Source organism: Malania oleifera, chromosome 10, assembly GCF_029873635.1.
Source record: "Malania oleifera isolate guangnan ecotype guangnan chromosome 10, ASM2987363v1, whole genome shotgun sequence".
Classification (NCBI taxonomy): domain Eukaryota; kingdom Viridiplantae; phylum Streptophyta; class Magnoliopsida; order Santalales; family Ximeniaceae; genus Malania; species Malania oleifera.
In genome coordinates this window covers 38246032-38390210 of record NC_080426.1, presented here as the reverse complement: position 1 = coordinate 38390210, position 144179 = coordinate 38246032, and the positions used below count along the sequence as shown (strand labels likewise).

Here is a 144179-nt window from a genome sequence, read left to right as displayed (position 1 = left end):
CGCCCAAAATTCAACTCCTGAAATTTACATTTTTCCCAGATTAATTAATATATTTCTCCAAAGTAATACCCATCTAACCTTCCTTAGGCTCCATATACCTCAAATTAATATTTAAAGTAACATTTAACAACCCCACTGAATTTTTTGAATTTTACCTGTGGGTCCCAAAATTACACCCGCGGCGCTCACCCGAATCCTAAATTTTAGAAATCTTACTTTAATCTCAGATGCTCAATATTTTAGCATTTTTAAATTAATAGTAATTAATTAAAAATAAGCCCCTTAATAATCCTCGTACCTCAAATTTGGAGTTTTGCCCACAACTACCCCACGAGAATTTTGTCTCACTAGACTTGTAGAGAATCATCCCTAAATTCTTGTGGTGGTGTTCGTTTGTCGATTGAGCTTATAATTTGCAAGAAATTAAAGAAAAAGATGAAATTGGCTTACCCCAGGAGATACGTCTACACTGCTCCTACCACTAATCTGCTTCGGTAGAAATGACGGCAGCGGAGAATGGAGTCCAGCGGTATCTTCCGATTTTCAATTGGGCGAAAATCCGCCACGAAATTGATGAGAGAGAGAGCCTGTCGCGCACAAGACAGGAGAAAGAAGAAGAAGAAGAAGAAGAAGAAGAAAGAAAGAAAAGAAAAGAAAAGAAAAAAACCAAATGAAACTAAACAAATCTCCTGAAGCTTCTAGCTTCAAGAGAATAATAATAATAATAATAATAAATAATAATATATTTAATTAATATTAATAATAATATATTTTATTAATAAAAATAAAAATAAATTTTAATTACTTTTTCTTTCTTTCTTTCTTTTATTTTTTTTAAAATATGATTAATTAATTAATTAATTAATTTATTATTATTATTATTATTATTTTATTTTTTTTCGGGAATCAATCTACTAATCTTTTATATCCCTTTTTGGGGTTATTACATTCTCCCATCCTTATAAAAATTTCGTTCTCGAAATTTGCTTATTCATCACATTTTCATTATTAAAAAGAAACACCCCAATTTTATTAATTATCCTCACTTATGGCGGAGGAACACCGTGGTTATAAAGAGGGTTATGGGAGATTACAACTATTCAAAATTCTCCCAAAACCATTCACGTTTCAAAACTAAAAATCCTATCTATCCTACATTACATTATACAAATAAAAATATACAATATTATTTCATTCACTTGACTGACTCAACTCTAAGCTCCACTGAATAAGTGTGGATATCTCTGGCGCATCTGATCCTCTAGTTCCCAGGAAGCTTCCTCAACTACATGATTGCGCCACAAAACTTTCACCAGTGGAATCTTCTTCGTACGTAGCTCCTATTCCTTCCAGTCAAGAATCTGCACCAGCACTTCCTCATAAGCTAAAGTGTCTTTCAACTCCAGTGCTTCATAGCTGATCACATGGGAGGGGTCTGGGACATATTTCCTCAGCATAACAACGTGAAATATGTAATGGATCCTAGATAGGACTGGTGGTAATGCCAAACGATAGGCAACTGGACCCATTCTCTCAAGAATCTCGAATGGTCCAATATACCTAAGGCTTAGCTTACCCTTCCTCCCGAATCTCATAACTCCCTTCATCGGCACCGCCTTCAGGAACACGTGATCTCCTGCATCAAACTCCAATTCTCGCCGATGAGTATCAACATAACTCTTCTGCCAGCTCTGCGCTGTCTTGATCCTATCTTTGATGAGTCTGACTTTATCCTAAGTCTGCTGTATCAGCTCTGGCCCCAATACCTATCTTTCTCCAACCTTATCCCAATATAACGGGGATCGACACCTTATACCATAAAGCGCCTCATACGGTGCCATCCCAATGCTGGCCTGGTAGCTGTTGTTATACGCAAACTCAACTAGTGGCAGATACTGTATCCAACAACCTCCAAAGTCCAGCACACATGCTCGCAACATATCCTCCAGAATCTATATCGTCCTCTCCATCTGCCCATCTGTCTGAGTATGAAAAGTTGTACTGAACGACAACTGAGAACCCATGACCCCTTACAGACTCTTCCAAAAACAAAATGTGAACTGTGGGTCTCTATCTGAAACTATAGACACTAGAACGCCGTGGAGTCTAACGATCTCCTAGATGTATAACTCAGCCAATCTATCCATGGATTAGCTAACTCTTATTGGCAAAAAGTGGGCAGTCTTCGTCAGTCGATCCACCACTACCCAAATAGCGTCATGCCCATGCAATGTCGGCGGCAATCCTGTGACAAAATCCATCGCTATATGCTCCCACTTCCACTTAAGAATGTGGAGTGGCTGTAATGATCCCGCCGGTATCTGATGCTCAGCCTTCACTTGCTGGCATGTCAAACACTGATCCACATACTGGGCTATCTCTCTCTTCATGTTACTCCACCAGAAGGACTCTCGAAGATCTCTGTACATTTTAGTGCTACCTGGATGTACAGTATATAGGGACCGACGTGCTTCCTCCAGAATAACCCTTTTGATCTCAAGATCGGTAGGAACGCATAACCTGGTATGGAACCTCAAGGCTCCATCATCTGAAATGCTGAACTCTGGTTCCTGACCATCCTGTACCTTTCCCACAAGCTCTACTAGTTATGCATCATTCCTCTGAGCTGCTTTAATCTTCTTATGTAGAGTTGACTGCAAAACCAAGTCAGCAATGAATGCCTTGTGATCGCCCTCTACCAGCTCCACATTGAGCCTCTCTAGATCCATTTGGATTAGATGCTGAATCTCCACTGCAGACACAGATGAACCCACTGATTTTCGGCTTAAAGCATCAGCGACCACATTAGCCTTTCCTAGGTGGTAGCTGATAGTGCAATCATAATCCTTTATTAGCTCTAGCCATCTCCTTTGCCTTATATTTAATTCCTTCTGCGTGAAGAAATAATTTAAGCTCTTATGGTCAGTAAATATCTCACACATACCCCCATATAGATAGTGCCTCCAAATCTTCAGTGCGTAAACAACCGCTGCCAACTCCAGATCATGGGTAGGGTAGTTCTTCTTATATTCTTTCAACTGTCTTGAGGCATAGGCTATCACTCTCCCTCGCTACATCAACACGCATCTGAGCCCTTTATGGGACGCATCATTGTAACTCATAAACCCCTCTTTTCCTGAAGGAATCGTCAACACGAGCATAGTGATGAGTCACTGCTTCAATTCCTGGAAGCTCTGTTCACATTCATTAGACCATTCAAACTTCACCCCTTTCTTGGTCAATCTGGTCAATGGGCCTGACAGTCTAGAGAAGCCCTCAACAAACTTGCAGTAGTATCTAGTCAATCCCAGAAAACTCCTAATCTTGTGCACATTCTTTGGTCGTACCCAGTCTACTATCGCCTCAATCTTACTCGGATCAACAGAAATACCACCCCTGGATATAACGTGTCCAAGGAAGGTAACCTATTCCAGCCAGAACTCACACTTCTTGAGCTTCGTGTATAACTTCTTCTCTCATAATACCTGAAGCACTATACTCAGATGCTCCTCATGCTCCTCTAGGCTCTTCGAATACACCAGTATATCATCAATAAATACTACCACAAACTGGTCCAAGTACTGGTGAAAAACCCTGTTCATCAGATCCATACACACTGCAGGAGCATCCGTCAAACCAAACGGCATAACTAGAAATTCATAGTGACCATATCGTGTTCTGAATGCCGTCTTCAGAACATCTTCCACCCTGACTTTCACTTGATAGTACCCAGAGCGTAAATCTATCTTCAAAAAGATCTATATCTGTAATTGGTCAAACAAATCATCGATAAGCAGAAGCGGGTATTTATTCTTGATAGTTACTTTATTTATTTCTCGATAGTCGATACACAACCTCATCAACCCATCCTTCTTCCTCACAAACAAAACCGGTGCTCCCCAGGGCGACACACTGGGCCGAACAAATCCCTTATCTAATAGCTTCTGCAACTGCTCTTTCAATTCTTTCAACTCTGCCAATGCCATTTTATACGGCGCCTTCAAAATCGGCGCTGTCCTCGGAACCAGATCAATAACGAACTCTATCTCACGATCAGGAGGTAGTCCCGGTAAATCCTCGGGAAATGCATCAGGAAAATCCATCACCACTGGGATATCCTCCACCCTTAGCTCCCCTTTTGATACCACCTTCACACAAGCTAAATATCCCTGACAGCCTTCTGATAGAAATCTACGTGCCTGAATAGTAGATAGTAACTGAGGTGGGGTGCGCACACGTGATCCCACGAACCTGTACTCCTGTCCCTCTAGAGGTCTGAATACTACCTCTCTCTGATGGCAATCAATGCTAGTATAGTGAGTAGCTAGCCAATCCATACCCAAGATTATCTCAAACCCATGTATATCAAGAACCACTAGATTAGCTAGCAAAGACCTCCCCTGAATACCCACTAGACAATCTCTGAGTACCTTTATACATATCCCTACAGCCCTAGTTGGTGTAGCAACAGACAAACTAATATCTAACTGCTGAGGCTCAAACCCACACAATTTAACATATTCCCGGGCGATAAAAGAATGAGTCACCCTAGAATCAAACAAGACATTAGCTTTAAATGACAGTATTGAAACCGTACCTATCACCACATCTCCCGCCGCCTCAGCATCTCCCAGTGTCAGTGCATAAACTCGCGCTGAAGCAGTATTCCTCTATTGTCCACCTCGAGGTGCCTAATAGCCTCCTCTGTATGGTTGAGGAGTAGCCGCTACCGCTAGCAATGCTTGACAGTTCCTCGCAATATGCCCAGGCTGATGGCACTGATAGCAAATAACCTCTCTTGCTCAGCACTCTCCTGGGTGCCTCCTCAAACATCTGGGATAAAGAGGAGGCATCTGTTTGCCCTGTACTGCTCGATCTCCTCCTCCCTGTCGTCATCCCCCTCTACTATCATATCTCCTCCACGGTCCTTGACTGGGCCTTGCCTGAAAATTAGAAGGCGTAGGCCTCTTCCTCTGGCTCTAGGCTGCTACGCCTCTTTGTATGCTGCTCTCAATCACCGCAACCATGTCCACTATCTCTAAGAAGGTCTGAGCTTGGAAACCTATTACCTGCTCATACAGGTTCTGTCTTAGGCCCTCCTTAAACTTCCTCGCCTTCCTCTCCTCATCTGGCACCATATACGAGGCGAACCGGGACAATTCAACAAATCTTGCTGCGTACTGTTGCACTGTCATAGACCCCTGTGTCTGATACAGAAACTCTGATGCCTTTGCGCTCCTGACCGTAGCGGGAAAGTATCGCTCGAAGAAAATCTCCCTAAAGTGACTCCATGTCATCGCCATTGGATCCGACCTCTGCTCCTCCAGTACTCTCACTGACCTCCACCGGCGCTTTGCCTCCTCGGTCAATTTAAATGTGCCAAATAACACCCTCTACTCGTCTGTACATAAGAGGACCGCCAGTATGTCCTCTATGTCCTGAACCCAGTTATCTGCTACCAGTGGGTCCACTCCTTTAGCAAAAGATGGGGGTCGCATACGCAAAACTGCTCGATCGTGAAGCTCTTCTCCCCCGAGCTCCTGGCCATCTCGGCCATCACCTGCTAAGTGATGCTATGCAATACCACGTCAGGGTCTGCACCACCTATACTGAATGGTCCTACTCCACCACCTCCCGCATTCATGTTGTTGTTTCCCGATTCCATCCTGCAAAGGAAGCAGCTAATCTCAGCGTACAATTACTATCACACAACCTATACACCGCTATAACTCATAAATTACTCTTCTATCCACATTTAAGATTCAGTCTTATCTCTAAGTAGGCCTAGCAAAACGGGCGGGCGGGCCGGGTTTGGGGGTCACTAACGGGCCGGGTCATAAACGGGCGGGTCATAAACGGGTCAATGTTAAATGGATCACACACATGTCAACCCTAACCCGCCCATTTAATAAACGGGCGAGTAACGGGTCACCCGTTTAAAAATATATATATTTTTTATTTTAAAATTTTTAAAATTTTCATATAAAATGACATTTTTTAAAAAAAAAAAACTGCATTTTATTTATTAATTTCTAAATGAAAAGAACATAAAATGTAAAAAACAATACATCCCTTTAATGAATACAATTTTTTAAAAAATGTAAAATTAAAAAAAACACGCACACCTCTAAAAATATTAAATATGCATAATACATGCATAAAATATTTATATATAAATCTAAATTTAAATGAGTCCCGTAATATTTACATATAGAGCTAAATGTAAAATATTTAATAAGTTCATTCATCATTCATATTTTTTTAATTCATGCATTATGCATAACACATGAATCAAATATTCAAGTCCCACAATCAAAACATAATCTTAAAAAATATAACAGTTAAATATTTAGAAACAAAACCAAATTTAAATGAGTTCCATAAAAATTCACAAGATTACAATTTTCAAAAGATAATAAAAAAACTTAATTAGCCATGATTGTTTGTCGAAGCTTCTCCCAAATCATAATCAAAAGATTTTCAAATTTGACTTCTAATTGTTCAGCTTCTTCTCTTTCTTCACTTGGATCCACTGCAATGACAAGATAAATAGATAATAAATAAGAAACAATAACAATTGACAAAGGATATGAAAGTAAATAAAATGTAAGTATTGAAATTATTGAAATAATATTGGAAAAACTCAAAAAAAAAAAAAATGCATACTTGCGTAACCAAACAACCAATTTCGAGTTGTTATCAATGCTCCTGCATTTTCCGGCAAAAGTGATCTTCGATATTTGTTAAGAACCTGAGCTCCAATGCTGAATGCAGATTCTGATGCAACTCTTGTGATAGGAATAGTAAGTACATCACGCGCCATAAGAGATAAATCAGGATATCGAAATCGATTATCTTTCCAATACCGCAATATATCCATTTCAGCATGTTCCACACGATTTAGCCTAGGCTCTTCCAAATATAAATCTAATTGAGATTTTTCTGTAGTAGCACAATATTGGCTTTCATAAAATTCAAATTCCTGTCATATATTAGAATAGAAAAACAAACAATATAAATATAACAGCTAAAAATAATATATAAAGTAAGAAATGACAAATTAGAAAATATAAATGAAGTTACCGAAAGCTCATCTCTAATGAGATTGTCACTACCACCAGTACCCCCAGTAGATGAAGTAGTAGATTCCAAAGAAGATTTTGATTTGTTTGCATAATCTTGGAATAGAGAGTACAACTTTTGACGAAGGAGATTTAGCTTTTGCCGAGAAGTGGATGAATCAATCTTTGAGTAACAAAACTCGACAAATTGAAGCTTGTAACGAGGATCAAGAACAATTGCAAATGCCAAAACAACACTATAACACTTCCAATATTTATCGAACTTCTCTTTCATTTTTGCAGCCATACCATTAACAATGCAGTCCGGATTTTCCATTGTTTCAAGTAAATGCAATTGAATTTTCCATATATTTGAAAAATACAAATTAGATGTAGGATAATCCGAACCCGAGAAGAGTTTTGTCATGTCGTAAAATGGCTTCAAGAAATTGCAAATGACCTCAGCTCTATTCCACTCTTCATTTGACGGACAATACTTATAATTTGCATCAAGTAAAGCATAATGAATTAAAGCCCGTCGATATATGAGTGCACTTTCTATCATCATGAAAGTTGAATTCCACCTAGTTGGTACATCCAAGCGCAAACTGATTAAAGCAAGTATACCAACTCGTTTAATGCACTCTTCAAACTTAAGTTTTCTTCCTTCTGAACCCTTAATGTACTTGACACTTTCTCTAATGTTATACACAACACGTTCAATCACTTTTAAGCCTTCTTGAACAATAAGATTCAAAATATGAGCACAACACCTTACATGAAAATATTCACCGCCACTTACTAAAGGTGCTTGCAAAGACAATTGACTTGAAAGAATATCTTGCATACTATCATTAGCAGTTGCATTATCCAACGTGATGGAAAATATCTTGCTATCAATACCCCATTCCTTCAATACACTAAATGTTTTTTCTGACAAAGCAACTCCTGAATGTGGGGGTGGCATGTGAGAAAAGTTAATAATCTTACTATGCAATACCCAATTTTCATCCACAAAATGAACTGTAATGCATAAATATCCTTCAGTTGTAGGAGAAGACCAACAATCAGAAGTCAAACACACTCTACCAAAAGCACTCTGTAGTGTAAGTTTAAGTTTCTCCTTCTCCCTTTTATGTATTTTCAATACATCAGCTTTAGCAGTGTTCCTAGCAATTGGTTTAACATCAGGATTAAGATATTTATGCACATCTCGATTTCCTTCATGCTCAACCCATGAAAAAGGATAACAATGTTTTATTACAGCAATTGCCATCTTCTCACGATAAACATCTTGCTCAATTTTTTTCGCATGAAGTTTGGTTCCGTAATCCATGTGCATCTGCTTCACATCATAGTTATCACGTAATGGACAATTATTAATGTGGCGTCTCAAATTTGCCGTCCCATGAGTTGAAGCATTAGCAACATATTCAGCCCCACATTTTTTACATTTTGCCTTCTGTTTTCCATCAACATCTATAGGTAACAAATAGAATTCATCCCAAGCAGTTGATGTCTTTCTACGTTGTCTCTTTTTGTTAGTGCCATCATTGATAGAAGAACTGTTCTTTTCAGATTTATCTGAAGATGGAGTAATATTACACTCATCATCAAAATCCAAGTTTATGGTATCCATTATTTGCAATTTGTATTATCCCTAACAAAGAATAATTTTTTGGATACGCTGGGTGTCTTGGGCTTTCGCACCAGACTAATTCCCTAACAAAGAAAAATAGTTAAGACTCCGAAAAATTATAAAATAAACAAAATAATGAAATATTTAAACAATAAACACAAATCTGTTATTGGGTGTATGTGTGTGTGACAACAAATTATTTTTTTATTTTCTGTAGGGAAACACAAAAAACATTATTATAAAAATTTCTTTTGTTATTACTTGATTTTCATTCTACTTAACTTGTGAACATGGTAGGATCCTTCTTGTTTTCTTAATTTATTTTATTTATCTACTATTTATTTATATACTATTTATTCATCACAAATCTTATTCATCACAAATCCATGGTGGCACTGGCATCATCCATGAACCAAACAAGTTACAAGCCAGTAAATTAGTAACAGTAAGGCACTAAGGCAGTAACACTGTAGCAGATACAGTCATACAGAGAGAGAGCCTACAAAATAAAAAAAGCTTGACAGTAAGTTACCTCTGCAACTCACCTCTAGAGCTGAAGCTGATGCAGTAAGTTGCTGTGGTCACTGGTCCGTGGAGCCTGGAGGCGACGACTCGAGCAACTCACAACACCGGCAGGTCCGGCAAGTAGCAGCACACCAGAGGAGAGGAGAGGACAGGTCGGGGCCGTCCGGCACGGCGGCACGTTGCAGCGCACCAGATCCAGAGGAGAGGAGAGGAGAGTTAGGAGAGGCCGAGAGGGTGAGATCTTGAGAGACTAGAGTGGAGACTCGAGAGCCGTGGCGTCACTGGCGTGGGTTAGAGACTTAGAGCCCTTACGGTTTTTTCGTGTTGATTGAGAGTTGAGACTCTTGAGTCTTGCAGGCCTACTATCTACTGAGTACTGAGAAGTGAAATGCTGAAGCAGTGAAGCCTGAAGCGTGAAGCACTGAAGCCTGAAGGGCGGACGAAGGGCGAAGGCATGTGCCGTGTGCGTGAAGTCAGGACTGCAGGCTGCAGCGTGAGTGTGAGTGACAGTGAGTCTCTGAAGGCTGAAGGCGAAGGGTGAAGCGTGAAGGCAAGCTGGCACTGGAAAATTGGAAATAAAAAAAGCTATTAAGGATTCAAAATAACGGGTCACCCGGCGGGTGACCCGCCCAAACCCGGTGAACCCGTTTATAAACGGGTTAACCCGTGACACGCCCAAATATTAAACGGGTTAATTTCTTCAAATCCGAACCCGTTTTAAACGGGTGGATCCGGGTGACCCGACGGGTCATGACCCGTTTTGCCAGGCCTATCTCTAAGAAACAAGACCCAACGATAGTATCCATGGTTTTCCTGAAATCGTCACCCTAGGAAAAACACAGAAACAACTCCGGTACTCCTATCTCTAGGCCGCAAGATAGAATCCTAAATTCTCACCTCATCTTCTAACAATCACTAACTCACATTTCAATCTACCCATCTCCTATTTCCCTCAAAATCCACTCCTATACTTTGGTATTGTATTCCGCTATCCACTAAAATCTACAAAACCTAGCAACCTAGACTCTAATACCAAACTGTGACGCTCCAATTTTCGTACAATTTTTTTTTCAATTATAAATAAATATTCACTCGTCCTAAAAAACATCCATAAATTGGCCACGTCAACAATCCTACTATCATTCATACGACCTAACCCGCATTGGGTACCGGGTAAAAAGTTATTTCATCATTACAACCTAACAGAAAAAGACAGTGTATTTATATTATTCAGAATACAATACCCAGAGTATCTACATACACACATATACATCATTATCTCAAACTAAAAAAAAAACTACTTAACACTAGGAGAATTACACCTCCCCTAGTTCAGAAACTCACCCTGTGTGTCAAGGTCTCAGCTCCCAATGGTCACGGAGCTCTGTCACCTGGCCTATCCCTATTCCTTGAAAAATTTAGATAAATTAGGTGAGACACATCTCAGTAAGAAGGAATAAATTATTCACAGTGTGTGGCCATATGAGTTCAGTTATAACATGCTTTATTTTTTAAAATAGCATTTCATCTGAGAACATACACCGGCAAATATATTCTCATAGTCATATAGATATACAATACAAGATTTTATAAGCTTTAAAACCATTTCTCAAAATCCATCATTCCAACACATTTTTACCTGTGAAGTTCTTGAGAATAAAGAAGATTACCCGCCCGTACAGGTAGCTTCCCTCTGCCCTAACACGTTATGCAACCGGGTATGGCCACATCTGATACCTATCAGGGCACTCACCTTACTCAGTAAGCCCTCAGGCGGAGAGTTTCACTTCGCCTTAATTATATATGTCATTAACTCACACAGTTCATTTCTCATATCTAACATTCTTTATTTCTCAATTTTCATTCTTTCTTTCATTTTTCATTTTAGCCAATTTTATCATTCTTTCACTTTCCGTTTTCATTTTACTTTCCAGCTCATGAATATCGTTGGTATCAAATACCAACATCGTGTCTGTAACTCATGGTCAGCCTGAGGATCTTTATATCTATGTCATGCTTCCCCCCATGGTCAAGGTTGTGCGGCTCGAAGGCTAGATCTAACCGCGGTTGGCCGACCTAGTTAGATCAAAGTATCATATCACATATCACGTCTGTAGTACGATTGGCCGACATATAACACTGATCCAGACTCAGGGGGCCCAACAACCCTACAAAATGGCTCAATCGACTATCACGCCACACGCTCCAAGAGTCCGTGTGGTTGCACTAACACCACTAGCAACGGTACCGTGCTCAATATCATAACCATCCGTTAGGGTTCACTATCACATACCCGCAATCATTATGCGGTATTGACATTTCATCAATCATATTCCAATATATCACAATTCAGTTCAATACAAATATTCTCATCATTTTCTATGCACATTTTATCATCTTATAATAACATATATCATGTCTCACATATTTTTTACATTTTCCCAAAATACTCATATTAATAATTTGTACAAACTCATTTCTCCTGCAAATAATTTCCACTTACAAATAAATGTCACATTTCATTATTTTCCACTAATCATATCAATCATTCTCATTTCAATATTTTCTCAAAAAATACCCATCGTTATATTTCATATTTTTCAACACATGTCATGTGCCACACAATTTTCATCTAATATTCATAACATATTATTTTCACACTCCAAAATACACAATTTAAAATCACTCAAATGCCACACAATTTATCTAATATTTATATCGTAATAATTTCCAGACAAAATACCATAAACACATTTTCACATATTAATTTAAACAGTAATTCTAAAATAATGCTATAATTTATTCCCCTTACCTGTCTTACTGAGAGTCTCGCTAGAACCTCAAATCATACGCCCTTGGCGCCCGAAATTCAACTCCTAAAATTTGCATTTTTCCTCGATTAATTAATCTATTTCTCCAAAATAATACTCATTTAACCTTCCCTAAGCTCCATATACCTCAAGTTAATATTTAAACTAACATTTAACAGCCCTACTGAATTTTCTGAATTTTGTCTGTGGGTCCCAAAATTACACCCGCGACGCTCACCCGGACCCTAAATTTTAGAAATCATACTTTAATCTCAGATGCTTAATATTTTAGCATTTTTAAATTAATACTAATTAATTAAAAAAAGCCCCTCAATAACCCCCGTACCTCAAATTTGGGGTTTTACCCATGACGACCCCACGAGAATTTCATCTCACTAGACTTGTAGAGAATCATCCCTAGATTCTCGTGGTGGTATCCGTTCGTCGATTGGGCTTATAATTTGCAAGAAATTAAAGAAAAAGAGGAAATTGGCTTACCTCAGGACATACATTTACGCCGTTCCTACTACCGATCCGCTCCGGTAGAAATGATGGCAGCAGAGAATGGAGTCCAGCGGTATCTTCCGATTTTCGATCGGGTGAAAATCCGCCACGAAATCAAGGAGAGAGGGAGAGAGAATGGGAGGAGGGAGAGAGAGCATGTGGTGCGCAGGACAAGAGAAGGAAGAAAAGAAGAAGAAGAAGTAGAAGAAGAAGAAGAAGAAAAGAAGAAAAGAAAAAAAAAAGAAATCAAATGAAACTAAACAAATCTCCTGAAACTTCTAGCTTCAGGAGAAGAAGAATAATAATAATAATAATATATTTAATTAATATTAATAATAATATATTTTATTAATAAAAATAAAAATAAATTTTAATTGTTTTTTTTCTTTCTTTCTTTCTTTTTTAAATTTGATTAATTATTATTATTATTATTATTATTATTATTATTATTATTATTATTATTATTATTTGGAATCACTCCACTAATCTTCTATATCTTTTTTTGAGGCTATTACATTTTAATTAATTAATTAATTTATTATTATTATTATTATTATTATTATTATTATTATTATTATTATTTTGGAATCACTCCACTAATCTTGTATAGTCCTTTTTGAGGTTATTACAACATTGCCCTAATAACTTCATATATAAAATTAGCCATCCACCTAAGTAGTAAGAAGCTAAAATCACATAACCACCACCATATATAAATATGTACACTAGAGAACTACAATGTTCCCAAACTATACATATATGATTGTTTCCCAAAATACCCTCAACTTGGCTAGGGCTATACAGATATACTCCCAAAAATACTCACTCTACTGACAAGGTAGTACTGAAGCCCCTCTACCTTCGAGCCTGGCTGGATCACCTGAAAAATATTAATTTAATGGGATGAGACGACGCTCAGTAAGACGAAATATGCTATTGCTAGTGTGTGGCAAATGAGTTACAATACTATGAAAATCTGATTCTATATAATCATATATAACTGAATCTGTAAATACAATATAAGAAATATAAACCATCACCTTTAACCATGTTGTTTAACATATCCATATATTAGGTTTCTATTCATAATACTTCTAATGTACATAAGTATTGAAATTGGAATAGCTTCCCAAGAGAGGGGGGTGAATTGGGTTTTAAAAATTTTATTCCCTTTAGTCTTAGTTCTTTTGAGTTGTGACAACAATCAAAACTTAAATACAATCACAAGACAAGATCAATCACTCAATTGTTGTAACAATATGTATATATGTGAAAATTTGCTGAACTTGTAATAAGCCCTGTATCACAATTATTCTTCTTTATAATGTTCAGTTTTTAAATAAACTTTCAGATTAATAGGTCAAGGATGATCAACCAACGTAATCCCTCTCGGTTTCCGCAATCAATGATGATCAATCCAAAACGAATTACCTTCCGGTCTATTTAACAACCAAACATTCAAAATTGAATTTTAAAGCAACCACACAGATTATATTTTTTGTAAAAAGAAAAAGAAAAAGTAGAGTAGAGAAAGAAGAACACAGGGATTTTTACGAGGTTCGGCTTCAGCACAGTCTACGTCCTCATCTTTGGCAAAACCACCAAAGGATTCACTATTATAGTTCCTTTACCAGGCGGAACAAGACTAGTTACAAACACTCCTTGCGTAAGGCTAGATCTCGCCTTCTTCAAACAATATCCCCTTGTTTGGTCCAACGATTCAGCACTTGAACTGTCAATTAACCTGTTACAAAGATATAAAACAAGACGTACAAGAACTTGCTCCTGAAAAAGTTGATTAGTACAAATTGAAACACTATGTACTTCAGTAAATTCAGAACACGAATTTCAGAATGAAGCTCTTAGAAACTTATCACCATAGGTATCTTTCAATGGATGAAAGAATCAACAACTTGATGCACAAATTTAGTGAGAAACTCAGCAAAGCTTCCAGAGAATTTTGTGAGTGATGAGAGCAATAGCACACTTTCAGAATTTCAATAGGCCTTGAGAGAGAATGAGAGCTGAATTGATTTCTTTGTGTGTAAAACAATGATCCTTGAGGGCATTTATAGAGGTAGAAAACCTCCTTGCTTGTTTCACAAGAATACTTAGAGTTGTTTCCAAATATTAAAATTATTTAAGCTTCTAATAATTTGAATTTCAAAAATTATATCCGTTGGAAATTTGAAAAATGCCGCGAGCCAAACGACTGTGAAGTCTTGGCAGTCGTCTGTCCATATGTTATAACTATAAAAACATAGGTAGAGAGGTAGCAGTCGTCTGTCCCTTGATTGGCAGTCGTCTATCACCAGAATAATGTAGTTATAATACAACTCAGTAGGGTGGCAGTCGTCTGTCCATATGGTGACAGTTGTCTGTCCATGAACAATTCAAATTTTTCAATATACACAGAGGGTGGACAGTCGTCTGACAGAACACTCACAAACTTCTCACTTGGCATTGGCAGTCGTTTGTCAAAACCTTGACGGTTGTCTGTCAGGCTTCTATCTTCATTTAAGCTTTACTAAATTGGTCAGTTGGCTGTCCATAAACAGACAGTCGTCTGTTAACTGACATTTTTGCATTTCAAACATATTTTTAAATTCTCTCTTCTTTGCTCAATTAATCTTAGAATATGAACTTGTTTGACTTTGAAATATTTGTTCCAAGTTTTATATTAAGGTTTCTAAGTCTCTTTGCCTAAAGAGCTTCAAAATGAAAACTTCATGTTTGAATAAACTTAGAAGTACTTACAAAGATTTTGACCTAAGCTGTTTTGAAATTTTCTTGGTTTTAAGTCCCTTCAATGCTGCTCTTCACTCTCTTAGACTTCTTTTGAAGCTTTCATTTATAGATCTTTGATATTCTCATAAACCTCTCTTTGTTCCTTGATCCTTGTAGGCTTTCATGTCAAGGTATATGTATTTTGAGAAATTCATCTTTACCTGTAATCATATCACTTGAAAATATATTAAATAACTTTTACTTTGTTATCATCAAAACCAAGAGTTTGTAAGCCTAACTAGGCCAACAATATCCCCCTTTTTGATGATTACAAAGAACGAGCAAAGATATAAAAATTAAACTCGATGCTCCCCCTGTCAATAAGCATAGGTTTAAAATAATCTCATTAAGACACAATAAGGCATAAATTCAGAAAATAAGTTCCAAGATTAAGGCTATATATTTCGCTTCATAGATCTCGAAATACAAACACATGATCAAATTTCAGAACAGAAATTACATAAGCATAACAGGAAATACATAAGCAAGTACATACATTACACTAAGCATATAGACATTACACTTTGCTCACACACCATACTCCCCCTTTTGACATCAACAAAAAGGTAAATTACAACCAGAACCGAAGTATGTGGAGCATACAAAAACAACATCAAAAGTCTATGTTTTAGAATCAATGTCACTATCTGCAGCAATGCCTTTGCCTTTGGATTGCTGTGAGCTTTCTTCTTCTTCTCACCTTCTTCATTTTTAGCTTCTTCTTCTTCTGTATTTTCATTACCCTCGTTATCTGAATCAGTGCCATTTTTAGTGACATGATGCTCTATTTTAGCAATGCGATTATCTAACAAGGTATATTTGTCATTAATGGTTGAGATTTTATCCTGAAGAGAAGCAAATTTTTCTCGCATTTCAGAACTAAAACTGGTATAATTCTGATAAAACGGAACAAACCAAGGTGGCATATCAGCTTCTTCAGGAGCTGGATTCGTTTCTTCTTGTGCAAGTCTTGCTCGTCTATTGCCTCGAAACATCCATCCCTCGGTATACTTTTTGTAACCCATTCATTTCAATGTAGTAGATGAGAAAACATGGTAATGGGTTGGCTTCACTTTTTTTGAAGATGGAGAGAGGACTTGAAAATGAGCAAAGATCAAGGAAAGAATGCCGCCATATGGAAGCCCAATTCTAGGAGATTCGATATTCATAACCATCCATTTCAGTATAATGCTGGATAAGTCTAATTTCTTCCCTTTTAGTAAGCACCACATTATGAAACAATTGAAGAAAGATACATGATCAAAGGATCCAGACCTCGGAATTATATTATACGCAATGATCTTATGCAGGATTTGTGCTTGAAGATTGAGCTGTTTATATGGTGGAGGATGTCCAAAATAAACAAGTGCATCATTCATCACAAGGGGCAGAAATTCTTGTGGTGAGAAACCTTGTTCCATAGTCCATTGCCTTTCAACTAGAGTACATTGAAAATTTCCATGCTTGATGTGAAGAAGTTTCCGTAAAGAGTGTGGGGTAAGAGTTATCTTCTGGCCATAAATTTCGATAGCAATTCCAACTTCTTTCTTTACCAAGTTTGAATAAAAAATATTAATCTGATTTGGGTAATACCCCTTCACTTGGTGAAGAATGAACTTATCCCATCCTATAGGTTTGAACATTTTGATAATTTCAGGAAATTTTTCTTCAAAGAAAGTGACATCTAGTACCTTGCAGAACATTGGATCGTTTGCCAAAATGTGATTTTGATATAATGCTTTCGCATGCGAAGAAACCAGCCATTTCTATATGTCGTCATTGTTTGTAGGCTTTGAAGAAGACGAAGAAGCTTTGTCCTTTTTCCCAACTGTTTTGGTACGAACCATTCTGATGAAGTTGAAATTTAGGAAACCCTAGGTGTGAGTGGATTAGGGTTATGATGGATGGTTGTTGGGAGGAGTTTAGGAGAGAAGGAACTTTGAAGAAAAGGAAGAGGACTTGATTTAAAGACGGGTAGATGAATGGACAGACGTCTTGGGGGTTTTAAAATAGTATTTTTATATGAAATAAACATGACCCACCACAAGACAGTCATCTATCACTACATTGACAATCGTCTATCCACTGTCTTTTACACAGACAGTAGCCTGCCAGTCGCCTGCCAGATCTCTAGTAGTCGTCTACCCTGAACAGCTGTTCTTCTTCTCTTTTTGTTAACTTCTCTTATATGTAAGATGCCTAATTCCTGTCAGATAAATACAAATTGATCCTCATCTAATGGTTTTGTAAGTATAGCAGCTAATTGATCATGAGTATTAACAAATTCAAGTACTATTTCTTTTTTGTCTACATTATCTCTTAAGAAATGAAGACGTATATCAATATGTTTAGTTATTGAATGTGATACTGGATTCTTTGAAATATTTATTGCCTTGTATTATCACACTTTATGGGGATTGTTTGGTATTAAATTTTGAAGTCCCTTAATTGTTGTTTCATGTATAAAGTTTGAGCACAACAGCTCCCAACTGCTATGTATTCTACTTCAGCTGTAGATAATGCAACGAAATTTTGTTTCTTTGAAAATCAAGAAACTAGTGAGTGTCCTAAGAAGTGACAAGTCCCACTAGTGCTTTTTCTATCTATTTTGCATCCCGCATAATCTGCATCTGAATAACTCATCATTTCGAAATCAGTTCCTTTTGGATACCATAATCCTAAATCTAGTGTGCCTAGCAAATATCTAAGGATTCGTTTCACTGCTATTTAATATGATTCCTTAGGATCCGATTGGAACCTAGCACACATACACACACTGAACATGATATCTAGTCTACTTGCTGTTAAGTAAAGTAAGCTTCTTATCATGTCTCAGTAATGTTTGGTATCTACTTGTTTCCCTTTTTCATCCTTGTCTAGACTAGTTACGGTGCTCAGGGAGTTCCTATAGGTTTACTTTCTTCCATATCAAACTTCTTTAACATGTCTTTAATATACTTAGTTTGATTTATGAAAGTTCCATTTTTGGCTTGTTTGATTTGTAATCCTAGAAAGTAATTTAACTCTCTCATCATGCTCATTTCAAACTCTCTTTGCATAGTTGTAGCAAATTCATTACACAAGTCTTCATGAGTTGCTCCAAATGTAATATCATCAACATAAATTTGTACTATAAGCATATCATTATCTTTAGTTTTTATAAATAAAGTGCTATCTATCTTTTCTCTTTAAAAATTATTTTGGAGTAGGAATTTGCTTAGTCTATCGTACCAAGCTCTAGGAGCTTTTTTCAATCCATATAAGGCTTTAGTTAGCTTGAATACATGATTTGGATTTGTAGAATCTTCAAAACCTGGAGGTTATTTAACATAAACTTCTTCATTAATATAACCATTTAGGAATGCACTTTTTACATCCATTTGGTATAATTTGAAGTCTTTATAGGCTGCATAGGCAAGAAGCATCCTTATTACTTCCATCCTTGCTATAGGAGCAAAGGTTTCTTCATAATCAATGCCTTCTTCTTGATTGTAACCTTGTACTACAATCCTAACTTTATTTCTTACAACTACCCCAGTTTCATTCTTTTTATTTATAAACACACATTTAGTTCCTATGATTGACTTATCTTTGGGTTTAGGTATAAGTTCCCATACTTGACTTTTTTCAAATTGATTTAGTTCCTCCTGCATAGCTATAATCCAAGAATCATCTTTTAAGGCTTCTTCAATATTCATGGGTTTATCTTGAGACAAGAAAGTATAATGGTTACAAATGTTTTTTAATGAGGCTCCAGTGGTTATTCCTTTTGATGGTTCTCTAAGAATTTGGTCTTTTGGGTGACTTTTAGCATATCTCCATTCTTTAGGTAGTTCTAGATTTTCAATTGTATTTTCTTTTGAAGCTTCATTATTATTTTCTTCTTTTATTTCAATATCTTCTTCTTTTTGTGAAATATCTTCTTTTTCATCAATCTTAATTTTGTTAACATGACCATTTGATTCATCAAACGTTATGTGTATTGATTCAATAATTGTAAGAGTTCTTTTATTCTAAACCCTATAAGTTCTACTATTTGTTGAGTAACCTAAGAAAGTTCCTTTATCAGATTTTGCATCAAATTTTCCTAGATCATCTTTAGTATTAAGGATAAAGCATTTGCATCCGAATACATGAAAGTAAGAAATATTGGGTTTTCTTCCTTTCCATAATTCATATGGTGTTTTGTCTATACTAGATCTTATGGAAACTCTATTTATGATGTAACAAGTTGTATTCACAGCTTCTGCCCAAAAATATTTAGGTAAACCATTTTCGTTTAACATAGTTCTTACCATTTCTTGTAAGGTTCTATTTTTTCTTTCAATAACCCTATTTTGTTGTGGAGTCCTAGGTGTTGAAAATTTATGGTTTATTCCATATTCATTGCAAAATTTTTCAACATTTTTGTTTTTAAACTCCCTACCTTGATCACTTCTAAAGTTTGTTATATTAGAGCCCTTTTCATTTTGTAATTTCTTACATAATGTGATTAGCATGTTACATGTTTCATCTTTGTTTGCTAAGAATAATACCTAAGTGAATCTTGAATAATCATCCACTATTACAAAAGCATATTGTTTACCTCCTAGGCTTAAGGTTCTAGTTGGACCAAATAAGTCTAGGTGCAGCAATTCTAGGGGTCTTTTAGTAGATATGTATTTTTTTTTTTTTGAAACTTGTTTTAACTTGCTTTCCCTTTTGGCATGCATCACACATCTTGTCTTTTATGAATTTGGTATTAGGTAGTCCTTTGACAAGATTTTTCTATGATAATTTGGATAATAGGTCCATGCTAGCATGTCCTAGTTTCCTATGTCATAGCCAACTTATTTCATTCATTGCTGCCAAACAAGTCACGTTCTGATTTACTAAGTTCTCAAGATTTATACAATAAACATTCTTTATCCTATGAGCTATAAACAAGGTTTCATTGTTTTTAGGATTTTGGATAACGCATTTTTCTTTCTTAAAGGTTATTTCTAACCCTTTGTAACTTAATTGGCTAATGCTTAAAAGGTTGTGTTTCAATCCTTCTACTAATAGCACATTGTCAATAATGAGAGAAGGGTCTTTACCTATTTTTCCAATTCCGATAAATTTACCTTTGGCATTGTCGCCGAATGTGACATATCCTCCATCCTTTTGTCTTAGAGAGGTAAACTTGGTCTTATCGCCGATCATGTGCCTTGAACACCCGCTGTCCAAGTACCACTTATCCATTGACGGTGTTGTCCTAAAACATACCTACAATGGAGGATTCATTATGTTAGTCTTTGGAACCCAAATTCTTTTAACTTTCTTTGTTTTGTTGTTAGTTCCATTATTGACTTTCCTTTCTCCTTGCACTTTAACATACTTTCTTTTTAGTGGGCAATCGAACATTACGTGACCTTTAGTCTTACACATATAGCAAGTGGTGTGTTCATGGTTGTTGTTTGAAGAGGTGCTAGCATAGTGCTTGGCTTCCTTGACGAAGTATCCCATGTATAATTTTTTATTCTTTTTATTAGTTTTACCATTATAACCAATCCCTTCCTTATTTCCATGTAGCCTTTGCTGACCGATCATATTTTCAAAATTTTCTTTACCCTTGGTAAAGTTATATATAATTTTCTCCTTATCCTCTCCTGATTTCTTAAGTTGATTTAAATCATTTTCATGAGTTTTGCCTACCTTTTGAGTTACTTTATTTATTTCCTCTTCTAACTTTTTAATACAAGAGTCTTTTTTTTTTTTTTTCAATGGTTTTGAACAATTCAAGTTGCTTCAATAGTTTTTATTTTGATCTTTCAAAGTTATATTTCGCTTGGAAATTTTTATGAATCTCTTATGCAAAAAAAAACAACTCAACTTGCAATTCCTTATAGGAAGGCATGCTGTCACATGACTCATCACACGACTCATCGGAAGATTTTGTAGAGGAATAGTAGGAGTTTATCTCTTCTTCATTCGCCATGAAGCATATATTTGCCATCTCTTGTCCTCTTGATTCGTTTTCTGTCTCGCTGGAGCTTGAATCATCCCACGTGGCTTTCATAGCTTCCTTCTTTTTCTTCTTGTCTTTCTTGAGCAACGGACAGTCAGGTTTGATATGCCCTGGTTTCTTGCAGTGATAACATATTGGAGGTTCATTCTTACTTTTATTTTCTTTCCTACTTGTCTCTCCTTTTTCAAGTTTCTTTTTATTGAACTTTCTAGGAAATCTTTTATTCCTTCTATAGAACTTGCCTAGGTTCTTAGTGATGAATGCTAATTCATCTTGATCTAAGTCACTTGTTTCACTTTCCTCTTCACTAAAGCTGTTGCTAGACGCTTTTAGTGTAATGAATCTTTTATGCTTTGGTTTAGAATTCCTTTCTTTTAAGGTCATTTCATAGGTAAGAAGTGAACCTATGAGTTCATCTAAAGAGGTGGTCTTAAGGTTTCTACCTTCAGTGATAGTTGTAGCCTTTGGTTCCCATATTGAGGGAAGGTCTCTTAGAATTTTTTCTGATCATTTCGTAGGTAGTGTAATTTTTCCCTATGGCACTTAAGGAATTTATTATGTGGGTAAATCTGATGTACATACTTGATATTGATTCATCTGAATTCATCTTGAATGCTTCATATTCGCTTGTTAACGTATCTATCCTATTGTCCTAAACATCCTTAGTTCCTTCATATGCCACTTCTAATTTGTCCCATATTTCTTTAGCCGTCTTGCATGCCATGCCCTATTAAATTCGTTAGCATCTAAGGCACAGTATAAAGCATTTATAGCGCTTGAATTGATTTGAAGCATTTTATAATTTGAATCGGTCATATCCTTTTTCTCTTTTGGAATCTGTTTTCCATCTACTATTTTAGTGGGAATAAAGTCTCCATCCATAACTACTTCCCATGCTTTCCAATCCATGTGTTGAAGATAGATTTACATTCTCTTTTTCCAAAACGTATAATTATGTCCACAAAAAATTGGTGGACAGGTTGAGGATTGGCCTTTACCGAAGGGTGCTACTCCTATATTTGTCATTTGATCTTTTTATAATTTCTTGTTAGGAATTACTATAACTAGGCTCTGATACCAATTGAAATTGGAATAGCTTTCCAAGAGGGGGGTGAATTGGGTTTTCAAAATTTTATTCCCTTTAGTCTTAGTTCTTTTGAGTTGTGACAATAATCAAAACTTAAATACAATCCCAATCAACACAACAAGATCAATCACTCAATTGTTGTAACAATAACCCTGTATATATGTGAAAATTTGCTGAACTTGTAATAAGAACTGTATCACAATTATTCTTCTTCCTAATATTCAGTTTTTAAATAAACTTTCAAATTAATAGGTCAAGGATGATCAACCAACGTAGTCCCTTTCAGTTTCTGCAATCAATGCTGATCAATCCAAAACGAATTACCTTCCGATCTATTTAACAACCAAACATTCAGAATTGAATTTTAAAACAACCACACAGATTATATCTTTTGTAAAAAGAAAAATAAAGAGTAGAGTAGAGAAATAAGAACACAAGGATTTTTACGAGGTTCAACTTCAACACAGCCTACGTCCTGGCTTTGGCAAAACCACCAAAGGATTCACTATTACCGTTCCTTTACTAGGCGAAACAAGACCAGTTACAAACACTCCTTGGGTAAGGCTAGAGCCCGCCTTCTCCAAACAATATCCCCTTGTTTGGTCCAACGATTGTGAAGTCTTGGCAGTCATCTGTCCATATGTTATAACTATAAAAACATAGGCAGAGAGGTAGCAGTCGTTTGTCACCAGAATAATGTAGCTATAATACAACGTAGTAGGGTGGCAGTCGTCTGTCCATATGGTGATAGTCGTCTGTCCATGAACAATTCAAAATTTTTAATATACACAGAGGGTGGACAGTCGTCTGACAGAACACTCACAGACTTCTCACTTGGCACTGGCAGTCGTCTGTCAAAACCTTGACAGTCGTCTGTCAGGATTTTGTCTTCATTTAAGCTTTACTAAATAGGCCAGTCGGTTGTCCATAAACAGACAGTCGTCTGTCAACTGACATTTTTGCATTTCAAACATATTTTTAAATTCTCTCTTCTTTACTCAATTAATCTTAAAATATGAACTTGTTTGACTTTGAAATATTTGTTCCAAGTTTTATATTAAGGTTTCTAAGTCTCTTTGCCTAAAGAGCTTCAAAATGAAAACTTCATGTTTGAATAAACTTAGAAGTACTTACAAAGATTTTGACCCAAGTTGTTTTGACATTTTCTTGGCTTTGAGTCCTTTCAATGCTGCTCTTCAATCTCTTAGACTTCTTTTGGAGCTTTCATTTATAGATCTTCGATATTCTCATGAACCTCTCTTTGTTCCTTGATCCTTGTAGGCTTTCATGTCAAGGTATATGTATTTTGAGCAATTCATCTTTAACTATAATCATATCACTTGAAAATATATTAAATAACTTTTACTTTGTTATCATAAAAACCAAGAGTTTGTAAGCATAACTAGGCTAACAAGTATATTCCCTATTTCTGTGAAACTGTACATACAAGATAATAACTAAAAACTTCCCTGGATGGAAAATTGTATGTCATGATTTAACCCCTTATGACAAGGTTGTGCGGCCCGTAGGCGAGATCTATCACTGGATAGCCTACCAGGATAAACCACTATACTTTGTCAATTTGATCAGCCCTCCTCAACCCATATCTAATAGGGAGTCTGTCCACATGTGGGCATGATCGACTTATCTACCACGTATTATCTAAATAGGTGGTAGCACTCTATTCTTTATATAACTATGGTACCGTGCTCTGTAAACTGTATATGTAATGGTCCATCAGGGTCTGATACTATATAATACATCTCTATATACAACTATCTGTTTTACCATGATTTTGTAATAATTGTATTAACCATGACGTTGTAGTAAACTGTAACTATATTAAGTGTATTTATGAGATTAACTGTAAATTTGTATGTCATGATACTGTAAAACTGTATAATCATGGTCTACTGTAAAACATGCTCCCTGTCTGTATATATCGTAAAATAAAATTCTGAAAATTCTGCAAAACATATTTTTATACTATATCCATATTCTCATGTTACACAGTAATTTAAAACATCTTAACATGATTGATAATTGTATAAAATTCCTATTGTGAATAACAATCTGGTAAAAATACATATTTTATTCTGAAAATCTTACTAGAACTGCCTAGCATAGCATATTTCCCTTACCTGACTCCTACTAAAATCCCCTAATATGACGAGTCTTACACCCGCAGGGTTCTCCACTCAACACCCTGAAAACCATATATCCCAAAACAAAATGTCACTATTTCTACGTCTACTGCATTTTCTATAACTGCTGGAAAGCCAAATTTTGCTTAAAATACCTTACCCTGAATTTGGGATGAAATTCAACTTCGTTCCACCAATGATCCGTTCCAGCAGACTTGGAGAGAACTTCCCTAGAAGCATCGTGGTGGCTTCAAATCATCGATCCAGCGACTATCAGGGCCGAAATCGAAGAGAGAAGAGGGAGGAACCATAGAGAGGAGAGAGAGAGAGAGAGGGTTTAAGTGTCAAAATTCTATTGAAAATTCACCAAGGTTTATACATTGGCCCTCGTCGATGAGCCACGTCACCTCATCGACGAGGTCAAGAGATAATTCATCGACGAACCCTACCCTTCATCGACGAAATTTAGAGTCACCCAAATATCCTTGTGTTGGTGTAGCCAAGGTAGAGACGTAGGTAGTTTGGCTGAACCTCGTTAACATATCGCGTGTACTTTTTACCTTTCCGTACTTTACTATTACTGCACATGTATGTTTTTTTATTGATTGCATAGATTGACCTTAGGCTTGTGTTGTAATGACTTAGAAAATAATGGTATTTAAATAGTGAGAGAGAGATTCCTGTTTCGTCGATGAGAAAATACTGAGAGACGGATTTGGGCTACTCTGAATTTCGTCGACGAAGGGTAGGGTTCGTCGATGAATTTACTGAAGGACTCATTGACGAGGTGACGTGTCTCGTCGATGGATCTGACCCTATAAGTAGTGAAAATTGGATTTTTATCACATTTTCAGGCTTCTTTCTCTCTCTTCTACGGACTCTCTCCCTTCTCTCTTCGATTTCGGCCCCGCTAGTCACCGGATCGACAATCCAAAGCCACCACGATGCTCTTGGTGAAGTTCTCTGCAAGTCTACTGGAGCGAATTATTGGTGAAACGAAGTTGAAATTCATCACAAATCCAGGGTAAGGTCTTTTATTCAGTTTTTGGCTTCCTAGCAGTTGTAGGAAATGATGTAGGCCTAGAAATATTGATGTTTTGTTATGGGATTTATGGTTTTCAGGTTGTTGAGTGGAGAACCCTGCGGGTGTTGGACCCGTTATAGTAGGGAATTTTTAACAGGAAACAAGTAAAGGAAATATGCTATGCTAGGTTATTTGAAAACGTTTTCAGTATAAGATTATAAATGTTTCGCCAGAGTATTGTTTATAGTAGAGATTTATACAGTTTACTAAATTTGATTAATATGTGTTAAAATTACTGTGTGGCTTGAGAATATGTATATAGTATAGAACCATGCTTTATGGTATTTTCAGAGATGTATTTTACCGAATATACATATAGTGAATGTATTTTATAGAAATTACAAAAATACCATGATTATACAGTTTTATAGTACCATGACTTACAGATTTACAGTTAATTACAGAAACACAGTTGATATAGATACAGTTTTCCACAACGTCATGGTTTATACAGTTATTACAAAATCATGGTAAAACAGATAATTGTATTTAGAGGTGTATTATATAGTATTAGACCCTGTTGGACCATACAGTTACAGAACACAGTACTGTAGCTACATACAGTTTATAAAGTGTAACCACCTATTCAAATAATACGTGGATTAAAGGTCGATCACATAGAGCCCACGAGTGGACAAGCTCCCCATCAGATATGGGTTGAGGAGGGCTGATCAGACTATGGAGTATAGTGATTTATTCCTAATTGGTCAGTCAGGGTAAATCCCGCCTATGGGCCGCACAACCCTGTCATGAGGGGTTAAATCATGATTATCCATAGGAAAGTTTACAGTTATTATTATGTGTATACAGCTTTACAGAAACAGAAAAACATATACATATATTAGTAGTATTTTGAATAGAAACATAAAGTACAGAAATGTTAAGCAACAAGTAAAAGATGAAGATTATGTTTTTAGTATTGTGCTTTACAGATCCAGTGATACATAACTATATAGTAATAGATTTTCTCAGTATTGTAGCTCAATTGCCACACACTAGTAATAGCATATTTCGTCTTACTGAACGTTGGTTCATCCCAGTGTTGAATCATTTTTCAAGTGATCCAAGTAGGTGAGCAGACCAGGCTCGCAGATAGAGGGGCTTCAGTACTGCCCTGTCAGAGAGAGAGTGAGTATATTTTTGGGAATATTTTTGTATACCCCTCACCGGTTGAGGATATTGGGAAACAGTGATTTGTGTATATTTTGTGAAACATGTTAACACTCTGGTATTGTATTGTATATAATTATATATGGATATGTTTATTTGATTTCCGCTTCTTGCTGCTTAGGTTAATGATTGGGTTCAATCTAGTATGGTATCAGAGCATGTTAAATATCACAGTATATAAAAAAAAACCCAATTAAATAGTAGGTCGTTACATGTGTAATACTATTGTTAGTGAATTGACTTAGGGGATAAAATTTTTAAATACCAATTCATCCCCCTCTTGGGATTGCACCAAAGCTAACATTAGATCACCATCTAATTATACTTATTTTCTTGCTAAACCATTAAATTCTCTAACATAAATTTTGCTAAAATATGTCCCACGTGAAAGGGTAATATGAACATTATTTGGACTTAATGAAATCAAGTGGTTATCGGCTTTGGAAAAAGAGATGCACGGTTGCTTAATTAGTGATAAATAATAGGGGAAGTTATTTTCCTATGCTTAACTAGTGGGAAATAATAGGGGAAGTTATTTTCCTATTTACCTACTTTTATGGGGAGTAGGATAATGATTTATTTTAAATACGTAGGAATTGTCCTCTCTCTAATCACATCTTCATTTTCATCAGATTTTCCCATGCGTTCTGGTGAAGTAAAGAAAATGGGTTAAGTGAGAGAAATAAATTGTACAAGCTTTCTTCAAGAAAGAGATTTTATTATGGCTAATTCCGGTATGTCTTATGAAACTTTTATTTCCGCATAAAAGATAATTATGTGATTTTCATGATAGTTTAAGATTCCTATTTCAGTAAATTAAAGTTTTACATGTAATATCAGAGCATGGTTGAAACTATCATGATTTTCCTTTTAATATATCACTATTGTTTTATGTGCAATGTTTTGTGTTCATAATGTTCGGAACTCATTGTTCACTGATTCCGAAAATTCCTATGATGCTTGCCGGATTTAATGAAATCTTGATGAAAGCATGTAATGGCTGGATTTATTGGGATTTTACGTTATTGGAATATCATGATTCCGTGTGGATATTTATTAGCATGTTGTAGACACCCCAATTTTAACTATGTCTTTTTGAAAAAATCTGGTGTACTTAAAAGTTGACTTTTTTATCTCGGGAATGAGAGAACCCGACTAAGTCTCGAGTATTTTAAAATGGAGTCTCAATTCTTAAAACCGAATCCTGGTTATTGAGTCCCAAGTCCTTGTTATTTTTAAAATGAGTCTCGACATTTTAAATTGAGTCCTTGTCTTTAAATCAAGTCCCGATCATTTTTAAATTGAGTCTCTGTTCTTAAATCGAGTCCTGGGTATTTTAAATTGATTCCCAACATTTTTCAAATTTTGAATCTTTTATTTTTAAAGTCCCTATATTTTTAAATTAAGTCCGGACATTTTAGGTTTAGTCTTTCATTTTTTTTGAAATTTTGATTGAGTTCTGAAATTTTTTAGATCGAGTCTTTATTTTTATTTTTATTTTTAGGCTTTATATTAGTAATAAAATAAAAGTAAAATAAAAAAAAATGAAGGGAAAAAGGGGGCGGCACTTCACAAAGCTTCTAGGGTTTTCTTGAAAGCCTATTAAATGGCAAGCAGGGGGAAAGCATAGGCATGGCCGTGGGGGAGAATCATTAAGGAAAAAAAAAACTAAGCTATCCCCTTTCTCTGCTCTCTTTCACGCACACAGCCGCCACAACACCATCCTTCCAGCCTCTACCTCTATCTCCCGCCATACACTAGCATCATTCCAAAATCCAATTTGGCAGCCCCTCACGACCTCACCTACAACCACGCCTAGCCGCAGCCCTCCACGGCCTCACCTGCAACCACCATCACACCACATCACGCCCAGGGTCGGCTCTTCACAATATGGGGCCCTAAGCGAATGATTTAATCAAGGACTCTTAATATTTTGTTTAATTTTTTATTTTTATTTAAAATTAATTTTTCTAACTTTTTAAGATGCAAAATCACTAATTAAAGTTTTATATTCAAGATTTTCAAGTATTTCTTTTTCTATTGATAACATAGTCAATTAATTTAATCTTTCCTGTGACATAGTTGATTGCAAATAATTTTTTATAAGTTTAAGTTTTGAAAAACTTCTTTCTGCAGAAGCTACTATCACAGGTATCGTTAATAAAATTTTATAAGTAATAAATCCATTTGGAAAACAATCTATCTTTTTTATAAAATTCAATGTTTCAATTGGTGTACTCGTTTCTTCCAAACTTTCTTTTAAAATTCTCAATTTTGAAAATAAATCAAAACCATTAATATCTGAATGTGTTCCACATTTTAAAATATTCTCAAGTGTCTAACTTTTTTGTTTCATATTATTCTCATCTAATGATTTTAATATTTTTAAATCATATAAAAAACCAAAAATATTCTCATATGTTTGAAATTGTTCAAATCTAGTCTCAAATGAAATAATAGCTTAATCTATTATGTACAATAAAAAATTAATCCTAAAAAATTCTTCAGCTGAGTGTGTTGTATCATCATTAGTATTCTCATCAAATTGTTTTTTCTTATTAATTACACGTTTTTTTACGAAATATAGGTTCAATATTCATTTCAAGTGCAATCTCTTTTACTGAAATCGTAGAAGATATAAATCCATTCTCCCTATAATTTTTTAGAAAAATAATAAGACCTTTTAATTGATTAATGGCGACATCATTACACATATCTTTTGATTGTAAATTTTTACTAACACAATTAACAGTAAATAGTATGTCATACCAAATAATCATTCCTAGTAAGAATTCAAAATTTTCCATTTCATAAGTTGCTATACAATAAGATTCACTCTTTATTTTTGAATCATCACTAGTTTTTTTCTAATTGAAGTAAAGCATCTCTAATTTGAGAAGCTTGAAACCTTATTGCCTTAACACTCTCTATTCGACTTTCCCAACGTGTTTGTAATAATGATTTTACAGTTAAATTTGATACATATTCGATTAAAATTTTCCATCGTTTCGTAGAAGAAGAAAATAATGTATATATTCGTTGTACTACTCCAAAAAAAGTTATAACTTTAGAACAACAATTAGTCATATCTCAAAGTACTAGATTAAGACTATGACAATCACACGGAGTGTAAAATGCTCTAGGATTTATATCTAATAGTCTCTTTTACCACCTTGTTGTTTTCCTTTCATATTAGAATGTAATAACTCGGAAAAAAAATTTAAAAAAATTTATTAAATTAATTAAGTAGTTAAACACTATTAAATTAATGTATTAAATAAACAAATAAAAAAATAGTATGAAAAAAAAAGAGTAATTATTAATTAATTAATGAATTGATTAAATATTATTAAATTAATTAAATAAATAAAAGAATAGTAAAAAAAAATTGGAATAAAGATATATATATATATATATATATATATATATTAAGTTAAGTAAGTGAGTAAGTTTTAAAAAAAAAAAAAAAAAGATGAAACTCAGACGTCTCTCTCTCTCTCAATCTGTCTCTGCAACTCAAGCCTCTCTTAGGTTCTCTTCGCCATCTCCGTCTCTGCCTCTCTCCCCTCATTTTTCGACGAATACTTAACCGATCGGGAAACGGAAGGTGTAGTTGGGTTCCTAGCTCCGCCGCCGACATTTCTACTGGAACAGATTTGTCGTGGGAACGACTTAGGCATTGCTCCTGGGGAAAGGTAATTTTTTCCTATTTTCTCAATTTTGCTTTAAATCTGTTGTTAAATCGACGATCAAGCACCACCACTGGGTCCTAGTCGTCAATATCGTCATTTTGGCGTAGGTAATTTTTCAATTTGAGTTTTCTAGGTCCTACTCCAAAGCAAGAGTGGGATTTGAGAAATTTGGCAATTTGGCTAAATTTAAGGATATATCTATTTATTTAGGAATTATGGCCCTAGGAAATATTTAAATAATATTTTATTTAGAAATAATTTATTGGAGTTAAGAATTTTTGATTCAGGGTCCGAGTGAGCGCCGCAGGTATTTTTTCGAAGTCCCTGTTGGCGTAGTTCAAGAAACCAGGTAAGGGGAAAATTTATATATTAAATCAGGTTTTTCGTGAATTAAAAATGACCATATGTTATTTATGTATATATATTTTTATGTGAGTTTTAAATGCCAGTCATGAAATTTATGTTTTCTGAGTCTAGAATTATCGATATAGTTATGTATATGTGAAAGTGAACGAATGAAAGTGAAAATTTTTTTCGATGAATTAAATAAGAAATGAAATTTATTTTGAGCATATAAATGTTAAATGTGGGTTAGCTTATTTTATGAGAAATATGTATGAATTTTACTATTAAATTGTGTGGCATGAGATTCTGTGCAAATGTATGTTAAATGTATGAGATGCAGTCTAAGTAAAGTAATGAGAATAAAATATGATATGGACAATATTGTTTGTGTATGTTAAATGCAACAATGTAAAGGTACAACATCTGAAAGCTGGGTTAGTAGATTCTAGCGCATTTCTATGTGGACTAACTGATAACAGCTAAAAGGAGCTGTGTTAGCAAATTCTAGCGCATTTCTATGTGGACTAACAAATGACGGCTAAAGAGCGACTGTTGTACAAAGGAATGAAATGAAAATGTTATGAAATGAAATGACAAGGAATGACAATGCAATGAAAGGAAATGTGAAATGTGAATGATACAAATGGGAAAGAGTCACTTAAAGTGAAACACAAAGAAATGTTAAGTTATGAACATGAAAGAATGTGAATGATTGAATAACAATGGAAAGAATGATGTATTATGATATTAGAAGTATTTATGTATGTAAAACATGTTACGATTGGGCGAGGCATACTCTTCGCCTGAGGGCTTGCTGAGTAAGGCGAGTGCACTAGTAGCTTCAGATGTGGCAGTAGCTGCATAACGCATTAGGGCAGAGGGAACCTACTTGTATGGGCGGGTAGAATTCCCTATCCTTAGGGCCTTTGCCGGTAAACTATTGTTGAATGTGTGAGTACGAGATTAATTTATCACTTGAGGGCTTACTGAATAAGGTGAGTGCCCTAGTATGCTTTAGCTGCGACCTTTGGGTTGCCTAGGTATCAGAGCAGAAAGGTGCCACTTGTATAGGCGGGTAATCACCCCTATCCTCAGGTAATCTCGTAAATTAAATATTTGCATGTGTTTGATTAGGTTTAGGGAATGATTTCAGAAATTATGTTAACGATTTTCAAATATTAAATAATATGTCATATATAAACTCATGTTGGTCACACACTGTTTTAATATATTGTTTCTTCCCTTACTGAGATGTGTCTCACCTGAATATGAAATTATCTTTTTTAGGATTTCCTCGAGATCGAGCTTAGAAAGCTCGAGATTTTATAGCATTTTTGGTAAATCGAAAGAGAAAATGTTATATTTTTATGTTAATTTTGATATGTATATTTATGTTTTATGATATGTTTTAAGTTTTATAAGATATGGAAGGTTGTGAAACATACTGGTATATGTGGATAATGCTTTGGAGACATGTATATATATTTGAATACAGGTGGACAATTAATTTATTATAGTTGGTAGTTAGAATTAGTAAACTCTGGTATATGTTGTATGAAGATTATGGTTATGTTTTTCGTTGCGTATATTATGGATTTAAAAAACTCTTGTATTATATAATTGGGAGATTATGATTATATCAGGTATAACGCGCCGGACCCCGATTTAAGGGTTCGAGGCGTTACAAGATCCATTATCATATCCTTGCTCTCTTATATTCTCAATACCAAGTTCAAATTTTCGTATGACATTTATTAATTCATTAAAAAGTCATTCTCCTGACGTATCATCTACTTTTAGAAATTCTATAAAATGTTCTTCTATTTTAATTGAACTTGTAGAAAGATTCAAATATCGTATTATTAAAGACATTTGTTCTTGATGACTTACATCCGGAGTGCAATCAAGTATGATTGAATAATATTTTGTTTCATTGATTTGCTTCATAATTTTATTTTTAATATTAAGAGTTAACAAATTTATCAAATTCATTTTGCATATTATGACCAAGATAATGATTATGAATTTCATCATGTTGAAAACGTGGAATATGTTCTTTCATTATTGGCTCAAATTCTGCTAATATTTCAATTAAACTTAAAAAAATTTCATTATTCTCTTGATAAATTCGTTCATTTTTCCCAAGAAATGCCAAATTATTTTTAGCAAGAGTTTTCACAATAGAAATAATTCTCAATAATACATTTTTCCAGTGTTCTTTTTCTTTGTTAATTTGTTCTTCTATATTTTTATCAATTGTTGTATTTTTTAACAATCTAAACTCTAAATCAGCCCATTTACTCATATTGAAAATATGTTTTTCACTAATTTCGTGACTTTTAAACTTAGTACTAAGATTTTTCCAATCTTTACACCATTCATTTGCTAGTTGTTGGTTATTTAATTTTTGACCAAATAACTTACAATAAAAACAAAATACTCTATCTAAATCTTTAGAATATATAAGTCATTTTCTATCATGTTTCTCTCCATTTGATAATTTTCGAATATATTAAATATTTGAAAAATATTTTGAATTTTCATCTTTTAGAAAAATTAAATCATTATCCCTAATAGGACCTTTTTCAACTAGTAAATTTCATAATTTGGTATCTATATTTTCCCAATATTTTGGATCATAAATATTATCATCAATATTTTTTTTTTCTTGTATATTTTTAAAATGTCTTTCAAAAGAAATATTATTAGTGAACATTTCTTGTATATCAATGTTATCTTTATCACTATTATTATTATTATTATTATTATTATTATTATTATTATTATTATTATTATTATCTATCATCATATTAGATTCTAATTCCATCTCTGGAATTGATTGTTCGTTTTTTGAAGGATTTTCATCTTGTTCATTTATATTTTGTTTAGAACTAAAAATAAATTTATTAAGAGCTCCCTTTTAAGATGATACTAATTCTTCTTCTTCTTTTTTTCTTTCTTCGTTTTTCATATCCGGATTCATATTTTCTCATTGACATAATTAAATTTCAAAATTAACACTAACTATAAATTGACAAATTATGTAAACAAATAAAAATAAATTTAATAAATCTATAGAAATAATAGATTGAAATGATATAACCTGATTATTATTATTATTGCAAATCGATCAGCGAGCGAGAATTTAGAGATATCGGATTCTTACCGAATACAACGCTCTAACCTCAAAGCTTCCAAAATCTAAGAAAAAATAGAAGAAAAAAAAATTCAGAGTGAAAATAATAGAAAATTAATACACAAACATTGAAATCAAAATTAGAGTTGGCAAAAATTATAGAGAATCGGAGGCCCGAAGGTGATGAACACAAGAGGCGGAGCAAAAATCATAAAGAGACCAAGAGATGAGAGTGAGAGAGTGTGAGAGATGAAAAAATATTTTAGAGAGACTAAAAAAAATATATGAGTAATATCGTAATAGATAATTAGAAATATAATAAAGTTGTTAGTTGGGAAGTATAAGACTTGAAAAAAAAAAGAATTAAATTGTATTTATTTTATATTTTAAAATATAATTTCATTTATTTGTTAGTTGGAAAGTCAATTATGGGAATAGAGCATAATAAATAAGGTTAACATTGCTTAATTAAAAAAAATTTTGGGGCTTAAAAACTATATTATTATATTAAGAAAAAATTTGGGGGCCCTAGGCGAGCGCCTCAAATGCCTAAAGGCAAAACCGGCCCTACATATCAGGGCACTTACCTTAGTTAGTAAGATCTCAGGTGAATAGTTTATCTCGTACTCACACACACATTCAAACAAAAGTTTACTAACAGAAGTTCCCGAGAATAAGGAAGGTACCCGCCCATACAAATAGCTTCCCTCTACCCTAATACGTTATGCAGCCCAATATGGCTACATCTGATACCTATCATAGCACTCACCTTTCTCAGCAAGCCCTCAGGCGGAGTGTATACTTCGCCCCAATATACATAAAAATATGATACTATCGTATACAATACATTTTACTTTACTCTGTATCTGGTATCTCCGTAATATTCATTTTTTCATGTTCTCAATATTTCATATTACATAGTTCATATTACGTGAATCTCATGTATAGTTCACATTACGTGAATCTCATGTAAAGTCCACATTACGTGGATCTCGTGTAAATTCCACATTACATGGATCTCGTGTAAGTTCTTTTATTCGAAATTAGGCTTTTTGACAGTTGTAGGAAATGACGTAGACGTAGAAATAGTAATCTTTCGTTCTGGGAATTATGGTTTTCGGGGTGTTGAGTGGAGAAATCTGTGGGTGTAGGACCCGTTATAGTAGGGAGATTTTAGCAGAAATCAGGTAAGGGAAATATGTTATGCTAGGCAAATTTAGTATGATTTTCAGTATAGTATATATATTTGTACCAGATTATTATTCACAACAGAAATTAGACAGTTTATCAAGTATATTTGATATGTTTTAAATTATTGTGTGACTTGAGAATATAGATATAGTACAGAAGTATGTTTTACAGTATGTTCAAAGTATGTTATATAGAATATACAGATAGTGACTATGTTTTACAGCATTTTCAGAATACCATGATTATACAGATTTACAGTTTATTACAGAAATACAGTTGATATAGATACAATTTACAGTACCATGACTTTTTACAGTTCATTTCAAAAATACAGTTGATACAGATACAGTTTATCACAGCGTCATGGTTTATACAGTTATTACATAATCATGGTAAAACAAATAGTTGTATATAGAAATGCATTATATAGTATCAGACCCTAATGAACCATTACAGATTACCGAGCATGGTACCGTTGTTACATACAGTATATAGAGTGCAACCACCTATTCAGATAATACGTGGTATAATAGTCGATCATATAGAGCCCACGAGTGGACATGCTCCTCATCAGATATGGGTTGAGGAGGTCTGATCAGACTGATGGAGTATAGTGATTTATCCTGGTCGGCCAACCAGAGTAAATCCTGCCTACGGGCCGCACAACCCTGTAATGAGGGGTTAAATCATAACACACAGTTATCCACAGGGAAGTTTTCAGTTATTACTATGTTTATACAGATTTACAAAGACAGAAAATATATATATATATATATATATATATGAAGTATTTTGAGTAGAAACCTAAAGTACAGATATGTTAAGCAACAGGGAAAAGGTGATGGTTTATATTACTTGTATTGTAATTACAGATTCAATGATACATGATTATATAGTAATAGATTTTCACAGTATTGTAACTCAATTGCCACACACTAGTAATAGCATATTTCGTCTTACTGAGCGTTGACTCATCCCATTACTTTAACATTTTTCAAGTGATCCAAGTAGGCAAGCAGATCAAGCTCGCAAATAGAGGAGCCTCAGTATTGCCCTGACAGTAGAGTACGTATTTTTGGGAGTATTTTTGTATAGCCTTAACCAGTTGAGGGTATTTTGGGGAAACAATCATATATGTATATTTTGGGAAACATGTTAGCACTCTGGTATTATATATAATTATCTATGGTTTTGTTTATTTGATTTCCGCTTCTCGCTACTTAAGTTGATGGTTGGGTTTAACTCAGTTTGGTATTAGAATATTATAAATTTTATAGTATAAAAAAAAAATTGTAGTTAAACAACAGGTCGTTACAATTTGGTATCAGAGCCTAGGTTGTTAGGTTATGTAGACTTTAGAGTGCAGCAGAAGCAATACCAAAGTATAGGAAAAAAGATTTGAGGTTTGTTCTGTGTCTGGGTACAGGATTACTGTGGTGGTTTCTGTGTGTTTCCTGGGGTGACGATTTCAAGAAAACCATAATAAACTATTGTCGGGTCGTGTGTTTAGGTGACAAAACTAGACATTGAGTTAAGGTCAGGGAAGGTAGTTAATTTTGAATTGGTATAGGATAGGTCTGCATAGGAGATAACGTGCTTAAGTGTGTTTCTTGTTTCAGGATGGACCCGGGAAGCAGTGGTACGAATGCTGGGGAGGACAGGCCAAGACCTTTCAGCATAGGTGGAGGAGATACAGATATTGTACTGCATAGCGTCACTCAGCAGGTGATGACTGAGATGGCCAGGAGCTCTGGGGAGCGTGGCTGTTCGATCGAGCAGTTTACGCGGATGAAGCCCCCATCCTTTGCTGGAGAAGATGACCCGATTGTAGCTGAGAATTGGGTCCAGGACATCGAAGAGACGTTGGCAGTGCTTCCTTATACGGATGAGCAGAAGGTAGTGTTTGCAGCATTTAAGTTAACAAGGGAGGCGAAGCGCTGATGGAGATCAGCGTGATTGATTGAGGAGCAGAGGCCGGTTCCAGTACCAGTGACGTGGGACCGATTCAAGGAGCTGTTTTTCGAGCGATATTTCCCTGCTATCGTTTGGAGTGTGAAAGCAGCAGAGTTTATACATCTGGTACAGGAGCAGATGACTGTGTCCTAGTATGTGGCTCAGTTTATCGAGTTGTCGCGTTTTGCTTCACATCTAGCACTCGATGAAGAGAAAAAGGCAAGGAAGTTTGAAGAAGGACTGAGATAGAACTTATTTGAGCAGGTGATTGGCTTCAGAGCTCAGACATTTACGGAGGTTGTAGACAGAGCTGCGATTATTGAGAGTGGTATACAGAGGAGTATAGAGGCTCAGAGTCAGAGGAAGAGGCCTACGACTTAGGGCTTTCAGGCTGGCTCCAATAGGGGTCCATGGAGAGGAGGACGCGATAGGGGAGATCAGAGGTAGATAGCGAGACCTCGTGGGAACTAGGGTGCGCTGAATGTACTGGTATGTCAGACGTGCGGGAGACGTCATTTGGGGAAGTGCCGGGTAGGGAGAGATGTATGTTATCAATGTGGGAGACCCGACCACATGGCACATGCATGCCCAGGAATGCCAGACCAGGTCCCAGCTCCCAGGCCCTATTGGGGAGGATATCAAGCCCCTCGTGGAGGACAGCGGAGGAATGTGGTCCCGACGAGGGTTTACGCGTTGACGTCGGGTGATGCTAAGGCTGCCGCGGATGTGGTGACAGGTTCTTTTTTCTATTTTATCACATTCCGTTATTGTTTTATTTGATTCAGGTGCTACTTATTCTTTTGTTTCTGCATCGTACATTTAAATTATTTGAAAGTGAGACTCAGTTATTAGATAAAGAACTGTCAGTAGCTACACCATCAAGGTCAGTGTTGAGGTGTAAAAGGGTACTTAGAGGCTATCCAATAGAAATTCAAGGGAGAGTGCTACCAGCAGACTTGATTGTGTTTGAGATGTGCGGGTTTGATGTAATACAAGGAATGGATTGGTTGGCTTCTAATCATGCCAACATTGATTGTCGTTAAAAAGAAGTAATTTTCAGACCCACTGCTAAGTAAGAATTCAAGTTTGTTGGCTCTCATGTACGTGCTCCATCGCAGCTAGTATTAGCAATGCAGGTGAGTAGATTGCTCCTGGATAGAAGTCAGGGGTTTGTGGCTTTTGTAAAGGAAGTGTCAGAGAATGAAGCGAAGCTTGAAAGTACCCCAGTCGTACGAGAATTTTCATATGTTTTTCTAGAGGAGCTACCTGGGTTGCCTCCCGAACGCGAGGTGGATTTTCCCATAGATTTACCTCTAGGAACGACACTAATTTCTAAGGTTCCCTACCGTATGGCTCCAGTTGAATTAGGAGAATTGAAGAATTAGTTGCAAGACTTGTTGAATAGAGGATTTATACAACCCAGTGTATCAATATGGGGAGCTCCAGTGTTGTTTATAAAGAAGAAAGACGGGTCTTTAAGGATGTGTACTGATTTTAGATAAATCAACAAGGTTACTAATAAGAATAAATATCCTCTACCCCGTATAGACGATCTGTTTGATCAGCTCCAGGGTACACGGGTATATTCCAAGATAGACCTTAAATTAGGTTATCATCAGGTGAGAGTAAAAGCAGAGGACGTTGCAAAGACAGCCTTTAGGACCAGGTACAAGCATTATGAATTTCTCGTTATGCCTTTTGGTCTGACGAATGCCCCAACTGTGTTCATGGATTTGATGAATATAATTTTTCACCAGTATATAGATCAGTTTGTTGTAGTTTTTATTGATGATATACTGGTGTACTCGAGGAGTTTTGAGGATCATGAGGTGCATTTGAGACAGGTTCTATAGACACTCACGAATGAGAAACTCTATGTCAAGTTCAGTAAGTGTGAGTTCTGGCTTGAGAAAGTTGCATTTTTAGGCCACGTGATCTCAAGAGACGGTATTTCAGTGGATCCTAGCAAGATTGATGTAGTAGTGAATTGGATCAGGTCGAAGAACGTGGAGGAAGTCAAAAGTTTCTTGGGATTGGCAGGTTATTACCGACAATTTGTAAAGGGATTTTCGGCTTTCTTAGGACCTCTCACACGTTTGACCAAAAAGAATGCCAAATTTGTGTGGGATGAGGAATGCAAGTAGAGTTTCCAAGAATTAAAGCAGCGGCTCGTCACTGTACCAGTACTGACAATTCCATCAGGAGGTGATGGTTATGTGATTTACAGCGACGCGTCTTTAAGAAGACTCGGTTGTGTACTAATGCAGCATGACAGGGTAGTGCCGTATGCGTCTAAAAAGTTGAAAGAATATGAAAAGAACTACCCTACTCATGATCTGGAATTGACTACGGCTGTACATGCATTGAAGATCTGGAGACATTACTTATATGGTGAGAAATATGAAATATTTTCTGATTATAAAAGCCTAAAGTACTTCTTTACACAAAAAGAGTTGAATATACGCCAGAGAAGGTGATTAGAACTCATCAAGGATTACAACTGCACCATCAGTTACCACCCAGGTAAAGTAAATGTGGTGACTGATGCTTTGAGCCGTAAATCATAAAATACAGCACAACTAGCCACAGTAGTTCAACACCCAATTCAGATGGACTTGGAAAGGCTCGACATGGAGTTAGTGGAAGATGATCCTCTTGCACTTATTGCCAGTCTAGTTGTACAGCCTACCCTTTATGAGAGAATTAAAGTTGCTCAGAGGGATGATCCGAAAATGGCAGAAGTGATAGCCAGAATACAAGATAGTCAAGTGGAAGAATTCAGCATTTTTTATTATGGGGCTCTGAGATTTCGCACCAGATTGTGTGTGCCTGCAGATGACAGTATCAGAAGGATGATTCTAGAAAAGGCACATATATCTCTATACACTGTTCATCCTGACAGTACAAAAATGTATAGGGATCTGCGGGAGTATTACTGCTGGAGTGGCATAAAGAGGGAAATAGTAGAGTTTGTGCACCAGTGTTTGACGTGCCAGTAGGTTAAGGCTCAGCACCAGAGGCCGACTGGTCAATTGCAGTCACTTTTTATTCCTGAGTAGAAGTGGGACCACGTATCCATGGATTTTGTTACTGGGCTACCGCCGTAGCCGCATGGTCAGAATGCCATCTAGGTAATTATTGATAGGTTGACGAAGACAGCGCACTTTCTGCCCATTAAGGTTAGCTACCCTATGAACAGGTTAGCAGAGATTTACATACAAGAGATTGTTCGACCCCATGGAGTGCCAGTATCCATGATATCGAACCATGATCCATGTTTCACATCGCTGTTCTAGAGGAGTTTACAGGAGGCACTAGGGACTCAGCTAGTATTCAACACCGCTTTCCATCCTCAGACTGACAGTCAGACAGAAAGAACTATTTAGGTACTCGAGGATATGTTGCGAGCGTGTGTTTTGGATTTTGGGGGTAGCTGGACTCAGTATATGCCATTAGTGGAATTTTCTTACAATAACAGCTACCAGACTAGCATTGGCATGACTCCTTATAAGGTACTTTATGGTAGGAAGTGTCGTTCTCCTTTATACTGGAGTGAGCTGGGTGAGAGGCGAGTTGTGGGGCCAGAGATAGTTCATTAGGCGTATGATAAAGTTCGACTCATTTGAGATAGAATCAGTGCAGCACAGAGTCGGCAGAACGGCTACGCAGATACTCGCCGCCGAGAACTGAAATTTGAAGTGGGTGATCGTGTATTTCTGAAAATCGCACCATTGAAGGGAATCATAAGGTTTGGGAAGAAGGGTAAGTTGAGCCCTAGGTTCATTGGCCCATTTGAGATACTCGAGAAGATTGGGTCAGTTGCTTATCGACCAGCTTTACTACCATCTTTATTCAGAATTCACGATGTGTTTCACGTTTCTATGTTAAGGAAATACGTCCTAGATCCTTCCCATATCCTTAGCTATGCGGAATTGAAACTCAGTGGTGATCTAGCATATGAGGAAGCTTCAGTACAAATCCTAGATAGAAAAGAATAGGAATTGCGCAATAAAAAGATACCACTAGAAAAAGTCCTATGGAGGAATCACGTGATAGAAGAAGCCTCGTGGGAGCTTGAAGATGAGATCAAACAGAAATATCCCCACTTGTTCAGTGGATACAGCAGTGATGTACGATTAAAGTAATAGTAATTTTATTTTGTTTAACATAGTGGAATTGTAATGTAGTGTATAGGATAGGTAGTATTTTGGTTTTGGGGGAATTTTATTTTATACTTGTAATCTCCCAGAACTACCCATGTAAACACGGTATTCCTCTGCCATAAGTGAGGGCATGTAATAAAATAAGTAGACCATTTGCCTTTATAGGATGATAGAAGGTAATACAGATAGTAAATTTCGAGGACCAAATTTTATAAGGAGGGGAGAATATAATGACCCGAAGAATAATAATATTTAAATAATAGCCCATGGGATTTTCTCATGGCCTCATCGACGAATACAGGGGATTTGTCGACAAGGGTACAAGAGGGTCTTGTCGACCTGGGCAAGTTTCGTCGACGAGAAGATACCGAGAGAGGATTTTTGGAAATCTAAAATTCGTCGACGAGAGTGCAGGTTCGTCGACAAACTTTCTACAGGACTCGTCGACGAGATGACGTGGCTCGTTGACGAAGGTCGCAGTATAAATAGTGCTAAACTCATTTTCTTGCCCATAAATCTCATCGAAACCCTCTTCTCTCTCTCTTCTACGGCCCCACCTCCATCTCTCTTCAATTTCGGCCCCGTCAGTCGCCAGATCGACGATTTGAGGCCACCACGACGCTCCTGGCGGAGTTCTCTTCAAGTATGCTGGAGCGCATCGTCAGTGGGACAAAGTTGGAATTCATCCCAGATTTAAGGTAAGGTCTTTTATTTGAAATTATGCTTTTTGGCAGTTGTAAGAAATGACGTAGACGTAGAAATAGTAATATTTCATTCTGGGATTTATGATTTTTAGGGTGTTGAATGGAGAACCCTGTGGGTGTAGGACCCGTTACAGTAGGGAGATTTTAACAGAAATCAAGTAAGGGAAATATGCTATGCTTGGAAAATTTAGTATGATTTTCAGTATAGTATATATATTTGTACCAGATTATTATTCACAATAGAAATTATACAGTTTATCAAGTATATTTGATATGTTTTAAATTACTGTGTGGCTTGAGAATATAGATATAGTACAGGAGTATGTTTTGCAGTATGTTCAAAGTATGTTATACAAAATATACAGATAGTGAATATGTTTTACAACATTTTCAGAATACCATGATAATACAGATTTACAGTTTATTACAGAAATACAGTTGATATAGATATAGTTTACAGTACCATGACATACAGTTTTATAGTTCATTTAAAAAATACAGTTGATACAGATACAATTTATCACAACGTTGTGGTTTGTACAGTTATTATAGAATCATGGTAAAACAAATAGTTGTATATAGAAATGTATTATATAGTATCAGACCCTGAAGGACCATTACAGATTACAGAGCACGATACCGTTTGGTACATATAGTATATAGTGTGTAACTACCTATTCAGATAATACGTGGTATAATAGTCGATCATATAGAGCCCACAAGTGGACAGGCTCCTCATCAGATATGGGTTGAGGAGGGCTGATCAGACTGATGGAGTATAGTGATTTATCCTGGTCTGCCAGCCAGGGTAGATCCCGCCTACGAGCCACACAACCTTGTCATGAGGGGTTAAATCATGACACGTAATTATCCATAGGGAAATTTTAGGTTATTACTATGTTTATATAGATTTACAAAGACAGAATATATATATATATATATATATATATATATATATATATATATATATTAGAAGCATTTTGAGTAGAAACCTAAAGTACAGATATGTTAAGCAACAAGGAAAATGTGATGGTTTATATTACTGGTATTGTAATTACAGATTCAGTGATACATGATTATATAGTAATAGATTTTCACAGTATTGTAACTCAATTGTCACACACTAGCAATAACATATTTCGTCTTACTGAGCGTTGGCTCATCCCATTACTTTAACATTTTTCAGGTGATCCAAGTAGGCGATAGGCGAGTAGATCAGGCTCACAGACAGAGGGGCCTCAGTATTGCCCTAACAGTAGAGTAAGTATTTTTGGGAGTATTTTTGTATAGCCCTAGTGAGTTTGAGGGTATTTTAACAATCATATATGTATATTTTGGGAAACATGTTAGCACTTCGGTATTGTATATAATTATGCATGGTTATGTTTATTTGATTACCTCTTCTCGCTGCTTAGGTTGATGGTTGGGTTTAATTTAGTTTGGTATCAGAACATTATAAATGTTATAGTATAAAAAATAAAAAATAAAAACTTGTAGTTAAACAGCAGGTCGTTACATTTAATATCCTTCACAATTACCAGAAAATTCATTACTTCCCACATTTCATTTCATAAATAATATCTATACAACCCAAGGCTCAAAATCATATTTCAAACGGTTGACATTTCTTTTAAAACTCACATAATAACCATATACATATATAAACACATATAGTTTCCATTTAAATCGATAAATTCGTAAAAACTACTGACTTAATCTATTCCCCCTACCTGATTTTTTGAATTACACCGGTAGAGACCCCAAAAAGATGTCTGCGGCGCTCACCCGAACCCTGATTCAAAAACCCTAATTTATCAACTCAAATCCCCAAACAACACTTATTTAATACTTCATAGGTTCCATATACTCCAATCTAATAATAAAACTTTAAAATATCTCACTTATCCTGATTTTGGGATAATGCCCCAAAACCCCAAATCAACAATCTACTCCAGTAAACTTGCAGAGAATGATCCCACGAACCTCGTAGTGGTTTTAGATCGTCAAAACGAACCTTTACAGAGCGAGAATCAAAGAACTATGGGGGAAGAACCATAGGGTTTCATAAGGGGGAGAGAAAGAAAGAGAAAGAAAGAGAAAAAAATGAATTTTGTTTACAAACTCTCGCAGGATATTTCTTTAATATCACCTCTGCTGAGAAAATCGTTGCCGGTTTTCTCGGCCCTTCAAAATTTCGTCGCCGGTTTTCTCTTTAACCGGTCCAATTTAACCGTTTAACCCGTTACTGACTCGCGGTAATTCCACATAACCGTCGTCGGTTTCCTCCTCACTTCGGAAAACTGTCGCCGATTTTTTTTTTCCCGGGTCTTTACACGAACATGTTTATGTAGGGATAATTATGAAATTTGTGATTTTAGTCCTTATTTCTACTTTAAAGTATATGTATCTTATTTTTTATCCTCTAAGTACCCAATAAGAACAAACAACTTATTTAATATTTTTCATTTAGGCAGCTATGACATGGTGACGTGTGACAACCATTTGAATTTTTGATTCATAGAGACAATAGGAGAGAGGAGAGTTATTGCGCTACAAATTATTATTGGTACCCAAAACAATAGAGCACCGAAGCTAGTTTATCTAAAGCATTCTTGCCTGTTTATGAATAATTTCTTTATTATAATTATTTTACATTTTTTCATAATTTTCTAAATGGGACGTAAATATAAAAGAATTGAGATATGAATGTCATCAAATAACATAGGAACGTAATCGTTGTTGGACACAAATTATTTGGTTTGATTAATTAATTAGGATGACTATTGTAATCACAATTTCAATATTTTTCCAATGACTAATGTTTTCAATAGTAGCTATGATGGAATGAAAATTTAACAAATTTTTTTAATAAATACTCCTAATATAGAATTATTTAATGTTGTAATAATTTAAATATATGATTTCCTTTTAACCTTATTTTACTAAAAAATTATACATATTTGGGAATTTATTATTGTTTTTATTTTTGTTGTTTTGTTGGGTCAGTATTTTTAATAACAAAATGACTAAAAATAAGAATATAATTCCATGTAATTCGATAATTCCTATTTGTAAAAAATGGAATCACTATTCTTGTTAAATGGTGAATCAGCATTCAAACCAAAATTTTGTTTTTTGGAAGCCAAATATTGAAATGAAAAATTTAAATTGAAATTTTAATTTTATTTTGAGGCCGACCTTGGATCAAAGGTAAAGTTGCTCCTTTGTAACTAGTTGGTAATGAGTTCGAGTCTAAAGAAACGACCTCTCTGTATAAATGTAAGGGTAAGATTACATACATTGTGACGACCCTCCATTTATCCTTGCAAAACGTAGAGCCATTATGGTTCGAGGAATGTTTTTTTTTTTAATTAATTCTATTTTGATTCAAATTTCAAGAATCAAGTAATTTAAAAAATATGTATAATTTCCTAGATAATTTAAATAAAATATATACTATAGATTATCAATCATGTCTATTCTAATGGGATGATTTCAATCATGATAGGAGTTATGTGCAGAGAATAGAAAAAGTATAAATAAGAAAAAAATATTCATATAAAATGGTTTTTTTCTCATAAATCTTATAACTTGTAAGATATTTTTTAATATTTAGACTTATTAAAATAAACTAAAATAATGCGTAATTCATTCGTACTAAATAATTGACTCAATTATATAAATTTAAGTTGAAATAATTAATGAGCTTCAAATTTCATATAATAAATAATATTTTATAAATTTTTTTTTTTAAATGGAATAATGTGAGCTGTTTTTTATTTTAATTAAAATTATTTAATGACAATTCAGATGGAACGTTATTTCCAAAATCGATGCATACAAAAAAACGTTGGATGATCCAGCGTCTTTTATTTTGGGTGAGGCTCATCGTTGGCTGACGCGTTGGATGATCCAGCGTCTTTTGTTTTGGGTGAGGCTCATGGTTGGCTGATGCGTGGCGATTAAAAAACACTATCCCAAGTAGCTTCTTTTGCTTGCTTAAATCGTGTCTTCCTCCTTCCTCTTTGTTTGCAATTCGCAGAAGAAGCAAAGAGCAAAGAAAGCAGAGAGGGGGGCTTCAACGAATGTGACGCAAATTTACAGGTGAACATTGCGTTCAGATTATACAATTCGAACGTTCTGCCACAAGGTACAAATACAATTGAACGTTGGAAAAGTAGTATGTAAGGAGCGAAAATGAATATGTTTTCCTACATTAAGTTGTTTAAACCTAATTCTTATTGTTTGTAATTTGAGTTGAGATTATGGAAAATGAGTTGAAATTTTTATTAGCTTGCAGTAGAAATTGGTATTTTTTTTATCTTGAATTTGGTTATATTGAAGTCAATTCGGTGATTTGAAGGGTCCATGTGGAACCCCCAAATTGAGGTTAGGGTTTTTTTTTTTCCTGACTTTTTCATGTATAAATGATGAATGCATATTAAAATTATTTGAATAAATGATGAGTGCATATGAAATTTTGTGTTTGATATCATGGAATTATATTATATCAATTGTGTTTTTTATCTTTTATTTTTATTACAATAACATGTTTGTTTGTGTTTTGAATTTTTTATTTTTGTGGTCAAATTTGTAAGAAAAATAAAAATTTATGGCTATTGGTTGTTATATTTTAATATTCAAAATTGATTTTTTTGTGTTATATTATTCAATTTTATACAGAATTATTAACTATAATTGAAATAAAATGACAAATTAATTGTAAAATAATTAAAATAAAAATATTAAACAATATGTTTGTTTGTGTTTTGAATTTTTAATTGTTGTGGTCAAATTTGTAAGAAAAATCAAAATTTATGGATATTGGTTATGTTTTAGTATTCAAAATTGGTTTTTTGTGTTAAATTATACAATTTTATTTAGAATTATTAACTATAATTGAAAAAAATGACAAATTAACTGTAAAATAATTAAAATAAATTTATTAAACAATATGTTTGTTTGTGTTTTGAATTTTGAATTTTTGTGGTTTTGTAAGAAGTATCAAAATTTATAACAATTGGTTGTTATGTTTTAGTATTCAAAATTGGTTTTTGTGTTAAATTATACAATTTTATTCAGAATTATTAACTATAATTGAAAAAAATGACAAATTAATTGTAAAATAATTAAAATAAATATATTAAACAATATGTTTGTTTGTGTTTTGAATTTTGAATTTTTGTGGTTTTGTAAGAAGTATCAAAATTTATAACAATTGGTTGTTATGTTTTAGTATTCAAAATTGGTTTTTTGTGTTAAATTATTCAATTTTACACAGAATTATTACCTATAATTGAAATAAAATGACAAATTAATCGTAAAATAATTAAAATAAAAATATTAAACAATATGTTTATTTGTGTTTTGAATTTTTTAATTTTTGTGGTCAAATTTGTAAGAAAAATAAAAATTTATGGCTATTGGTTATTATGGCTATTATCTGATTAGATTTGTTTTAGGTGGTTTATATATTTTTTGACGAATTTGATTATACGAACTTTTTGCATGTGGATTAAAGTTATCCAAAAAAAACTGATTAATTAAATTGTTAAAGAATTTTTCTTCAAAGTAGTTGTAGTTTTATAATTAAATTTATATGAAAAATTATGTTTCATGAATTGCGTGTTTCTGTCAACTTTTGATTATTATGTTCTAAGAATTATTATGGGTAAGTTTGGCTATGCAAAACATCTTTCACTTCTCATTTTTTAGTTTTTCAAAAGTTATGATATTTTCTTGGTTTATTTTTTTAGTTTTTTTAAGATTCATATTGAAAATATAAAAAATAAAAAATTTGTGTTGTTATTTTCAATATAAAAAAATTATTTTTTAATTTTTAGGTAATCTAAATTTTAAAAACATTTTTAATTTTTAATTTTTATTTGTAATAGAGCATGATTTTTAAGACTTAGATTTGAATGTATTTGGATTAGAAATTCAATACAATTTTATACTATATCTTATCCAAATTTAAAAACCCGCAAATCTAAAGTCTCAATTTATATGCTTTCAAATGTAGGATAAATATAAATTTATGTAATTATGGTTAAACTTAATTTTGAAATAAATATTTTGTGTTATTTTTAAAATATAGAAACATTTTTTTAGTTAGTTTAATTTTGTCTCCATAATGTATAATTATTTTAAACAATTTCAAACACTTTATTAACCTTTTGATCAAACACTCTCGACTAGTTGAGACCCATGCTATGCACCATAAGGATGTCAAAAATTAACAAAATGAAATAAAACAGAAAAAAGTAAGTATGATATTTAAGTTTGTAACTAGATATAGGATATCAAAATTTTGAAAATAGAAATTGTATAATTTTTAAATTCACAAGGGTTGACCTCGTACAAGTATTTAATGATTTAGCATGATAGTTAAAATATCTCTATATTATCTATATTATGTATTAGAATAGATCATTGTGACCTTAAAAGCCTCGTAATCTCAAATGGTTGCATAGCCAAAACCATACTTCACTATTTAAATTTAAGTCAATCATCCAAAACTCTCTAATTTACGTTAATGATGTCCTCTTTTCTAATAAGATGATTATAATGATGAGGACCTATTACAATTGTTCAGCTTCAGTGCAATATAGTGGAATCATTCTATTACTGAATTATTTTATAATTGAAATAAAATGAAAAAGTAGGGAGATAGTATTTTTCACGACACATTTGAGAAAAATTTTGAAGTATAAAAAGAGAGTACACTGTCAATTCATATATTAAATCTATAAAAGATACTATTTTGTTTTATTGCACGACTGAAGCATTTTAATATACTAGAATTAAATAAAAAAATAGTGCGACCTAGGAGTATTGATTATTGACTTAAATTATAAACACTATTAGTAGTTAAATCAACAATTTCAATCAAAGATTCAAAACTAATGGAATGATCGTAATTTCCATAGAAATAAGTTCATAGCAGTGGCCTAATTGACAACAATTAAAATTATGTTTGTATACAAGATGATAAATAATTAAGCAAAGCCTGAAAGATCCAATTTTCTGTTTCTTGTAGGTCTTTATTATTTCGAGAGTTATGGTCTAAATGACAGGAAACACAAGCAATGTTTCGGTGACTGCCATATTGTACATGAGGGGAAATGATTACAAGAGTAGATGACGTTGGTTATAGTACTCAGTTAGTTCGAGCAATTCGAATTGGCAAGAGGGCAAAATTAAACAAATTGTATCCTAAGATATACAAATATCTACACATTGATCCAAACCAATAGGCATCGTCCACGAGCGTGGACGACAAGGACATGTACCTGGACTTCCCCCCTACATGACAACCAGTTAGAGGTCAAGTAGTTCCAGTATGCGGAGGACGTGCTTAGCATGTGGATAGTCGTGGTTCACGGAGCCGTTCTGGTGAGGCTTTTAAACAACTGCCACTCGTAGAGAGTTAGAACTTCTTTGGCCTTTCAGTACCATATACCTGTTCGACGGGGCTTAACACAATCAAGCCATCCAATAATAGTGTGACAACCCTAATAAAATGGAATTTAAATAATAAAAAAGAAAGGAAATTACTAGAGGATTCATCGACGAACACAGAGGATTCATCGACGAGGGTATAAGAGAATTCGTCGACAAGGAAATACCAAGAGAGGTTTTGAGCTGACTGAATTTCGTCGACGAGGACTGAATTTTGTCGACGAAATTATTAAAGGATTCGTCGATGAATGACGTGGTTCATCGATGAATCCAATTCTATAAATATCAAAAATCCGGATTTTTAACTTCACCATTAAGCAATCTCTCTCCTCCATTCGGTTCTCTCTCTTTCTCTCTTTGATTTTGGGCCGGATTTACGCCAGTTCGACAATCTGAAGCCACCATGACACTATTGAGAAAGTTCTCTCCAAATCTGTCAGAGCGGATCGTTGGTGAAAGCAAGTTGGAAATCATCCCTGAGTTGAGGTAAGACTTTTTAAGTCAAATTTGATCTTACGGTAGTTATAGGAAATGATGTACACGTAGAAATACTTAAATTTAGTACCGAGAGTTTTCATTTTTAGGGTGTTGATTAGGAAACCCTACGGGTGTTGGACTAGGATATTTTAAGGGCTTTCTTAGTAGTCAGGTAAGGGAATAAACTAAAGCAGTCATTTTCATGCAAATTATTATTATTTATGAGAAAAATTATTTTCTGGAAAGCATGTATTATATCTATAGATTACGAAGGAAATGTACGTTTGAAAAAAATACTGCTAATATGTTGAAATGTATATATATATAAGATGCTAGGAAGTATGATTTTAAAATGCAATGTATGGTTTTATACAGTAAATGTGTGGCATGAATATTATTTTACATGAATAAATATTATAATATGATAATGATATTAATGCAGTGTGATTTGAGAAGTTATGGAAGTATATAGTACATTATGATTCTAACAAATACATGATTAAATGATTATTTTTAGAATGACGTATATACGTATGATTTCGGCGTAAGGCCGTATTTATGTATGATTTCAGCGCGAGACCGTATTTATGTATGATTTCGGCGTGAGGCCGTATTTATGAAATGTTCAGCGTGAGGCCGTATTTATGAAATTATGAAAGATGCTATAATATTACGTATTATATGTTATCAAAACCCGAATGTTAGTTTAGTTCAGTTCCGGAGCATGGTATCGTAGCTATATAAATAAGATATCTATGTTCAGGCTTGTGCTAACCACCCCACGAGGAGGTGGGATATGGATAGTCGATACGGCTTTCAGTAGAGTGTGGACGTCCACTTGACAGTCCGGACCAGGGTGTGGCAGGTCCATCATATTTACAAATATTTTTGACTTGGCAGTGGTCAGCCAGCCATTATCGGGTCCCGCCTTCGGGCTGCACAACCCGTCATGGGGGGTAATACATGACATCAATTAGCTATTCATCTTAGACATGTTTTTAGTATTATTAGTTATAACAGATGTTTTATGTACGATATGATTTATTAGAAAATATGAAAACGTACGATTTTTGAGTACGATATGATGAATGTTTACAGATATATGAAATATATTGTATATATGTATAATTGCCTTAAATGTTCATGTTGTCACGCAGCTGTATTTAGTTTATTTTCCCTTACTGAGGAGTGTCTCACCCCCAAACTAAATATATTTTTCAGGAGACCCTGAGTAACCTGCGGGTCGTGGTCGCCATTGAGTTAGTGATATTACCCCGTTAGAAGGGTAAGATTTTTGTACTAGGGTCAAAATTATTTTGTGTTTGATCCTAAAGTTATTTTAATGTTTGGAGGATGTATATAAATATAGTATTATGATGTTGTAGTAAACTCTGGTATTAAGCTTTATGGATGGATGATTGAGATTTTATATTTACTGTTGCTTAGGTTTCTGCTGTGATTGACAAGTGTCCCCGTTACCCATGGGTTCGGGTTGACTTTTTTATTTAGTATGCTACATTTTATATTAAGAATTTGAGGACGTTACAAGTAGACCATATCTTGGAGATGTACCTTTACACTCCCATCCTTCACACAACTAGGGGTGGCAAAATTGGTCATAACCCGTCGGGTCACCCGTGACTCGTATGTTTAAAACGGGTTTGGGTTTAGGAAAGTCAACCCATTTAATAAATGGGTGGGTCACGGGTTCACCTATTTATAAACGGGTAACCGGGTTTGGGTCATGACCCATTTACTGGACCCTTTATATACTAACCCTAAACTCCTAAACCCACGGCCGTCCCTTTCACTCTCTTAATCCTCTCCTCAGATCCTCTGCATGTGTTGCTGCTTACTGTTTTCTATCTGCTGTGAAGTGCGAACGATCCGACACTCCTCTCGAGTCATCGTCTCCTCCAACCATCATCCACAGCCACAGACCCACTGCGGCACTGCCCTTTGTGGCTCTGGCACTTTGCCCAGCTCTGCCCGTCATCGCCGCACGCTGTTGCCTCACGTCATCACCGCATGCCCTCGCCTCAAGCCATCACCACACAACCTTGCCTCACGACGTCGCCATACGCCGTCTCCCTCTCAATGCTCTCACTCTCGTCTCCCTAAGTCCCTAGCCCTCTCACTCTCGTCTCCCTCAATCCCCTTCCCTCTCAGATCTCAAATCTCCCTCTCCCCCTCTCTCTCTCTCTCAAGTTGGCTCGGTCTGTAGTTTTTTTTTCTTACATTTTATGTTTTTTTAAAGATTTAATAAGTATTATAAGGAGTTTTTTTTTTAATTAAATTTTAAAAATTAAAATATATAATTATTTTTTAAACGGGTAACCCATGACCCGCCGTTTATTAAACGGGTGGGTTAGGGTTTATATAATTAGGACCCATTTAACATTGACCTGTTTATGACTCAGCCCGTTTATGACCTACTCGGGCCTGGACCGCCCGCCCATTTTGCTACCCCTACACACGACCTACCATATTTGAGTACCCCTTATGACTCTCCTACCACCCCATCCACGCCATTTATGTTTGACGCAAGTATAGATGTCGAGCATGTGGATGCACCAATTATTCCACCTCATTCCAGCCTTACATAATTACATCTATAATCTCCCCATCCGCTTCATATGGATATGATACAGTACCTTAGGGTAGAGATGGTAGAGGTACAAAATGACGGTAGGGCAGGAGAACTCGATAGGGATAACTAGCGAGGAGAGGGCGGATGCAAATGATAGCTTGCTGGACAGATTAGATGACCTACGTGTGGCACTTAAGCAGTATCATAGTTGTATATATACTTATGTGTATATTGTTTTGTACATTAGTTTCATTCTTATGTATTATCTTTCATGTCTCATTACATTATTCCTATATAATTGGGAATGTTTACTTGTGGTTCCTTAATATGTATATGTAATTGGGAAATATTGCTAGGATAGTATGAATTTATAAATTTGTGTATGAATGCTGTGAAAAAATGTGACTATTTGTCGATGAAAGTTATTTTTTTTAACAGGTGCAAACATGGATAGGTATACTTAATTTTAAGAGGAAACTCTGTCAAAATTTTTATACAAGTTCGGCGTGGTATAAATGTATAAATTTGTGTATGAAAGTTGTGAAAAATCTGTGACTATTTGCTGATGAAAGTTGTTTTCTTTAAACAAGTGCAAACATGGATGAGTATACTCGATTTTAAGAGGAGACTCAGTAGAAATTTTTACACAAGTTCAACGTAGTATAAAGGTATAAAGTTGTGTATAAAAGTTGTGAAAAACAGTGATCACTATTTGCCGATGAAAGTTGTTTTCTTTGAACAGGTGCAAGCATGAATGTGTATACTCGATTTTAAGAGAAGACTTTGTTGACATGTTTACACAAGTTCGATGTAGTATAAATGTATAAATTTGTGTATGAAAGTTGTTAAAAATTTGTGACTGTTTGTCGATGAAAATTGTTTTCTTTGAAGAGGTGCAAACATGGATGGGTATACTCGATTTTAAGAGGGGACTCTGTTGATATTTTGACCCAAGTTGGATATAGCATAAATGTATAAATTTTTGTATGAATGGTGTGAAAAAACTGTGATTGTTTGCCAATGAAAAGTGTTTTTTTCTAACAGGTGCGGTAAAAAATTTATGTATGTTGGTGTTTTTTTTTTCACATCTTAATGCCCACGAGCAATAGTTTGTTTTGTCATGTATTGACTATTTGGGCTTTTTATTTTTTTTTTTAAAATTGTGCGTTTTGTTTAGTCACTTGACTGAGCAAAAAGTCTCTTTGGGGTTTGGGGGGGGGGGTTGTTTAGTTTGAGTTCATAAGTTTGTACAACTAATTTTCCATAGTTGTAAGTCTGTATGCATTAAGAATTTTTTTATTTTTGAGTTAAAAGTAAGTACATTGAAGAAGAAATGTCCTTTAATCAAATTTATACAAATGTTGTTTCATATTGTCTTATTTTTTGTTCTTATAATTGGATGTCTAGTTTTAAACATACATATTGTTTTGTTTCAATGTGGGGCCTTCCATAATCAAATAATTAGATATAGCCAAAATCTATGCCGGTTACAATATTGTATTTGTTGAACAAGAAGCTTGATGATGAGAACTTATTTAATGTTAAAAAATTATGGAAAGTATACTCTTCTAATTTGGAAAGTTGCTTTGGGGTGTATGATGGCTGTCCAAGTCGCATTCTTTTTTGGGGATAATATGGTGGTACTTTATAGGTTTAACAAATTCTACAAAATAAAAAAAAATAGTTATGTAAATAATGTAGAAAAATAAAAATTACTGTTGAGAGTATATTCAGGGTTGGTTGCTCTAGATCCATTTTCTAATCCCAAAAAAAAAATAAAAATGAAACCTAGTTAGGGGTAGGATGGAAATGAGAGATATGCATTGAAGGTTTTTTAACCCCCTGTTGGATATCCCAATTTAAAGGCTTGCCAAAGCTAAAGAACATTTTTTTTGCCAGCTGTTCACCTTACCAAGGTGGAGTCCCCTATAACTGGGCTAGCTTAGGTTTATGAGTTTATGACCATGAATCATGATTGGCATGGTGAGTTCATGTCTTATGCCTCTTGGAACATAGCTTGGGTCTTAAGATGCAAGGAAGGAAGTTTTGGCGACTAGTGAAAATTCCCAGAGAGAGAGAGAGAGAGATAATGAAATTGTCCTTATCCCGAGCTTCATGTGGCTGTTAGCTTTTTGATTTTTACTAAACTCAGATTTGATGGTTTTTATGCTCATATGGAAAAAGGTAAAGAAAAGAAGATTAACTTGTTGAAACTTTATTGAAGTGGTGTTGTGTGATGATTCTTTCTTGTTACATGTTTTGACTATTCAAATCAATATGCAAAACACATAAAAGCCTAACAGGTGAAAGTTTGATGGAGGATGATTTTAGGAATGCTCTTTTAGGGTTTCCTTTAGATAAGCTTACCTCATACCATCCAATTCTTTAGGTAATTTCTCTTGTTTTCAATAACGTACTCTTTCTCCTCTGTTTGTTTCGGTTCACCTTCTTCATTTTTGAATTCGTAGTTTCCCTTGGTGATCACTCTCCACATTTTGAAATTGTAAGATTGTATGAAAATCATCATACGATTTTTCCACACCAAGTAGTTGCCCTTGTTGAACTATGGTGGACGATCTACGGATTGACCTTGGGTGATGGGTGCTTTATATTCATACTCTATGATCTTTATGCTCTGGATTTTACTCCGTTAAAAGCAAGCGTCCTGCTCTGATACCACTTGTTAATCGTCGTAGCCCAAGAGTATATAAGATATGCCCCACAGTGGATATACAATAGAGTTAGAGGGGGGGTGAATGACTTTTTTCACGTTATAAAAAAATCTCTCTACAAAACAAAATACTTGGCAAGATTCAAGCAATTATGTCACAATATATGGAATTTAAATCATGCACAAGATAAACAATAAAGAGTAGGGAGAGAGAAACTTAACATCGAGTTTTTAACATGGTTTGACACCCAGCCTACGTTCACGCCTTAGCACCAAGCCAAAGATTCCACAATCCAATATAATCTCTCCTTCCCCGATTGAGCAAGCCTTACAAACTCGAGAACAAATCCCTATCGCTCACAAAGAGCCTTTACCGATTTGGTTCATAAAGAACCTTACAACTTAGGTCACAAAGAACCTTTCACAAGAGGATGGAAGATTACAAAGAATGCTCATTACAATGAGAAAATATGATTTACAACTCAAACCTCACACAATTCTCTCAAGAAATGATTCAAATAAGATTTAGGGGACAAGAGAGTTCGAGCACTTTGTGAATATGAACTGTATGCAAGGTGCAATGTGCTAGGTTTTTGGATTTAAAGATATTTCTCACAAATATGATCAACAATAATCAAAAACCTTACTAAACAAGTTTAGGAACTTGTATTTATAGCCTAAAGCCCCTAATAGCCGTTAACTAGCCATTGGGAGCAATCCCCAACCATAATTAGCCATTTTCTGCCCGTTAGGACGCTGAGCTCGAGACCGCTCGTCGACGAGTCCACATACACATTGACGAGCCCCATATACACATTAGTTGATGAGTGCCTGTTCTCATCAACGAGACTCTTCTACAAGTCTCAGGTGGGTCTCGGTATTTCTTCGTCGACGATTTCCTTGTATACGTCGACGAGTCACCTTCACACACCAATAAAAAATTCCTCTGTATTCGTCGACGAGTCATCTCTGCAATTTTAGGTGCTTTCGGGATCTTTTTATCGATGAGTACCCTGTGTACGTCGAAGAGTTCCTCATACATACTAGTTGACAAGTCCATGTGCTCGTCGACGAGTCACCTGGGGCTGAAACTCACATACTATTTATTCGTTGTTCAAAAAACGTTTTAACACTTAAAACATTTATTGGACAAAATATGAGATAGATATTAAGTCTAATGAAGTTCAAAACTTGTCCAAGTGAGTTTCCCCTTGATTATAAGATATCTTGTTAATAAAAACCCATTTGAAAGCTCGTTTGATATCTTATATGTCATTATGTCCTTTTATGAAAAATACTTGACTTTTTTGAAGCCTTTTGGATATAAGACTCGTTTTGACATATTTGGGACCAAGTATGAAAATGTTTGTAAAACCAAGATGTTAAAAACTTGTCCCTTTGAAAACCATGTTTTGAGTTTAGGATTCATTTAACAAACTTTTTAAGTTTAACTTTGAAAACCATGAATGGTGAGTTTGTGTTTATGTCTTTAGTGCGATCCTATAAACTCATGTGTCCTAGTATGCATGTGTTTTGCTAAACTCTTGCTCAAAAATCATACAAAAACAAAATGCAAAAGTTACAAACTGAACCTACCACTCACACAACCTTTATTACAAGTAATTCAACAATTATAAAACATCCGGTTATGCTTGGGTCTTTCTGAGTATGTGTCCATTTGATCTTTCCTTCTTAATGCCTATTCGGTCTGATATTTGCCTCTCACTCGGTACTTCAAGCATTTGCCACTTGTACCTCTACTAACTATAACTGCAAAGATAGGAAAACACTAGGAACACACAAATAAGTTAATATCATCAAAACACATTAAATATAATATTGTAACCAACAAGGCTAACATTCTCCCCCCTTTTGATAATGTCTAACCTATTACTAATTTACTTAATCTTTACATTTGAATTTGACTTACCATAGCTTATTATACAAAGATAAGCTAACCTGTAACCATTAATGAGTTGTTATCATCAAAACAATGCAATTAAGCTCACATAGCCTTTAAGGCTAGCACGTGGCACTATGTGCGATCTCTTACCACAAGCTTCGGACTTTGCATAGAATAGAACATTTTTACAGCATGAAATCAGAAAGTACACTACCATTATGAACCTTTATACAATTCATCGTATAGGCAATATTCAATTAAATATTTACATTCAGAAAGATATTTTTGAGCATGAAATCTCAAAATACAAAGCTAACCAACTTTCTTTCCGTATTCGATCATTTGTTCCTTCTAACAGGGAGGATGAGAGAGTTAGGAGGCTTCGGGTTCTCATCTAAACCTTTTTTCTCACATTTCTTCAAAGCACCCACCCCTCCTCCACCCTCAATCCTTTCCCTTTGAGTAAAGACATTTAAAGGCTAACATTTCCTTGAAAGATCCACTACCACCCTTAAATGTCCCACAAAACAAAACCTTCTGATCATGACATGTTTGCTGGGATCACTAAGCTTATTCGTCTCTTTTAATTGACTACTTACTGAGATCTTACATATCATCAATAATACGAAAAGCAAAATTGGACCAAGAACTAGTTCAACAACATCGCTTGCTCAATGAAGTATTCATATTTCGTAGATTTATACAAAACATATAGCTTGTAAAATGTCAAACACAATTTTAGTTCCATTTTCATCCTCTAAAATCCATTATATATTATGATATCATAAAAGCATGGTCAGGAATTGTAGTCAATTATAGTTAATTACTATGATTATTTGAAGTCATATGCCTTTTACTAAAAATTTTTATTGTTAAGGCTTTTATTTAATTTCAGAATTATTTGAATGTTTAATTAATTAATATGCAAATTTTCTTGATTAGGGTTTTATCTCATCTTATGTGAATTTGAGTATATAAACGATGAATATGCAAATTTTACTTCAATTTGCACTGCTGCTAAATGTAATATTTATTTTAAATGCAGAAGTGAGTATGTCAAGTTGTACCTAGTTATTTACAATTTAAAGAATCTAACTAAATCATTATGATACAAAAGAGTGTTCAAGAAATCATGGTTTCTGTATTTTTAAATTCATTGAAAATAAAAAAAATGTACATTATTTTCAACTACTAAACGTTCTAAAAAAGTTTTGTAGATAGAATGGTGACATGCAATATTTATGAACGTAGTGAAAGCTATAAGATGCACCTAAAAGACAGAGAGACCAAACTCATCAAACATGCCATTTTCAAGACGACCAATTAATATGAATCCTTTTCTTAGCACATAATAGCATGCAACTCATTAGGGGTCAATCCAAAAATCACCCTTCAATTGGAAAATAAAAACTCATTCTTTATTGAATTAAAATAAATCCTACATACGTAGAAAAACATGGTACTAAAGTTACTGTAAAGTATGCATCAACAATTCAAATACACAAACTATTTCTATACTTACAAAATTTTATTGTAACATATGCTCGCAATTTATATAACTTATGATCTAAGTAAATTGGTAGTTAAAGTTAATTATTGAAATGTAAATTAATTATGTCGGTTTACTTATCGCGTGTCACTAATGAGATATTGCCTCCTAATTTAAATAAAATAAGAAAAAAATATTTTAATAATATAAAAAAATATTATTAACAAAAAGGAACAATCATAAGATCGTTTGATGCTTACATAGGTAATGTAAAAAACGTTACTTGATGTAGTGTCTTTATTGAAAGACGTTAGACCATCAAATGTATAGTTTTTAAAAAAGTGTTAAACCATTTAACGTATTTTTTGGATGCATCAATTTCAAAAAAAAAGTTTGACACTTAAGTCAAATAATTTTAATTAAAATAAAATTAAAATTAGAAAAAACTCGGAATAATGCTATATAACATGTATCAATGATAAGGTGACACACGGACACTTGAGGAATTATTATTATTATTTTATATTTTTTTTGATGCGAGCCATGGTATCACGGGCTTTGAGTCTGCGACAGAAATTTTTTTTCCGATTTTATAATGGATAGCTTATTGTTAAAAAAATTAGCAAGGGGAAAATGCTGGCTCTTGATCGTGGCTACGTGGCGAGAAGAGCGAGGAAGAGAGCGCCGGGCAGTGAAGCCACTGATGCGGGTGATGCGTCCACATCTTCTTCTCCCATCTCCCTCTTCGCATCCTTTCCGCAGCACAGGCAGTCCAGCACCACCCCAGCACTCTCACTCTCTCTCTCTGACGGTTGAATCCTGCCCTTCACCATTCCCTAATCCCTCGAACATGCCCATTCTGAGCCTCGCTTAGTTTCCAGACCTCTTTATTTTTCATGGCCTCTTCATCATGTATTGAAATCGATCGGCTTGGAATCATTCCTCTTTCTATAACTACTCTCTGCGCCTGTCAATCTCGCCCTTCTGCCAAAACTCTACTCCTCACTCGACCCACTTCGAATTTGAGTCTCAGAGTTGTATTCAATGGGTCGAAGGGAATTTTTGGGATTCAAGGTGTTATTCCGGTGCATAAGCGTTTAGTTACGGCCGTGGCGAGGGCTGAGCCGGACGGGATTCGCGAAGGAGACATCAAAGAGGTAATTAGCATTGAATTTGTGTATGCTCTTCCTGGTTGCTTAGAAAAATGTCGGGAAAAGGGTAGAAAATTATAGGGCAGACGCAGTTCGAACCTTGATTTGGATTTGTGTGGAATTTGACAGAACTCAGCAAAAAATGCAGAGTTCTAAATTCAAGACTCAAATTCCATGATTCTAAAGGGGGCGTCAGTGTTGGATCTTCGTTGTCTTCTATCCGAGAAAAACCGAGGCTTGCCTGGAATTCTGGAGATTTAAGATGCGGTGCTGCCCCAAGGGTGAGTTAGATGGTAAACTAAGACTCTCCTAATTAAAATGTCTGGGTTTGAGTCTTGCGAGCTTCGGTTCTGTGCTCTTTATTTGAAGTAATACTTGGTATTTATTTGGAGAAAGGTAGAGAGACAGGTCAATTATTTTGATGGATTAGTTGAGTGTCCAAGAGCCTCTGACCTAATCGTTTTTAAAAAAAATATAAGATGCAGTGCTGAAGATCCGTTATTGCGTTAGCTATGTGAAAGATTGCTGAAATTTTTGTGGTTTAGGGATGGAAAAATATGTAAAATTCTCTTCTATGCTATGGTTTTGTGGTATTTGATTTTGATGTTTTAAATTTAGTGGAGAGTAATTTGCATGTTGCTTAGCTTCCTGGAACAGTCTGGGTTCCTAGTGGCATATCTAGAATTTGGGAATTTTGCCTGGTGGCTGGCGAGATAGTTACGAATTTGGTAGATTGTCCACAAAATATTGGGAACAAGAAGGATTGAATTTAAGAATTCATTTTTGAGTAAGAGTGTATCATATGCTAGAAAAAATAAGAGTGTTATGCTATCTTTGTTCTAGAAAATGTGAATAATCAATGAATATGGGAATTATTGACAATTTATTTGGCATATGAGGAGAAGTTGATAATGGTTGAAATCTAAAGTGCATTATATATGCCCATTTTCCAAATCTGCAGATTCATATTGATGGGATTAATGCATTATTGTAGCCACCTTTATTTGAAGTAAAAATTAAAAAATATAGGTGGTGGCAACAATAATTAGGAAAGGACTCTGAGTGTATTGCTACATGCCTATGCTCTATTAATGATGGAGAACTAGCTGTCATTGAGTCTTAGGAATGGTTGGATTGATGGAAGGTAGGGTGGTTTACTGGTGTAGCATAATTTTAAGGGGAAATTTTTATACGGCCATAGTATATTATCTGAGAGGAGTTATAGGACACAAAGCATGTCAACAGAAATTTCTTGGAGTATACTAAGTGTATGTGGGTCAATGACTGAAATTGTTTGGATTGGTCTTGAAGCCGGCAGACTGTACTACAATAGGGTTACTGGCTGAAGTCTGTTGGACTGGGTTTTGGCTTTCCCAAAATGGGACGATTTTAAAGGAGATATGAGCTAATATATCATCTTATTGTCTCTGCTTTTTTTGTTGTATGTAAGATTTTTGAGTCCAAACTTTCAAGAATGTCATTTTAATTAATTTTGAACAGTTTGTTTACTTTCTGATCATTTCGCATGTTTGATAATTTTGGTTTTTGGTGTTTTCCTCCCCCCAAATCCCATGGATGTGATTTTCAAGTTCAAAATAGCACCTGGTGTCTTACGAATAAAATATTCTTGAAAGTTCATATGAATAATTGATTGGAATCACTAGGGTGTGTATGCTTGAAGGAGTTGACAAAGAGTGTACTTTATGAATGAAGGATGCCGCAATCTTGGAGCCTCAACAAAGAGCAAGCCAGTTGAAGGAAAGGGTTGTTTTTGGACTTGGCATTGGAATTACAGTTGGAGGCGTTGTGTTGGCTGGAGGGTGGGTTTTCTCTATTGCCTTGGCAGCTGCTGTTTTTGTCAGTGCACGGGAATACTTTGAGCTGGTTAGGAGTCGTGGAATTGCTGCAGGGATGACGCCGCCTCCTCGATATGTGTCACGAGTTTGCTCTGTCATCTGTGCTCTTATGCCGATCCTCGCCTTGTAAGATCCTTCAACTAAATATGTGTCTTTTGACTGCACAGTGAGGATCTCTCAATTTTAACCTCTCACATGCATATTTGTTAGAGTGATATATTGTGTGGATTGAAAAGCTATTATCAATTTTTTATTAATGTGACAGGTTATCTATTTATGCATGGAGTTTTATTATTAACATTGAAATTGTACGTCATTCTTATTATGTATTGATATTCTGTATGCTATAGTGTCTACTATTTAGTGTTGTTCATTGTAGGTCACTGTAGCAGGAATAAGCTTTTTATTCAGAGAGAGTTGGGGTCTTGTAGTTCCTTGGAAATATAGAGATGTGAGGAGTTTATGGTGATTTGCAGTTTTTCATTTTTTTGGGTGGTTGGGCTGGAGAAAAATGCTCTTATTTTTTTTCTGATTTTTCTTCCCCCTTGTAGTTATTTGTTTTCCTTTCTCCTTTTTATTTAGATTTCTGTTTTGATTTAGGAGGGTTTTTATCCTCCTTGTGGTATTCTTCCTTCTCCTAATAAATTTTTTTTAACACAAAAAAAAGTATACAAACAGCTGCCTGATTATTGCACATATGACTCATAGGTTATCACTGCCTGACACCAATAGAGACAAATTCTTCTAACATGATCTCAGTTTGACCAGCTTGTTTCTGACTTCTCCATGACACTATACAACCAATGAACACACGATATCATGGGTGAATAACACATGGATATCCAACCCAATGTGCATTAGTGTGATCTCGACCTGAATATGACCATGATTTCCATGGATTGAACCACGACTTTGGTGCACTCTTGAGATAACTCAAAATCCAGACAACTGCATTCCAATGAATAATTCTTGGACCATTTAGAAGTTGACTAATTACATTTGCAAAGGAGATGTCTGTCACTGTAAGGTAATTCAATTATCTAACAAAACTATATTGAGCATGGTTTGGTGGCCACTGTGCTTCATCAGCTACAACTATTTGTGTTTGGGTTCATGGAAGTGCTTACGAGCTTTGATCTTAACATTCATGTTTCTGATAGTAGGTCTGATACATATTTTCTCTGAGATAGGTAACAATTTTTTGGTGGTTTTTCCCCACTAGGTTTTGAGATGGAAAAATACCAATATGAGATCTAGGCATCTAGCAACCTCAATGCCTCAGAATTATTTAAGTGACAGTTATATTCAGTTTGAGACTTGTTTTGCTAGAACATTTTCAACTTTGGAGATCCTTTACTATTAACCATTGTAGTCACAGTATCATCCACAAAACAGCCTAGTGGATTTTGCATGCCAAAATTTGGTGGTAAAAAAACAAATGATCTAGGTCGCATCTTTGAAGATCGAAGTACGAAACTTCATCTCAGCATAAAACCTACTAAGCCACGTTTTGGGAGGCTATTTTAAGTCATACAAAGATTTTTTGAGGGCTGAGGCAACAAACCAACTGAGACTTCTATTCAGAAAATCTGGTTGACTGGCCCATATAAATTCTTCCTGTAAATTTATCATGTAAGAGCATTTTTTACATCCATTTGATGTAAAGGCTTGTGAAAGGTAGTAGCAAAGGCAATAAAAAGCTGAATAGAAGCAATTTTTACTACTGGAGTGAAGGTACCCCATGAATCAAAATCCATATATTTGAGTATACCTCTTTGCTGCCTGTGAACTTTTTACATATCAATTATCAATGTTGCCATTAGGGAGAAGCTTCACATCATGCATCCAACAGCTGACTTGTTAGGAGGAAGGAAACCTAAATCCCAACTGTCATTTATTGTAAGCAAGTTTTAAAAAAAGCAGTTGCAGTCATGTAATGGCAATGGTTGAACCAATAATCTCAAGTTTCAAGTCAGAAGAACTAGATGAGAGGCCAGCAGTAGGTTTACCTTGCTGGGCCAAGGAAACAATGGGAAGGGATGCTTGCTGGACACCTTGAGTGCACTCTTCTGGAACAGAAATAGTTTTTTGGTTGATTGGACAAGAAAATTAAGGGGGAGCAGAATATGGTCAGTTAGGGGTCACAGCATTGGCAAAACAAGGAGATCTAAGTCTTAGGAATGTATCCTTTGACACATAAAGTACACTTGCATGTATGTCGACCTCCATGCACCCCCAACCCCCACAAAAACTCTCCAACTATGATTACCAGAAGTAAGAATTCAAGTAGCACTACCATCATGGGCACCGAGGGAAGTTTGAAAAACTAGGGTAATTCTATCAATGACAACATTATTGCTATTGCAATGGCCACATTTTCGTATGTTTATAAAAAAGTTCTATGCCCCCTAAAATTAAAGTAGGTTGGGTAAAACGGAGAAGTGCTTCGAGTGTGTTGTGTGATTGTAGAATACCCTTAAAATTAAAAGGGAAGTTCTATAGGATGGCTGTAAGACCAGCTATGCTATATGGATTAGTATGTTGGGTGACTAAGAAACAACATATCCAAAAAGTAAAAGTTGCCGAGATGAGAATGCTAAGATGGATGAGTAGCATAACATTGAAAGATAAATTAAAGAATAAACATGTTTGAGGTAAGTTAGGCATAGCTCCTACAAAAGTTAAGATAATGGAGGGACGACTTAGGTGGTTCTAGCACCTGCAATGTAGGCCAAGTAGTGCGCTAGTGAGGAAAGGTGAACTAGTTACTGTGAGGGGTAGTAGAAGGGGTAGAAGTAGACTTGAAATACCTCGGAATGAGATAGTAGGGATTTGATGGCCCTATATCTGTCGAAGGAAATAGTCAATGATTGCATAAATTGGCGGAAAAGGATTCGTGAAGTCGACCCCACCTAGTGGGACTTAAGGCTTGGTTTTGCTTTTGTTGTAGTGGAACCAAACTCGGCATTACACCAGCCAAGAATATAAGAAAGAACTAGTTGTTCATCCTGTTGTTGCATTTCCTTCACATCAATAGAAAGAGGCAACACTCATTCAACTCTTCACAGACCTTATTAAGAGAAGCAAAATGCTTAGTACCAATCTTCTCATCTTCCTGTGACTGAAAATATTAAAGGATAAATCATGCCATTGGCATATTATCTGAATACAACCACTTGACATATTCCTGAACCTTAGGGTTTGGGCATCTTCCTCTATCCACCCTGCAAGCTTATTATCATTTCCCTTTGGAGCACCACTATTGAGGTGACATTATTTACCTTGACAAGTCAAGTAAACTTTCACTGCCTTGGACCGCTGCGCATAATTAATGCCATTCAGTTTATAGTTGCAGGTAATATTTGCTATCTAAAAAAAATAATTGCCAGTAATATTTTGTTGAGGCAGCAAAGAAGATAGAACCGGTTTAGTTTCTATCCTTGCCAAACAGAACAATGAACCACAAAATAATACTGATTGCTGAAGGAACAGAATAACTACAGCTGACTGCCACGACAAAGTCCCATAAGCAGTCTTCTACATCTATCACACAGTTCAAGCAGTCCAAACAATCAAATAGCCACTATGCAGTTCGACAAACAGTCCATCAACAGTGGCAAACATCCTGGGAAAAAAAAAAACACATCAAATAGTGCAGACCATTGACAGAAACAGTGTAAGTCCATTTTCTATCAGAAAATCCTGACAAGACTGTGCCGCTATTGATCATCTAGCCGAGCAAAGTGAACAACTTTGGTCACCAAACTGCCTGTAGTAATTAAGAGAAGCAAGTCCTGAATCCTATAAACAGGTTTTTGATTCATCAAAAACTGTAAAATACCCCAAAGTGAATACTGGAAAAAATTGAGTTTATGACCTGCTAAACAGCTTAAAGCTTTCTAATAAACTTCAGTTTCATATGCTCCATATCAAACTGCACCACACTTGACTGTTTAATGACGACATTGCATGCTGACATCAGCATTTGCTGTTGCTGATGTCAGCACTGTGGTTGTGAGGCTTCTATTCTTCGTGTGGATTTTCTCAGTTGAGTTTTCTTAAGAGTTTGATGATGATTCTGATGAGAAATAACAAGAAGAAATAAAATGGGAAGAAAGTGAAGAAAAGAACGTGTTTTGATTGTATAGTCCTGCTTTGATTCCATGTATACCAAAGGGGAAGGTTAAAGAACTGGCACACACACAGGGTTCAGTTCCTCATTTTTCTATTAAACAGGTTGTCAGCAATGTTGTTTATAACCTTAACAAACATTGCAGTGATTGTGGAAGTGGTTGCAGCAGCAATGTCAGGTTATGATTAGAGCTGCCAGGAGTTTGTTTGAAATAAGAGTGGTCCTCAATTGCTGAGGTTAGTCCAAACTTGTCATAGTATATATAATAAACGTAATTGTTTGATAACAAAAACTTCATTAATGCAAGAAAGGAAACAATACAGGAAAAGAGGACAAGCCATCCTCCTTTGCAGCAAAAACAAAAGTAAAAAAGAAACAGAGTATTTACAATAGTGCTGCCTTCCAATACTTTTGGATATTGGACAGAGAGATACCCTTAAAAGCCCCAAAAGAATAAGCCCAACATGTAGCCTACGAAGCTTTCTCCCAAATCAAATGCATGGGAGTCTTCTGATCTTTGAATATCCTGGCATTCCTTTCATGCCAAAGAGTCCACAATATAGCAAAAACAACACAAACAAAACCTTTCTCTTTTTCTCTTCCTTCTGAAGCCCCAAAACTGTACTGATATGAAATCATAAGTAGTCTTTGGAGCCACCCAATCCTCACCACTGCAGGAAAACAAATTAATCACGATATAGGAATAAATGAGAATTAGTATCACTTTCTTTGCCACACATCAGTTAGACATAAGGATTGAGAGCCTTATAAGGTCTCCTAGTCTGCAGCAAGTCAATTGTATTAACCCTGTTGAGAGCCAAAGTCCATATGAAAGCTCGAATCTTAAAAGGAACAGCGGCCTTCCACACCATTTTATTTAGTTGAACAGGACTGGGAATGAGAGGCTTGGTTAGATGAACAAAAAAGGACTATGAAGAGAACGAACCCGAAGAGTCCCCAATCCAAAGCCTAGTATACCCATTGGTTTTGGGAATGAATGAATTCAAAATGCTTAAGCAGCAGGTCCTCTCTCTCTCTCTCTCACACACACACACACACACTCACACACACACACACACACACACACACACATTGAGACTCATAAAAAAATGGAAGCCCCAAGACACAAGACCCCTTTCAGAAGAATAGAATTTAGAAATAGGAGCATCATGCACAGATGAAAGTCTATACACACGAGGCACAAGGTATTCCAACAACGTCTCACCCACTCAACAATCTTCCCAGAAGCGAACCCTATCCCCAACACCAATAGAAAAACGAATTAGAGGAAAGAAAAAATCAGAAACCCGAGAGAAAAATTTCCAAGGGCATGCATGAGGATCAATTCCGCTCCCCTTAGTATCCCACTCATTCCTTTGAATACCATACTCTTTATTACTTTATGCCATAAGGAACCAGACTCTAAGGGGAATCTCCATAACCATTTTCTTATTAAAGAAATGTTTTTAGAAACCAAACTATAGATGCTAGGCCTCCCTCAGATTTTGTTCTCTTGACTGTGTCCCAACTAACAAGATGATCCCTCTTATCCTTCCAAATATCAGACCATAAAAATTCTCTCATAAGCTTCTCTAAACTCCCAGCTACTTTCGTAGGAATTTTAAAAAGAGAGAGGTAGTAGATAGTGTCAAAGTATTGTGTGAATGGCCGAATGATTTGGCCTTGAGTTCTGTATATTATATATAGACTTTACAAGAATGCTAAACATGGAAAGTAAATAAGGTCTAGCATGATTCTAGCCCTATACATGTAAAATATAATCTGTCAAGCTTTATACATGTAAACTAAATATATGCTAACTGTATAGAACAATGAATTGAAAAATAAAGAAATAATTGTGGGCTGAAGTAAGGAAAGAAATCTTTTACTTTGCTGTTTGCTGTTCCATTGACAGCCCCCCTCAAATTGATGCGGGTTGATCAACAAGCATCAATTTGCTACTTAGGAAGCAATGTCGATGACAAGTGAGAGCCTTGGTGAAGATATTTGCAATTTGTAATTCAGTGGAAATGTGTGGAAGAGTGATAGCACGAGCTTCAAATGCTTCACGGATAGAGTGACAATCGATTTCAATATGATTTGTGCGCTTATGATAGATTGGATTGGCCGTGATCTGGATAGCACTCGTATTATTGGCATGTAGAGGTGTAGGATTGGTCTCAGAAAAATATAGCTCAACAAGCAAACCTCGAAGCCAAATAATTTCAGAACAAGCAAGAGACATCGCCCAGTATTCAGATTCCGTCGATAACTTAGAAACTCTATCTTACTTCTTACTCTTCCAAGAGATTAATGCATCCCCTAAGAACACACACTATCCAGTGATGGAGCGATGTGTATCCGCACAACCAGCCTAATCAGCATCGCTATAAGCAACAAGGCTAGTAGAATTGCTTGCAAGGAAGAATAAATCACTGGCAGAAGTGCCCTAAACATAGTGTATGATCCTACGGACAGCAGCCAAATGAAGATGACGAGTAGTCTGAAGAAACTAGCTTACTTGTTGTACAGCAAAAGAAATGTCTGGTCTAGTAATGGTGAGATAGATAAGACTACTCACCAACTTTCGGTATAAACTGGGATAAGCAAGTAAGTCACCCTCCTCTTTGCGAAGCTTGACATTTAATTTCATGGGAGTATCAACAGAAGTACCCTTCTGAAGGCCAGCTATGGCCACCAAATCACTAGCATACTTATGTTGATTGAGTGAAATACCTGAGGGACTACGATTCACCTCAAGACCAAGAAAATATGTGAGAGGCCCAAGATCTTTCATATGAAAGGATTCTGAGAGATAAGTCTTGAGCCGAGCAAGTAAAGGAGAATCGGAACCAGTAATCACAATATCATCAAAATAAACCAAAAGAACAACAATACCCATGTCTGATTTCCGAAGAAACAATGAAGTTTCATACTTGCTCTACTTGAATGAAAATTGTAATAAAGTGGTGCGGAATTTATCAAACCAGGCCCTCGGAGCTTGTTTGAGACCATAAAGAGAGTGACAAAGCTTACACACATGTGAATTCGGAGAGGGAAACAAGCCTGGGGGTGGCTTTCTATAAATACTCTCTTTAAGATCCTCGTGAAGAAAAGCATTCTTGACATCCATTTGATGTAGTGGCCAATCATTGGAAGTAACAATAGCCAGAATCGTACAAACAATAGTCATCTTAGCCACAGGAGCAAAGGTCTCTTCATAATTGACACCATATTCCTGATTATTCCCAAGTGCAACAAGGTGAGCTTTGTAACGATCCAAACTTCCATCAGATCGGACCTTGACTGAGTAAGCCCATTTACAACTCAAAGGAACAATGGTGGGAGGACAAGGCTTAATGTCCCAGGTGTGATTGGCCTCTAGAGCGGCAATTTCTTCCTGCATAGCTTGTCACCAAAAATCATGCTTGGCAGCGTGTGAGTAGGATGTGGGAATATCTAAATTGGACAATGCAGCAGTAAGAGCTGAAACATAATTGCCAGAACTTGAAGAGGGAAACCCATACCTATCGGGGGGTTTTGACACTCGAGAAGAGCGAAGTACCAAAGGCTCTGGAGGTGCTGCAATTGATTGAATCTGGAGTGTGGCAGGATTAGATATCGGATGAGCTACCGAAAGAGACTATGGGTGGGAGGGTCGTGTATACACAATACCTGGTTTAAAACGAGAATTGACTTGATGAGGATTTGAGAACTGCTCCTCAAAAGAAGGGAGAATCACAATAGAAGAGGAGGATACAGAGGACACAAGAAAGAAATATTGATTTTCAAAGAAAATAACATTCCTAGAATTGCGTGTGCGATGTAATGTAGGATCATAGCAAACAAATCCCTTTTGACACACATTATATCCCAAGAATGCACATTGAACATATTGAGCAGATAATTTATGTCGCTTATGAGGAGGTAAATGAACAAAACATACACGACCAAAGGTACGGAGGTTATTGTAACTAGGTTGCTTAGAAAATAAGCGGAAATAGGGAGACTCCATGAATAGGACTTGCGAAGGTAAACGATTAATCAAGTAAGTAGCACTTTTTAGAGCCTCAACGTAGAACAAGGATGGAACAGAGGATTCCAGCAAGAGAATGCGTACCACATATAGGAGATGACGATTTTTTCATTTGGCTACTCCATTCTGTTGGGGAGTAGCAGGACATGAACATTGATGAATAATACCTTTAGAAGCCAAAAATGCCCGAAACTCAGTAGACACATATTCACCACCAGAATCTGTGCGTAATGTCTTAATAGAAGCAGAAAATTGATTGTCAACGTACGCTAAAAACTCAGTGAAAGTACGTAAAACCTCAGATTTATAGCAAAGAAAGTAGACCCAAGTAAATCTGCTATGATCATCAATTAAAGTCACATAGTATTTAAATTTTTCATGTGAACTAATCGGGAAAGGTCCCCAAACATCACTATGGATAAGATCAAAGCACTGAGAAGCCCTACTAGCATGCAAAGGGAAGGGAAGAGTTTTGCTTTTACCAAGTTTGCAAGAGGCACACTCAAGAGATAAAGAAGAATGTTCTTTATTACCAAGTAAACCAGAGTTCAATACATGAGATAAGATTAGAGTATTGGGATGGCCTAAACAACGATGCCACACCATACTAAGATCTGAAACATTATTACAAGCAAAAGAATTAATAGAAGAAATTGGAGAACATGCTGGGACAGGCAAAAGTAGTGGAAACAAGCGCCCCACTTTAGGTCCCTTCACGGTCGGCTCCGTCGTTACCTGGTCCTGCACAACACAACCATTACTAGAAAAAGTAACAACACAATTGTTATCAATTAATTGACCAACAGAAATAAGATTCGTGGAAAGTTGAGGAGCAAGAAACACATCAGTGAACTTAGAAGAGGCATCTTCGACAGCAGCTATTGGCAAAGAACTGCCATTGGCAATTTGAATAGCAGATTGACTAGCATAGGGCCGAAAATGACACAAAGTAGTGGGATTATTCGTCATGTGATTAGAGGCACCCGAGTTCACATACCAGAGTTTAGTAGAATTGTTACCTTGGAGCCCTATTGCTATAATGCCAAAATTAGCATTTGTTGCACCATTTCGGGTGTGCCATAATTCGTTGTAGGAGGTGCAGGAACAGAGGAGTCACCTGAAGAAGAGCCCGGGGCCACAAAAGTCACTGTGAGGGGTACACTAACAGAAGTGTGTAATGCTTGGGCCTAACGATTCTTTGGGTGGATACGATAGTCTCTGATAATGTGACCCTTCTTGCAATAAGAGTAGAATTTCTTGGAACAATTAGTAGCGATATGCCCAAATTCTTTGCAGCAAAACTGCAAGGTGCTAGAATGCGTAGGCAGTCCTCGTTGTTGAGCAGCATAAGCCACAGGGATAGACCCTAAACTACCATGAGATTGTGCCAGAGTAACTTGAGTACTAAGTCGTTGTTCTTCACGAAGTAACTCACCAAAACAAACATCAAGAGAAGGAACAGGAGAGCGATTCAGCAGAGACGAACGAACATATTCATACTCTGGGCGGAGTTTCATAACAACCTGATCACGATAACTAGTCTCGTGAAGACGTTGAATAATGGGAAGAGAGGCAACAGGAACATCCACGGTAACTAGATCAAAATATTCGTTCCAAAGAGTCAGAAACCCCGAATAATAGTCTTGGATGGAATTGTTGAAACATGGCAATCGCATGCTCTAACTGAAAACGACGGGCACCGTTATCTTGATGATATATTGTTTTTAAATAAGTCCACATGGATTGAGTAGTGTGATAAGGTCGCAAGTTGGGGACAATATGTGGCTCAAGTGAGCCAAAAAGCCAAGACATAATCCAAGCATCAAGCACAGCCCATGAAGGGCAAGCCGCTGAATCCTTGGCACCAAGCACAGCCCATGAAGGACAAGACGCTGACTCCTTGGATTTATTAGGATTGGGTGCACAATCTGTGCCATCAATATGACCCCAAAAATCTTTTCCCTTCAAGAAAAGTTCAAATTGAAAAGCCCATGTAGATTAATTGTTGCCCGTAAACTTGGCACACATAGGTGCGGAGTCCATGCTAAATAAAGGAGAAAATCAAGAAGCCCGAAACAAACAGACTGTGACCAAAGAAAAAGACTGCCAGAAAATCTAGAAGCCCAAAAAATAAACAACGCAGCTACAAAGAAAACCAAGAACAACCTGCCTGTACTAAAAAATAAATTTTGAACCAAAAAAACCTGCTGTGCCGAGAATCACAAGGACTGAGAAGCACCAGAAACAGATGAGAGAACCAAGACCAACCTTCCTGCACTTAAAAAAATAAATCTTGAACCAAGAAACCTGCTGTGCCGAGAATCACGAGGACAGAAACCTGCTGTGCCGAGACAGAGAAGTGCCTGAAACAGCAACAGAAAGCTGTTGCCTGCTTGCCGAGAATCACAAGGACAGAAACCTGCTGTGCCAAGACAGAGAAGCACCAGGAACAGCAACAGAAAGCTGTTGCCTGCACTAAAGTAAATGGCAAACCAGAAAACCTGCTGTGCCGACAGCCACACAGCCAAGACAAAAAAATTCGAAGGGGGTAAAAAACTTAGCAGTCGGCTGACTCTGATACCATGTCAAAGTATTGTGTGAATGGCCGAATGATTTGGCCTTGAGTTCTGTATATTATATATAGACTTTACAAGAATGCTATGCATGGAAAGTAAATAAGGTCTAGCATGATTCTGGCCCTATACATGTAAACTATAATCTGTCAAGCCCTATACATGTAAACTAAATACATCCTAACTGTACAGAACAATGAATTGAAAAATAAGGAAATAATTGTGGGCTGAAGTAAGGAAAGAAATCTTTTGCTTTCTTGTTTGCTGTTCTGTTGACGGATAAGAGTATTGGAGAGATCAGCACTTATGAGAGTAATCCTACCACCCAAGGAAATATAAGCCTTCTTGCACCCTTTTAGTACCTTCATACCCTCTCAAGCACCGGATACCAAAAAGCGATGGACAAAGGATTACCTCCAAGTGGAAGGTCAAGATACGAAATGGGCCAACACAACAAATCGTGCCCCACAAGAGATCTAAAACCCTCAAACTATCCACTGTCCAAATTAATACCAGCCAAACCACTTTTAACCAAATTAATATCCAGTCCAGAAATCTTCTAAAAATTTTTTTAGCAGTGTGAGTACCTTGTGAAATTTCTTAGTACTATTCTCTAAAAAGAAAATAGTATCATCAACAAATTGTATGTGAGACACCTCTACCTTATCCCTGCCCAACTCCAAACCCTAATCAGACCATATTCCTGAGCATGCAACACCAGCCTACTCAAACCGTCCACACTAACGTGAACAAGAATAGAGATAATGATTCTCTTGTCTTAACCCCCTACCATTAATAATCACAGGCAAATTGGCAGAACTAGGGCAACCTTTGATCCATTTACCTCAATTAACCATATTGTAAGCTTTCTCAAAATCTAATGTAAAAATAATGCCCTGATTACCTCTCCTCTTAATATCCTCTACTACTTCATTAGCTACCAAAACTGCATACAGAATTTGCCTGTCTTTAACAAAAGTGGATTGGGCTAATGAAATAGTATCCCCCAACACCTTCCTAAGTCTTGACAACACTTTAATAAGAATCTTATAGATGCTAGCGACTAAACTAATTGGTTTGAAATATCTAACCTTCCTCGACTCTCTTTTTTGGGAATAAGCTCAATAAAAGAGGAATCAACGCTCTTACACACTGCACCATTTATTATGAAATTCCCTGAAAAAACTCATTACATCATCCTTTAAAACATCCTAACTATCCTGGAAAAAAGGCAAGGTAAAACCATCCGGACTTGGAGCTTTATTTCTATCCATCTCCATAACTGTCTTTCTTATCTCTTCCATTTCAAACAGCCTCTCAACCCAATTAGCACTCTTCCCCAATGGGTTCCCAATCAAGCCTCTCCACCAACAACCTATTCCCACAATCCTCAGAGCATAGAGGGATTTAAAAAAATTAGTAATCCCATCCTCAGTCTATGATTGATCCCTCACCATCGTTCCAAAATCCAATTCCAATTCTTTAATCAAACACTTACTTCTCCTCCCGTTAACAACTATGCGGAACAATATAGTATTACAATCCCCATCCTTAGCCTAACGAATCCTAGATTTATGATGCTAATTTCTTTCTTCTTTGAACAAAAGCAGTTCCACCTCATTACACAAATGAGCCCTCCTTTCTCTCTCTTCATCTCCTAATAAACCACACTCGTCTTGTCTATCTAAACCCTTTAACGTATTCAAAATGTTATCCTTTTGATCCCCAATATTCCCAAACATCTCTTTGTTCCACACCTTAAGCCTAGTTTAAGGAAACTAAGCTTCTTCATCTCCTTAAAATCGGCCCACCCTTGAACTTGGCACTCTTTCCACCATTCCCAAATTCTTTCCCAAAAGGACGAATGATCCAACCACATATTCTCAAATCTAAAGGGATTAGGTCCCTATTGAATGACATTAGAATATAGGAAAATAGGGTTGTGATCGGAGGTGGGTTTGACTAGCACCTCTTGTACAATGTTTGGAAACAATTCTTCCCAAACATCTGCAAAGAGGAATCTATCAATGCGAGAGCAAGCTCCATCCCCTAAGTCGACCCAAGTAAAACTTCCATTATTTAAGGGAACATCTCTGAGGCCATAATACAACAACAACAATAACAAGAAGCCTTAAGTCCCACTAGGTGGGGTTGGCTACTTGAATCCTTTTCTGCCAAATTACCTGATCAAGAGCGTTTTCTTCTATTCGATTAAGGGCTAATAAATCCTTCCTTACTACCCTCATTCCAAGTTATTTTAGGTCTACCCTTACCCCTTTTCATGCCAGACACAATAACTAACTCTCTCCTCCTTATAGGTGTTCTACTAGGCATGCGTTTCAAATGCCCAAACAATCTAAGTCGCCCCTCCCTTAGATTGTTTTCAATCGGTGCTACACCTAAATTATTGCATATATGTTCATTTCTTATTTTATCTTTTAATGTTAAACCATTTATTCACCTTAATATTCGCATATCAACAACTTTTATTTTTGTGAATGTTGTTCCTTAGTTGTCCAACATTTTGAACCATAAAGCATAGCTGACCTTATAGTCGTCTTATAAAACTTTTCTTTTAATTTTAAGGGTATTCTATGATTACTCCACACATCTAATGCACTCCTCCATTTTACCCAGCCTATTTTAATTCCCCTTCAGCTTGCGTAATAGATCCAAGATATCTAAATCTATCAGTGCTATTAATCTCTTGATTATCAAGTTTAATCTTTTCTCTGTTGCTACTCCTTACATTATTGAAATTACATTTTATATATTGTCTTATTCCTACTTATCTTGAGGCCACAATCATGAATAAAATTATTGAATCTTTGTGTCCTACTATTCACCCTTCAGATCCCTGACCTCTTCCTCATATTGCGAACAACATTAAAATTGTCCCCACCGCCCATTGCGGTTTACAAAGACCAAGCAAGCTGGCAAACTATTCAAAAAAAACTATTATCCTGAGAAGAAATAGTAGGGCCATCCGCAAAAGTAATCCACCACTCCCCAACCCCCTTAAATGGATGCGTAAGGAATGTATGGGTACTGGTATTCAGGCTGCAGCTAAGAAAATATGCCTTGCTACTACGGTATACTTTATCTGGCATTTATGAAATAAAAAGAAATTTGAGGGTTCGGATGCCTCTTCGGCAGCTATAGCCAAGGTTATACAGACTCACACGTACAAGATTCTCTATGATAGATTTTCCCATCTCTTGCATTCTGGTTGGATGTAGAGCTGAGTTGTGCAACTCTTGGTGGAATTTAATTTGATGCAAGTTGCTGCTTGTATGGTTGGCTTTGAGCCCCTGGGTATGCCCAGGTTTGATGTAGTTTGTTTATGGTTTATTTTTGATTTGCAATTGTGAGGGGTCTTGGTTCCCTTAGCCTGGGTATGCCCAGTGTAAATTGTACATATCCATTTTGATCAATATATTTACAATTTACTGATAAAAAAATGAAAAAAAGGGACAGAGGGAAAAAGAACCAAGCAAACAATCCTTTAACAAACAAACTCTGGTGTTTTAGGCCACAAATTGACCCCCCGAGGCCCCATAAGAAGGAAAAACTGCCCACTCTGTAGACCTTGAATCCCAAATACTCCTAAAATTCTGGGGGCCTAATGTCCTTTATTTTTGTTTCTTGTAAAAATAAGATATTGGAGCCAAATTGTTAAGCAATCTCTAACAACCCTCCTCTTACCTAACCCCCTAAACCTAACATTCCAAAAAAGGATCTTCATTTAGCTCTTGCTAAGACCCCTGAGACCCTTCCCCCTTTATCATAGTCAACTCATGATGCTAATCTACCCAATTCCCAAGCCATTTTTTTGCTTTTTCTTCTCTCCTCAGCTCTCTCCAAGCAAGTACTAAACTCCCCACCTGGACACACCTGCTTAAGACCTAAGTCATTTAGAAGAACTTGGGTATCCTTGTTTTGTTTCTCACACTCAAAAGGGCTTATAGTGCTTGGCATCCCCGTAACCACAGGTTCCTTATGACATAAAGATAATTCTGAATTTGTATGAATAGACTCAAAAATGGAAGGTTTACCTTCAGATGTGTCATTGTATTACTGTTCTGCTCTCGAAAGATATCTTTCAAGGTTACTGGCCAATGCTAAATGGCTAGAATAAAACTCGTCTGAGCTGAGTGAAATATTTTTTATTGTGGATAAGCTGTTACCTTTTAGAATCAAAGCCACATCCAGCAGAGACCTTTCAGATTGTGGAGGCCCTGTAATATCACCCTCACCTCCCTCCCTATCTTCATGCCTCCCATCCTCTACTCCCTTGCTATTCCCCACCCCACCTTGAACCCCACCCACTATTCTAAGATTCTCGATAAGCTACTCCTCCTATTCAGAATCATATGAAGAAAATGAAATCTCTTCTTTTTCTTCAGACAACATCGAACTGTCAATTCGATTGTCCAGAAGCATTATCTCCTTTCCTTTTGCATTCATTTCTTCTTCCTCCATCTTCCTCTGCACCCGGTCATAGACATCCTCCAGCCTTCTCAAAGTTTGTGCTGGAATTCCTTTGCCATGGTCCTCAGTCCTCACTCACTCCCCTTAAAGCTTCTTTAAGCATCATCTTCTGCTTTCCTCCTTCTCCATTAGCATTATCCATCTCCTCATTTGCATGTTGGAAGGCTTCTTGGCTGTATTTCTTCAAGCCTTAAAAATCTGTTTCTTGAGGAAGAGGGCTCTTGGCTTTTTAAGAATCCCCAAGCCTGAAATCCATGAAACTCTTATCTCCATTTGGGCTGAAAAATTATTTTCTGGTTGGGTTTCATTTGGGCCTGTGTTATTAATTCCATTTTAACAGCTTGACTGTAAGTATCCTTCGATGGAATGGGCTTCTGATTTCTGCCTTGCAGCCCGTCTAAACCTTGGCACCCATAACTTCTTGTTTCCCCCATGCCCAAAGTTCCCATAACGCCCCCCTGCAATTATCTCACCATGAATGTGCTGAGAATTCCTTAAATATCCTCCCCAAAACTTCCAAAATTCAAAATCTTTCCTTCTCTGTTGAAAATACCCTGAATAACCTCCCCAAAAATTCTAAATTCAGAATATTTCCTTCTCTGCTGAGAATTCTCTGAATATCCTCCCCGATAATTCTGGAATTCAGCATCTTTCCTTCTCTGTTGAGAATTCACTGCATATCTTCCCTGAAAATTCTGAGCAGAATCTTTCCTTCTCTGCCGAGAATTCCCTCAAAATCCTCCCCGACAATTTTTGAAATTCAAAATCATTCCTTCTTTGGTCATCTGCATTTGAGCTTCCACTTCTCTGGCAAGCTTGAGCATCACCTAACTCCATGGCTGGTTTCAGGCACTGCCTAACATTCATGGAACCGCAATCCATACACTGATAACACTACTCTCCTCGTTTCCTCTCTTCAACTGCCTGAGATGGTTCCGAAATTCCCCTTGATGAGGCACCCTCAATTTTTCTGAAGAAATTATACCAACCTCCCACCTCCTTCCTTTTTGGAATGCAAATAGCTTGAATAACAACACTTACGGAATTTTCTCTAGAGATAAAAACCTCTCAAAATTATTGGCCCTCAATCTGAGCATGAGAAAAGTATCGGGTGCTCTGAAAGTCTCGACCCAGGGATTAGTAGTCTTTGAGAAGAGGAAGGATTTCAGTTCTTCGATGATCCAATTTCTCTCCTCTAAAGATAGATGCAGCTGAAATGCTTGTCTGATGCTCTTCTCGGTAATATTAAAAGAGCCTACATCCTCAACAATAGCAAAGGTCTTGCTGCAATGACCAAAGAAGATTCTCCCATGATTGAAGAAAACATCGATTACAAGGGAGAGAAATGAAAGTGCTCATTTTGGAATTCAAAAGAAATAGATGAAAGGCTCTGTTGTGGGATAAACAAAGAGGCGATGGAAAAACATAAAGCAAAAAAGTTTGGGTTTTGATAAGAAGAAACAAAAGGTTTAAACTGAGAATAACAAGAGAACAACAAGGAAAAGCAAAAGAGAAAGGTTTGTTGGTGGATGTTTAGGTTAAAGAACGAAGAAGAAGCATTCATGGCTGTTGCAATATCGAGAGCAGGAGAGAAACAAACATCCTAACAGTACCAGCTCGTTCATCACAAGCATGTTAACAGGTAGGAAGGCATAATCTTCTGATGCCTGTTAATGTCTGTATGCCTGTTGGTTTATGAATGCTTTCTTGTCTTCAACTTTCATCAGCTGTCTTGCCAATATTTGTCTTACTGTTGTTTCCTCTGTAGAGATAATCTACTGATGCCTGTTAATGTCTGTATGGCCCATTTCATCAACTGTCTCTTTTATCTCTACTTTTTTCAACCTTGTTAATTATAGTAGTGTTACATGTAGATCAAACTCATTAATTGTAATAGTGGCATTGAATTTGTTAATTTTTTTGATGGGGAACTATTATGCGAGAGTTTTTTTTTTTTTCCCAGTCATGTTTATGCAGGCATAACTTGAGCGTTGGAACTCATTCTTGTTTTGTTGCATGGGTTCTTGTTGCTGACTAATGTTTCTAATTTTGGTCAGGTACTTTGGTCATATTGATGTTTCTGTGACATCTGCGGCTTTTGTTGTTGCTATGGCATTGCTTTTACAGAGAGGAAATCCTCGCTTTGCTCAGCTTAGTAGTACCATGTTTGGACTATTTTATTGTGGTTATCTTCCTTGTTTCTGGGTTAAGCTTCGATGTGGTTTAGCAGTCCCAGCCTTAAATACCAGTAAGATCCTGCGCTTGTCTGTCAGTGACTCAGATATTCACCAGGAGTTTTTTTTTTCGTCCCAAATTATTTACTCTTTTCTTATATGTATTCTGTAATGCTCGTGCAAGTTGGTATTTATATTCTTAGCTTAGTTCAATTTAATCTGGCATGGTTATTTCATTATTTTCTGTTTAAATAAAATATTATTGGTAGTTCTTCTCTTCTTCATGAATTTTATAACGCAATCTCACAAAGCACATCAGTAAATCTCAACTGAACATATCTTGCAAAGTTAAGTCCTCAAATTTAGGTGAAATTTACAGAAATGCATTTTAAACCATGATGTTTGGCCTGTGTTGCGTTGTCTTTGCAGTTTAGTTTTGCTCAATTCAAAACTTCTGCTTTTAAAACCATAGCAATTCAAGCCTTCCATACAAATTTACTGATAATCAAATGATTTTATCACTTTACGCTAAGCTATCTAAAATTATTTATTATCATTTCTTACAATTAAGGGTAAAGTTGGCAATGTTGAAAATTTGAGGTTAAAGCTAAACACAGAAAAATTGTAGGGACAACATAGAAACTAATGTGAACTTCAGGGTTCAAAACATATCTTTTCCCCCCGAAGTTTTTGAGCTTTTTACATGCATTTGGATGTTATGAATGCATTTATTTGAATTTGGCAATAAACAGGCATCAAAGGTCATTTGTAGTTTGTTCCTTTTTTTTTGTGGTTGGACAGAAATTATGTTTTTGCTTTAGTTTATTAACTGTTTTCAGATATTTTCTTCTTATTGCTGTCAACTGCCTTTATTGAAAAGAAAAATAGTTCTTTTACATTTTTTTGCATTTGCTGTAATGACCTCATGGGTACAACATTTATATGTCAATGATAAGCCATTGTATCATTGTTATTTTCACATTAAAATTCAGTAATATAAAGATTACGTTTCTGTGGAGTTACCCCTTTTCTGAGATTTGGTAAAATAGATGTGTACTCCATTATGGAACTGTTTAACATTGGCTTCATGAAGATTCTACCAATACACTAGAAATTGATATTTTTGTGCAACAAAACTGAGATTTTATGTTTAATTGGTTTAGGAGCAACGCTTTTTAAAATATATACTTGGTTGATATAAGAATTCCTGTGAAATTATGCCATCCTTCTCCTCCAAAAAAGGTTGTGAAGGATATATTTACCATGGGTAGTTTAAAATAATCTCATCTGAATGCTATTTGAAGAACAAATATGCATTAACACAATTCAGGTTTAGCCATTCAGGAAATTTCTGGTGGCCCTTCTTTGCAATTAACCTAAATCTTATTTTCACTTGCCCTAAGCAAATAGTAGTGCCCCACTTCTAATTTTGGTTTTGGATCTGGTCTTGTCATTGCTTAAACTTGATCCTTTTTTTGGAGGGACAATTTATGGGCTTTCTGGTTTGCAGGTTTGGGAATCTCCACGAAATTGATGGAATAGATACAAAATTTGAATTTCTGTGGCTTCTTTGTTGGAGTTAATGGTTTTTGTGTTAGAATTCTTGAAAGCCTTGGACCACATTGAACAGTTAGATCCTTTTAAGAGCTTTGGGTGAAGTTTTAGCTTCATTAGTTTATTGATGCAAAGAGTAGAGCATGCTGATGATTTACTTAGTTATGGATGGTGTGGATTGCTTATTGCTTTTGACATTTTAAATGCATTTATATATTATATATATTTTGACATGTATCTTTTAAATGTGCATTCTATAAATAAGTTATCACACAAACATACATGCACATGCACATGCAAACACGTACCTGAATATGCCTTCCTGTATGCCTGAGTGCATGTGCACATCTGCTGGTTAAATTATACAGTGGAAAACAATGCTAAGGATGGAAAGCAAAACTTGCTGTGCTGATGGCATCTTTAAATATCCACGCATTTAAGATGTTGAATTACCTTATTTTAATTACGTGAATGTTGTTTTTCTTTTTTCATTTTTAAGGAGTTGATAATGTGGAGCATGCAACATTTTTCATTTCCTTCTAATGAGTCCCACTTTTGAGAGTTTATCTATCAACCCTTATGCATTTGTGAAACTTTTCTATTGCCCGATGTAGCAGTATTTTGCTGAAGGTTTTTTTTTTTTTTTCCCCTTGAAAACTGTGGTTCCTGACAGTTTATGATTGACAGGAATAGGAACAGCATGGCCCATTCTTTTTGGTGGTCAAGCTCATTGGACAGTTGGTCTTGTGGCAACCTTGATTTCTTTCAGCAGCATAATTGCGGCAGATACATATGCTTTTCTTGGTGGCAAGGTAGCCTTGCTTCCTATATATACAAATATATAGGGCCTTATTTTTTCTTTCATTGAATCATGTGTCAAGAAAATCTAAATTTTACATTTTTGTTGTTTCATATAACTTTTCTTGAAGCTTGATTATCTTGGATTCCTGAAACTATGGTCCTAATTATGCTTGTAACCTAAAGGTTTTTTGGAAGGCAGAGGGAGGAATGGATTCTAAGGTCTTATCTTAAATTTTGCCTTCGACTAAAATTTTGAAGCTTTAAAGTACAGAAATTCGATGGGAATTTCGGTTTCAATGTCAATTTTGATTTCAATTTTTTAAAAATATGGGAATTAGTAGTAAAGCATGGGATTCTTTAATAAAACTTTAGAAATGGTTGATAGAAATAATAGTTCAAGTTTTATAACTACTGATAAAAGAAATAACAAAATTTTAGAACTAAAAATCATAAATTAAGTACATCAATGATGGGTATGTTGTATATTAGGTGTAGTAACTCTGATAATAATTATATTAAACATATTTGGTTAAGATAAATACTATATATTTGTTAGCTATACAAATACAGATAATTTAAATATGAATGGTCAAATATAGTGTTGTTGCTAATATCCAAGTCTAATTTTTCGTATAATTTCAAAAGCCCTTGTGCTAATTTTTGGTTGCAAACAAATGAGATAAAATAAGAAAGAAATTCCGCTTTGGATTTAAATCTCAAATCTGAATTTCATGAAAATTTCATTCGATAGTCAAAATTTTGACAAACTTTGCTAAAATTTTGAGAGCTCGATAAATTTCAGATGATTTATAAAGTAAGATGGAAATTGACTGCCATTCCAATTTTAAGAGCAATGGGAAGCAGAAAATTTGATAAAAATTTTGACAATTTTATGGAAATATAAGACCATATCATGGGTTCTTATTTTCTAGTGGATTTTGCTTGTAAAAACATTGCTTATGTAACCGATAACTGCATATGATTTATTGAGTTCCTCCTTTTTTCTCTTTTATTTATTTATTTACTGGGTTAGTCGTTCTGTGTTTTGAGAATTTAATTGATGCATTACTTTCTAATTGTTTGAAGATTGCACCATGGAAGGATTTGCCATCTTAATTCTAGACTTTTGATGGATTTATGTTCATCAGACTATTTTACATTGCCACTCATTATTCAATTGTTGGTGAAATTCAAAATGGCTGTTTCAGCTTCTTGATTTAGTTATAATTGTTAGCCCCATGCCAAAATGACTGTGAGATAGGTTTTGTACTCTGATTCAGGCATTTGGTCGGACACCACTTACTAATGTTAGTCCAAAGAAAACTTGGGAGGGAGCTATTGCAGGTTTAGGTGGTTGTATAGCCACTTCAGTTCTGTTATCTAAGATCTTTTCCTGGCCAACATCATTGCCAAGGTATCTAGTCTTCTTTAAAGTTTGTTGTATTAGTACTTAAAAGGCATATTGGCTTGCTTTCTCATATCTTTGTGATCACCTCATGGAAGTAGGATTTATTTGTTTATGATGTATTGCAAGTTGGATTTCCAAGGAGGGGGTGGTGCAATTACTGCCCATTATTAAGTGGTATACATGTTGGTAAGCCCCAAGAATTCTAATGAAGGATATCATTCTTGGAAATTGTTTTCTGATGCAGAGGGTATCATGACTAGTGCCATCTTGCTGTTGTTTTAGTTTCTTTATATCCCTATTGATTTATTTTTTGTTGATTCATCGATTACATGTATGTGTCGTGTCCAATGCTCGCTTCTACTTTTTACAGTAATATTATATTTACAATATGCATGTTTGTGTCCTGGGGGACATCCAATAAAGACATCCATAAATAATGCATAAGTAGATAGACTAATAGAGAACCCAAGAGACTAGGAACACTTAAACGTAACACGATAATCATCTTATGTATTTTACTAAGTGCAGACTTTACTACATCTACGCATAATCTTTTTATACATTTTTTGATTTGCCTTTTTTTTTTTTTTTTTTTGAATTTTCTTCAAATGTATTGACAATATTTTCTTGGATGGTTGTCAGTGCGGTTGCTTTCGGGTTTCTACATTTCTTTGGTTCTCTTTTTGGTGATCTCACTGAGTCAATGATCAAACGTGATGCAGGTGTTAAGGACTCCGGGTCCCTTATTCCTGGACATGGTAATCATTTCTAACTGGTTGATTGTCTGATAAGATATGAAATTGCATTTTGATGGTATGTCCTTTTATGGATGTAGAAGCATCAGTTACTTCTCTTCTGGTACTTAGAAGAACATTTTTCTGCTGATCTTTTTATGGTGCTTCTGGTAGTTTGGTTCTTATGTTGTATCTTTTTAATGTATCATTGCACATGTGATGACCCTAGCACTAAGCTTACCTTAAACATGATTAAAATGCACTTAACTTACCTTAAACATAATTAAGTTTGCATTTCTTTGTGTGTGGTTATGTATGTCTTCTTAAGCATGGACTAATTTACGCTAAGCATGTGTATATTTTAGTTTTAAGAAAGAATTAATAAGTAGTTCCATAGTTCGTTCTTGTGAGAGTATAATTACAGTTTAATTGTGGATGGATTAGATGGATATCTAATAAGAGGAAGCAGGTCAAAAATAGAATACACCAAGTTTTGGGGGTCATATAAAGGGGAAGTAGTCGACACTCAGGAAATCAGGAAATAGATACCTGGCAGCACACTCAAGGTACCTGCTTATGTATCTTAGAGCAACCTTATCTGTTTGTTGCTTCCAGCAACTTTATCTAGTGAGAAAGAAGAGGAGAGGAAAAATTATGATAAAAAATTGAGAAAATCAGGAAAAATAAGGAAAAATCAGAAAAGAACATCTGTAGAGCCAGGAAAAACTCATAATTGAGGTTGGTAGTCTGATCTCCATTTTATTCATTTAGGAAAATAAAGAAGAATGATATTAATAAAGATGTAAAGATGGAGGATAGAAGAAGAAAAGAAGAAAAGGAAAGAAGAAGAGAAGAAAAGAAGAGAGAAAAGAGGCGGTAGTTTCCTGGAGCATTACATTCTGTTCCAGGTCTGCCATTTTTATATATTAATAAAAAAAACTTACTCCACATAATTACTAAAATAGCTTATCTCTTCTGACACTCCCCCTCAAATAACCCTAGCTTATTACAACCATCGGACAAGGCATGCTTAAATGAAGCCTTTGTGAAAACATTGCTAACTGATCCACAGATTCACATAGCATCCCTCACAAAATGACAATCAGCTTCAATGTGCTTTGTTTTCATCAAACACTGGGATGTTGGAACAGACTTTGAAGATAGACATCGATATAGGCAGTTGGTTGGCAAGTTGATCTACCTGACTGTCACTAGACCTGACATATCCTTTGCTGTTCGGGTGGTGAGTCAATTTATGGAAAATCCGAAACGACCACACTGGGATGCTGTTTGTAGGATTCTAAGGTATCTTAAAGGCTATCCTAGTAGAGGTTTGATGTATAAATGTAACAGTAGCTGTTGAGATCATGGGATGCTCTAATGCAGATTGGGCTGGCTCAATTGATGATCGAAGGTCTACTACTGGATACTGTACATTTGGGGTAGTTAATCCTTTTACTTGGCGTAGCAAGAAACAAACTACTGTAGCTAGATCTAATGCTGAAGCCAAATATCAAGCTATGTGTCATACTATGGGTGAGCTTATGTGGTTGAAGTCTCTTATGTTAGAGATGGAATTCTTGGTTGAGAAGCCCATAGATATGTTTTTTGATGATCAAGCTGCCATTTATATTGCTAGCAACCTAGTGTTTCATGTGAGGAAAGCGCATTGAAGTTGACTGTCATTTTGTGAGGAAAGCTTTGTTGAAGAAGGTCGTAAGGACTCCATTTGTGAAATCTATGGATCACCTGCACAATGTTTTTGTGAAGGCTTTATTTAAGCCTGCCCTCTCTAGTGGTAGTAACAGCCAAACAGGTTAGGGTTAGGTGATATTTTTACACCTCTAGCTTGAGGGGGAGTGTTGGAAGAAATAGGTTATTTTAGTATTTTATGTGGTGTAAGTAGGTTTTTTGTCGTTCAAGCTTTTTTATTATTAATATATAAAAGGGCAGACTTGGAGCTGAACATAACTCTGGGAAACTGCCACCTTCTCCTTTCTCTTTCTTTCTTATTTTCTTCTTCTTGCCTCCATCTCTAACTTTGCACCATCTATGGATTTCTTAACCAAGAATCTTGTATTTGACGTAGAGACATTAACCACATAAGCTCACTCACAATATGACCATAGCGCTCTATATTTTTGAGCTTCTCAATTTTTGCTCTAATATTAGATATTCTTGTAGTAATTTGTTTTTTTCCTATGCCAAGTAACAAGATTACCTCCCACAAATGTTCAGTATTCACTACTAGACCTTCAATTATCAACCAAGCTAGCTCAATTTGCATTAGAGTATCCCATGATCTCATAGTTTCTACATTTTTATATAAAACATCCCACCAGGAGATGCTTTGAGATACCTTAGAATTGAACAAACAGCACCTAATGTGGTTTGGGATTTTCCATATAAGCTGACTTGCCACTCCCCCACAGCAAAGGATATGTCAGGTTTACTGACAATCAATAGATACTTTCCAACCAACTGCCTATATTGATGTTTGTCTTAGAAGTTTGGTCCAACATGACTGGACAACTTCAAATTGGGTTCCATATGAGTATCGATTGGTTTAGCTCTCAACATATTGGTATAATTGAGGAAGTATAAGGTATATTTACATTGAGATAGATTCAACCCTTTCTTACACCGTACAATCTCAATACCTATAAAGTAAAGCAGAGCACCCAAGTTCTTGATTAGAAAATTATCTTGAAAAGCCATTGCTTGACATCTGCAATTACACTTTGGTCATTGTTAGTGATGACATCATCGACATAAAATACTAGAAGTACCACACCTAGTGGACGAAGACAAAATGATTAGAGTAGCACTGAATAAAACCAAACTTGACATCCACAATTACACTTTGGCCATTGTTAGTGATGATGATGTCATCTACATAAAATACTAAAAGTGCCACACCTAGTGGACGAAGATAGAATGATAAGAGTAGCACTGAATAAAACCAAATGCAGAGATCACCTTACTAAATTTGACAAATTGTGCTTAAAGAGACTGCTTAAGGTCATAAATGGCCTTATGCAACCTACATACCTTATGGTCCTTTCCATCCTCCCCCTAAGCAATATACCTAGGAGGTTGCTCCTCATATACCTCTTCCACAAATCTCTATACAAGAAGGAGGCATTCTTCACATCCAATTGGTATAAGAGTCCATCAAAATTAGATGCCAATGAGATCAATAAATGAACAAAATTTAATCTAGTAATAGGAGAAAAGGTTTGCAAATAATCAATACCATATGTTTGAGTAATTGAGTGTACCCCTTGGCAATCAATCAGGCCTAAACCTTCAATAGAGTCATCAGGAAGATATTTGATGATGTAGATTCAAGGACGCCTACCAACTCCTTACTAGGATGAGAAAGATCCATTGAATCCCATGTCCCCCAAGTGGTCATGGCATCCACACTATACATCCATTGCATGATTTTTCCTAAGGTTAGCAAGTGCTTCAAAATGTGAGGAAGGGATAGAGATAGAGGATGTTGGCAGGCAAAAGAGCACATGTGACTAGGAAGCTGAAGAACTGAAACAAAATGAGCAATAGGATAAGCAACTAATGACTACTAAGAACATGTTCGGGTACCTTTGCTTTGTGCAATTGGAAAATCCAATTCATGTTGGGATGGATTCTAGAACTAGAAGTTGATATAGTGAAGGGAAGAAGAGGCGGCTGCATGGTGGTAGTGATGTTAGTGTGCTTTTTGTCATTCATAAACCTTCAATTGTTTCTTTGGATCAATAAATTATGGATTCTGAGGAGTATAAGTTTTCTATAAAGGGATAATGGTAGGGATGGAAGGGTCAATGATGAGGGTGAGCCAGAAATCATTGGTGGGCTCAAAATATATTCATCCAAGGTGGACCCAACACTATTCCTAAAAAAGGTAACGTCTGCATTAACATATTTTTGTGGATGTGGGGATCATAACATTTATATGCTTTATGCATTCTCAAATAACCAACGAAGAAACATTTAACAACACGAGGAGAGAACTTGTCTTGACTTGTATGTGGAACACTAGTGACATGATGCACAACAAAGAACATGAAGGTTTTTGGGTACATAATAGAAGGGAATTTGCCCCTCCCTAGAACATTGGAGGGCATTCTATTAAACAAAAAATAAATTGTTAGATGTGCATTAGTCCAAAGGATTTTAGGAACATGCATATGAAAAAGTGACCATCTTATATCAAGAAAATGTCTATTTTTCCTTTTAGCTACTCTTTGAGGGGTATGTACACATGATGTCTGACGAATAATTCCTTTGGCCAAGCGAAAAGATTGTAGCTCATTGTGAAAATATTTAAGTGCATTATGAGATCAAAAAATTTTAATACTAATGTGAAATTGGGTCTTATTTCATTGTTGAGTTGGGTAAATTCATTAAGAAATTCAGACCTGAATTTTAACAAATAGATCTAGGTCATAAATGAAAAATCATCCAAAAAGGACATACAGTTTATATAACTAGTCAAATTCTTAACTCTACATGGACCCTAAATATTTGAATGAATAATATAAAACAATGATATACTAAGAGATCCAACTTTAGAAAAAGAAGACGTCTTGGCATGCTTTCCTAATTGGCACGTAAAATACTCAAAATGAGAAATTAGATTGAACATAGGAGAAAACTTGTTGTTTTTGAAGCGATGGATGACTCTAATGAGCATGCCATTGATACTGAGAAAACACCGTGGGTAGAAATTGAAAAAGTCGTATGACAAGAACTGTATCTATTACCACCATAATTGAAATAATACAGACCATCATTCTCAAGTCCTCCGCCAATGCTTTTTTTTGTCTAGAGCTCTTGAATAATACAATGAGAAGGGAAGAGGTCACAAAACATTTAAGAGATTTAGTTAATTGACTAACTTATAATAGGTTTAAGGAAAATTTAGGCACATATAAGATATAACATAGAAGAAAGAGGAATAAAAGGAAACAAAATAATATTTCCACAACTAGAGACCAGTGTAACCATACCATCGACAGCAGTAACCTTGGAGTGTAAAGTAGTAGGTTTTTTATGGATTGAAATACATTAGGACGTCATATGGGAGGAAGCACCATAATCAATAACCTAGGGTGAGGAGGATGAAGTGGCAAGGTCTTGAAGGAAGGGGGTAAGAAGTTGTGTGATTGGTGGCGGAATGTGATGTAGATTGAGAAACCTATACCTCTATCTTTTGTTGGTGATCCCGTGTGTGTAGTGGTGGCGGTGGATGTAGTATGGTTTCACTTGAGGCGGCCAGAGTTTCTCAAGTGGAAGTTAGGGCAATGAAGTTAGATGGAGTGGGCCTAGATGTCTAGTGGTTGTTTTGTACGTATGCGAGATAGTGGGTTCAAGTTTTAGCCAATTTTATAAACAAGCCAAGTCTAGGATGTTATTGTTTCGCATATGGGCTAATTTTGTAACCAAGCCCAAAGCTAGGTTGGAGTTGGTTTGGATCTGGGTTAGGTTTTGGAAAGGAAAGAAGACCAGTTGATCCATTCAAGTGAATGGGCCCAAATTCCTTGCATTAACTTTGGAGTTCAAAAGGATCTAATTAAAGTCATGTAAGATGTGTAATAAGAGCTTGAGAGGGGGCATTGAAGTTCAAGCATATACCTAGAAGGCTTCTAAGGATGGGAAGATGTGTCTTACTTAAGAGAAAGGAGGTAAGGGTAGTGGACTAGCTGGGGATACTTCTTCTGTTGGGTTGGTGAAAGAACCTCTTGTGGAGGATGATGAGGGTGGAGTAACTCATGTGGAGCAAGAGATTTCTATTGAAGGGCGTGGTCAGAATTGATTAGTAATGGATTATGGTCAAAGGAGGTTCATTCATTTGGGGGTAGTAAGGATGTAAAGGGATGTAATAAGGTTGATATGAAGGTTTATAAGCTTCGATTAGAGGGCGGGACATACTAGTTAAGAAGGGACATCTTGTTAATAATTGTTCGTACTCAAACCAATTGGGATGCGAATTTTTTTAAAGGAGATTTTTTTTTTGGGGGGGGGGGTTGTTGAGTAATTTCAATACAGCTCTCAGTTAGCCATAGAGACGAACAAAGGGAAAAATCAAATTGAAAAGGAAAGAAAATGGGGTAACATGTTGGACAATGGCATTGAGTTTGCCTGTGATAGTGGATTATTGTTGGATGAATTCAACGATAAATTTGTCGTGATTTCAATTCTTTGAAATTTCTTGGGACCTTTCTTATGGGCCTCCTTTTCCGTTGGAAGGTTTGAAGGTCATTTCCTTATTTGAGGAGGGGGGTCTGGGTAATGATTTATTTGGGAGTAATAGAATTCCCCTACCCTTGTGGAAGAGGTTAGTGCAAGATCTAAAAGCTCAAAATTTATTGGATAAGATGAACACGAGCTTTGGTTGATCCTATAGGTAATGAAGTTTGTTTGGATGGCACTAAAAGAAAAATGAAGAATGGTGGAGGAAATTGGCAAATTTACAGAGTTCTATCAATTATCTTGGGGAGGGATTGAAGTGGGGGTTTCTTATTTAGTGTTTCTCAGTTTTAGAGTTGGTTTTATTTTCTTTATTTTCTTTTATTTATTTTCTTTTCTTTATTTTTTTCTTTTCTAGCTATGAGGATTTCTTATCCTCTCTTAAGTTGTGTTCTTTCTCATCTTTGTCTTAATAAACTTCTTTTGTTATGAAGAGAAAAAGGAAGAAAAAGAACTGTAGAATCATCCTCGGAAAGAGACTTATTGGCCCAAGTAGGCTTCTTGTGGAGATTAGTAATATGATTGTCCTTGCTACAATGTGTGCAAATGCGAGAATTGCCCCCACGAACTCCTTGTTCTGATAGACTATCCTTGGCATGACCGCAATCAAATGTCATCCTTGTCTTCCAACACTTCTCGACCACAGATAATCATTGTGCTAACCATGGACGAGCTATCACAAGAAGAAGTCTAAAAATAAGATTGAGAACTATATTGGGTGATCCATTGGATTCTAGCATATGCTTCATTCATAGACGGTATGGATTCAACAACAAGAATTTGATCACGAAATGGATTGAAGTTTTGGACTCAAGCCAGCCAAAAACTTGGTGGCCAAGAACTGTGCCCTTTACCTCTTAATCATCTCAATGTCTGAACCCTTTACCTCTTAATCACTTCAATTTCTGAACTCTGACCTAAGTGGTTGATAGATGTCAAGTTCCTCCCACATGCCCTTCGAGTGCTATCATACTCATTAATGGACCTACTTTGGTAATATTTGAAGAACTTTTCATATAAGTTAGGAGGATCGTTGATCATTCATTTTGTGTCAAACCTTTCTAGACAGATGATTGTTGTTGAGAAATTGCTACATTCTGGGGGCAGATTTTCATTGAGAATCCCAGAGGGCAAGGAAGCATCAGGTTGGTGGATCTTCTGGAATTCGTTGAAAGGAGATGAAGACAAAATGCAGTTGAACAATCAGAAATTTTTGTGCTCGTCATGTAGGAAGTGTGCTTTCATAGACATAGAGAAGAGAGAACAGAAGAGCCTTGTGTATAATGGGCTACCTAATGAGCCTAGCTATGTGGAGATGGTGAAAAAAATGGAGCTGTACTTATCGGAGATGGGGAAGTTCTGGCGACTCTAGTTGGAAAATTCAGAAAGGCAAAAGCTTGAATTTTGAAAGAGCATATTCGTGGGAGAGATTTTCAGGCATTAAATAGTCCTAAATTTCATTCAATTTTTGAAAAAATCCCTCCTACAATTACTGGACTGAAAGTTGGGCTGAAGATAGTGGAAGTGGAAAATAAATTGTATGTTGCATGGTTTGGGTCTGGAGGCCTTGTTTGAAGCCTGCTTTTCCAGTAGGCCCAAGAGATTTTAAATGGGCTGGATCAGTGGTTCTAGCTTGGGTGGAAAAAAGAGAAGTTTATTTCTAAGAAAAACCCAGAACCGAATAAGGGATCTGGCTCAACTATGGGGGGCATGGGAGTGATACATCCAGATGAGATGGAGATAAAGAGATTGCAGAAGGTACCAGTTAAGGGGAGTGGAGATGCTATAGAATTAGAAGGGGGAGGAAGACTGTGTGAAGATGGATGAGTGCAATTTTTTGATCAGTTTAAGAGAGTCACAAACAGTATTGAAAGAAAAGAAAGGAAAATCTGTTGATAATATGCCCAAGACTTCAGGAATCTTGAAGGGAGAAAGGGAGATGCTAGAAAATTGAGGGGAAAGGAAGAAAATAACTAGCTGGGTTTTTTGTGACCTGTTGACCAGCAAGGGAGAATCACAGCCAGCACTGAGAGTTAAGGTAGGTACTTCTACGGCTAACTTTCAAATTTCAAGAGTAGTTATGATGGAGCTGTAGTTGCAGAACAATATCCAGAAAATGCAGATAATAAAGACCTTGAAAGAAAGATTGGGTTCTTTCAGAAAATTGTGGAAAATACAGAACAATCTTCTTATGGAAAACAGAGAAGCAAGCTGCCAGAATTTGATACTGAATTGGAAGTTGGGATGAAGAAGATAATAATCTGTTTCTGGAGCAGATTTGGGAATTCCAGGATGTTTGTTTGACTTCTTCTCAGCTGAAAGATTTGGAAACCTTGGGGGGTCTTGAGGATAACAATAATTGTATGGATGTTATCAGAAGTGAAAACTTGAAGCAGGAGGCACCTTTGAAGGAGGCAGAGACTTTTAGTGGGTCTTCTATCCTGAACAATCAGGTAAGATTTTTTCAAACTTCTTTATAGGTCCAGGTAATCTTTTGATGGGGAAGCTTTGGCTAAAGAAATTCCTGCAAATAATTCCTCTTGAAGCCAATTTATTTTTCATTTTGGGACTGGTCTTAATTCTGGGTTTGATACTTGTATTACTTGCAATAGGTTAATTAATTATGGCAAAGGTATCTTACCTATACTGGTGGTTGATTATATTGAAGGTAATTACCTTTTTCGCCAAAGAGAATTAGATCTTATAGGAGGGACTTTAGCTCTTGATCCACTACGAAATGAGAGGGACAGCAGAGACCCTATGGAGCTTCTAGATAGGATGGGGTGTTCTGTTGTTAACCCTTTAGGCCAGGCTGTCAAGGTTGTTGTTTCCCCTAGAACCTATGAAAGGAAAAAGAAGAGAGTGGAGAAAGAATAGCAAATATTAGCTTCTGGTATTAACTGTGGAGGGCAGGACTAGTAAGTGGGTTTGGGGGGATTAAGGTAATAGAATGAAGATCTTGAATTGGAATGTTAAGGGTCTGGGCTGCCTTAGCAAATGCCGTTAGATTAAAGTGATCATTGTTAAGGTTACCATAGATGTTATGATTCAAGAATCCAAATTAGAGGTGGTGGATGGTTTTTTTGTTAGGAGTATTTGGGAGTCTAGTTTCAAAGATTGGGTTAGATTAGCTTCCTTGGGCTCCTTGGGGGGGTATTGTGATCCTTTAGGATACCGGGTTTGCTAGTAAAATGGATATCCTTATTGGTCCCTTTTCTGTGTTTGTTTTCTTGGATGTTAAAGGAAAGGGCCAATGGTGGTTTACCTAGGTTTATGGCCCGGATATCCCCTTTTTGAGGGGTGTTTCGTGGGATGACTTAGTCGCAGTCTATGGGTTGTGTTCCTCCTATGAATTTTAGGGGTGATTTTAATGCCATACCTCTAATATGATGGGTTTTGATACATTTATTAGCGAGTGTGATCTGAGAGATATTGCACTCTCGAATGCCCAATTCACTTGGTTTGCTGAGTGAAATAAATTAGTGGCTACTATAATTGATAGGTTTCTGTTTACCACTAATTGTGCTGTTGGGAGATGCCTTAACAATGCATACAAATTCTATTCTAGAAGTTGCGGGGAAGAAATTTTTCCCACTCTTATTCAAGAAGTACTTCCTAGAGTTTTTTCTAACCAATGTATCTTGGTTCTTGAACTTATCCTATTAAATGGGGTCCTACTCTGTTTAGATTTGAAAATATGTGGTTAACCCATCTTGATTTTGGTGGGAAGAGTGCATTGTGGAATGTTGGGAAGGCTTCTGTTTTATGAAAAGATTGAGGTGTTTGAAAGAAAAATTTAAAAGTTGGAATTTGGAGGTTTTTGGTGGCATTTGTTCTAGAAAAAAGCAAGGTATTCTTGAGGAAATGGGTGCGATTGATAGATTGGTTGAGGAGGGGCCTCTTTCTGAGGATGTTGTTTGTAGGCAAGCCCAATTGTCCAATGAGTTTGAACAAGTTGTCTTTAGGGAATAGATAAGTTGGAGATAGAAATCTTGAATGAGTTGGGTCAAATATGGGGATTGTAATTCTAGACTCTTTCATAAGGTGGCAATTGGTAGGAAAGGAAGGAATCTTATTGAAGAACTTGAGGATGATAGGGGAGAGATTATGAAGAATCTTGTTCATATTGAGAGTTTGATTATGGATTTCTAGAGGAACCTCTTTCATGAGGATGATGATGGAAGATCATGGTTGAGGGGTTGGGTTGGTGTCCTATATTAGCTAATAAGGCTACTTATTCAGAGATACCTTTTTAGGAAGAGGAGACCAGAAGATTGATTTTGAGATGAATGGAGAAAAGGCTCCTAGACTAGATGACTTTATGATGGCTTTCTTTTAAGATAGTTGGGAGATTTTGAAGGGAGACATTCTTAAAGTTTGACATTCTTAAAGTTTCTATTGAAATTCTTTGATAATGGAGTTGTATGGAGGAGTATGAATTCTACTTTTATCACCTTGGTGCCCAAAAAAGAAGGTGCTGTTAAGGACTTTACACCTATTAGTTTAGCTACTAGATTTTATAAGATCTTGGCTAAGGTGCTATCTAGAAGATTAGCTATTGTTTTGTAGGACACTATCTCTATTTTTCAGTGTGCTTTTTTAGGTAATAGACAAATCCTAGATGCTTCTCTGATAGCTCTTGAGGTGGTTAAGGATGCTGTTCGAAGGAAGAAGAGGGGGGGGCTTGCATTGAAATTGGACTTTGAAAAAGCATATGATTGGGTGAGTGGAGTTTGTTTTTGATAAGGTTATGGCTAGAAAAGGTTTTGGTTTGAGGTGGAGGAAATGGATTAGAGGTGTTTATCTTTTTTGGCCTTTTATATCTTAGTTAATGGTGAGGCAAAGTCTTGGTTTCCTGTGTCTAGTGGTCTAAGATAAGGTGATCCCCTCTCTCCCTTTCTTTTTACTATTGTGGTGGATGGTTTGAATAGAATGATTGAGAGAGGTGTAGATAGAGGGTTGGTGAAGGGGATTATGTAATGAGGATTGTACCATTTTGCATCTTCAGTTTGCAGATAATACTATCCTCTTCCTAACAAACAATGAGGAATGCTTTTTTAACTTGCTGACTATATTACAGATATTTAAGAGAGTTTGGGCTGAAAATTTATTTTTTCTAAAGAGTTGTCTAGTGAGTCTTGGTATTAATGTGGATCCTTTTGTTAGGCTAGTGGGGTGTGCTGTTTTGATATGGCCTATCACGTATCTTGGTGTTCCCTTAAGTGGTAATCCAAATTTTAACTCCTCCTAGGACTATATATGAAGGAATAGTTTGGAGATTGGAGGGTTGGTAAGGAGTGTTCTTTGCTCTAATGGGTTCTATATTATCGTCATTCATGCTGGTTCATCTTTTATACCTTTGTATTACCTTTCTCTTTTTAGAATCCTTAGGAGAATGGCATTGAGGCTGGAGAAGCTAATGAGGGATTTCTTATGGTTGAGTGGGGAAGAGGGAAGTAGATATCATCTTATAGGGTGGGAAACTCTATAGGCCCAAAATGGAGGGAGGCTTGGGTTTGGGTAGTTTGGTGTCCAAAAACATCTCTTTGGTGGGAAAATGGTTATGGGATTTCCTTTAGAATCTAATTCTCTTTGGCATAAGGTAATTCAAAGTAAATTTGGAATACTACAAAATAGGTGGGATGCTCAAGTGGGAAATTATATTTACTTATTTAAGTCCTTGGAAGTTTGTATCTCATATTTATGATTACTTCCTAAAGTGCAGTATTTAGTGTGTAATGGGGGGCAAATTCATTTTTGGGAAGACCTTTGGGTGGGGGAAATGCCCATGCCCTTTGTCTATTAAATTCCCTCTTTTTCGTTTATTAAATGTTCATGATTACCCCTATTTCTACTTTTCTTCTTTTGCAAGGAGAAAGGCATTCATGGAATTTCCATTTCGAGAGAAATCTTAATGAGGGAGAGATTAATGAATTGGCCCTTTTGATTAGGATGCTCGATTCTTTTCATATTCAATAGGGAAAGGACAAAAGCTTTTGGAGCTTAGATACTTCTGGGGAATTCCCTTGTAAATCCTTTTCTGTTATTTGATTTGTGACTCTAATGCAGAAAACTTATAAAGCCCTGTCACAGGATATTTGTGTCCTTTGATTGGGGAGTGGGGAGAGTTGTTGATGTAGGACAAGCAGCAAGACCTTTGGAAGATCCTTGCTGGAAAATAATTAAGAGTTGGGTTAAGGAATTGTGGGGTAAGTTAGTAGTTTATTATGTGTGTTTAGTATTAATTAGTATAGGTTTTGAGTTTTTGGGGGTTTGTAATATTTGTGTAAAGTAGGGGTATGCTTGTAATATAATGTAGTTTTAGGGTTTTGTGTGTAATTTCATGTAAAGAGCCTTTCTCTTATAAATAGTGTGTGGAAGCCATGTTGTAGGCAGTTATTGATGAATGTGAATTGGAATTGAACGTGAGTTCCCCCCAGTATCTCCTCTCTCCTCCCTTCCCTTTCCTTCCTTCTATTTCTTCTAAATTTTCCCATGGCTGCAGAACCTTGATCCTGCACCTGCATCATTTGGTATCAGAGACCAACCACGATCTCCATTCTTCCATTTCTGTCCACCCATTCTCCCTCACTTTTCTCTTCTTCCTTCTCTTCTTCTTCTTCTTTCTTCTCTGTTTCTGATCTCCTGTTCTGTCCCTAATCCTTTGCTGCCCTGCAGCCTTTTGCCCTCTGCTTCTTCTCTGTTTCTCTTCTTCTCTTTATTCTCTCCCATAACTCTCTCAACTTTCTTTTTCATTTCTGATTTCTGTGGCTGTTTCTTGGTAGTTTCTGTCCAGCAACTCCTCCAACCTTCCATCTTCTTCTTCTCTCCCATAACTCTCTCAACTCTCTTTTTCATTTTTGAATTCTATGGCTGTCTCTTGGTAGTTTCTGTCCAGCAACTCCTCCAACCTCCCATCTTCTTCTTCTCTCCTTCAGTTTCTTAACTCTCTCTCTCTCTCTCTCTCTTTCTAAATTTCAGTATTAAAAGAAAAACCACGAAAAGGCAGTTTCTAAACTTTTCAGAAATTTCAGTTGTCCCCAAATCTTGAACACCACTTTCTAGCAACCACCGCCCCACCACCACAAACAGAACCCCCCCCCCCCCCCCCCCCCCGGGGAAACCCTTCCCCTCAAAATTTCATCAACGCCCGACCATTTGTGTGGCTCCACATGTCGACCAAACTTCTCCAGTCGCCGACCCCTTCAAAATCCACTGTTGCTGCAGTTCTTTTGACATACAGCCATCACCACTGTATTCCCCACCCCCTTATCTACCTTCGCCCGAAAATTCATTGCTGGAGCACCATTGCAGTTGGCCCATGCACCCTATTCGCCGGCATCTGTGAGTGAAAGTGTTTGCCAGAATGTCCTCGTTTCCAGTCTCGCGAGAAATTCCCCCGCCATGATATTTTTGATTTTCTTTGCAATATTTTGAGCTGCAAGGAGATATTTTAATTGTAGAGATACTTCATTGCAAGCAAGCACGATAAATTGGCATGAAACCCTGGAAATTGTCACTGCTAGCATAAAAAAATCAAGCTTTTTTTTTTTTTGCTGTAATTTGTGAGTTTCTTTGTGAATTTGTTTCATTTCAGCAGGATAATCAATATCAAGGTGGATTATATATAATTTTTGAGAAATTGGGAGTAAGGCTTGTGGGAAATTGTGTCAAAGGGTTGTGATATATAGCTGCAGCATATGTATATGCATAATTCAGCAACATGGTGACAAATTATAGGAAGATGAAATGTCGTTTGTCAAGCTTTGGGTGCAATTTCAAGCTTTTCAACACCTTTCTCAAATGTGGAGAAAAGGTTTGCAAAATCATCATTGATGGAAAATGCCCAGTTAATGTGGTTGTCACTCAGATGCAGCTTCATCCAGAACCCCACCCAAAGCCTTATGTGATATCTTAGGTTGATAACTCTATTGTACATGTTTGTGAAAGATGTTTGGTTCCCATCCAAATGGGTGAATATTTGTTACTGTTTGGTGTGATATCCTACCTTTAAAGATTGGCCATGTAATGGGAAGAAAATCGTTTTGACGTCCACTCTACCAATGAACCAAGACAAAGAATCAGTCATAATTACTCAACTTGAAGACAATACAGGGAAGAAAATGAATGCGTTTGAAGACATGCAAAGTCCTTCAGACATTCCAATTGTGAGTTTGTTTTTCCCGATGTGCTTATTGATGCTCACTCTCAATTCAAGACTATGATGCTGCCAAAGGATTGTGGTTTCTTGTATCACTCAAGCACTGGCTTTCAAAGAATCCAAGTTTGATTCTCCAACATTTCAAAATTTGAGGCCGAATTTTTTCTAATTGGGGGAGAGTTGATGTAGCACAAGAAGCAAGACCATGGGAAGATCCTTGCTGGAAAATAATTAAGAAGAGTTGGGTTAAGGAATTGTGGGGTTAAGTTCGTAGTTTATTATGCGTGTTTAGTATTAGTTAGTATAGGATTATGTGTATTTGGGGGTTGTTTGTAATATTTGTGTAAAGTAGGGGTATGTTTGTAATGTAATGTAGTTTTTGGGGTTTATGTGTAATTTCATGTTAAGAGGCTTTCTTATAAATAGTGCGTGAAAGCCATGTCGTAGGCAGTTCTTGATGAATGTGAATTGGAATTGAACGTGAGTTCTCCTCAGTATCTCCTCTCTCCTCCCTTCCTTTTCCTTCCTCTTTTCTATTTCTTCTAAGTTCTCCCATGGCTGCAGAACCTTGATGCTGCCCCTGCATCACTTGTGCATATTTGTTTCTTAATTTTCTTTACATGAAGGCTATTTGGAAAGATTATTTGGTAAATTTTGGGAGAACTGGGTTCGTCTTTCCACATTGAAGGCGTTTTGTACCATCACTTTTAGAGGCTTTGGTAAAGGAAAGGAAAGAAAAGCTTTATGGTGGTGCTCTATTATGGCTATTATTTGGCGTGTTTGGATGGAAAGAAATGCTAGAATTTTCAAAGGAGTGGGTATGTCTAATTACTTGCTTTGTAGTAGAGTGACTTTCATCACTGTGGGTGTCAGCAAATGGATTTTTCACTTCTCTTTGGAAGACATGTGGCGGGATTGGGTGGCTCTATTGCATTGAGTTTGGCTTGCACTCAGACTGAAATTTATAATTATTTTAATTTTTGATGTGAAGAGAGGATTTCTCTGTTTATCAAAAAAGAAAAAAAAGAAGGAAATATCTTGTGAGAAGGTTTCACAGAGACTATCCCATACAGCCTTGGCTGTTCTATGAAACATCACATTTGCTACAATCTTGGCTCCTTGCTATTCCATGACCACATGAGCAATATGCCATCTCTTTTGTCCAATCTTCATAATCCTTGGAGTCTGGAGACACAGGAGAATGCAGAAAATACTTACGACTTCCCTTTCATGTTAGTACAGACATGCACTCCCTGAGACCACAATGGGTAGTTCGAGGATCCAATCAATTTGATGGCTATGATCTATATGTAACAGTATCAATCGAAGCTGTCTCCGTAGAGGTGATCAAAATCACCCTCAAAACACTACAATAAGTGCACACCACACCAGTATTGGGAATGAACCACACTGCAACAATGTGAAATCTCACAGCACACACAAAAGCAGAACTACAGAACTTCAAAGAGCTGCTTTGACCACAAAACTGAGGTTGCGGTACCCTACTAGGAATTATTGGACCATGTTGAAGTGGGAAAACCACAAGAAGTACTGCTGGTACTTGATAAGCAACATGGCAGCACAGCAGGCACTTGAGTGCCAGCAAGAACAGAAAGTAGTCATTGAACACCAATCAAAACCAGCAATTGATACAAGGTTGATGGCAATCAATGACGAACAGACAACATCATGATGCTATAAAACAGCATAACAGCAACAGCAGTATTCCTGAAAGAGAGTATAACTCACTTCACAGCATCAAATTGCCACAAACATGCATAGCATCCTACCAAGGATGCTGCACAGCCAAACCAAGATGAAATGTATCCTTAAATGACTCTTGAACCAACCAGAAAATCAGATTTGATAGCTGATTAAAGGAAGATTAGGGAAAAAAAAAAACGAAAAACAGAGTGTTTGAAAAACCACTCAGATAAATCAGATTGGGAGGAGATTAATGCTCTGAAACCATGTTATAAAGTTACAGATGGAGGAGAGAAGAAGAAAAGAAGAGAAGAAGAGAAGAAAAGAAAAGAAGAAAGCAAGAGAGAAAAATGAGGTGGCAATTTCCTGAAGCATTACGTTCAGGTCCAGGTCCAGGTCCAGGTCCATGTCTGTTTTGTTATACATTAATAGTAGAAAAGCTTGAAAGACAAAAATACCCCCACTTAAACCACATAATACTAAAATTGCCTCTCTCTTCTAACAAAAGAAGTAAGCTATATGCATCGGTCTAGTAATGGCACACAAAAGGGACTTATAGTGGAAGCAATAACAAACCAAGAGGATTGCGCCAAAATGCCCTTGTTGAGTATATGAATTTAAAGTGGTTCGGTCGTACATAACCTACATCCACTCCCCAAGAGTTCCATTTAGGTATCCATTATCTCAAAATCAACTACGACATGTGCCGTCAGTACATTGACTCTTGGCCAAAACAACATGGCTCACAGAGCCGCTAGACAAAAAAAGAGTACATACACGATACAATAATACGTTAGATTAACAAGTATAACAAACACTTTTTTTGGTGCATAATTCACATGAATCTATGACAGTTTTTCATAAGCATGAGTATGAATGATTCATAAAATGAGCAGCTTGTGAGTTCACGTATAAAATCATTAATATGTTCTGCACTTCATAGTTATGGCAGTTTAAATATTCAATCTTTAAAGATAAGACAAGGAATACGTCAATTTGAATTAAGCATTCAATTCATATTGTTGGAAGTATTGGGTAAATTGGAAGACCTTGTCATAATGATAGATAGATCCCCCCTATTTTATAATATATGCCAAGTACACAACAATGACCAATATATCCTTATTAATGCACTCACTCACTCTTACTAACACTATGATAACATAATGCTAAAGGACTACAGTAACCAGCAACATTCCCACTCAAGCTAGAACGTAGATATCATATGCTCCTAGCTTGTTACAAATGGATTTAACACGAGCACCCCTCAAGGATTTAGTGAATAAATTAGCAAGTTCGAATTCAGACTTCATCTGAGTAATTGTAATGAGTTTCTGCACAATCTTCTCCCAAACAAAGTTACAATCAACTTTAATGTATTCTTTCCACTTGGGAAGAATGGTTTGGAGGCAATATGAATAGCAACTTAATTACCACACATCAACTCTATAGGATGAGAATTTGAAAAATCAAGTTATTTTGACATGTCCTTTAGCCACACAAGTTCACATGTATTGTGAGCCATGACTCTGACTCCACACTCAACTGGGCAACTGTAGTTTGTTTCTTACTCTAGGATATCAAGTACCTGTTATGGATCTTTCGTGTCAAGGTGACTGAGCCCAATTTGTATCTTTATATTCCTGAATATGGGAGTGACCCCATATTGATATAAGAGGGTTTTCGTAGGTGCACCTTTGAGGTATGTCAAGACATGAATAATTGCATCCTAGTAACTTATTCTCAAAGAATCAAGAAATTGGCTCACAACACTTGCTATGAAAGATATATCTTGTTGATTAACTGAGAGATGGTTCAATTTTCCTACAAATCTCGTGTTGGCCAAGGTCAGCCAACAAATCACTCACATGTGGCACTAACATGTGATTAGGATCCATGGGTGTGTCAATATGTTTCGATCTTAATATTATCTCAACTAAAAGGTCAAGAAGACAGCCAACAAATCACTCATGTGGCACTAACTTGAAGTTAGGATCCATGGGTATATCAATAGGTTTCAATCTTAATATCCCAATCTCATTTAAAAGGTCAAACATATACTTCCTTAGGGACTATTGGTTCCTATTTGAGATCTAAATACTTATATACCCAAGAAGTTTTTTGATGGTCCTAAATCTTTGGTTTACAATAACAAGCCTTATGTCCCACTAGGTGGGGTTGGCTACATGAATACTTTTTTTGCCAATTCACCCGATTGAGAGTATGTTCCTCTACTAGATTAAAAGCTATTAAATCCTTACTCACTACCTCGTTCCAAGTTATTTTAGGCCTACACCTATCCCTTTTCATGCTAGAAACAATAGCTAACTCCTCCTCATAGGTGCACTACTAGGCTTGTGTTTCAAATTCCCAAACCATCTAAGTCACTCCTCCCTTATCTTATCTTTGACCGGTGCTATGCCTAGATTATTGCATTTATGCTCGTTTTTTAATTTATCTTTTAATGTTATACCACTTATCCACCTTAACATTCGTATTTTGGCCACTTTTACTTTTTGTATATGTTGTTTCTTAGTTGCCCAACATTTTGAACCATAAAGCATAGCTGACCTTATAGCCATCTTATTGAACTTTTCTTTTAATTTTAAGGGTATTCTATGATCACGTAACATGTCTGACACTCTTCTCCATTTTACCAAACTTGCTTTAATTTTACGTATTACATCCTCTTCTATTTTCCCTTCCGCTTGCATAACAGATCCAAGATATTGAAATCTATATGTGCTATTGATTTCTTAATTATCAAGTTTAATCTTCTCTTCACTACTCCTTACATTACTAAAATTATATTTCAAATTACATTTCATATATTTTGTCTTATTCCTACTTATTCGAAAACCTTTAGACTCTAAAGCGGTTCTCCAAAGTTCCAACTTGGTTTCTACTCCACTCCTACTTTCATCAATTAAGACAATATCATCTGCAAAAACATACACCAAGGGATCTCATTTTGGATATTCCTCGTGAGTTCATCAATCACTAAAGTAAAAAGATAAGGACTCAAAGTAGAACCTTGATGTACACCTATTTTGATTGGAAAATCTCTAGATTCCTATCCTACAATCCTAATGCTAGTCATAACTTGATCACACATATTCTTAATGACCTCAATATATCTAATAAATACCCCATTCTTTTCTAAGACCCATTGATGTAGGACAAGAAGCATAACCTTGGGAAGATCCATATTGGAGACTACTTAATAAGAATTGGATTGATAATTGTTGGGTTTAATTAGTAGTCTACTATGTGTTTAGTATTAATTAGAATAGGATTATGTGTAAGGGGGTTGTAATATTTGTGTAAAGTAGGGGTATATTTGTAATGTAATGTAGTTTTGGGGGTTTGTGTAATTTCATGTAAAGAGGCTTTCTTATAAATAGTTTGTGAAAGCCGTGTTGTAGGCAGTTGTTGATGAATTTGAATTGACTTGAACATGTGTTCCCCACCCCCCTCCCCCCCCCCCCGCCCCCGGTATTTCCTCTCTTCACCTTCCTCTCTTCTAATTTCTCCATGGCTGTTGAACCTTGATGCTACCCCTGCACCATTTGGTATCAGAGCCCAACCACAATGTCCATTCTCCTTCACTCTCCTCTTCTTCTTCCTTCTTTTCTTTTTCTTTCTTCTCTGTTTCTGATCTCCTGTTCTGTCCATAATCACCTGCTGCCCAGCAGCAGTCTACCCTCTTCTTCTTATCTGATTCTCTTCTCCTTCTCTTCTTCTTCTTCTCTTAATTCTCTCCCACAATTCTCTCAACTCTCTAATTTCTGAATTTTTGTTGCTGTCTCCTCTACTTGCTGCTGTCTCTGTCTAGCAATTCCTCCAATCTTCCATCTTCTTCTTCTTTTTTTCTTCTTATTCTTCATCTTCCAATCTCTCCATTAATCTCTCCTTCTTTGTTACTCTCTTATCTCATCATTTCTTTTCTGAAATTTCAGTCCCAAAAAACAAAAAAAGCAGCAGTTCTGCTGTTTCTGAACTTTTTCAGAAATTCCAGTCGTGTCCCATTTTTCAAAAAAAAAAAACCCCCAGATCTCTTCCTGCTACACCACCCATCCCATTGAAAACAGAACCCCCCGAAACCCTTCCCCTCCAATTTTCATTGCCGTTTGACCACCAAGGGACACCCCACGTGCAAGACAAAACTTCTCCAACCGTTGGCTCTTTGGAAGCCCTATCCTCCTGCGCTTTTCTCATCACACCACCAACACTATTGTATTCCCCATTTATTGATCTCCCTTCGTCCCAAAAATAATTTCCCAAAAAGTCGTTGCTGACGACTTGTGCCCCTTGTGCCAGCGACTGCGAGTTGGATTCTGCTAGATTCTCCTCCTGCTGCCAGAATTGCGAGAAATTGGTTCCCAGCTACGAGAAATTGGTGTTTTATCCATGATATTTTGATATGCAGCATGATATTTTGATCACTGACAACATAATGCAAGCAGGTGCGATAATTTGACATGAAACACTTGAAATTGAAGAATTATAGTACCATCTGCACTTTAGAGCATGGAGTTGTCACCGCCAGCAATAACAAATCAGTTTGCATCGCTGTATTTGTGAGTTTTCTTTGTGAATTTGTTTCATTTCAGTAGGACAATCAATATCAAGGTGAATTAAAGATAGTTTTTGAGAAATTGGGAGTAAGGCTTGTGGGAAATTGTGTCAAGGGCTGTTGGTGATATATATAGTGCAACATATATATGCATAAATCGAACAACATGGTGACAAATTATTGGACAAAGGAATGCCATTTATCATACCTTGGGCACAATTTCAAGCATTTCCACGCATTTCTCAAGTTTGGAGGAAATGTATGCAAATTCATCATTGATGAAAGATGTTCTATGAATGTGGTTTCTAGAAATGGAGTCATTCATATGCAACTTCATCTGGAACCTCATCCACTACCTTATGAGATATCTTGGATTGGCAACATTACCATACTTGTTTGTCAAAGATGTTTAGTTCCTATCCAAATGGGTGACTATTTTGATAATGTTTGGTGTGACATCATACCCATGAACATGGGCCATGTACTACTTTGTTCTTGTTGGTTGGATGATTTGGGTGCAACTCAAGGACATGGGAACACACGTCTTCCACTACAATGGGAAGAAAATAATTTTGAAGCCTGCTCTACGAACTATCCGGGACAAAGAATCTGAGGTTAGTGAGCATGTCAATGTTACTTAAATTGAAGACACTACAAGCAAGGCAATGGAAGTGTTTGAAGACCTCCAAAGTCCTTCAAACATTCTTATTGTAGAGTTTGTCATCCTTGATGAGTTCATTGATGCTAATTCTCAAGTCAAGTCTATGGTGCTGCCAATGGAACATGATTTCTTGCCTCATTCAAGCATTGGATTTTGAAAATTCCAAGTTAACTTATCCATTTTGATCCTCCAACATTTCAAAATTCGAGGCTGAATTTTTTCTAAATGATGCAGGGGTAGCATCAAGGTTTTGCAGCCATGGGGAAATGAGAAGAGAAGAAGGGGAAGAGAAGAGAGAGGAGATACTAGCAGTATAACTCACGTTCAATTCAATTCAAATTCATCAACAACTGCCGACAACATGACTTTCACACACTGTTTATAAGAAAGCCTCTTTACAAGAAATTAGACATAAACCCCTAAAATTACATTACAATACAAATATACCCCTGCCTTACACAAATGTTAAAAACAACCTCTAATACACATAATCCTATTCTAATTAATACTAAACACATAGTAAAGTATTAATTAAACCCAATAATTATCAATCCAATTCTTCTTAAGTAGTCTCCAATATGGATCTTCCTAAGGTTTTTCTTCTTGTCCTACATCACCCACTAAAGGACTTCCCTAGATACTCTATCATTTGCTTTCTCTTGGTTAATAAAAGCCATATACAAGTCCATTTTCTTTACCCTAAACTTTTCCATTTTTCTTAAAAGATAAATAGCTTCTGTTGTCGATCCCCATGCATAAAACCAAATTGATTCTTTGAAATCCTCGTTTCTAGTCTTATTCTTTGTTCAATCATGCTTTCTCAAAGTTTCATCGTATGACTCATAATTTTTGGTTTTATTGGTAAAATATTCTTCAAGCATTAGATATCTTGACAGCAATCACAATATCATCTGCATGCACAACACCTACTAGAAGCAATGTGCTGATAAAATATGGAGTGATCTATTGCATACCGCTGAAGACCACACTCAAGTACTGCTGCATTGAATCGACCAAACTATGCTTTGGGAGACTATTTTAGACCATAAAATGATTTCTTGAGTTGATACTCAAATCCCGACTCCCCAAGCAACAAACCTAGGTGATTGCTCCATAGACCAACTATTAGAGATCACGATGTAGGAAGGCTTTCTTCACGTCTGACTAATTAGAGGCTAGTGACAAATGGTGGCTAAGGAAATGAACATATGAATTGAGGTAATTTTGGCGACTAGGGAGAATGTGTCTGTATATTTCTTAGCAACAAGGCAGACCTTCGAATGAGCCATAGAACAATCAGGATTGACTTACAATATGCACCTAACAACAACCAACCACAAACTTATCAAGCGGAAGAGGTACTAGTTCCTAAGTATCATTATCCTATAACATGCGTGTCTTTAAAGCCATAGCAATCCTCCACCCAAAATGATATAAGTCTTCAGAAACAAATTTAGGAAGAGCAACAAAAGATAAGATTACTAACAAAATAGTATGAGGGTGACAAGAATCCATCGCAAATGAAGTTAGAGAGATGTTGTGTAATTGTGTGTTTACCTTTTTGGACAGCAATGGGAAGATCAAACATCTTAGGAATCTAAATTATCGAATAAGGAAACCAAAGGCATGGTAGAAGAAGCTCGTGTATGCTTGCAAATTAAGATGATAAAGGCGGAGAGAAGGGCTTAAACTAGATGAAGATGCATATGGATGGCTAGTCAAAGATAGTAAGCCAAAGTTTGAAGGCTAGGTAGAGGTAGGGACTCATTGAGGTCAGAAGGGCTCAAGGAATTAGAATAGTATGCTGTAGACTCAAATAAGGAAATATTGTCTGGGAAAAACAAAAGATATAGGGTAGGACTATGGCAACAATATCCCTTTTGAGTACATAAGCAGCTTAGAAAGTACATTTATGGCACAAGGATCCAACATGTCCACCCCTGGAGTTAATTGATGAGCAAAGGACACATGCCCAAACATATGAGGAGGGAAAGAGAATAAAGGAGCATTTGATAATAGAATGGAGAACATGATAACACAAGCTCAATGAAATGCATATGCAATGACACTTTAATGCTGCGTGTAGTATTGCCCCAATATTTAAAACAAACAGTGGGAGGGATAGCCCTATTTGTTTCTCTCTCCCCTTCACGATGCTATTTCTCTCCCCCTCTTGTGTGTTTCCTGCAGTGAAGATTGTTTTAGTTTATGACGAGCCGAGCAATTCAAATCAAAGGAAAATCCTTCGATCTGCGTCTGGACAAGCGTGAGGGGAGTTCATCTTTGCTAGTGATTGAGAAGAATGCTGTTCGTAATAGATGGGTTAGGTTATTGGAAGGGGCTGTTTTGTAGTTCGTCTAAGGGTTGTTGGTTTTTGGTCGGTTGGAAGGGGGTTTTTGGAAGGGTGTTACAAACTATTGGCTGTCTATTAAGTGGAAGAAAGTGGAAAAATTCTTGGACTTAGGGTTGGGTTGGAACTGAAGGAGATTTTTTGTGTTCATTCCTAGCGGAGCAAAAGATGAGGGATGGCAAAGCTTCGTGAGTGTCTTTTACGACCTGGCGAAGTAGTTACGAAAATATTTGAGTGAAATAGTTGCAGATGGCCAGCCACGTTTTAGATCGTGGAGGCAGGTCATGCTGGAAGGTAATATAGACGGAGTTGAGGGTCATGATCCTCAAGTTATCTAGAGATTGAGTTATGGTGGCTGATATGGAAAATAGGTGTTTTAGGTGTGGCGGCTGGGTTCAGATGAACAAGGCTGAGCTTGCAGTCGTTGTTATTCAGCTGGAACATACATAGCTTACCAGCCGCCAACCAGTCAGCAACTTCCTAAGGCTGCAGAAGCCAAAGCTGTTTGATCAGAGAAGAATGTCCATAAAGTCCAGATTTCTATGGTTTCGTAAGGAGCTTGGAAGCTAGCAGAGGCGGCTAGGGTTCTTGGGGAAGATGAGACAAAGAATACTGGGGCAGGAAGTTTTGTATTTGTCTTGGACGTAGGCCTGATGATTGAAAAAGGAGCAGTTTCTTTTTTAACTAAGTTGGGGCCAACTTATTGAGCAGGCCCATAGCCTTGGTAAAAACAAATTGGCCATCTTTTGGAAACAAAGGAGGTTTCTTCTGAGTTGGATCTTGGATGGGCCATCCTTTAAACAGGCCTATTTTTTGAATATGTGGATCAGACCCAGGGGCTGGTGAAAATGCAGAAGGAACTGTTCATTTCTCAAATAATGCCCAAGAGGTCCCTTCCAATGGGGTTTCTACAGGGATGTTTGCTGGGAAGTGATGGATTAAAAGAAGGATCTTCTCAGCTAGATCAGCAGCCACCAGTAGTTGGAGGCCAAAATGAGGAAGATCAGAAGTGTCTTTCATTTCAAACGCAGAATTCTCCCATTAATGGGTGTGGGCGGATAAGGGACACAACAGGTATGCTGTCTTCCAAGCAAATTCTAGGTACAAATACTACCGTGCAATGCTCAGTTTCTAAGCAGATTCTTGATGGCAAGAGTATCTGCCATCTTCATTAGAAAGAAGCAATAATACTGAAAGGGTTAAAGAGAAAGAGGTGATGAACGAAATTTTTGTGTATTAAACTATTCAAGAGTTTAGGTTAATGATTGGGTTTTGGAAAAAAAGGATGCTGCAGCAGAGGTTTGCAAAGGTGATGGTGTTTTGGGTGAGATATTTGATGCCTCAGACCTTAAGTCAAAGGGATCTAAGGGTCCCATGTTTTTACTCGTCGGAAGATTGTGCACATGGGTGCATATATGAAAAAATTGTCCGAAGAAGAAAGAAAACACTCTGGCGTAGTAGTGCCACAAATTTTAAAGAGGAATTCAGAAGGAGAGTTAGTAATTATGGAAGACATAGATGCTAAGAAAAAGACAAACAATTCTTATGATGGGGTTACCAAAGGAAAGGAGGTAATGAAATGGGGGGATTTATCAATTAATGAAAGTGATGGTCTTAATGAGTTTAATTGTGGTGGGGATTTACTATTGGATGAAATTAGGGAACAATATGGATATGTTTCTAAATCCAGTGATGTTTTAGGGACTTATCATATGTACACTCATCCCCTTTGGAACGATTGTAGGGGGCCTCTATATTTGAAAATGATGATTTGGCAATGAGTTGCAATGCAAGGACGGTATTTTACCAACACCGGTGGAGGAGATTTCAAGGAAGGGTTTTGAAATTTAAGAACTCATGGATGAATTGGAGTTAAAATTTTTGTGATCCTAAGGGGAATAAAGTGCGTTTTGATGGGTGTAAAAATAGAGCTAAAAAGGGTCAAAGGGAGTTAGCTAACTTGAAGAATTCGGTGAACTATGAAGGAAAATGATTGAAGAGGGGGTTCCTTGTTTAATTGTTAATTCATTTATTTGGGGTGGACTTTTTGTCGTCATTTGTTGTAATTTCTCTTTCTCTATGTAATATACCTTCTTTTATTTTCCCAAAAAAAGAAAAGAAAGAAGAGAGAATGGAATAGTGAATTTTGCCATTGAGGACAAAGGATGGCATTCTGTTGATAAGAGAGTAGTTAAGGGACACGACATCACTACAAAACACTTTAGGAACATTTGTATGCCAAAGTAGGGTACGAGTGACTTCAAGCATATGTCTATTTTTCCTCTTTGCAATTCCATTTTTGTTATGGAGTGTGGGCACAAGATGACCAATGAATCATACCACACTTAGTCATGTAGGTAGTAAATTGGATGCTGAAGTATTCTTAGCATTATCATTCTGAATCGGCAAATCAAATTGAGTCTTTATTTTAGAACAAAAGTAACAAAAGATCCATTATCAAAGAAAGACCCAAGTCATTCTTGAATAGTCATCTCTACAAAAGATGCAAAATATTGGAAACGAACTATGAGACAACCTGACTAGGATCCCAAAAATTAGAATGGATTGACATGAAGGGGCATGCTACCCGTTTATTGACTTGGGAAGCAAATGGAACATGACGATGCTTTCTCAACTGACAAGGCTCACTCTCAAGACTAGACACAACTCAAAGTAGGAACTTGTTTTTTTGACTTGTCTAGTGAAGGATGTCCAAGGCGACAATAGATTTGTAGTGGTGTAGCAACAATAGTGTAGGTGACAAGAGGTCTCCGTAGTATTGTGCACTTGGCCTTGTGCACTTTGTTAATCATATTATTCATTTGCAAATATTAAATATAAACAAAATGAGGAAAGACAGTTACTAAACAATTTAAGGATTTTATAATCTTGCGGAATATGCAATATTGAAGAAAGAGAGTTTGTCCCTATTCCATTAATAGTAATAGTGGACCCATCAACAAGGGTAAATTTGGTAAACTTTTTAGGGTGGAAAAGAAATTGGTTGTATACCTGTCGCATGGTTAGTTGTGGCTGAGTTATAATTTGTAACCCAAGGACTAGTGCAAGGGATGCTAGATGATAGGCGAGCTGTAGGGTTACCTATCTAAGCAGGAGATGCAATGGGAAGAGACGATTGTTTGGATGTTTGATACTGCAAGAACTTGGACTCTTCCTTTGACATAGATACAAAATGTTGCTCCATGCAGAGCTTGCAAGAGTTGAATCAATGGGGTTGCATTGGTGTGTGGTGGTCTACTGTGAAGATCCCAACATTGCTCAATAATTTGATCCCCTTATTTGCAATGAGTGCACTTGCAAGAGGGGCCTTACCACGTCTATCATTCCACAACGACCACTCAAACTACCTCAAGAATTTTTGTGACTACTTGGTGGAAAATCAAAATCATCGTGTGTAACAAAAGCAGTTTTTCTTGAGCTTGAGGTTGAAATACCAAAGGCAAGGGCTAAGGGATTTGTGCTAGAGGAAGCATGGAGAAAGTGAGGATAAACATTAGCAAAGGATGACCAAGGATTTGGGACCGGATTGCCTTGAACTTGGTTCTGAACGCATCAGGACTTGCAAGACTGTCATTTGCTCCCTTTTTGCTTTTGCATTTCATGGACATTGGCGGTTATTAGTTGCTTGATGTTACTCATGGATGCACTTCATCTTTTGAAGTACTTTGTAACACTTCTGTCTCCCTATTGTAAGAGCAAGTACTCTAGGAATAAATTGTACATACGTGTACTGTTACTGGAATTAAGATCTTGACATTATCCTAAATCTCCTTGCAATCCAGATGCATGCACATCCATTTGGGGTTCAATTGAGTTCCATGATAGATAGACAATCAATGCATGTTCTTGAATCCATACTTCTTTTCTCTTATTGTTCCTGGATTGAAACAAGTGCTTAAATTTACCTTAGTCTATCAAATAGATCTTAAACCACAGTATGTAATTCTTTCAATCCAACTTCTCAATTGTTATCTACGACAATGATGTAGGAAATATACTTCTTTAGATTCATGGACTCCAACACTGAAATGACCACGAACAAGTCACAAACTAGCATGACATTGCCGGACTCAAGAAACAAACACACAACCCTAATGGTACCAAACAACCATGAACAAAGTGTCACAATGAACAACCATAGAAGGTTGAATCTTTGAATGAGAGACATGACCTTGAACTTGATATTATGGAGTATGAATGTATTTGGTGGGTGGTGTTAGAGTTAGCAGCTGTCAGCTGGTGCAGAACCAGCTCCTTTGACAATGCAATTTAGGTGGCTTATAAATCAATAGTGTCCGACTATATATTGGTTATTTTGTAAAATCTGAAGGGATTCTTGTGATTTTGAGTCGGTAGTGACGTCCAGAAGTTTTCCACTAGCTGCTATATTTTTCGGAGACTCTTGGAGTTGTTTCTGGTTCTTGTTGGTGTGGATGCCCTACCTATAGTGGCAGGTTTGCATAGGATTTTGGTTTTTAGGGTTTGGTTTGGCAGCAGCTACGCATTTATAGTTTAGGTTGGATCTTGCTCTATGGGAAAACGTGTTTAATGACTTGTATTCTATACGTGTATAGTTAGCTATTTTAGGAAATTTTGTAACAGCCTGTATTCCTAAAATTAGGCTGATTTGGTTAGTTTCCTATTCTGTTAGAATATCCCATAAATCAAGGGATCTGATATAACCTAGTTAATTTTCCTTTTTTGGCTGCTAGGGTTGATGTATATAGCTAACGTTTTGTGTATTATTCAAATAATATGAAGAAAATTCTTCCATGAAGTGTTTCTCAGTTTGTGTCATGGTATTAGAGCCTAAAGCTCTTTTTTGTGATTAAAAACCTCTTCACACAAGCCTTCATTGCTGAGACCATACTGCTACTTCTTTGTACCCTATCTTGCCCTATTTTTAGTTCAAAAATAGAGTATTTTTGCACTTTTTCTGTTGAACGTTCATTGCTGAAATTTCTTACAGCAGTTTCCGTTCTTATTTCTACCTTTGCCAGCCTTCATTGTTGGTGGTTTCCATTTTGAGTGATCGGCCTTAATCGCCAAGAGATCATTGTTCATGATGAATGTCAGAGGTTGCAGAGACGACCGCTATAGCACAATCGGAGGAGATTGTTCAATCCCAACAACCCAGGTAATTGAAAAATATCCCGGCAGCATATAGGCTGAATGGAAAAAAACTACCTCAAATGGTCTAAAACTTGTTTGCACCGTGCTGAAGGGAAAGGGAAAGATCAGCCATCTCATGGGTACGGGGCTGAAACTAGGAGATCCTCGTTTTGAAGCATGGATGAAGAAGATTCCATGATTATGGCGTGGCTGTGGAATTCTATGATTCTTGAAATAGTGACACATGTATGTTCTGGGCTACTGCCAAGGATATTTGGGATGCGATTCAACAGACATACTCAAAAGCTAGAGATGCGGCTCAAGTATATGAGGTGAAGGTGAGGACGATTGCAGCAAAACAAGGGAGTAAATCAGTTACTGAATATGCCAACCAAATGAAATCTTTGTGGCAAGAACTTGATCATTATAGAGTGATAAAAACCAAGTGTCTTGAAGATGCCATTGTTCTAAAGGATTTAATCGAGCGAGATAGAGTCTATGATTTTCTTGTTGGACTTAATCTAGAATTTGATCAAGTGAGGATTCAAATTCTTGGCAAGCAGTTGGTTCCATGTTTTAATGAGGTGGTGGCACTGCTTTGAGGTGAGGAAAGCAAAAGAGGTCTGATGCTTGAACCGAAAAACACGGACAGCTCGGCTATGGTGGCTAGTGATGGCAATAATTCAGTCACAAATGTGGAAGGAGCACGAGTTTTTGAAAATGGGAGACCTGGTTAGCCAAAGGCCTAGAACCGTGATTACAAGGACAAATTGTGGTGCACTTATTGTAAGAAGGCACGCCATACTCATGAACGGTGTTGGAAACTTCATGGAAAACCTCCAAGCCGAGAGTGGGGACAGAAAGGAGAGTAGCCAAGGATTAATGGTCAGGCTCATGTTGCTGTGGTACAACAAAATGAAGCAGCATCACAGGAGTTAGGTGATCTCAACCAAGAAGAGGTTGAGAGGGTGAGATCTCTTATTGGCAATCTTGACAAACCTTCAATTACTTGCTCAGTGGCATATTCAGTTGAGTTTCCTACCTCTATTGGATTAAATGGCTCGGGTGAAACCTTTGCCAACTTCTGGGTCATGGATTCAGGAGCTACTGACCATATGACTCACTTACCGAATGGTTTTTTCACATATTTGCCATGCCCAAGTAGTAGGAAAATAGCCATAGTTGATGGTTCCTTGACCACTGTAGCAAGTGTAGGAGATGTCAAAATAGGCCCATCACTAATATTAAAAAATGTTCCCCATTTTCCTAGATTATCCACAAACCTTGTCTTTATTCAAAAACTCACCCAAGATTTACGTTGCAATGTGGTTTCTCGTCATAGTTATTGTGTATTTTAGGACAAGGATTCGGGGAGGATGATTGGACATGCTAGAGAACGGGACGGACTCTACTACCTCGAAGCACCGAGTCAGTTAAGTATTACAAAGGGCAAATTATCTCAATTTTTTGTTACTGAGCATTTTTCGTCCAATAAAGAGAGTTTGGCTTCACCATCCGCCGATTTGGACATCTGTCATTTAGAGTCATTAAAATTCTGTTTCCTTCTTTATTTAAAGGTTTAAATGTTGAGAATTTTCATTGTGAAGTGTGTGAACTTGCTAAACACAAACGTGTATCTTTTTCAATCAGTAATTAAGAAGTTCTATTCCTTTTTTATCTCATTCATAGTGATATTTGGGGCCCTTCTAATATTCCTAATGTTTTTGGGGCACGATGGTATGTGTCATTCATTGATGATTGTACTCGTGTTACTTGAATTTTCTTGCTCAAACATAAATCCGATTTCAGTATTGTTCTCCCAAATTTTTGTTCTATGGTTAGAAATCAATTTGGGGTCAATATGAAAAGGTTTAAATTGGATAATGCTAGGGCTTATTTCAATCAAGTCCTAATTCCATACTTTTAGAAGCAAGTGATAGTACACGAGTTATCTTGTGTCAATAACCCACAGAAAAATGGGATAGCCAAAAGGAAAAATGGTCACCTCCTTGAGTCAACCCGAGCTTTCATGTTCCAGAAAAATGTGCCTAAATCCGTTTGGGGGGAAGCAATTCTTACAACTGCTCATCTTATAAATTGTTTTCCTTCCAGAGTCTTGGGTAAAGTCCAATGGAAATGCTCTCAACATTCTAGCCTTACCAACACTACAAATAATCTTGTCCCTTGCCATTTGTTCATATTCATAGTCAAAGTAGGGGAAAGCTAGATCCGAGGGCATTAAAATGTGTCTTTGTGGGTTATTCTTAGACTCAGAAGGGGTATAAATGTTATTATCCTCCATCTAAGAAGTTCTATGTCTCAAGGGATGCTACTTTCCATGGACAAGTCCTATTTCACCACTCCTTATCTTCAGGGGGAGAGTTCAACAATGGAAGATAAGGATAGGGAGGATAGGGGATGTTTTACTTGATTTGCTGTCACTTCCAGTATCTAAACCAGTTTCTTGTTCCCTTGTGCAAAATCCTGTGTCTGAGCCTGTGCCAAATCCTGTGCCAAATCATATGTACCAACCTGTGCCTGAAATTCCCCAGAAAAAAAATTGATTCTGCTCTTGAGAATGTGAGATTTGGCAAAGTGTTTTCAAGGACGAAGGTGGCTGTCCCTGAATCTGTGCAAGTCCGAGACTCCAACTCGGATCTTGAGAATGAGGTAACAATTTCTAACCCTTCATTGCAAGCTGAAACCAAACCTTAGGTTAATGACCAAGATCTTCTCATTGCTGTTAGAAAAGGAACTAGAGAGTACACAAAACAACCTTTATATCCTCTCTCACATTTCTTGTCCTTCAGAAAATTTTCACCATCCCATAGATCCTTCCTTGTTAGCTTAAGCACCATTGTCATCCCTACCACTTTATCCGAGGCTTTATCCAATGAGAAATGGAAACAAGCTATGAATGTGGAGATGGAGGTGTTGGAAAAAAACAAAACCTGGGAGTTGGTGAAATTGCTGGCAGGAAAGAAACCCCTGGGGTGTAAATGGGTTTACACTGTGAAGTATAGAGCATATGGATCAATAGAGAGATACAAGGCAAGGTTAGTTGCCAAGGGTTATACTCAAACCTATGGAATTGACTACCTAGATACTTTTGCTCCAGTTGCAAAGATGAACACTGTTAGAATCTTGTTGCCTCTAGCAGCTAATTATGGTTGGGACTTGCAGCAGTTTGATGTCAAAAATGCATTTTTGCATGGAGAGCTAGAGGAAGAAATTTATATGGAAGTCCCGCCAGGTTATGGGAATAATTTGGCTGCTCATACTGTGTGCAAGCTGAAGAAAGCCTTGTACGGTCTTAAACAATAGCCACAGGCATGGTTTGGAAGGTTTGCAAGAGTTATGATGGCCATGGGATATATACAGAGCCTAGGGGATCATACATTGTTCATTAAACACTCACCTTCAGAGGGAGTCACATACGTCTTGGTATATGTCAATGATATAATAGTGACAGGGGATGATGATAAGGAGCGACATATTTTGAGTCAGTGTTTGGCTAAGGAGTTTGAGATCAAGGCATTAGGGAGGCTGAAATATTTTCTTGGGATTGAGGCGACTCGCTCTAGGCAGGGCATTTTAATATCTCAGCAGAAGTATGTTACGGATCTCCTCAAAGAAACCGGCAAGACGACGTGCAAACCAGCAAGTATTCCAATAGATCCTAACCTTAGACTTGGAAAGGCAGAGGAGGATGCTGCAGTAGATAGAGAAATGTACCAACGCTTGGTAGGAAGACTCATTTATCTGTCTCACACACGACCGGATATAGCTTATGCAGCAAGTGTGATTAGTCAATTTATGCATAGCCCGAAGGAAGTCCATCTGCAGGCAGCTCACTGAGTGTTATAATACCTTAAAGGGACACCAAGAAAAGGTATTCTGTTTAAAAGGAACGGAAGCTTAGTTCTCGAGGCATACACGGATGCTGATTATGTTGGGTCAATTGTTGATAGGAGGCTGACCTTTGGATATTGCACCTTTCTTTGCGGAAATCTTGTGCCGTGGAAGAGTAAGAAACAAAATGTGGTGGCTTGGTCTAGTGCGGAGGCAGAATTCCGAGCAATGGCTCAGGGTGTATGTGAACTACTTTGGTTGAAGATTATATTAGAAGACATGAAGATTAAGTGGGATGGTCCGATGAGACTCTATTGTGATAATAAGTGCGCAATCAGCATAGCTCATAATCCGGTACAGCATGATTGAACAAAGCACATTGAAATTGATAGACACTTCATCAAAGAAAAGTTGGAGAGTGGATTGATTTGTACAACTTCTGTGTCTACACATGGCCAACTTCTTGATGTACTTACCAAGGGGTTAAGTAGTTCAGTGTTTCTAAGTATTTTATCCAAGATGGGAATAGAAAATACCTATTTGCCAGCTTGAGGGGGAGTGTGGGAAAACGTGTTTAATGACTTGTATTCTATAAGTGCATAGTTAGCTATTTTAGGAAATTTTGTAGCAGCCTGTATTCCTAGAATTAGGCTGATTTGGTTAGCTTCCTATTTTATTAGAATATCCCATAAATCACGGGATCTGATATAACCTAGTTAATTTTCCTTTTCTGCTGCTAGGGTTGACATATATAGCTAACATTTTGTGTATTATTCGAATAATATGAAGAAAATTCTCAGTTTGTGTCATGCTCTAATAGAATGTTGAAATATTGGGTAAATTAGAAGACCTAATCACATTGATAGGTCTCTCTCTCTATTTATAACATTGTGGGTATATGACAATGATCATAATAAACTTGTAAACTCAAGCGCTAACCCACATTTATAACATGGCAATAACACAGCTCTAAATGACTAAAGCAATGTACAACGTTAAAGGAATAAAGCACTAAGCAAAATGGGCAAGATTGTGTCCCTTATATTTAAGAAATACCAAATATTTAATCTAAAAGATAAGACCACAGATATAGCAATTTGACTCTAGAAAATGTACAACAGTATCTCCTGAATTTGAATCCAAAATCATCTCATAAAATAAAAGGGCAGCCCATACGCAAAGCTCCTTTGTATCCGGGATCCGGGAAAAGAGTGGGGACCATGATGGGTCTATGGTACACAACCTTTGCATTTTCGCAAGAGGTTGTTTCCACACCTCGAACCTGTGACCTCTAGGTACAATTTTACTATTGCATTTTTGAATTCAATAATCATTACATGCTGAGAGCAAATCTTGTTATTGTTTTGTGGCACACAATTTCCATATTCAGATACGTAAAATCTAATTTCTAATGCTAAAAAACCATGTATGAATTAATTGTAGTGAGAATATCCCAAAATATCTATTTTAAATTATAAAGTTTGACTTTTTAAAATTCAAGTTTCATGTTTTGCCAGGTCATGAGTTGACTCCTGAGTCTACTTGTGCCCACCTGCCCTACTGTGAGTCTACTTATGCGAAGCATGATGTCAACTCATGGTATGCTAGAAACTGTTTTACTCAAATTGCAGACGTATTTCAATTCAAATGAGCAACAAGTACACATACATATCATTAATAGTGAGGCAAAGAATAATCAATTCATCAACTCAATATAATAATAAAGTCAACACAATTATCAACCAACACATAACATATGGGCTTTTGTATTAGACACAACACAAACACAACTGTTGTTTTCATCAAAGTCAATACCTAGGGTCAACAGGGATGTTAAAATTTGTGGATATTCACACCGCTTGAGCTATTATATACCCTTAATTCCTTAATGACATGCTTGTGCATGATAATCTTGAATCCATATCTACATTCTTTTGATCTAGCTTTTGCATCTACTATTATGTAGCCTTAATTAACCTGAGTTTAGTAACTGGAAAAAAGGGGGAAAAGTGTTAATCTGGATACAACGATATTTTCGTCAACTGCCTTAAATGTGGGCCAATATGTCATTTTGAGCTTCAGAATACTAGGCCAAGCCATGATGTCATGCCAATTTCAAGTTTTTGGGCACTGAAAATTAATGATTGGGTTTTTGGAAGAGAAGTATGAAATGGCATGGTTATATGGTTTTTGAATACCAAGATTCCTCATGTATAGAGTATTACACCCAGACCTAAAGTCACAAATGGACTAAGGCTGCATGTGTCATGTCCTTCCCAGAACATTTGGTATATGGAGTACTTGGATTGCCAACCAACTTATGTTAAATATGGTTTGGATTGATAGTTGCTTTTTGTGAAAAAAATGATGATGCTGTTGAATACAAGGGTGAACCCCTGATTTTTTTTTTTTCCCTTTTAAAATCCCGCCCTGGTTCATTTTCATTGTGCTTCTTGCTCAAACAAGAATATGGTAATTTTCATCATTGTCAATTTATAATAAAATCCAGGTAATTGCATCATAACCACACCAATTCTGAGAATTTTCATACATCTGTTAGTGAAACGGTAAATGCTTATGTACAGGTGGAATATTAGACAGGGTAGACAGCTATGTGTTCACAGGCGCGCTTGCTTATTCCTTCGTCAAAACCTTCTTGCCGCTTTATGGTGTTTGACTGCAAAAAGTGAAAAATATAAAGTGGGAGGTTTTCTTGTATTCTCCATTTGTCAGTGTAGGGGGAAATTCAAGCTTTATAATGACTAATGAACTTGGGCAGTAAAGCAGATGAAAGAAATTGTGGTTTGATCTCTTGGAGGGAATGGAGATGACATTTGCAGTTCTGACCTTGTCTGGGTAATCTCACCTCAATCCCAGTACAAGAGAGACCTTTTCTACATGGGATCAATTATGCTTGGGGCTGTCAGACTAGGGGGATTGCGTTGACATGGACTAGTGGATCTGTGCAATGGGTCATTTCCTATCCCTTCCCTTCCCTTCAAATTATAGATTTGTTGACAATGCCAAAATCTGCTTGTTTATTGTCAAGTATTCCTTTTTAGCAACAAGAATAAATTATTAAAGAGAAAACCGTCATTCCCCCCCCCTCTTCCCTATTTTATCAGTTCCTGTGGTTGGATCCTCAACTTAGCCAAGATGATTTGATGACTATAACGTTTTCATGGGTTTGAAATCCTAATTGAAATGGATTTTCCTTTTTAATGTATGGTCAGTACTTTGGAAAGTCTAAAATTGGATATTTTTCGACTCCTGTATGTGCCTGCAGCTAGTCTTCACAGCATTCATTGATTGAAACACTAATTATTGACTTGCTGGAAACTTCATAGTTGATGACTTGTGGATATTAAAGAGTTGGACATGAATTCCAATTTAAATCTGAGAACCAATGTTTTGTGATTATGGTAGTCATTTTTTAATTGATTTGCATGCGTTTATACTAAATTTATTGGGAGCAATAGAGCAAGATCTCTGGGGATCCAATCCATAAGCCACTGCCCATTAACAATTGATAGACCTTCTAATAGTATAATTTTTCTTTGCAAGGTCTTCAAGTTCAGGATTTTTGTAGTACACATTTGGTGTGGGATAGTGACATATTTTGATATATTTTTTGGCAAGTTTGTGTTATGTTGCTAAATAGAACTTGGAAAAGACAATTTTGTGCTAAGAGGTTGGAGATAGCAGTGTCATTTAAGAGCTTGTTCTGTTATCACAGCAGCCATCTCATGCTTATTCTTATTTTTTATAATTAACTAAGGGCACGTTTGGTATCGTTAATGTTTTATGTTTTTTATTTCAATTTTTTCACAGTAAATAAATAGATTATAAAAACGTGTTTGTTTATGTTGTCAGTTTTTTGTTTTTGTTGTCGATTTTCAGTTTGTTAAAAAATTAAAAATCAGATTTTAACAACTAAAAATTAGATTTTATGATTTTCAGTTATTTTAACAACCTGTGAAAATTTAATATTCAGAAATAATTTTTTTTAGATTAAATTATTTATTTTATACACTTTTAAATTGAAATCAAAATTAAATGAGCTTATCAATTTAAATATAATTAGGGGAAAATATATATAATTTTTTAAAAATAATAATAATAAAGTCAATTAAAAAAAATTCTTTTCATCCTATATATAGAGAGGCCATAGATTTGAAGTTGTATTAGATTTGAATAAAATGTAATACAAAATTATATTGAAATTTATTCAAATCCGCTCATCCAAGGTTTGAAATTCATGCTTTCAAATGCAGCATTATTATTTTTCAATTATCATGTTCAACAAAATTTTTATTGCAAAGTAAAATTTAAAAGTATAACAATTAAGTAAAATAATTATAATAAATTTTATTTTATTATAGTAATTTTTTAATGTGTATTATTTGTAATTTTATTATTTGAATCATATTTTTATAATATTATTTGATTTGAAGGTGAAAATAAGTTTTTTTTTTTTAATTAAGTTTTTAGTTTGTATTAGTTTTATAAATGTTAAATAAACAAGTTGCTGATTTATAATTTTAATTTCTATTTTTGATTTTTAATTTTTATTTCCCTAATTTATGACAATGATATGAAATAGCCATAAACATTCTCGTCATTTTTCTTGTCGAAAACAAATAAGGGATATGTTAGTGTAAAATGAAATGCAGGTCTTACTGCTATTATGATGTCATGGTTGGTTTGCGAATAGGAAAGGAGTGATAAAAATTTAAATAAAAAGTATCACGAAATGAAGTGATGAAAATGTTATTATTCAAGTATTAGATCAATTTACTGATGAGATAAAGATGAGGAATTGCAGAAATCCAATGGTCCAATTGTTGGCATGCAATCGCTCGTATTTGTGCATGCTCGTGTCAGAATTAAGGATGCTTTTAGGTTGATTCAACATAGTAGGGTGTTTTAATTTGATTCCGCTCTAAATTATTGAGATCAAAATTTGGATTAAACTAGAATTTATCACAAAATTTGGATTAAGGATGAGTTTTCATGAATCAATTTTAACATTTGATCAAGTTTTGAAACTTGATTTTACTCGTGTATAGAATTTAAACTTTCCTTTCTTTGTACTAGAGTTTCGACATAGCTTGAACATGCCAAAAATGATCATTGTGACGTTTTTGAACCTTATTATCAATTTTTTCAATGACTATGAAAAAGTAAAATGATGTGTTAGTGAACATTGAAGCATAAGAAAACAATCGAAACAACCACTATAAAAGCAACTATAGAAATTACATTTGGTGTTAGATTTTTTATATCCCGAATAAATTTTAAGCTTAAATATTTTTTTTTTTCTAAATTTTAACTTCATTTCATAATTGACATATATAAATTTTTTGAGGTTTATATGTCCTCGATCGATATCCCACATTCAGTGTGATGTTCTTGTTTGGTTTTATTTTTATTATGATTACTATAAAGTTGTGTGAAATATTACTCAAGAGAAGTATAAGAGAGAGCTTTATTGCAACCATGCTTGATTTTTATCACCCCTTGCATTTGCACCTCTTTTCTCAAGAGCTTTGATATTTCATCATGCTTCTTGGGATGACTATTCCATACATGCAGTGATAGGCATTTGGGTACTTTGTAGTTTGGGTTCAAATGACAAGAACCTATGCCTATCATAGATATTATAAACATAGTTAAAAATTTTTAATACTCGAGTGTAAACAATGTCCTTAAAAATATGGTTGAGTGGGCTAAGAACAAACACATGTGAGGAACTTGGAACAAATTAGTAAGGAAGATCATTCAAGATGGTGGCATGGTGCAGAGGAATTCTTCGCTGAAATTTTGAAGGAGATGAGAACTCAATGCTATGATAGAATCATTAGATATAGGTATATGACAACTAGTTTATATGAGTTATTCAACATTTTTTCTAAGGTAAATACTTGTTCCGAGAAGGCAAGAGAATTTGCACTCCTTATGCTCGATGAGTTCACCACCAACAAGCTGTTCCAATTGATTCAACATAGTCGACTGATTGCTCTTATGATATAACAGAACATCATGCCCCTACTCAATGGACTTCAATCCAATTATGCATGATGACTATTAGATAAGTACTAACACAACACTACCACATGCAAACCCAATTTGATTTGTAATAGAAGGTGTCCTAATGGCATATGATTTAATAAGATGGATTGGAGAGAGGGCAAGAACATGATCATGTGTTTCTTGCATGGGATGTCACAACTGCTCTCAACGTCCAAGAAGAAATTTTGTTCACACTAGACCATGCCCTTCACATTGATGTTTTATGTTCGATATTTATCCATGTAATTTCTATTACATTTGATTAATCAACCATATCCATCCATTCAATTGAGACTTTAGGAAATATTTGCGTGATGTAACCTAATAACCTTTGTACTTGGTCTTGGATCGATGGCTTGCCATTGCATTCGTGGATGTAGACTTTACGGATGAACCATGTAAATCTATGTGTTTTATTTATTTTATTATCTTTACTTCTATACTTTGTTAGATTAGATTGTGTTAATTCTTATGTACGTTAGATCGGAATCTACCATAAATAAAAAATGTTTTAAATTTGGCAACTACTAGGTTTTTTGTTGGTATTTCAATAATGTACGAAGTTACATTCATTGTCGGATTGAAATGTATATTAGATTATTCATGGAGCCATAGGATTTAAAGTTTTTTGATGTCTTCTAGTAGACTTCTACATGGTTGAAGATGCCTTTCATCTATAGTAATTTGATGGAGTGGGCAGTAAATGGAAAAGCATGTCTCAAAGGTCCCATTTGATTTGAAACATTGTTGAAAAAATGACCATTGTTGCAATATGTGTTTTGACACTTTTTACCTTTATATTGTTACTTCATTTACCCATATGAAGGAAAAACTATTTGTGTTCCTATTGTTATATACAAAAGGGAAAAAATTTGACTTCTAGGTGGAAGGAGAGTTAAATTCAATATTCATTTTAAAGTTAATAGGAGCATATAATGATACATACCAAAAATGGACATGTATAGAATACACAATTTAGTTACTTGTCAATGTTTTGATAAATCAAGAACAATATAGTTCATCTATTGTGTGACTAATTTAATTAAATTAGTGCTTTGTCAAATTAATGACAATTGTCCTCTGCCTTGGCTTTTTCTTTGATTTCCAAATCAACACTTATTCACTTATTCAACTCATAAGTGAGGGTAGATGTTTAACATCCAGCAAGAAAAATAAAAATTATGACGATATGGTACCAAGAGGATAGATGTACATCTTTCAACATGAAAAAGATAAATTACGACAATATGATACCATGGTTGACATTTTGTACATAGTACATAAATGATCACAGCTCTAAGACTCAAACCCACAATAATACTAGCTAAAACAGTACAACTTTTCAATTTTCCTCATATAGCATGTCTTAGAGTCAAAAATATGTTATGGAAGTTGCATAATTTTGTTAATCTCAAGATGCTCTATTTAGTTCTATTCATTATCCATAATGTACCTTGGAGCTAATGTTTAGAGTGAGATCACGTACATCTTAGCGACATTCTTTTTTTTTGATAAATCATTTGATCGACAACTTTATTCTATTTATGAAGCATGTTGCTTTGTGGCATAGTTGCACACAACATTTTGGGACGAGGGCTCTTAGCATGTTTAGCCCCTTCACTAGTTATGTCTATGCACTAATCCTTTAATGCCACTCCCTTAACAATACAAACCAATAGTGTGTTATGCTGTCTTCTCTATCATTTTGCATGAACTTATGTTGTCAAGGATCCAATGCCTATTAGATATTCTTACTTCTCTTTTCTTTTTGATAAAACATCAAATAATAGAGAAATTGTACGATATTGTTAGTATTCACTCAATCATTAACTATGCCATTTAAATAGGAATAATGGATAAGTTGAGGATTGAAAATATGGATGAGTGTTCACATTTGATTTTGTCCATGAATTGTTGTAAGGACAACCATGACATAAAATTCTAAGAAGCAACATGTGAGTGTCTCAATGATAACTTGTAACTCATGTATCCTTGTAGAACATGCCACATATTTGATTCCTTGAATCTATAAAAGTTTGTGGACATCTACACAAGTTGTTACATCACGTTTAGCAAAGTAACTCAAATCATTGTATCAAGATGCCTCCATTTGCAATAACATGCTAATCCTTTGTAGTAAAGTAATGATAAGTAGGATTAATGACGGTTCACAAATTTTTTTTTCATGATGGTTTTTGTGTGATCACCATCATTATAGACTCATATCAGATAGCAATGTTTCACATATATAGGGAACTACGTACAATCTTAAGGGTGAATTTTACAATAGATTGAACCTTAGTGAATATTGATCCTTGGAGGGAATTTGAATGGATGCCAAGAGGGATATTTGCATAGAAGAATGTGATATGTATTGTTGGGGATGTGGCTCATATTCTGAGTGGAACGCATGTACCAGGGAAAGCACTGTGAAGCGAGGGACCAAGAGAGAGATGTAGGGTGCAGCCATGGAGGGCAAACAGTTGATGGTTAGGGGTTTAATTGTCGATGGTTTCAAGCATTAGCTGCGAGGTATTTCTTTCTGCTTCAAACTGTTGACGATTTCAGTCGGCGCAAGTAACGAATTTTCAAATCTGAGATCAGCAGATTGGGCTAATCAGAGGGATTTTCTCCGAGGGGATTGCTACAAAAGTGTTTTAAATCAACTATAGGTCTTCTGTATGCATTAGATTGTTATATAATGATTATTATGTAACCCTAGAAGATATTAAGCTTCAAGTAAGCTTCAAAGCTTGTAAGCTTCATCATTGATAGTGAAAATAGTTACTGCTACCGTGGACGTAGGTAAATTGCCAAACCACGTAAATTCTTGTGTTTTGATTGTTGTTTTCATTGATTCTCATTGTTGAGTGATTTCTAGGTTTGTATAGTTCATCATCGAGTGCTTGCTTGCTTGTTCCATTGATTGTTTCAAGGAGAGTTTGTGTGAGATCTTTCGTTGCGCACACTCGGAGCTGACAATTGGTTTCTGAGGGCTGATTGTTGAGAACAACAATCGGTATTAGACCCGGGTGATTGTTGGTGTGTTTGCACAACAATTGGTATCAGAGCTATTGGTTCTCAATGGATGGGATTTCTTTTGCAAGGTTTGAGGTTGGTAAGTTCGATGGAATGGGAAACTTCGGGTTGTGGCAGAGGAGGGTGAAGGACTTAATGGTGCCGTAAAAGATGGTGAAGGGTCTATGCAGAAAGAAGCTGGAAAGCATAGATGACGCAATTTGAAAGGAGCTAGAAGCAAAGACTGTCCACTATTAGGTTATGTTTGGCCAATGACATGTTGTATCACGTCATGGATGATGACTCGTAGGTAGCGGTTTGGCTGAAACTGAAGCGCCGATACATGTCCAAGTCATTGACGAACAAGTTATATCTTAAGCAAAAGCTTTATTGGCTTAAGATGATGGAGGACAAAGTGCTGATGCTATTGAATTCCCTACCTACGTCGCCTACATACGAGAATCTGGTTACGACACTGACTTGAGGGAAAGAAACCCTGGAGTTGGAGGACATTACGAGTGCATTGCTGGGGTTTTATCAAAGGAAGAAGGCCAGCGATGAGGGTTCACATGGTGAAGGGCTCGTGGGGAAGGGTAATTAGGATTGTGAGAGAGGCAAGTCTTGGAGTGTATCGAGTGGTAATAAAACTTAGTCGAGGAGGAGGAAGGACATTCACTATTTTAAGTACGGGAAACTAGGACACATAAAATCAGAATTTTCAGAGTGGGAGAATGGGAAGGAAAAAGCTCAAGAGGGTTCATCGAAATTTGCAAATGTAGTTGAAGAAAGGGACTCAGGGAGCAGTGATTGTGAGATGCTTTCTGTTGCATCAGGTCCAAAATGCCTTATGGGTTCTTGGATCCTATACTCGGGATGTTCTTATCACATGACATTCAACAAGGCCTGGTTCACCACTTACAGATTGGTGAGTCTTGGTTTAGTTTTGATGGGAAACAGTGCGGTCTTCAAATTTGTTAGAATGGGGGATATCAGGATCAAGATGTATAATGATGTGGTAAGGATGTTGTGTGGAGTAAGGTATGTACCCGATTTACAGAAGAATGTGATATCATTGGGTTTTTTGGATTATAACGGGTATAGTTACAAGGCTGAAGGCGGGATGATGATGGTGTGTGATGGCGTATTGATTGTGATGAAGGGATAGAGGATAATAGGGAATCTCTATAAACTGCTCGGTAACACAGTTATAGGAGGAGTTGTAGTTAAGAGTTTTGAGTCAGGTAATACCGTTTTGTGTAACATAACCACATAGAAAACAGTGGGTATTCTTAACTACATTGTTATGGATGTTTGGGGATCGGTGAGGGTAGCATCACGAGATAGAAATGGGTATTTTATGAGGTTATCATGAAAGGTTTGCGGGTACCTCATGTGGCATAAGTTGGAAATGCTGAGGTGAAGTACCAGACGAGGAGAGAGCTCCTCAAGTGATATATTGGTTCTGAGTACGATGGTGTTCAAAGAGTTTTGTAAGCAGAGCATAGTGCATGTAGGGCTTGCAAGGGACTTCTTGGTGAAGTCAACGAGTATGACATGTTTCTTGGTTAATCGATTGCCAAAGGTATCACTAGATGGGAGAGTTGTAGGAGAGGCTTAGACTGATTATGCGATAGATTTTGGAGGTCCATCTATGCACATTTCTAGTGAGGTGGGATCTAGGCTTGGTGTGATGTCTAGACGGTGAATCTTTCTGGTATATAAGAAAGATGGGTTCAAGTTGGGTGATCCAATAGCAAACAGGGTGGCGATTGGTGGAGACATGGTTTTAAGTGTTAAAACCATGGGACATCGTACTCAGGTAGATGAAGAGATACAAGTGCCAGAAAGCTGCAGTAGCACCAATGAACATGTTGTGTAGGTGGTGTTGGAGACTCTGGGTAGGAGTGCAGGGAGTTCTAACTCAAGAGACTTGCAGTATCATAGGATAAACTGGAGTAGAAAGGAAATTGCGATGTAGGTGGAGTTATGGACTTCAGGCAGAGATGGCATTGGTCATGATGCAAGGAGTTTAAAATTGGGAGACCAACAGGATCACAATGGGCTCAGAGGCATTATTAGGCCACTGCCTAGGTGTGATATGATGCCTTATGCATCCATTACTACTAGGAAGGATCCTACAGTCTTTCAGGAGGTAGTGCACGACCAGGAGAAGGGTAGCTGGATAGGTGCCATGGTGGAGGAGATGGAGGTACTATATAAGAATTAGACAGGGGGGTTGGTGGTGCTCCCAGAGGGGGAGAGGGAGATAGACTACAAGTGGGCAAGTATTCTGTTGTTTTATGTGACTAACATGCCGATTTCTAGGAAGGTTTCGACTGAGGTAAATCAATTAGGGACTTTGTTGAGAAAGGAAGTTGACATGAAGGTGTTGGGTGTTGCAAAGAGTGTTCTTGGGTTGGAGATTCACAAGAGTAAAGTTATAGGGAGATTAGGATTATCTCGGGGTGACTTTGTAGTCATAGCTACGGGGAGATTGGTGTTATCTCAGGACGAATGTATGGACAAAACTACATGGAGATTGTGGTTATCTTAGGGTGGTTTTGGGGATTAGGTGTTAGAGATGTTTAGCATGGTTAATGCTAAACTCGTCACTGGTACACCATTGGCGAATCTAAGTAAAAAGTCTACCACTCATTACTCAAGGACGAACGATAATGTTCGATGTAGACACCCCAATTTTAATCAGGCTTTTATGAGAAGACCCGCCATAATAAAATTGACTTTAAATCTTGAGAAGACCCAATCGTCAATAAGTGAGTCCTGACTTACCTCAAAAGGGAACCCTTTCTTCAAAACGAATTCCTCAAGTCCTGAGCCTCCAAATTGAGTCCTTTCATTTCAAGTTCAGGCACTGGTTATTTTCAATGGGGTCCCTTAATTTCAAAATTAACTTCTTCTAGTTTCTATTTTTTTTTTAGTCTAGGAATGGTAAATCTAGTCCTACATTTTCAAAAATTGAGTCTTCTTGATTTTAGTTTTAAAACGAGTTTTTCTTTCTGATAACTTTAGTGGAGGGTTCTTTAGCGGCAAAATCAATTTCTTCTTTTTTTTTTAGCCCAAGAATTGTGACATAAGTCCTATAGTTAAAAAAAAAATGAGTCCTTTTAAATGAGATTTTCTAACTATTGTTGATTTCAAAATTAATTTCTTTTATTAGGCTAGGTATTATGGACTAAGTCCTATAATTTTAAAAAAAAAATCAAGTCCTTTTATTTTATTTTATTTTTTTTGAAAAAAATGAGTTCTTTGGGTTTTTAGTTGAGTTCCTTGAATTTGAAAAAAAATAAGTTCCTTTACTCTTTCAGATGGAAGTTGAGTTTTCCAATTTTTAATTTGGGTCTTTGAAATGGAGTCCTTCAATTTTTTTTTGAATTGAGTTGTTGGATTTTAAACCAGGTCTTGTAATTTGTGAATTGAGTCTTTTAATTTTAATATTTGGTCTTGCAATTCTAAAATTGGGTATTTTGTCGAGTCTTAAGGTCATGTTTTTATTGCCATGTACTCTTTGGGCAAGATTGGTTAACTTTGACATTGGAATAGTAGTCAAAATTAGAAAAATGCATGCATGAGGTCACGTTCTATTGAAAGGGGGGAGGGGCATGTGCCCAAGTGAAAGATGCAGATAAATAAAAATACAGGGAAATTCCAACCCAAATACATGAAAAGTTACATATAGGGAAGTACAAAAATGGTACAAGCACACAAGGAAATGTTGCAGGGAAAGGCAATACGGGGGTACATCCAATATGTCAAAAATACACAAAAAATTACAAAAATAATAAATACAGGGGAATGAAAACTCAAGCAAACCCAGTCCCTTGTTGCCAGCTGGCATAGCTGGAGGCATTCCCCAAGCATCCTGCACATAAAGAGAAACAACAAGGCAATCTGTTAACAAGAATTCCAAAAAAAATAAAAAATAATAAAATAAAATAAGAGAGAAATTCACATGTGCAATGATGAGGGTGTTAAAATATTCCCTGCCAGCATGGCAGGAATAAAAGGGGAATTCTATTAGAACAATCCCACAGGAGAGGCATTTTGGCACCAAACAGGATGCCTAGACTCCCTATAAATAGGGAGTCTCGCATGGTGCATTGAGGAAATGGTAGGCTTGCCAAGGCGTGTGTCCTTAACTACCAAAAATAATATTAATAAAACCTAACTGTTCCCAAGTTCTGTAGAAAGTGGGTAAGTCAGGTATCGATCCACGGGGATTAGAGTGCAGTTATCAACCTTTTCCAGATTAGTTTATTAAAGATTTGTATAAAAAGAAGTGTAAAGGTAGGATTTTTGTGGTGTTTCTAACAACTAATGGAAACCATGTAAAATCTAAAGTACCCTACTCCTACAAAGCGATGCTTCGACTTGAATCAGATGCTAGACGCCTTGCCTCTAACTACACTCCACTAGCTATCCATAGAAGTACTAACCCGAGAATTTCAAGGCACGCGGAAGAGGGTTGAAAAGGAAGGTGTATTCCTAAGAGGGGGGGGGGGTGAATTGGATTTTTAAATTTTTTTTTTTTTACCTTCTTTAATTGGTTCTTTCTCAACTTGTTCTAAGTTCAATAATCACACATACAAAATTGATTTTCAATCACAAGTTCAGCGGAAATTTATTTAGTTATAAACCTTTATGAATGGATATACCAATTTGAATATCCCTTTCAGCAATTTAATTCAATCCAACCAAGATAACCAAAACACAATTCACAATATAGAATGAATTTAGCAATGCTTCAAAGATTCAACACTTGAGTAACTCAAAGTAGAGTTTAACTATGTAGTTGATAAAATCCCTATATTAGTGAACTTGATTTCTCAATTTGAAACACAATGTAAATTTCGAACACTCTTCCAAAAACTTAGAATTTAAATAAACTCTCAATTAATAAGTCTTAGGTGTTAACAAATTAACGTACTCCTTTAGGGTTTCCACAATTTGTATTGATCAACCAACGTACTCCATTTTTGGTTTCCGCAATCCCAAAGTCAAATTAATGTTCGGTTTATTTAATATCCAATCCACGTAGTTATTATGAACAAAAAATTAAAATCCAACCACGCAGTTTATATGAACGAAAAATTAAATGAGAGTAGGGAAGAGAGTGAGACACGAGTTTTATAAGGTTCGGCTATACCCGATTATGTAAGAACCCGACCCAAGAATTTTGAATTAAAAAAATAAGAAAAGAGGAAGGAAATTAAAAAGGGAAAACTAGCAGGGCTCGTCGATGAGGCTCCTTTTTTCGTCGACGAGGTCCTTTCTACAACTCACCGACTAAATTCAGAGGTTTGTCGACGAGAGGATGCCGAGGGATTTTGGGAAATTATGAAATCTTAGGCTCGTCGATGAGGCAACTCTGTCATTGATGAACTCCCTTTTTATGCTCGTCGATGAGGATGCTGTCTCGTCGACAAGTCTGGTCGGGTCAAAGGGGTTATAAATATCTATTCATTTCTTCATTGCTAAGTAAACTAAAATTCTCTCTCTCTCTCTCTCTAGAACTCGAACCTCTCTCTCTCTCTCTCTCTCTCTCTCTCTATAGGGTTTCGGGTGGTCTATTACTCGAATCAATGATCTGACGTACCACGTGGATTAGGAGAGGAATCTCCACATTTATAGCGGATCAGAATTTCGTTTCGAGGATTTTCGAGTTTTGATTCAAAATCAAGGTAAGAGTTCGATTTTGTTTCTGGCTTAGTAGATGTGTAGTAGTTGTGAATATATTGAAGTATTGTTATTATATTTTTAGGTTTTAGGGATCTCGTGTCATTGTTTTGGACAGATTAAGTTCGTGTTCTAATTTTCGGGAAAAGTAAGGGGTTTCTATTTATATTAGTTTTTTTTTTTTTTGTAATCTAAATTGGTAAAACTGTAGTTTACAATTTTGTGGATGTTTTGGTTACTTATTTGGGAAAATCTATCGGTTGAAATTACAAGATTTTTGATTTATCGTTTTTGGAATAATTGGGGGTTTAGAGTATCATCTTCGTTTCTGTTGAAAAACTTTATGTTGGTATAAACTGTGATATAGAGATGACCATGCCTTTGATTATTTTAAACTATATATTTGGAATTCCTGATATGTGTTGGTTTGTTTACCCAAATGAGTGTGGAATGAGATGATGAATTTGAATAATGTATTTTGTAGTAAAGCGTTCTGGTTAACTACAGTAGGTTGTGAATTATTCAAATGTGATATAGGGATGTGAGTTCCAAAATGTTCTAGGTTTTGTGAAAATGCCTTGATGGGATAATACCGGTGGGAATATATCAAAGCGGGTCGAATTAAAATTTCGTAAGCTGTGATATTGAATCGAGCCGGAATAAGACCACAGGTTTTATAGTCTAGATTTTGACGAAGGGTGCGCAATACCACCAGATCGACCGGTTTTTACCGAAGGGTGTGAGAACACTAGACTTGCACCCGTTCAACACTGTGGGGGCTTATGCTATGCCAGGTTACTGAGTGCACTGACTTTTTTCGAAGGGTGTGGAATACCATTAGATAGTCTACCTTAGGCCGAAGGGTGTGACGACACCAGATCGTACGCTTTTGTGTCGTATGTATACTGGAATTGTACTTGTGAAAATACTGGTATTGTGAAATGTATGTTTTACTGTTGGAAATAACACTAATGTATCCACACACTGATATAACCTGTTTCTCCCTTACTGAGAGGTGTATCACCTCTCTCATACAAATAATTTTCAGGTCCATTGAGTAGCTGACACTAGCGTTGTAGTGGTTCAGAAGCATGGTGGTTGGTTAGTTGTGCAGAAGTACTTATGTAAGTACTGGTCCTTTACCGGGTTGTCATTTTGGGTTATGTAGACACTCAGGGCATGTTATGTATTTTGGGGAATTAGCTCCTGTTTTGTGTAGACTCTGGTATGGTTTATGAATGTATTAATTGATTTATTCCGCCGCATGTATGGTGTATGTGATTATGTATAGGGTATACGTGAATCCTACGGGGTTGGACCCTTGTATTGTATGGTATCATGGATGATTATATGATATAGGGACATGTTAGGTTACTAAATCACACCCTGGGGCCCATTTCGAGTTCGAGGCATGATAGCTTGGTATCAGAGCTAACTAGGTCGTTAGATCTTGTAGACTTGGATAGGCATGATTTTGTGTACATACCAGAGTATAGGATGTAGGGAATGGGTAGAGTAGGTCGATGGTTATCTTGTAGCTAGACAAGGATTCATCGATGGTGTTATGTGTTTTTCCTGAAATGACGATTTATGTAAAATGATGGCAAACCATTGATGGTTTCGTGTTTGTGTGGTAGGGCAGACCTAGGCTCGAGAGTCTAGAGTTTAACATGAATACTCTGCAATGATTGTGTTAACTATGTTATGATATAGGAATGCTAATCTATTCCTATACTATTTTCAGTATGGAGCCCAAGGATAGCAACTGAGATAATAGTTCATAGGGGACTGCGAGTGAAAGGTCACTTTTCGTGCCTCGGGGTTTGACCAGGAATATTATGTGGGAGATCGGGCGAAGTGTTAGGGGACGGGAGCGTCCACCTACTACTGCGAGTTGCACCATTGAGAAGTTCACCCGCATGTATCCTCCGATGTTTACCAGGGGATCCAACCCGATTGTAGCAGAGAACTGGGTGCAAAAGATAGAAAAGATCCTGAAAGTCTTGCATTGCACCGATGAGCAGAAAGTTCTCTGTGCTATGTTTCAGCTGGAAGGAGAAGCTTAAAGGTGGTGGGTGGCTGTGAGTATGCTTGAGGAGCAGAGAGCCGATTCACCTGGGATGATGTGGGGCCACTTTAAAGAGGTGTTCTTCGAGAGATACTTCCTGGCTTTCATTTGTGATGCAAAGGCAAACGAGTTCTCGAGTCTAACTCAAGGGACCCTGATAGTGCAGAGTTACGCAGATACATCGAGATGTCTCGCTTTGCGTCGTGTATGATCTCAAACGAGTATGAAAAGGCTCGGAGGTTCAAGAAGGGTTTGAGGAAGGATATCCGTAGGCTGGTAGGAATGCTACAGATTTGGGAGTTTTCGATTCTAGTGGAGAGAGAAGCCATAGTTGAGGCTGGTCTCCGGGAGGATGAGGTGGCATAGGATCAGAAGAAGAGGCCGGTACCTTCTGGTTCTCAGACTGGTTCTAGACAGGGACAATGGAAGAAGAGGAACTATGGTTCAGGAAATCGCCAGAATACAGAATGACAGGGTCCGTAGGGGGATCCACCTCGTGAGCGTTGTACCAAGTGTCGTAAGTGGCATGATGGGAAGTGCCAGCCATTCAAGGGTAACCGTTACCACTGTGGCAAACTGGGGCACGTATCCCAAAACTATCCTACATCGATGACTGGTACGGCTGCACCAAGTCAGAATCGGGGATAGAACTAGGTGCCTCAGGGAAACATAGCTCAGGCGAGGGTGTACTCGCTTACTCTAGCAATTGCAGAACACGCTGGCAATGTGGTGACATGTACCATGTTACTACTTTTAAATAAAGCTGTTGTTTTATTCGATTCATAAGCAACCCACTCCTTTATATCTGCGATTTTTGTGAAACTGTGTGGGGCTAAAATCCAAGTGATGGATGAGGGGTTGTTCATGTCTACACCGTCTGGGAGTGTGTTGATCTGTAGGAAGATGTTAGAGAACTGCCTAGTGGTAATTCAGGGAAGATCACTACCGGTGAATCTAGTAGTATACGACATGTACAAGTTTGATGTTATACCGGGGATGGATTGGTTATCCTCCAGTTTTGTGGTGATTGACCATCGTAGAAAAGTGGTGGTGTTCAGACCTCTTGGGGAGCAAGAATATGAGTTTGTGGGATCGTGTGTGCATTTGACGCCACAGATTCTGTTAGCTATGCAGGTGGGAAGGTTACTCTTAGATGGTGGTCAAGGGTACCTAGCTTGTGTGAAGGAACCACCACGGGATGATCTAAAACTTGAAGATATCCAAGTGGTTAATGAATTTTCGGATGTATTCCCGGAAGACTTACCCGATTTACCTCTTGATCATGAGGTGGAGTTCGCTACTAAATTGCTGCCAGGCAAGGTACCGATTTCTAAAGCTCCATACTGGATGGCTCCAGCTGAACTTAGAGAGTTGAAGGAGCAATTGTAGGAACTACTAGATAAGGGCTTTATTTGACCTAGTGTTTGGCCCTGGGGAACTCCAATATTGTTTTTGAAGAAGAAGGATGGGTAAATGAGAATGTGCATTGATTACCAAGAGATCAACAAGGTAATAGTGAAGAACCGATACTCGTTGCCTCGTATAGATGATCTGTTTGACTAGCTGTAGGGAAAGCAGGTCTTTTCGAAGATCGATTTATGGTTAGGTTATCATCAGGTGAAAGTTAGGACTGAGGATGTTGTGAAGACTGCTTTTCGAACTAGATATGGTTACTATGAGTTTCTAGTCATGCCATTTGGGTTGACTAACGCTCCAGAGGTATTTATGGACCTAATGAACAGGATTTTCCATGAATATATGGATCAGTTTGTAGTGATATTCATCGACGATATTCTAGTATATTCTAGGAGTTCAGAAAAGCACGAAAACCATATGAGGTTGGGACTTCAGGTACTACGGGAAAAGAACCTGTATGCCAAGTTGAAGAAATGTGAGTTCTGGCTGAAGCAGGTCACATTTCTTGGCCATGTCATGTCGGGAGGTGGTATCTTAGTTGATCCAGGTAAGATAGAAGCAGTGGTTGACTGGGTGAAACCGAAGAGCGTGTAGGATATTCAAAGTTTCCTAGGACTGGCTAGGTATTATCAGTGGTTCATGGAGGGATTCTCTAAGTTATCAGGCCCTCTGACACGATTGATGAAGAAGGGTGTGATATTTTATTAGACCGACGAGTGCGAGCAGTGTTTCTAGGAGTTAAAACACCGACTGGTTACTGTTGGCCTTACAAGGCTTAAAATCTTGTTATCTTGTTTTGATGCTAACAAACAAGTGAAATTTAATGTATTTGTGTGAGTAATGATATTTCAGGGCTTATATATGAGAAAGCAAAGGTCAAAGTGCTCAAGAGGATCAAATGAAGCTTAGAAGAGTCCAAGCATGGATTTAAAATGATATACTAAATCTTGAAGAATATGAAGACATGAATGAGTTGTTGAAAGCCAAGAAATACTAAAAGATCCAAAGAAAGGCAAAGTGATAAAGCTCAAAGTTTGAAAGCTTGAAGAAAAGATGGAAGCTTGAAGAAACAAAACATGAAGACTTAAGAATGAGAAAAGTTTTAGAGGTTTTCATGTAAGTACTTTAAATGTTTAAAATATCGTTTGCAATATTTTGAAGCTCTTAGGTTAACTTCTTGGACTTAAATATCTTTTAAAATATCTGTAAAATAATTTTATAAAGTTAAAAATTATTTTAAAAGGTTTAGAATCATTTTTGGAATAAAAAGCACCAAAAAGGGTTTTTCTGTTTGCTGTCAATTTTGATACAGCCATATTTAGGTATATTTTTCACTATAAAAAATTCATTATTTTAAAAAGTGATGAACATGAAAGTTTTATGATTTTCTCTTAGCTTTCTTTTGACACCAAGAACACCTAATTTTGAGTTATACATAAAAAGTTATGGCTAAAACACTAAAGGGGGGTTATTGCTATCAGTCAATTGAACACTGTTCACGGGAGGGACTTCAGATGACTGAACAGATGACTTTGGTCGACTGAAGATTAAGTTTAGTCAACTGAAGATTTTTTGGATAGAATATACAGTAGGTAGTAGCAGTTCAGTTGACTGAACTTACGACTTTAGTCAATTGAACACTGTTCAACGGGCAAAAAATTTTTTTCTCATGTTTTAAAATATAGCCGTTTGAGCTCTAAACTTTCTAAAATTTTGGGAAACTCTCAAAGGAAACTTTTGCAACATGGAAACAAGTTTGAAAGCCTATAAATACATGGTTTTGCAAATCAAAACATATCCAAGAATTGAAAAATCTGCTTGTAAAGCTGAAAGCACTCTTATTCTTCCAAAAGCTCTCTTGCTCACTCATTGCAAATCTATTTTGCTGAGAAATTCTGAAGTGCTAATTATTCCTCCTTTGAATTCCTACTTCTAATCCTCTTCTAAGAAGGATATTGGTGAATTCTACACTTGAGCTTCATTGTATTTCATATTGGTATTTTACATTCAAAGTATATAGTGTTGAAATTGTACTAACTTGCTCTTTGAGAGAGTATAATTGTATGCAAATCTTATCTTGTGTTTCTTATAGTTCTTTGACGTTCCAAGGGTCATTTAGATCGTTGGCTAAGCAAGGGGACATTGCTTAGAGAGGCGGACTTTAGCCTATGTAACGAGTGACCGAACGAGGGAATATCGTTTGGAGAAGGCGGGCTCTAGCCTTAACCAAGGAGTGTTGTAATCAGCGTTGTTTCACCTGTCAACCAAACTGAACTAGTGAATCCTTTGGTGGTTTGCCAAAGGCAAGGACGTAGGCTGGGTATAAGTCGAATCTCGTAAAAATCTCCGTCTCATTCTCTCTTTCCCTTACTCTTTATTTTCAGTATATTTAAATTGTGTGGATGGTATAAATTTGAAAATCATATAAACTACATATATTTGGAAATCAAACAAACTTAAGGTTTAATTTTGATTTGGGTTGCGGAAACCGAAAGGGAGTACGTTGGTGACACCATATCTTGCGGAAACCTTATGGGAGTACGTTACTTGGTTAACATCCTAAAGATAAATTTACCAAGAGTTTATTTGAGTTCTAAATATTTGGAAAGAGTGATTTGATTCATCTATACAGGGTTTTACATCAGCAGGCATAAATTCTCATTCACTACAGGGCTTGGTTCAAATTTGGTAAATATAAACAAACAACTGTCTTGAGTTGTTATATTACCAAAGTGCTGAATACTTTATATCTTGATTTGGTTGTTTGTTGTTTAACTTGTACTTGGCAAATAAATTGATTGTTTGTCTTGAAGATATTGTTTAATTGATTGGCTATTTAATTAAGTTGTTGTGTGATTGGTGAAATTAAAAAAAAAAGTTAAAGAACTGGTTAAGTGTTTAAAGAAGTTAAGGATTCTTAAAAGAAGTTAAAAGAAAGTTTTAAAAGCCAATTCACCCCCCCTCTTGGGAAGCTATTCCTAATTTCAGTCACCACTCCAGTTTTAACCATCCCATCTGGGGACGGTGGTTTTGTGATTTATAGCGACACATCACTGAAGGGTTTGAGATGTGTGCTGATGCAATAGGGGAAAGTAATTTCTTATGCTTCTCGAAAACTCCAGGAGTACGAGAAGAATTACTCCACGCATGATCTAGAGTTTGCAGCAGTGGTGTATGCGCTGAAGATCTGGAGACACTACTTATACGGTGAACAGTATGAGATCTTCATGGACCACAAGAGCCTCAAATACTTTTTCATACAGAAGGAGTTGAACATGAGGCAGAGTAGGTGGTTGGAACTTATCAAGGACTATAGTTGCACCATTAGCTATCATCCGGGGAAAACTAATGTGGTAGTTGATGCGTTGAATCGGAAGTTAGAGCACGCGTCAGTATCTGCAGTAGTAGGTCAGCATCATATTAGACGGGATCTGGAGAGTCTTGGCGTGGAGTTGGGGGATGATAATTTCAGGATTTCATTGCTAGCTTGGTGATCTAGCTGACATTATTGGAGAGGATTGAAGCCGTGCAAGCTAATGATGTGGAGTTAGTCGAGGTTGTAGAGAAGGTACAGTAGGGGTTGGCTGCAGATTTTAATATCTTCAAGGGAGTTGTATTAAGGTTTGGAACCAGGCTATGTGTTCCAAAGGACAAGGGGATAAGGAGGAAGATTCTGAAGGAGGCACGTTGTTCTTTGTATACGGTACATACAGGTAGCACAAAGATGTATCAGGATTTACCCGAATCCTTCTGGTGGAGTGGCATGAAAAGGAAGATTGCTCAATTTGTGAAGCAATACTTGATGTGTTAGCAGGTAAAGGCTGAACATTAGAGGCCGACAGAGCTGTTGCAGCCATTGAGCATCCCATAGTGGAAATGGGAGTACATCTCCATTGACTTTGTCACCGGGTTACCATTGGCACTCCAGAGACAGAATGCAATTTGGGGGATCATGGATAGGTTGACGAAATCTGCTCACTTTATACCAATAAAGGTTAGCTACTCCTTGAGTAGGCTAGCAGATCTATATATGCAGGAGATAGTCAGAATGCACGGGATACCAATGTCTATTGTTTCAGATCGAGACCGAAGATTCACTTCTCGATTTTGGAAGAGTTTACAGGAGGCACTAAGGATGAAGCTTACTTTCAGTACAACATTCCACCCCTAGACTGATGGATAGTCAGAGAGGACGATACAGATCTTGGAGGATATGTTATGGGCTTGCATGTTAGATTTCAGCGGTAGTTGGATTCAGTTTCTATTGTTAGTGGAATTTTCCTATAACAATAGCTTTCAAGCTAGTATTGGGATGGCACCGCTTGAGGCGTTGTATGGTTGGAGGGGCCGGTCTCCTCTGTACTGGGATGAGGTTGGTGAACAGAAGGTATTGGGTCTCGAACTTGTACAACACGCTTCTGAGAAGGTTAAATTGATCAGGGATAGAATTAAATAGGCTCAGAGTTGACAGAAGAGTTATAAGGATGTTCGTCGTCGTGAATTGGAATTCAAGGTAGGGGGTAAGATATTCCTGAGAATCCCTTCGATGAAAGGAGTGATGAGGTTTGGGAAGAAGGGCAAACTGAGCCTGAGGTATATCGGACCATTTGAAGTACTCGAACGAGTGGGTCTAGTAGCCTACAGGATTGCACTACCTCCATCGCTCTCTAGGATCCACAATGTATTCCATGTATCTATGTTGAGGAGGTACGTTCCGAATCCATCACATGTGATTAGTTACGAATCTTTAGAGATTGGGGATGCTTTGGCATATGAAGAGATACCCGTATTCGAGACTAGAAATTTCAGAAGCTGCGTACCAAAGAGATACCATTAGTGAAAGTGCTATGGCGGAATCATGCAGTTGAGGAGGCTTCTTGGGAATTAGAGACTGAAATATGCTGAAAATATCCATATTTTTTCTGAGGGTAATGTCTACAGGTACGATTTAGGTAAGTATTTGATGTATCTGTTTAGGGTATTAATGTGTGGTTAGTCTTTGGGAGGGTTTTTGTGATATTGTGAACTCCCGTGACTCTGTGTATGTAACCACGGTATTCCTCCGTCATAAGTGAGGGTATGTTATATATTTGGGACGTGGCTGCTATGTGGGTTGCCGCCGGCTCTTTCTAGAGTCGGGTATACGTTTTGGTATGTGGGTGAGTTATCTAGCGAGATTATAAATTTCAAGGATGAAATTTTTGTAAGGAGGGGAGGTTGTAAGAACTTGACCTGAGAATTTTGAATTAAATAAATAAGAAAAAGGAAGAAAATTTAAAAGGGAAAACTAGTAGGGCTCGTCGATGAGGCTCCTTTTCTTGTTGATGAGGCTCCTTTTCTCGTTGACGAGGTCCCTTTTATAGCTCGGCGATGAAATTCAGAGGTTTGTCGACGAGAGGATGCCGAGGGATTTTGGAAAATTATGAAATCTTAGGCTCATCGATGAATTCTCTTCTTACGCTTGTTGATGAGGATGCTGTCTCATCGATGAGTTTGGCCGGGTCAAAGGGGTTATAAATATCTATTCATTTCTTCATTGCTAAGTAAACAAAAATTCTCTCTCTCTCTTTAGAACTCGAACCACTCTCTCTCTCTCTCTCTAGAGTTTCAGACCGTTTGTTACCTAAATCAACGATCCGACGTTACCACATGGATTAGGAGAGGAATCTCTCCGTTTATAGCGGATCAAAATTTCGTTTTGAGGATTTTCGAGTTTTGATCCAAAATCGAGGTAAGAGTCTAATTTTGTTTCTAGCTTAGTAGATCTGTAGTAGTTGTGAATATATTGAAGTATTGTTCGTCGATTTTTAGGTTTTTGGGGTCCCGTGTCGTTGTTTTGGACCGATTAAGTTCGTGTTTCGGTTTTTGGGAAAGGTAGGGGATTTCTGTTTATATCGATTGTTTTCTTGTAATCTGAATCAGTAAAACTGTAGTTTACGATTTTGCAGAAGTTTTGGTTACTTATTTGGGAAAATCTATCAGGTGAAATTATGAGATTTTTGGTTTACTGTTTTTGAGAAAATTAGGGGTTTAGGGTATCATCTTCGTTTTTGTTGGAAAACTTTATGTTGGTATAAACTGTGATATAGAGATGACCGTGCCTTTGATTATTTTAAACTATATTTTTGGAACACCTGATATGTGATTGTTTGTTTACCCAAATGAGTGTGGAATGAGATGATGAATTTGAACAATGTATTTTGCAATAAAGTGTGCCGGTTAACTACCGTAGGTTGTGAATTATTCAAATGTGATATAGGGACGTGAGTTCCAAAATGTTCCAAGTTTTGTGAAAATGCCTTGGCAGGATAATACCAGTGGGAATATATCAAAGCAGGCCAAATTAAAATGCCGTAGGCTGTGATATTGAATCGTGCCGAAAATAAGACCACAGGTTTTGTACTCTGGCTTTTGCCAAAGGGTGCGCAATACCACCAGATCGGCAAGTTTTTACCGAAGGGTGTGAGAACACCAGACCTGCACTGGTTCAACACTGTGGGGGCTTATGCTATGCCAGGTTACCTGGTGCACTGGCTTTTGCTGAAGGGTGTGAAATACCACCAGACAGTCCGACTTAGGCCGAAGGGTGTGATGACACCAGATAATTTTGCTTTCGTATCGTATGTATACTGGAACTGTCTTTGTGAAAATACTGGTATTGTGAAATGTATGTTTTACTATTGGAAATAACACTCATGTATCCACACACTAATATGACCTATTTCTCCCTTACTGTGAGGTGTCTCACCCCTATCCTACAAATAATTTTTAGGCCCGTCAAGTAGCCGACACTAGTGTTCTAGTGGTTCAGGAGCATGGTGGTTGGTTAGCTATGTAGAAGTACTTGTGTAAGTATTGGTCCTTTAACGGGTTGTCATTTTGGGTTATGTAGACACTCGAGATATGTTATGTATTTTTGGGAATTAGCTCCTATTTTGTATAGACTCTGGTATGGTTTATGAATGTATTAGTTGATTTATTCCGCTGCGTATATGGTGTATGTGATTGTGTATAGGGTATACGTAAATCCTACAGGGTCGAACCCTTGCATTGTATGGCATCATGGACGATTGTATGATACAGGGACAGGTTAGGTTACAAAATCACACCCTAGGGCCCATTTTCGGGTTTGGGGCGTGGCAGCCTACATCCTCGCCTTAGGAACACCACCTAAGGATTCCACTATAACACTCCTTTATGGGTAGGAGCAACCTTACACACTCCTTTACGGGCAGGAGCATCCTTTACTATCTCTCCTTCAATAGGCTAGAGTTTGCCTCTCCAAATGAGACCCCATGCTTGGTTCAACAATGATTCAAAGACCTGAATCGTCTACAAAACAAGAAACAAATTTGGTGTATAAAGACACTCTCAACAAGAGCTGATTAGTACAACAATTAAGCACTACAATATACTTCAATTTAAATAACAATTGAAAGAATTTGAAGCCTTAGAAGTATATCACCGTGAGCTTTCTTTCTAGATTGAAAGAATTCAGAGTAGGCTCAGGAATTTTGTGGAAGATTCACAGCAAAACTCAATAAGGAACTTTAGAGAGTTTGAAAGCAAGAGAGCATTGAGATTATTGAGAGCAAGAGAGCTTTGAATGCTGTGTATTTGCTTGGTGTATTGAATCCTTAGCCTTGGGGGGTATTTATAGATGTTTAAACAAGAGTATTTCGTGTTTCCCAAGTGACTTGGAGTGTTTCCCAAGTTTTCATAACGTTTAGAATTCAAAAAGTCAAATTTGGAAACTTACCGTTATATTTAAAATTTGAAATCTTGAAGAGTCAGTTGATTGGGAATACAGAGTCAGTCGCGTGGATTTATTAAAACACTAAAAATTTCAAACTCAGTAAGGAGTCAGTCGACTGGGTCATCACCAGCCAGTTGCCTGGGTCCTCTCGGGTTGTCTTAAAATGAGTTTAATTATTTGTCAGTCGTCTGGAAAGACCAAAAATCTGAATTTTCATTTTGTTTCCAATTTCTTTTTGCTCTTTTGCTTTTCCCAAAATAATTTAAGACTTTTGAAAATTATTTTTTAGGGGTTTTTTTAAAACATGGTCTCTAAGTCAATAAGTTTCCTAATGAGTTTCAAATTCAATCAAATTATCATTTGAATGAAGTACTTACATAGAGACTCTTTTAAGATTTAATTCTATTCTAAGCTTGAAGTCTTCATGCTTGTTATTTGTGAAGTCCATCTTGCCTCTGAACTTAAATTCTCAAAGCTTCATCAATTATCTAAGCTTTCATCAAGGTGTCTTTAGAATTTGTTCTTTGAGCTTTTATTTCTTTTTCATGTATTCTTGCAATGAGCTTTGTGATAACTTTGAACTTGAACTTAAACACCCGATTCTTGAAGTATCATCTCTTTCAACAAACATGTTAAATTACTTTTTATTTGTTATCATTAAAACAAGATTAGTAAGCCATGTTAGGCCAACAAGGGTCATTCGAGGGCACAAGGTAGCAAGGGTGCACCAACCGTACGGAGTACGGCCGGGAACCAGAGTATACCTTGTCTCAACAATCACGAACACCTCCGTGGTTCTGTAGCCAACTACTTTTATCTGGTAGAGACTGTAGTCGTGCTTATCCTTATCTGCAATCTTTCATTAGAATCAAAGCAGTAAATCAAAAGCAGCAAATGAAAGTGATTAAAAGAAAGCATATAAATGAAAGTAGTAAATTGAAAGCATGTAAAAATCATCCCTTGGTATTCGAGTTGTCTCTCACAAACAACTATCCCTACAATGGAATGACCATCTAATCTACTCGGAAAATATGAGAGCGTCGTCGGTTGTCACAAGCCGTCGAACACCTTTTGCACCATCCAGAACTAATATTGAAATTTAATCTAACTAATGAACATTGGCTCTCAATGGTGTTCTAGGTCTGTCACTAACCTAAAATTAGCCAAAGAGGAACTCCTAGAACATATTTGTAGCTAATATTTATACCCATTAGGGTTTACAAGGTTTGAATTTCGAAATAGGAAAGTTTAGCACAAAATCTCACGTAGAAGATCGTCACTAGAGACCAGGTTGCACCTTTGTTTTTGCTGGTCGAGATCTAGACCTGGTTGCCCCTCAAGGTCTTGCTGGTTGAGATGCTAGTTAAGATTTAGACCTGGTTGCCCCTCAAGGTCTTGCTGGTCGAGCCCTTGGTCGAGATTCTCAGTATTTCAATCTTTAGTTTAGTTTAGGAACTCGACCTAGTCGCCCCTCAAGGTGTTCCTGGTCGAGCACTTGGTTAAGACTTTCAGTATTTTTGGGCTCAATAAGCTTCAGTATCTCGACTTGGCTGTCCTTGAGGATCACATGGTCGAACACTTGGTGGAACCTTGCAACATTTCTTCTTCAGTATGAACCTTTGAGTCTGCAGCTTTTGCCTTGGTTGCCCCTTGCGTTAGCTGGTCGCACCACATGATCGAACAAAGTCTTTTTCTCTTTTCTGTGTGTCGAGGCATTAGGAGTTTGGTTAGACAACTAGTTTGAGTTTTAAGTATCCCAAATACTCCATTGGCTTCTCGTATTGCTTAACTCCTTGGTTTTAACCTGTTTTTCTTGAAACACGAACAAACCTTGCATAACTTCAAAGTATGATAACGAAGGGCATATACATAATAAAAAAAAGACAAAACAAAGGTAAACGAGGGCCTAAAATCATGCATTTTAGGGATTCATCATAACTCCCAACTTACACTTTGCTAGTCCTCGAGTAAAGCAAAA

The 144179-nt window shown here is 36.6% G+C and overlaps 2 protein-coding genes across 3 annotated transcripts; one reads left to right on the top strand and one right to left on the bottom strand.

Moving 5' to 3' along the window:
• Positions 1–5393: 5393 nt before the first annotated feature.
• LOC131166624 (zinc finger BED domain-containing protein RICESLEEPER 3-like) lies at positions 5394–8700 on the bottom strand. Its single transcript, XM_058125207.1, has 3 exons — positions 7522–8700; positions 7084–7344; positions 5394–5573 (listed from the first exon to the last, which is right to left on the bottom strand). Exons 1-3 carry the CDS (start codon positions 8698–8700, stop codon positions 5394–5396), a joined length of 1620 nt encoding a protein of 539 aa, XP_057981190.1.
• A 50461-nt stretch (positions 8701–59161) lies between these two features.
• LOC131166098 (phosphatidate cytidylyltransferase 4, chloroplastic-like) lies at positions 59162–119448 on the top strand. 2 transcript variants are annotated; one of them, XM_058124379.1, is made up of 7 exons: positions 59162–59732; positions 61440–61708; positions 78872–79062; positions 81230–81354; positions 82624–82757; positions 83394–83509; positions 118763–119448. In XM_058124379.1, the coding sequence occupies exons 1-7, from the start codon at positions 59472–59474 to the stop codon at positions 118852–118854; spliced, it is 1188 nt and encodes a 395-aa protein (XP_057980362.1). In that variant the 5' UTR covers positions 59162–59471; the 3' UTR covers positions 118855–119448. The 2 variants fall into 2 exon arrangements, with proteins under 2 accessions (XP_057980362.1, XP_057980363.1); XM_058124380.1 differs by lacking the exon at positions 118763–119448 and having other exon boundaries at positions 59200–59732; positions 83474–83511.
• The last annotated feature ends 24731 nt before the right edge of the window (positions 119449–144179 follow it).

Excerpts from the sequence above, each read along its gene's own strand:
- LOC131166624 (XM_058125207.1), bottom strand. The coding sequence starts at position 8,700 with ATGGATACCATAAACTTGGATTTTGATGATGAGTGTAATATTACTCCA. Across the intron at positions 7,345-7,521 it reads AAGAGTGGAATAGAGCTGAG|TTCGATAAATATTGGAAGTG; the intron begins GTCATTTGCAAT and ends ATGAAAGAGAAG. Across the intron at positions 5,574-7,083 it reads TCATTAGAGATGAGCTTTCG|CATCACTTAGCAGGTGATGG; the intron begins GTAACTTCATTT and ends GGTATTGCATAG.
- LOC131166098 (XM_058124379.1), top strand. The coding sequence starts at position 59,472 with ATGGCCTCTTCATCATGTATTGAAATCGATCGGCTTGGAATCATTCCT. Across the intron at positions 79,063-81,229 it reads AGTCCCAGCCTTAAATACCA|GAATAGGAACAGCATGGCCC; the intron begins GTAAGATCCTGC and ends TATGATTGACAG. Across the intron at positions 83,510-118,762 it reads GTCCCTTATTCCTGGACATG|GTGGAATATTAGACAGGGTA; the intron begins GTAATCATTTCT and ends GCTTATGTACAG.